General features: G+C 37.4%; 1 protein-coding gene and 1 pseudogene across 2 annotated transcripts; both read left to right on the top strand.

Moving 5' to 3' along the window:
* Nucleotides 1-44887: 44887 nt before the first annotated feature.
* On the top strand, nucleotides 44888-105741 carry PXYLP1 (2-phosphoxylose phosphatase 1). 2 transcript variants are annotated; one of them, XM_072613494.1, is made up of 6 exons: nucleotides 44888-44991; nucleotides 88140-88271; nucleotides 95437-95595; nucleotides 95902-96028; nucleotides 100886-101025; nucleotides 103588-105741. In XM_072613494.1, exons 2-6 carry the CDS (start codon nucleotides 88193-88195, stop codon nucleotides 104517-104519), a joined length of 1437 nt encoding a protein of 478 aa, XP_072469595.1. In that variant the 5' UTR covers nucleotides 44888-44991; nucleotides 88140-88192; the 3' UTR covers nucleotides 104520-105741. The 2 variants fall into 2 exon arrangements, with proteins under 2 accessions (XP_072469595.1, XP_072469594.1); XM_072613493.1 differs by lacking the exon at nucleotides 44888-44991 and adding an exon at nucleotides 81926-82063.
* On the top strand, nucleotides 46176-56625 carry LOC140506365 (vesicle-associated membrane protein-associated protein A pseudogene; annotated as a pseudogene).
* Nucleotides 105742-138117: the final 32376 nt, after the last annotated feature.

The following is a 138117-nucleotide window of genomic DNA, read 5'->3' as shown; positions in this document are numbered from 1 at the left end:
TGAAGGATGGTAAGCAAGCTTAGGAAAAAAAATGCTTTTTATGTAGTGTCTAGAGAATTAGTGAGTGTGCTACATCTGTTCATCCAATCACCTTGTTCCTGTCTCTTTATTCCTGTCATAATCAGGCCACCTGTATTTAAAAGCTAAGTGTTAACAAATGGGGTGCCATAACATTTGGACAAATTGATTTTTTTGCTGGGTGGAGATGATGCATCTGAAGTAAGTAACAAAAAGGGCAGAGCCCATGACCAGGATGCAATTTGGAGTACTGACAGTCCAGAGGGATAAGCATGGAAGAGTCATACCAGTAAAAGGAAGCATCATAGGAGGCATCCTAGAAGTGGATCAGGTCAGCCCACAAGAAGAGGTACCCAAAATGAAAGCCAAATGGGGGACTTGCCAGTAAATGAGGGGATTCAGGAAGCTAAGGAAAAATAAAACAGAATTTCATGCAGATTTATATTTGTTAGCCAGAATTTCTTTTTAAAGAGAAGTGCTGTCAGATGTTTAGAGACAGCTTAGGTGGTGTAGTTGATAGAAACTGGGCCTGGACTCAACAAGGTGAGTTCAAATTCAGTCTTAGATACTTGCTAGTTACGTGACCTTTGGTAAGTCACTTAATCTCTAGTTGCCTCAGTTTCTTCAACTATAAAATGGGGATAATAATAACACTTATTTCCTAGGGTTGTCCTTGTTTGTCCTTTATTTTCAAAGAGGACCATGACACCAGGGAGGTCCTGCCATGACATGCAAATGAACTGGATTTAAGTGAGGGATTGCTGTGCAAAGCCACCAACTTCTCTTTCTCCTCCCCAGGGTTATTATAAGGATCAAATGAAATAATATTTGTAAAGAACTTAGCACAGTGTTTGGTACATAGTAGGGTGCTATAAACTCATGATGAAGATGATGACAATGGGTCCTGTACATTTCCTGTCTTTTGTCTCAGTTCTGATCCTTGTCATGTTTGAAAACCCTAGAAAAGAGGCCTTTCTGTGAGGCAAATTCCCAGTTGCTGGAGGCATGATAGATGAGATAGAAGCTTACATTTTAGACAAGTAAAAGCAGAGAGAATTGGTGGAACCATAGAAATCAGTAACAATGATTTGGTTGTAAGCTTCAGTGTAAAAAGTACCATCTATTTATATAAGAGATGTGCATCGTTACACTCCCTCTCTGCCCTGTCTAATTTAATTTGACCTAGGGATGTTAGGAGCCATGTCTGACAGCTCTGATCTACAGCCTGGTCGTCCATCTGCCACTACCCAACAGCTGGCAGTGACACATTTGTTCTCAAGAATCTGAAATTCTTTCATACAAAAGTGAGTGATAACAGCCATCATGGGATAGTTTTTTCCAGGGGTTTCTGCATTTTTAACATGCTGGAGCCAGCTCTGATCCCTAAAATGACTGTTTGCTTTTCCTTGTGAGCATTGACACCTTGGAAATTGGCAATCAATTCACAGGTAGCTTAGTCATAACAAGAACAAAGGAGTAGATGTACAAAGTGATTAGATGGACAGATAGAGTACATATTAGCTGCACTCATTCAGGGAATGGGGAAGGAATGCTCTAAATGCTAGATAAGTATTTTTTGTTCTAAGTTTGGTTACTACCCTCAATTCATTTCTCAACCCTCATCCTAGGTCTTAATTTTTTCGTTAACTTTCTATTAACTTCCCTAAGTGGAAAAGCTCTGAAAGGATTTTGAGGTAGAAAAATGTTATTTCTTAATATTTTTAGGTCAACTAAAAAGGAGATTTTAAATATATTTTGAAATCTTGTAGTAAGCAAGGGCTCAATTTATTGTTTTATTGATTGTATTCACTTAAGACAGTGATAGAAAAACTGTTGTCAGGATCCTCATGCCAAGACCACGCCTTTCTTTTTACTCTTGTCTTTTTACTATTAAGAAACACTCTGTTTTTGCAAGCTGTATCCTGAGCTTAGTATAACAATAATCTTTTGCATTCACCCTCTGGATGAACTCAGCCACAGCAAAATCCCAAAACTGTTTCACACCAGCATCAGGTGGTCTCTGAGCTTGGACAGACACCTGTAGTATCCATGTTCTGGTGATGAAGTCCTGCTATGAATCAACTTCCCTCATTATTACTGTTAGCCCTCACTGTCAGGGCTGCAACACACTGAGTAACCATTAATAAAAGTATTGAGATTTGTCCACACTAAAGTGGCTCTCCTACAGGGGAGGGAGGTGGTCACATATGTGTCTAGTTTCCCTCCTCCAATGGAAGAAAGCTTTTTGCTTATAAGCTTTGTTAGCTCTTTGGTTTTATTTTGTTTCGTTTTATTTTCAGAGTTAACTGTGGTTTTGATAACCTGTCTGAGTTCTTTGTGGTTTTTTTTTTTTTAAGAGTTAACAGCAGTTGCAGGAGCTGCTGTGGCTTTTTGGTCAGGGTTGACCAAAATAATGTCAGTAATGCGGATTAAACTTAGACTATTATATACAGACACTTCTTGCTTTCTGCACACCTCTAATAAAGTGATTTTTTACATAATGTGATACGTCCACTGATGATGTGGGGAAGGGAGGGAGGCAGGAAGGAGGATGAGGTGTGGGGGGGCATCACACAGTTCAAGGACACATGTAGGCTGGGGACAGAGGAGCCATAGTCAGAGGAGGACCCTGCCAGGCTAGCTACATTTGGGTTAGAACATGGATGAAGAACACGGAGAAGACACAAACCCCATCTACATTGGTAAAGGAAATTTCCTTGAAAGGAGTTTCCGAAACCTATGAAATCACAGGTATGACTTTAAGTCAAATATAACTACCTCACCCCACTCAAAAATTGGTACAAAAAGTTCTCTTGGACATGTGCTTATGAGGATTGGTCAGTAGCTTGAGTAGAGTGCTGCTTGCTAGGCAATCCATATAATGAATTCAGCTAATTAAATTGCCTTGCTGGATAATTAGAATAGTGGCAAGCTGTCTCTCACAGGCTTAAGGAAAGCTACCACATAGTGTGATACAAAGGATAGTGTGGAAAGGGCAGAGGAGAGATCTCTCAGTTAAATGGAGAGGTGGGATGGGAAGGGATGAACTGCTCCATAGAGAAGGTGGCACCTGAATTAGGCCTTGAAGGAATGGAAGTGGTTTAAGTATGAAGAAGTGAAGAGAATTGGTAGCCCCAAAAGTAGTTACAGAATTGTACAGGTAATCACACCAATAGCAGTAGAGGGAATACAGCAGACCATTGAAAATATTTTTTATCTAGGGATGGTAAGTAAAATTCAAATATTTGTTGTGGGAAATTCTGGGATGGTACAAAACTTCAATTTACTGTGATTAGAATATTTAAGTATATATGATGGCTACAGATATTGCTTTTCTTTAAATAAAAGTTCTTTCTGACAAATTTTGGTCATTTAATTTTGAAAGTTGAGGAGTTGACTTTAGTTTACCAGGCTGTCCACTGAAGAGATTTTTCTAAGGTTTCTGCATAGGTTCTTGAATCAAGGGAAGTATAACACTATTGAAAAGATGGCTCAAGACACTGAGAAGTAAGTATTCCCATTATGGACTTCCTCTTCTCCTCCTGTTTTAAAATTCCTTTTTCCCTGAAGACTCAGCTCAAGTACTGCCTACATGAAACCTTTCCTGATTCCCCTCAGCTACTAATGTTCTCCCTTCCCAAACTGTCTTGTCATTTTGTATACTTTATGTATATCCCTCTCTCTGTGTCTCTGTTTCTGTCTCTCTCCCCCACCTTGTTGATATACTGACATGTACTGGGATAATATTTTAAATATTTAATAATAATTAATGATATTTAATTGAGATAATATTACATATAATGAGATCATATTTGTAAAGCACTTAGCACAGTGCCCGGACCTTAATAGTAGGCCTTATATGAATATTTCCTCTCTTCTCCTTTCCCTCCCTCACTCCTTCCTTTCCTCACATATTTATACTTTCTCCCCATTAAAGTGTTAAATTCCTTAAGAACAGGGATCTTTGTTCTTTGTAATTTATCACTTAAGTAGAGTGCCTGGCACATAGTAAGCCCTAAATAAATATTTGTCAAGGTCAAAGAATATGAAAAGGCAGTTTTCAGTTGAAGAAATCAAGGATATCTATAGGCATATGAAGAAATGCTTTAAATCACTGTTTTTGGAGGGTGGAAGACAACTCAATTGAGGTTAAGTAACTTGCCCAAGGTCACATAGCTAATAAGTGTCAAGTGTCTGAGGTTAGATTTGAACTCAGGTTCTCCTGACTCCAGGGCCAGTACTCTATTCACTGCACCACCTAGGTGCCCCTTTAAATCACTTTTGATTAGAGAAATGCAAATTAAAACAGCTTTGAAGTACTATCTCATGTATTAGATTGGATAATACGACAAAAAAGGAAAATGGAAAACGATAGATGTGGGAGAGTATATGGGAAAATTGGGACGCTAATGCATTGTTAGTGGAGTTGTGAACTGATCCAACCATTCTGAAGAGCAATTTGGAAGTATGCCCAAAGGGCAACCAAACTGTGCATACCTTTTGATCTAGCAACCATTATTAGGTACGTATTCCAAAGAGATCATAAAAAAGGGAAGGGACCTACATGTACAAAAATATTTATAGCAGCCCTTTTTAAAAAATATATTTATTTTTAGTTTTCAACATTCACTTCTGTAAGATTTTGAGTTTTAAATTTTCTCCCTCTCCGTCTCCTCCCTCCTACCCAAAATGGCGTGCAATCTGATGTAGGTTCTACTTGTACATTCATATTAAACATATTTTCACATTGTCATGACATAAAGAAGAATTAGAACTAATGGGAGGAACTATGAGAAAGAAAAAACAAAACAAGAGAAAAGTAGAGCAAATAGTGTGCTTTGATCTGCATTCAGAGTCCATCAGTTCTTTAACTGTATGTGGAAGTATTTTCCATCGTGAGTCTTTTGGAGTTGTCTCAGATTCCTTGCATCACTGAGAAGAGCTAAGTCTATCAAAGTCAGTCATCGAGCGATGTTACTGTGTACACTTCTGGTTCTGCTTATTTCACTCAGCATCAATTCATATAAGTCTTTCCAGGTTTTTATTTCTCATTATTTCTCTTCATCATTGAATTTGAGGAGATGTACATCAATTGGAGAACACCTGAACAAGCTGTGATATGCGAATAGAATGAAATACTATTGTGCTACAAGAAATGATGAGCAGGCAGATTTCAGTAAAACCAGGAAAGACTTACATGAACTGATGCTGAGTGAAAGGAGCAGAACCAGGAGAAGTGTACACAGTAACAGCCACATTGATCGATGGCTGACTTTGATAGACTTAACTCCTCTCTGCAATGAAAGGATCTAAGACAACTCCAAATGACTCACAATGGATAATACTTCCACATACAGATAAAGAACTGATGGACTCTGAATGCAGATAGAAGCATATTTTTTCAGTTATTCTTTTTCCTGATTTTTTCCTTTTGATCTGTTTCTTCTTCCACAACAGTGACTAATATGAAAATATGTTTTACATGATAGGACATGAATAATCAATATCAAATTGCCTACCATTTTCAGAAGAGGGAGAAGGAGGGAGAAAAATTTGGAAGTCAAAATCTTGTAGAAATGGAGACATAGGCATGTTTAAGAAGTAGCAGGACAAGCTGAAACAAAATCAAGTAGGGATCGGAATTCTAGTTTCTGAGTCAAACAGTCAATGGGAAGCCAGGAAAGAAGTGACATGAAGCTTTGAGATTTGGGCCCAGAGGTCAGAGGGGCACTCCAACTGTCTTCCACTCTCATATAGCAACATCAATTCATTTTTGTACCAAATAGTGCTGGTTTTGTTTGCTGCAACAACTTCCTCTTCTCACAAGCTCCAAAGTGACTGAGGCAATTTTCAAGACTGCTATTGTTAACCAACTGATATTGCTGGGAGCTCAGTCATGAGGGTACAGTGTGGTTCTTTCATGAAGAAATTTCCCTCATCATTTCAACTTTTTCCCCTAGCCTTAGGCCTCAATATCTCTAAACACATGACATACTGATAGACAAACTACAAAATGGTGAAAAATACCAAATTTATCCCTTTTAACCAGTTGGAAGTCTCTGGACAAAAAGCTACCAGGTTCATAGAATTCCCAGAACATCTGGGAGTCATCAAGCTTCTGTTCACAGAGTGGGCCCCTGGTCCCAGGTGACCTGCTTCCTGATGATACTAAGAAGGTGAGGAGGAAAACTAATCTGTTACCCAGGCTCTTAGGGTTAGGCACAGTCTTTTGCTGTCAGGTGCACTTAGATGGGTGAAACTGGCTTATTTTTCTGAAGAGTAGCTAATTTAAAGATGCTAAAAGAAGGGTTCATATTGGCATAAGATAATAAGGCTTGCCATCTACAGCACAAGGTTAGGGGACCACCAAAACTGACATGAAGAGTTAAGCATAAATAGATTTGGCCTTTTTCTCAAATGGTTAGATTCTGTGACTTTAATCAGAAGTTCTTGAGGATGGGACAGCTTTCCATATAAAAAACTTCCTATAAGGGCTTAAAAGGTCTCTCACCTTTATTTAGTTGAACATGGAAGTCTTTTGAAGAGGTACTAGTTCCCCACTGGCTTTCCAAGAGGGATAGGAATGTGTATAAATGGTACCATTAAACTTTTATTTGAATAATATTTTATTTGTTCCAATTACATATAAAAACAATTTTAACATTCACTTTTAAAATTTTGAGTCTCAAATTCTCTCCCCCTTCCCTCCCCTTCCTTTTCATTGAGAAGGCAAGCAATTTTACATAGATTATACATATGCAATGATGCAACATACATCTCCATATTACGCATATTGTAAAAGGAATCATAGACAAAAAAATATCATGAAAACAGAAAGAAAGTGAAAAATAGTATGTTTCAATCTATATTCAGACTCCATTAGTTCTTTCTTTGGAGGTGGATAGCATTTTTCATCATGAGTCCTTTGGAATTGTGTTGCTAATTGATTCTTGTACTGGTGAGAACAGGTAAGTCACTCACAGTTGATCTTCATACATTATTGTTACTGTTTATGACGTTCTCCAGATTCTGGTCACTTCACTCTGCATCGGTTCATGCAAGTCTTCTGATGTTTTTCTAACGTTGACCTACTTGTCATTTCTTATAGCACAATAGTATTCTATTACAACCATATACCACAACTTGTTTAGCCATTCCCCAATTGATGGACATTCCTTCATTTACTAATTCTTTGTTATGACAAAAAGAGCTACTATAAATATTTTTGTACCAGTGCTTCTTTCCTCTTTTTAATGATCTCTTTGGGATACAGACCTAGTAGTGGTATTGCTGGATCAAAGAGTATGCACGATTTTATAGCCCTTTGGGTGTAGTTCCAAATTGCTCTCCAGAATGGTTGGATCAGTTCACAACTTCACTAGCTTCACATTAATGTTTCAATTTTTTTCTTTGTCATTTATAGCATTTTATTTTTTTAATCTTATTAATATTTTGTTTTATCCCAATTACACATAAAAACAATTTTAACATTCTTTTCTCCCCCAAATTTTGAGTTTCATAATCTCTCTCCTTCCCTTCTCCACCTCATTGAGAAGGCATGCAATTTAACATAGGTTATACATGTATAGTCATGGAAAATACATTTCCATGTAAGTCAGTCTGTGAAAGAAAACACAAATACACACACAAAGGAAAATAAAGGAAAAGTATCTCTGATCTGCATTCAGGCTCTACTAGTTCTTTCTCTGGAGATGGACAGCATAAGTCCTACAGAATTGTCTTGGATCATTATTGCTGTTACCGTTCTCCTGGTTCTGCTCATTTCTCTGCATCAGTTCATTTGAGTCTTTTAGTGTTTTTCTGAGAGCATCTTGCTCATCATTTCTGAAAGTACAATAATATTCCATCACAATCATATACAACAATTTGTTCAACCATCCCCTCAATTTCCAATTCTTTGCCATCACAAAAAGAGTTGCTATAAATATTTTTGCACACAAAGGTCCTTTTTTGTTTTTTATCCCTTTGGGATATAGACTTAGTAGTGGTATTATTCAGTTAAAAGGTATGTATGGTTTTATAGCCCTTTGTGCATAGTTCTAAATTGCTTTCCCGAATGGTCACCAAGAGTGTTTTAAATTTCCCACATCTCCAACATTTGTCATTTTCCTCATGTTATATGAGGCAGTAGCTTAAGAGTTGTTTTAATTTTCATTTCTCTCACCAATAGTGATTTAGAATTTTTTATATGACTATAGACAGCTTTGATTACTTTATCTGAAAATTGCTTGTTTATATCCTTTGACCATTTGTCAGTTGAGGAGTGGGTCTTATTTCTATAATTTTGACTTGTTTTCTATATGATTGAAAAATGAGATTTTTATCAGAGAATCACTGTAAAAAATTTTTTTCACAGCAATGATTACCAACTATGTATTCCCCTCCATCCTATGTTCCCTATTTATCATTCTCCTCTCTCCTTTTAGCCTGTCCATTTTCAAAAGTGTTTTGCTTCTGACTTTTACCTTCTCCAAACTGCCCTCCCTTCTGTCAATGGTCACACACACACGTATACACATACATCCTTCTCTTATCCCCTTCGCACTTTCCTGTATGGTAAGATAGATTTCTACATGTGAGTGTGTATATTCCCTCTTTAAGCCAATTCTGATGAGAGTGAGATTCACGTGTTCCCCTCCCCATTTCCCCCATTTCCCCCTGCACTGTAGAGTCTCTTTTATGCCAGGTAATTTATCCCATTCTACCTCTTCCTTTTCCCCTTCTTGCGGTACATTTTTTTCTAATCTCTTAATTTTATTTAAGGTAAGCATAACTTCACATTCAACTCACGCATCTGCTTTCTATGTACACTCTTAACTGCCTTAATAATAAGAAAGTTTTTAGGAGTTATGAATATCTTTTTCCCATGTAGTAATATAAACAGTTTAACCATATTGAATTCCTTATGATTTCTCTTTTCCTGTTTACCTTTTTATGCTTCTTTTGTATTTTGTATTTGAAAGTCAGATTTTCTATTCAGTGCTGGTCTTTTCATCAGGAATGCTTAAAAGTCCTCTATCTCATTGAATGTCCATTTTTTTCCCTTGAAGAATTGTACTAAGTTTTGCTGGGTAGGTGATTCTTCGTTATAATCCTAGCTCTTTGGCCTTCTGGAATATCATATTCCAAACCCTCTAATCCTTTAATGTAAAAGCTGCTAAATCTCACATTATCCTGATTATGACTCCACAATATTTTAACTGTTTCTTTTTGGCTGCATTTGCAACATTTTCTCCTTATCTGGGAAGTCTGGAATTTGGCTATAATATTTCTGGGAGTTTTGGGATTTCTTTCAAGAGGTGATTGGTGTATTCTTTCAATTTCTATTTTACCCTCTGGTTCTAGAATATCTGGGTAGTTTTCCTGGAAAAGTTCTTGAAAGATGATATCTAGGCTCTTTTATTTGATCATGACTTTCAGGTAGTTCAATAAGTTTTTTTTTTTTTTTGTAGTTCAATAATTCTTAAATTGTCTGTCCTGGATATATTTTCCAGGTTAGTTGTTTTTCCAATGAGATATTTAATATTTTCTCGTATTTTTTCATTCTTTTGATTTTGTTTGATTGTTTCTTGATGTCTCATAAAGTGATTAGCTTTCAATTACCCAATTCTAATTTTTAAGGAATCATTTTCTTCAGTAAGTTTCTGTACCTCTTTTTCCAGTTGGCCAATTCTGCTTTCTAAGGAATTCTTTTCTTCATTGAATTTTTGTACCTCTTTTACCATTTGGCCTATTCTGCTTTTTAAGATGTAATTTTCTTCAGTACTTTTTTGTGCCTCCTTTATCAAGTTGTGGATTCTTTTTTCATGATTTTCTTGCATCACTCTCATTTCTTTTCCCAATTTTTCTTCTACCTCTCTTAGTTGATTTTTAAAATCCTTTTTGAGTTCTTCCATGGCTTGAGATCAATTCATATTTTTCTTGGAGACCTTGGATACAGGTGTTTTGATCTTCCTTGTCACCATAGTAACTTTCTCTAGTCAGAATTTCTTTCTTTTGTTTGCTTATTTTCCAGCCTATTTCTTGATTTTAACTTTTTTCGTAAGTGGGGCTTTCTTCCCAAGTGGGGAGGGCACTGTTTCAAGTTTCAGGTTTTTTATGAAGCTATTTTCAGAGGTAATTCTGGGGACTTATAAGTTTTTGGCTCTCCTGAGGTAGTATGATCTAGGGGAAGGTGTGCTTACTACTCAATGTTGATGCAGATAGTACTCTTGCCGGAGATGGTAGATAGGACTAGATAGCTTCTAAGGGGCATTCCAACATTGATTCCGGGGACAAGAGGCACTTCTTTCCCAGCTTGTCTAAGAAATGAGGAGGTCTCTGCTGCAATCCCACCACATTTCCCTGGGAGAGAAGGTTTGAAAGGGTCAATATCCCCCCTTGAAATGGAACACCTAACTGCTCAGCGCTTCTGTTCTGCTCCCAGACTGCAGGTTCTGAGGCCTGTTTGTTTCGTGCCCCAATTTTCTAACATCCCCTTCAACATGTATCATTTTCCTTTTCTGTCATATTAGCCAGTCTGATAGGTGTGAGGTGATAACTCAGAGTTGTTTTAATCAATAGTGATTTAGAGCATTTTTTCCATCTGACTATAGATAATTTTGATTTCTGTACCTGAAAACTACTTGTTCATATCCTTTAACAATGTCAATTAGGGAATGACTTGTATCCTTACAAATTTGACTCAGTTCTCTATATATATGAGAAATGAGGCCTTTATCAGAGATACTATAAAAATTGTTTCCTATTTTTCGGCTTTTTAAAAAATTTTGGTTGCATTGCTTTTGCTTCTTCTCTTGTTCATAAATCTGACAGGTAAACTAATTCGTTTATGGTATCATCACCCTTTATGTCTAAGTCATGTACCAATTTTGACCTAATCTTGGTATACAGTGTAACATGTTACTCTTTACCTAGTTTCTTCCTTATTGTTTTCCAGTTTTCCCAGCAGTTTTAGTCAAATAGTGAATTCTTGTCCCCAAATACCATTAAACTTGTGAAAAAAAAATCACACTAATAATGTGTTCTGAGATTTAGGCTTAAGTCTTTTAGAAGCAGTGCTATTTTTAGTAATATAAAATTATTTTAAATATATCATTATTTAAAATATATCATTCTCTACCCAAGCTATTTCTAGGATACACAAACACACACACACACACACACACACACACACACACACACATGCACGCACACACATACACACACGTCCAAATTGTCATTGTTTCTCATGCCCTCCAATATGACTGTTCTCCAAAAGAATTTGAGGTAATATTTATAGAAGTTTTGGGCAAGAAAAAGATCATAATATTTTACAATGCAGTTTTGGGATAATATTCCAAAAAAAAAAAATCACACCTCATTTTCATTGTGAGCTATTTTCCTTAAAGGACTAAAAAGAGTTCCTTTTTGTAACATTATCTCAACCTTGAATACAAAAGAGATCAGTGCCCTAAGGTGGGTCATGGTACAAATCACTTCAAGTGGTAGAGAAATAACTATATTTTCTAGACAAAAGTCTGCTTATCATCTTAATCCATTTTCTTAAGAAAGGCCTTAGTTTTTGTTCTAACCACTTTCCTGAAGGGATATTCTGGAAAGGGTTTTGGCTTAGAGAAATATTTCTTAAAGATTCTAGGGAAATAGAAAAGAAGTTTTTTAGAAAAAATATGCTTTCACACAAACATAGTGAAAAATGACATAAATATAGCTATGAATAATGTGTATAGGCATGTATCCATCCTCTAGTAAGCAATATAAATTCACTTTCATTCTGGAAAGATAGTTTAATAAGCCTTGCAACAATCTTCCCTCACGGCTGAACTCTCTACCCAGAGAGGAGAGAGTATCCAGAGAAAGTGATTGACAAAGTCAAAGGCAAATAGGTCCAGGAAGATGAATATTGATAAAAGGTCATCAGGTTTGGTAATTAAGAGATTATTGCTAACTTTGAAGATGTTTCAGTTTAATGATGAGTCTGAAAACTAGATTGCCATGGGTTTAGAAGTGAAAGAGAGGAGAAGTGGCCTTAGGTACCAAGTGTTGAGGAAGTTGGGGATAACTAGGAAGTTTGAAGAAAGGATCCAGGAAGTAAGAGGAAAGGTAAGGAAAAAAATTTTATGCACACAGTGTGATTCCCAGTCTGAGGACCCAAGCTCTAACTAATCCTGATAATGGATAATGCTTAGATGTGGATGACCCTGGGCTGTGAAATGTTGTTGATGGTGGGAACAATAATTATCTGTGGAAGGATTCAGAGCGAAGGAAACAGAATTTCTTTTCAAGTAAAAATAGGTTTCATGTAATAATGGGGGTGAAAAACAATAGTCACACAGAAGAGATAAAGGAACATTTGGAGATACTTTTGTTTACAAGCTTCACATGAGATAAAAACCTTGAGAAAGAGACATCAAAATCCTTGCTAAAAGCAATTTGAAATTATGCAAAAAATAAACACTACACTCTTTTGATTCAGAATTTCCAGTTAGGCATAAGTAAAGATTCTATATATACACAAATATTTGCTATCACTTTTTGTGATAGTAAAGAAAAAGTAGATCTTCATCAATTGAGGAATAACTAAACAAACTGTAGTATGCAGACCTGGTGAGATATGACTGTTCCATAAGAAATGATAATTACAATAAATGTAGAGACCTGGGAAACCTTACATGAACCTGATGCATAGTGAGTTGAGCAGAACCTGGAAAACAATATACACAATGATTGCAGTAATGTAAATGGATATAACAAACAATTAAAAAATCAACAAATATTAACCACTTACTGCATGCTAGGCATTGTACTAAGTGCTGAATAACAACTGTGGTGGTTGTTGTCCTTTGTTCTCAGAGGACCAAAATGACATCATCATGATAAAGTCAAGTTTCAAAGTGTCCAACTGTGGCTGATCAGACCAATATGAGCTCAACTGCTGTACCACAGATTGGGCACAAATAGTCTGTGTGAACACTTGGAGTGGATACTCCAAATTTGTGCACCCTATGTTTCCTTTGGGCTGCCTCAATTCTGCTTTGCTCATAGAGCACAGTACCTTCTCTGATGTGGGCATGCCATACTGAGTGGTCCTGGGCCAGTATCTCCCACGTCACACAATCAAACCCAAAGTTCTTGAGAGAGACCTTGAGAGTGTCCTTGTATCGCTTCTTCTGATCACCATGTGATCGCTTGCCTCATGTGAGTTCTCCATTAAGTAGACTTTTTGGCAAGTGTACATTTTTCGTTCAGACAATGTGGCCAGCGCATCCGAGTTGAGCTCTCTGAAGCACAGTTTGAATGCTTGGCAATTTAGCTCAAGTAAGGATCTCAGTGTCCGGTACCTTATCCTGCCAGATAATCTTCAGAATCTTCCAAAACAACTGAAATGCTACAAAATCATAACAACCAAGGTTGCTCTGAAAGAAAAGAGATGGGGATTGATTAGTGTACAACACTACATATAATGTCATGTGTTTTTTTTTTATATGTTGGTTAGTTTTTTGGAAATTTTTTCTTTCTTCCTCCTTTAAAAATATTCTTTATTACAAGGAATAGCTTTCTAGGAAGGGTGGGAGAGAAGAATACAACAGAAATGTAAATAATAAAAAAAGGACAATAAAATGAACATTAAAATTAAAAAACACCAACCTCCTTTCTTAAAACTCTATCTTCCAAAAGAGACCTGATGGAAAAAACTGAATGGTATGTAGGGCATATGAAGGGAAATGCTGCTAATTCTAATATATAGCAGTGAAGAAACTGGAGAAAATTTTATGCCTTTGTACTGGGCAGGCAGCCCCAGCACACTCGTATTCTGAGGAGGGGGATCCCTTTGATTTTTCCATGTTATGCAGAAACCAACACTTTCTTTCCCTAGCTCCTCAGTTTTAGAAATAATTATATTCATCTCAGCTTGGGTCTTATAGAGAACGTCTGAGACTGTTCTTTTTCTCTCAGAAAAGGTTCCCTCCAGTCCTCTCTGAGCCCCTCCTCAGTCATGGTTTCCTGGCCTTCCTTCTTCTCCTTTGGGTTATATCTAATAACAACGACAGTGACAGTACCTCTTAATTCCAATGCCTTTCCTTGGCGAATTATTTCCTATTTATTCTGTATGTAGCTTGTTTTGTACATATTTGTTTGCTTGTGATCTCTATCATTAGAATGTAGGCTCCTTGAGGAGAAGGCCCTTCTTTTGCCTCCTTTTGTATCCTCAGAATTCAGCCCAGTGTAGGCACTTAATAAATGTTTATTGATCAATAGATCAGCCTCAGGTAAGAATGACACTATGAGAGGCAGTGTCTGAGGGGGCCTTTTTTAAAAAAATTAACCTTATTACCTCATTTTGACTGTTGTAATTCACACCCAATGTGTGAATTACATGGTACCCATGTATGAATTAATCTTGTAGAAGTGAGGCTGTGATGGGTTATCAGCATTATTATTCTAATTATTGCTATAACTGCTCTTTATTGTCTATTTATTGAAACTTCACGTGCAGCCTTCATTAAGCAGAAGAAAATTTGTATTGGCTTATTGCAATTGTCCCTACTTGCATTTTGAGTTGATAAGTTTAACTTTGAAACACAGTCACTTGTCATGTAAATCTTCATGTCAAAAGTTCAACATCTTCCTTTGTTTCTTCCTTCCTTCCTTCCTTCCTTCCTTCCTTCCTTCCTTCCTTCCTTCCTTCCTTCTTTCCTTCCTTCTTTCCTTCCTTCTTTCCTTCCTTCTTTCCTTCCTTCTTTCCTTCCTTCTTTCCTTCCTTCTTTCCTTCCTTCTTTCTTTCCTTCTTTCTTTCCTTCTTTCCTTCTTTCTTTCTTTCTTTCTTTCTTTCTTTCTTTCTTTCTTTCTTTCTTTCTTTCTTTCTTTCTTTCTTTCTTTCTTTCTTTCTTTCTTTCTTTCTTTCTTTCTTTCTTTCTTTCTTTCTTTCTTTCTTTCTTTCTTTCTTTTTCCTTAAAAAGGTTTTGTCCTTCTCTGCCCAACTCTAAGATATGGTAGCCTTTCACCTCCCCATCCCCATCTCCTTCTAAGATAACAGTAAATTCTCTCAAGGTTATTCTCAGGATATTTGTTAGTACCCAAGCTGAGTAGATTTCATATACCTTGTTACTTACTTTTCATTTGATATTTCAGTGTCTTTAATAAAATCCTTCAATAATCCCCATTATTACATATATCAGTTGAGCATTAGGTTTTATTTTCAATGTTTACTGTGTGGAAGTAATGTTTACTAGTTACCTACAATATAATATTGAAAGAATATTTGGAGTAAAATGCTGAGGAATGGGCAGGAGTCCTCAGCCACCTTTCCAATCCTTGGAATTAATCACTAGGACATAGACCAGTGAGACAGAAAATTCCATGCTTACTCAAAGCTAGAAGGGACCCCTGAAAGCACACAGTCCAGCCCCTTATTTTGCATGTAAAGGAGTGTGGGGTATAGATAGTAATAACATTGAATATAAAATTTTAGAATAATCTTTTTGTTCTCTCGGAAGTAAACTCAGAGAGTACCTCTTCCTGTCAATAAAAGGGCTGCCTTGGCATTTCTTAAGAGACCTTTAACCTAAGACACTTTTTCTGAATAATGGGACATTTTCCATATCTTAATATTTTGTGGACATATACTATGTTATGGCATGTTAATGGTAAAGAAAACACAGACATCTTGGGTCATAATTTCTATTTGAAACTTTGTCAAACTCTGTTATCTTAATGTATTTACAACCTGTACAATTAAGAAATTCCTTTCTAATGGTCTAGTTAATCACTTATGGAGACCATAAATTTGAAGGACACAGAACACCTTCTTTTGTCCTAAAACAGATTTAAGGCTGTTTAATTTAATTTAATTTAATTTAATATTTTGGTATCTGGTAGCCAGATTTAATATATCTAGCTCTGTGGACTCCACGTACTATCACTTTAAAGAGAATGAATTAATCTATAATAAATAATGAAAATGTATCCATTTAGCCTGTTGCCTCTAGTTTATTATTTTTTTTTAGTAGCACTACTTTCATTTTATTTGAGTTTTTTCTCTTTCCAGGGAAAACATGCATTTTACAGTATCTGTAAACACATCAATATGTTTACACTGATTTGTGAACTAGGTACATTCTGGAGTGTTGGAATACTCATCAAATCCAATGCAATACGCAACAACAGTAAAAAAAGGGAGGAATGCATTTGATTAGGACATTTTTATGGTTAAAAATACTCATAGCAGCAGCTTTTGAAGGATGATTTTATTAAATCAAGTCATTGTACTTGGTCATTTTATTGCTACAGAAAACAAGGCCATTTTATTATTGTTAACACTGTTCATTTCTAATTTTAACTGATTGTCTTATTTTGCTCATTGTAAATTTTCATGTGGATAAAATGTTTAAAAATAATTTGGAGCACGTTTCTTAGTGCTATGATCACAGTGAGAAATATAGAAAATAAATTTGTTTGACATCAGGCCTACTTTTCTATTTTCATCATCAGAAAAATACTTCTAAAGAAAAAAGAATTACAGACAATAAATATTGTTAAAATTGAAAGTGTTTCATTTTTGATGCCTTCAGGAAGGTAAGTGAATACTGAATCAATGCATTACATTTCAAAAACTGTGGCATACCTGTATATTCAGTACATTCTCACATGATTCACCATTATAATAGCCACTACAGATATTACACAGTTGACTCAAAGCGTTGTGCTTATGGGCACATTAAAAAAAAATTAATCAGTGCATGAAAATTGCACCCCTTTTTAGAATGTAAATTCCACATTCCTACATATAGTGTTTCTACATACAATAATATGATGATACAGCTCTCATGAATAGGAATTTCTAGCGATGTTCGGTATATACCAAAACTGTACTGGTGAATTGCCATACTGAAGTTTTCTTCTTTAAATGGAGACTGATAAGTTGAGGCCATTTAAGGGCAATTGGTTTTCTTTTCCTTATCTATTCAAGAAGGAAGTTACAGAAAGGGCAGTTAATAGATACCAGGGACTTTACCGAATATTTTTTTTTTGCAAATCTCATACTTAAAAAAGTTTGTCTTCCTGATGTGTTAGAATCAGCATATGAGTGATCTTAACTACTAGCAAACCAAGGAAAGAATATTTAATTTTTCAACTTCTTCCCAAGAAGGAAAAGGAGAAAGTTTCTCAAATACTCTTTCTGACAAAGATGATTCCTAGAATATAAAGAGCTTAAAATTTTCCCCTTTAACACTGTCCTTAAAACCAGATAGGGGAGAAGGGATATTTGGGGGAAAGGTTTGGGTGCAAAAACAAACAAACAAACAAACCCCCAAAAAACTTCATTTGCTTGGTCATTTTAAAAATGCACATGGAATTCTGATAGCTAATTTTGATTAGTGATTTCACTGCGACAGCTGTCTATGACCTTCATAATGAGGCAACACATTTAACCAAAGATCAGCTATCCCCAAAACAGTATTATGTATTATTTCAATATCTATGTGAAGCAGTATATTGATTATCTTGTATCCAAATAAAGTTTTACTTTTATAAAATTAAATTGTAAAGCAAAAGATTGTATTGAGTTTTAAGTTGGAATAACAGAAAAAAAATTGAAACATTCTTGTACACACACTGTCACTCCACAACCTACAAGACTTGTAATTTCATACGCTGGGAATCTACTGACCATTTGCTATAATGGAGCTAAGCCCTAAACTGCAGCATTGTTTGTTAAAAGACATTAATTACCAGTAAAATCCATAAATCCTGGGTAGAACTATGTCCATATTTGAAATTTTTGACCTATTATTGATATATATTTTAAAACTGTGTCAAGGCTGACAAATTTAAAAGGAGCTCTTTGTGGACTATATGATTTACAAAAATGTAACTTTGAAAAGGGGTCTTATTTTTGTTGCCTCTACTTTAACCAAACTTTCAGGTTAATAATAGTTTCCTTCAATTTAGAACAACCTGTCCTTTCTTGGACACTAGTGGGTGCCTTCCAGCCAGGTGGGCTGAAATTTCTACTCAGTATGCAATTTCCTCATAGAACACCAGGTGGTGCTCCAAACTCAAGCTACCACCCCAGGTCTCTAAGCAAAGGGGAGCAGCCTGCCGGGTTCTCGGCATCCACCAGGAAGCACTTTCTGTCCACTAGGGCCTTCTCAGGCTTCTCTTGGCTTGATTTAGGCTTTAAAATGTCAAGATTAAAATGTCACATTTTACATACTTATCAAAATCGACTTGTTTGTTGTCCCTATCCCAATAAGATTTGTGTCTCCTTCCCATCTTCACATGATCCAAAGGAAAACACACTCACATAGTATGTTAGAGTACTCAATATAATTGTAATTAACTAATGGAACATAAAAAATTCTAGCCACTCTGACTTTCTGGTTCTGTCGCATGGTGTGTTGTGGTGGGACTGTAGCGGACCGCCTGTGTCCCTACACGGCTCGGTGATATGGTGAAGAAGAAAGACACAGGAAGCAGGAGAAGAAAGACCAACCCGCCTTTATTGATCTGAGGGTCCGGGTATTTATAGACAGAAACTGCAAGCCTACGAGACATTCTGCTTGTCTCCTCCCTAGTGATTAAACCAGTCTTATGAGACCGATTTAATCAGACTGTGGGCCTAGAGGGCATCTATTTTACATATCCCTTGTTTTCTGTAATTCTCTTGTTTGTCTCATGGAGACAGCAACATCTGGGGGGCATGGAGAGCCATTCCGGATGATAATGAGCACAGTCTCAAAGAACAGTTTCCCCGAAGGTCTATCCTGATCTTGTCAACTGCACTCCACCCTGGCCCTCAACAGTGCGACCTTCTCAAAGTATTCAATCGACTGCCTCTCATCCAAATATAGGCACTTATTGGGAATGATGCCTTCAACGGGTTGAGTTCCAAGAGGAAGCAGCACCTTAGTAAGACAACACAGGCAATTTTATAGTGTGATGGTGCTGATTACACAACAGAAATTGTGAATATTAAAAAGCCAGGAGGAGTTTGTTAAGGTATTAGGTAATGGGGAGGGGTGCTTTCTATGGTTTGGTGCTTAAACATCCTGTTCCTGCTGCTTTGTGATTGGCTGGTTTTTGTGGTCATGTCTTGGGCTAGATGAATGATGTGGTTGTGGCTGAGTGCATGGACACACCTGTTTAAATATGTGGATTGAATCTGCGGGCAGTGGCTGTATTGGATCTGGGGGCCTGTGATGTGGTTAAAGTCAGATTGTGTGGTCAAATCAGGACATGCCTGGTGTTCTTTGGGGCCCATGAGGGCAGCTTTATTAGGATTCCATCAGTTCTCTGCTTCCTATTTCCCATTCTTCAGCTGGGCATTCTCAGTATACTTTCATGACATTTCAGGTGAGCACATTTCTGTATTCCACTACCAAAGTCAAGAAAAGAAAGGGGAAGAATTGTCTCATTAACATTCTCTCCAGTTCCCAGAGTCTTGGGAAGCAGGTCATCAGGTGAGAACCTATCTCAGACTTTTCCCAAGGGCAAGAACTTGTTGTATTCCCTTTTCCCCCACCCCATTTCTGCTCTGCATGTAGCTCTGCCTTCTCTGACTGTGCTTTGGTGGTGTCTCCAGCATCTAAGAGTCCTTGGCCTTTCCAGTTTAGGTGCTACCAGACTTGATATACTCAAATATCCTAGTTGGGGGATTGGGCTCCCAATTCCTAATTACAAGGCAAAATTGCCTCATTGGGAATCTCCAAATATCAGGCTCACTAGATACTGGATATCTCTAGAGTGTAGTTATAAAATAGTCCATGCTCTTTGTTTTAAATATAACTACCACATTTTGCTAATTCAGTTTGAATGAATAGTCCCCAGAATTTTGCTCTTAGCTCTCTTACCCACTGTCCTTATCTGATAGATATCTAAAGAATCCAGGAAACCACAGCCAGGGCCAAACTGATTCAAACATAGTTTAGATTTAGATGCAGAAACTGGAACACAGCAAAATAACTTCACAAACTTTCAGAGCTGAAGGGGACTCCAAGGCTTGTTGAGGTAGTCAGGTGGTGCAATGGATAGAGTGCTGTGCCTAGAATCAGGATGATTTATCTTTGTGAGTACAAATTGGACATCAGACACTTACTAACTGGGTGACCCTGGGCAAGTCACTTCAACTTGTTTGACTCAGTTTTGTCGTCTGTAAAATGAGCTGGAGAAGGAAATGGCAAACCTCTCCAGGATATTTGCCAAGAAAATCCCAAATGGGCTCATGAAGAGTCAGACAAGACTGAAAACAGTACAACAACTTAACAGATTTTCAGAGCTGAAACTGACTCTAGGGCTTACCTTGTCCAATTCATAGTTGAATTACAATAGCTAGCATTTAACTTTTGCAAAGCACTTTATATATATTATGTCTTTTGATCCTTCCAACAGCCCTGTGAGGTAAGTGCTATTATTATCCCCACTGAGCCAACAAGATTGAGATATCTTAATTGCCCAGGGTCACACAACTGGCAAGAGTTTGGATTTGAACTCAGATCTTTCTGATCCTAGGTCTAGTATTCCACATAACACCAATTAGCCACCTCTTGAAGCTGTTGAAGCAATACTTCCCTTACAAAATACTGCATAAGTGGTCACTTAACTTGTACTTGAATACCTTCCATGGAGCCTAAATCTACCTCTGTGATTTCCACCTATTGGTCCTAACTTTCACCTGTGAGGTCAGGTAAAACAGTCCTAATCCCTGATTGAAAGTCTGGTCATTTTCCTCTGGACAGATTCCAGCTTTTCGGTGTCCTACTTAAAATGTGGCCCCCAAACTGAACACAGTGGGTTTTGATGTGGTCTAAGCAGAGCAGGGCATATTGGGACTGTAACCTTTGTTTTGGAAACTCTGCTTGTACTAATACAAAATAAAATCTAGTTAACTCTGTTGGCAGTCAGCCAGCCACTGGTGACTCATCCACTAAAACCATGAAGGCTTTTTCACAGGAACTGTTTACTAACCAGACCTCCCTCATCCTGTACTTGGGCAGTTGACTTTTTTAAATTCTAAGGTAGGACTTTACTTTTAATCCTATTAAATTTCATTTTATTAGATTTGGCCCATCATTTTAACCGGTCAAGTTTTTTTTTTTTGTTTTTTTTTAAATCCCAATTCTGTCTTTAACTCATTTTTAATCCATCAATTTCAGCTTTGTATTCTCAGCAAATTAGACAAGCATTTCATATAAACCTATATCTAACTCATTGATTAAAAAAAAAAATTAAACAGAACAGGTTTAAGGACAGATCCCTGTGATGCTCCATTAGGGAATTTCCTCTAGGTTAAGGGTTCTTAATTGTGTGTGTGTGTGTGTGTGTGTGTGTGTGTGTGTTTGTGTGAGATGGGGTTTCTGTGATGGCCAGAGACTCTGAGGGTCTTCCCCTTCCCCACTGATTGTTTTGTGAAGGCAAAATAGGTCATCTTTCAGGGCAGCTAGGTGGTACAGTGGATAGAGCAACAGTGCAGGAGTCAGGAAGACCTGAGTTTAAATCTCACCTCAGACACTTGACATTCACTAGTTGGTGACCTTGGGCAAGTCACTTAACCCCAACTGCCTCCTCCTGGGTCATCTCCAGTCATCCTGAGGAATATCTGGTCACTGGATTCAGATGGCTCTGGAGAAGTGAGGCTGGTGACCTGCATAGCCCTCCCTTACTCAAAACAAAGTCAAGCGCAAGACATGTCACCCTTTCTCTGATGGCGTGGTATTCTTGGGTAACGAAGGATGAACACACCTAGTTTTTAATATGGGTGTTGCCTCAGACAAATTGAGCAGTGGGAAACACCTTAGTTTTAAAAGGCCAAGGTCTCCCATTGCATCCTGGATCATTTCCAGTCCTCCTGATCTATGTCTTGCTACTGGACTCCAATGACTCTGGAGGAGAGAGTGTGGCTGATGACTTTGTACAACTTTGTCTTATTTATATCTAATTCAATTGCAAGTCAAAACATCACCCTATTAATGCCATTGGTCCTCCTTGAAAATGAAGGCTGAACAACAATCTGTGTCTTGGACTCCTTTGGCAATCTAATTTACCCCTTCTCAGAATAATTAGTGCAGATGTGTGAAATAAAATACATAGGATTATGCAGGAAACCAATTACATTTAATTATATTTATCAAAATATTTAAAAATAAATGATTTCACTCCTAGGTTTGCTTTAGGTTGACTTCTGTTCACTAGTTAATACTCTGCAACCAGTATTCAATTACTTGTGAGTATGCCTTAAAACACAATCATTCAGACCACAGTTCTTTATCTTGCTCAGACTTATGGCATAAGAGACTTTGTCATTTCTCAAATGATCACTAGGCATGTTATATTTATAGCATTTCCCTGACCTACCAGACTAGTCACACTATCAAGAAAGGAAATGTGGTTTATCTAGTGTGACATGTCCTTTTAAAAATGAATTTTTTTTGTCTTTTGTATTTATACCACCATCATTTCTAGGGGGAAAAATTCAAATAAAATTGAACTTTGTTGTAGTTGCCTCTGGATCTCAGTGATCATTTAGGCCAGCATAGGTGGCATGGAGGTGATGGATGTGTTTGAAATTGATGATATCCCAGGTTTACTGAAAGTAATTAGGGGTAATGGATTGTCTAGTCTCTGTAATGTTCAGTGGCATAATTAGAGGGTTGGGAAACTGAGCAGCTTTGATTGAGGAAGAGTGATAGTACTGTGTCTGGAGGTTACAAAGATACGCAAAAAATTTATACAGACAGAACTACAAAACACTCTTTACACCAATAAAGGAAGATAAGTAAGAGAAAAATATTTATTTCTTACTCTTGACTGTGTAAAATCTGGAGCCTCAAGGTCATGGATACCCTTTGCCCAAGACCTGTACTTACATGGACAAAATTTAATACTGGGTATCCTGACTTTTAAAAGAAGGGAGTTAGACTCTTTTCATACTCTCTGAGTCATTATACTCCCATACTGAAGGTAAAGCTTAGTTTTGGCTCTTGTATCTGGTCTCCCTAAAAGGCATTGTCAGGGTTCCTTCTAGAAAAGTTGTTGTTGTGTTTGTCCTTTGTTCTCGAAGAAGATGATAACATCAAGATGATGACATGACTTGTAGTTGACTTTGATTTGAGTGAGTGAGGGCTGTGCAAGGTCACCAGCCTCACATTCTCCTCCTGAGCCATCTGGGTCCAGTGGCCAGATGTTCATCAGGACGACTAGAGTTGGCTCAGGGTGGAATGTGAGACCTTGGACATGAAGGTAAGGTCTTATCAGATTCTTTGAGTGAGATACACCCATTCAATGAATAGGCTTCTTTAGCTATTCAAGGGATGGCCCCTTTATTAATACAAAAAAAATCAAACTGGGAGAAGACTCTTAGGGTTCCTGAGTAAAAGAGAAATAGTTACTATTTATTATTTACTATTTAGAAAGGCACTCAATGTACAAAGTAGATCAGACATGGGGCAGTTTTTTAATTTTTCTGCCACAAAAAGAATGCTTAAAACACAAATGACTAATATGTGCACATTGACAAATACTTAATATATGAAATAATAGCCCATCATTCCTATTGTAATCTCCTGGGAGATTGTTACTTAAAACATTAAGACATGAAACACTTTGTGATACTGTTGAACAGGATTTTTACCTTTGTCTTCAGCTCTGTACAGTTTAATAAACTCATTCAAGTGAGTATTTTCTGGCAAACAGGGGCCTGAGTTGGGATTATCCTCCTGTTGTTTGGCATCTTTTCCTGTGAGAAGGTGTTTCAGAGGTTACCTCCTACTGGGCAACCAACATCTGGATCTAGGAGGAGCTCTTAACTTCTTGAACTCAGAAGCTTGCCATCAAGTCTAGAAACATTTCTTAAGATTGATATTGAATCACCTGTGCTCAGATTCTTAGGTAAGGAAACCCAGAGCAAAAATGACCACAAGGGATAAGGGGAAAGAAGATAAAGAATAAACATTTATATAGCATGTACTGTGTGCCAGACATTGTATTATGTGCTTTATAAATATCTAATTTTCTGAGATCTCACGAGAGACTTGCCAGTTTATCTGTGATGACAATCAAAATAGGATCTTTTGCTCTTTTTGTTTCAGTATAATCAAGTACCTCTAATTGAATCTTGCCTTTATCAATCAAGAGTCTTTACAAGGAGTAAAGTACAGAAACAAGAGTTTCTTTAACTAAGAACAGTGTATGTATTTATATTGTTAATTATTCTAATGCGATCTTTCCTACTCATTGATGGGCCTGCTCATTGCAGGAAGCTTGATTAGGGCAGTTGTTTTGTAGGAGGTTTCCAAATACCTTTTCTTTTTTCTTTGGGTCAAAGAGTTGTGATGTCTTCTGGCTCTAAAAAAGGTATAAATACTCTGAGTTGAGGTTTTACTTTGGTGCTTAGTTTTTACAAAAAGGTTTGAGCGTCAGATGAGGACTCTGGGAAGCCGCTAAGGAGCCCCCCCCCCCCGGCTTTGAGAATCCAGATGTTGTGCTTCCTTCTCTGGTAAAGATGGTCAGACAGCTGGGATCCAGTTGTCTGTTGAATTCAGGCAGAGGAAGCCTTGTCTGTTGATCTTTTGATTTCTCTGTATTTTCTTTGAAATTCAGGGTGCTGACTCCCTGAACTAACTGAAAGATATGTGTTCATTTTTCATTGCCGAAGAAGATCATGCCATCAGAGAAATGATGACATGACTTGCACTTGACTTTGTTTTGAGTGAAGGAGAGCTGTGCAGGTCACCCACCTCACTTCTCCTCCAGAGCCATCTGAATCCAGTGACCAGATATTCCTCAGGATGACTGGAGATGACCCAGGATGAGGCAGTTGGGGTTAAGTGACTTGCCCAAGGTCAAGTGTCAAGTGTCTGAGGTGAGATTTGAACTCAGGTCTTCCTGACTCCTACACTGGTGCTCTATCCATTGCACCACCTAGCTGCCCCAACTGAATGATATATGTACTTGGTTAAAGGAATGATACATGTGTTTGATTAAAGTGATTGTTAACCCCTTGAAAGTTGCTTTCCTTTTATGAATACAGATCTAAGAACCTGTTGTAGTAGGCCCCCCTGTGTATGTTGGGGTGCTTACTGATACTCTATCTCAGGGTCACTGAGACAAGAACACGTACTTGCAGTCATGTACTTACAACTGCCATAGCTGTCAGAGGCTAGGGGAAGAAAAAAATCCCCTTCCCTATTTATTGGAAATCTGAATCCCAAGACTTCCATTCATGAGAAAGGAAGAAGAAAAAAGTTGAAGTTATTTTTTCTTTTAAAATCCTTTGATCAGAAGGTTCTTCTTGATCTGTAGTCAATCCTCTTCAATATGGTCACCTGTCATACAGAGAGGGTACAAGGTGGTTGACTAGAAACCTCTGGTTGCAGATGTCCTTTATCAAGAGTCCAAAGCACAGACTTTGCTGGCAGTGGTGAGGCCACAGGCTCAGTACTTCATGTGCAGTGTGCCAGCTAGAAATTTAGAAATCACCTGAGTGCATGCTGAACTTTATTTTGAAAATTTTTTCCGTCATAAAAAATTAAACTTATTTTTTAGATCTACATTCTTTCTCAGTTCTCTTCCCATTCCCCCTCCTGCCTCCCCAATTGCAAAAGAAAAACAAAATCCCTGTAACACACATGTTCAGTCAAACAAAACAAATTCCCACATTGGCCATGTAAACAAACAAAAAAATTCTTCTGTGCTCTGAGTCAATCACCTCTCTCTCAGGAGGTGGGTAGCATGTTTCATTCTGAGTCCTTTGGAATTATGGTTGATTAAAGGGTCAGTATGTGTTTAGGCCTGTCAGTTTTGTTAAACAACTGATTATACTTCATTCTAGATTTCAGGGGGATTGAATTTTAAATCACAGATAGATCAAATAATGTAGCTGGAGATTCTCATTTTCATTTTCTTTTCAGCAAAGAATAGGAAAAGGCAATTCTCTGCTCCTAGAATTTGTAATTTCTTATTGAAAAGTAATATTCTATTACATTTATATGTCGCAGCTTTTTTCAACTATTTCCCATTGATGGTGCCCAAATTTCCCTCTAGCTATTTGCTACCACAGGAACTGTTTCTATGAATATTTTGGTATATATTAGACAATTGTTTCTGTCTGTGACCTCCTCGGGATATATACCCAATAGTGAGATCAGTGTGTCAAAGAATATGGACAATCTACTCACTTTTCCTCTATGTATATACATACATATACATACGCATACATACATATGTATGTATGTACATACATGTAATTTAATATTTTAAGTTTCAATAATATAAACGCTGACTACAACAATGTAACTGGAAAAACTACCACCAACAAGATAATTGAAACTGAATGTAGTGAGATTAAAATGATCAAGTTTAGTCCCAAAGAAAATATATGAGAAAGTACCTTCCTCCCTTCTTTCCAAAGGTAAAGAACTATAAGTATGGAACACTGCAGATGTTGCTAGACTTGTTATTATGTGTTGGTTAGTTTTATTCAATTGCTTCACCCTTACCTTTTAAAAAAATATTGCAACGGATGACTTTCTTAGAGAGGGAAGGAAGAGAAAGATAAGGGGGAAATGTAGCTACTGTACGAATAGGAGATATCAATAATTTGTTTAAAAAGAGAAAATAGTTTGTTCATATCGTCTGATCATATATTAAGAAATATCTTTTATTGTGATAGATTTGTGTCAATTTTCTAGATAGCTTGGAAATCAGATATTTATCAGTCGTGGTTGATACAAATATTGTTCCTACGTAAATTTCTCTTATTCTGTCTTCATTGATTTTGTCCATGGATAAAACTTTAAAATTCTATATTTGTTTTTAATATGACTAATTATAATGACTGTTTTCCTAAGTTTGAACCATTCTGTATCCTATTATGAATTAACTTGGTGGTTGTAAAATTCTTTTTGGATATATTTTACCTCCTTGCAAATATTTTATATAAAATTTATGTAATTGTTCTTTAGTGAAAATGGTTTAAAAGTTCTCTCTCTCTCTTTTTGCTTTGTCACTTTCTGTTTCAGGCATCAGGATAATATTTGTCCCATAGAAAGAGTTTTATAGAATGCCTTCTGACTGTTTTTGAGAATAATTTTTTAGCATAGGTATCAATTGCTCTAAGGTATGACTAATTTTTGATGAACCCATGCTGTCAGATAGAAATGACTGCTTCACTACCTAAATGCTCAGACTTTTAGAATTTTGTCAGGAAAGAAGCCAAGTTCATTGACTTGTGGTTTAAAGAACTTGCTCAGAGTAACATAGAGCCAGGTCTAGCACCAGGTCCCCAGATTCTCAATACAGTGTTTGTTCTGCTCTACCATATTATCTTCCTCTTGAAGTTGTTGTCCTTCATTTTTGAAGAGGGTCAATGATCTCAGGGAGTGATGTCTTGAATTGTGGGTGAATTGGATATAGGTGAGGCCGAGTTGCATAAAGTAGCCTTACTCTTTCTTCCAGAGTCATTGAAGTCCAGTAGCATGACAAAAGTCAAGACGACTGATGATGGCCCAGCATGGAGTGGATGATGACCTTGGCAGCATCGATGTCTGACCAAACTCTAAGGGCTCCACGGTGCCTGCTTCAACTGCCTTTATGGTCAATCAGAAAGACAATTCAATTCAGAAAACACTTCTTAAATGTATACTCTATGCAAGGCACAATGTTTTACACTATGGAGATAAAAAGATAAAAAAGAAATACTTGCCCTCAAGGAGCTTATATTCTATCTGGGTAATAGGATATATACAGGTAAGTAAACATAATGTATAAACAAAGTAATACAAAATTGTTTTAAGAGGGAGAGAGCAATAATAACTGGAGGTGGGATCTTTAGGAAAGAGTACCAAATTTATCCTTTGAAGAAAGCTATAAAGCAGAGAAGAGAAAGGAAGTGCATTCTAGACCACTTGTGTAAAGATAGAAAATGGGCTGTTATGGATTTGCAGAACAGTTTGACTAGAATGAAGACTTATTCTTCTTGGCCCAAAATGGCTGGGAGAATCATAACTGGCTTTTCTAATAGCAGAGAGAAAATAAATCTTTTTTTTTTTTTTTTTCAGATTTCCCCTTTACCCAGGCCCATAAATATCAAAGTAATGTAGGAGGGAGGGAAGGAGCAGCAGAACTGTGGCTCTATCTGGAACAAAATTTTGGATTTCCCTTACCAGTTCCTTCCTACCTTCCCTTTCCCATGGAGAGACTTTGAAAGTGTTAAGGTGTGTAATGATAGTCCTGTCCTGACTGTGTAAACTCACACTGTTTAGTGAGAATCATAACTCTGCTCTTCTATTAATGTGTTTTGCTAAGCTGCTAGACATCAGTGCCAATAAAGCCAAGGTCAGGGTTGTTGCTCTACTTTTCCTGCTGTTTCATAGCCATCTGTTGACTAACATTGGTCATAGACTGATTCATAATCCCTGTCACAGATAGACCCCTGTAGCTTGGACCAATAACCTTGTAAATACTTGCACTTTGAAACCACTGGAGGCAAAAAAGTGTGGAATCAGTACATTCAGAAAGTAATAATATATTGGGGGGGGTAGTCAATGAATACCGAGTCTTTAGAATATACTTGCATTTGCCCTTTCTGGTGGGTTATACAAAGTATTCATCATATTGCCTATCAATGGAGGGTTTTTCATGGAGCATTGGTGAGCTTTCTCCTAGTCTTGAGTGATGGGCTGGTACTGTATAATGATAGGAGCTTTCTGTGTGGCTGGAGTACTGGAAGGGGCAGCTTAGTGACTCAGTGTGCCAGGCTTGGAGTCAGGAAGACTCAACTTCATGAGTTCAAATTTATCCTCAGATACTAGCTGTGTGACCCTGGGCAAGTCACTTAACTCTGTTTACCTCAGTTTCCTCACCTGCAAAATGGGATGGAGAAGGAAACGGCAAACCATTTCAGTATCTTTGCCATGAAAACCCCAAACGGGGTCATGAAGAGTCTGAAATGACCGAACCCCAAACAACAAAAGCACCTTAAACCTGACAGTATATGAGGGACTGAGCTGGTATTGTTTATACAAAAATTTTGACCAGATAATCTTTTGTTTTCCTAGGTGGCTTTTGAGTGATAAGAACCTCTGTGAGCAGCTGGGTTGGGGGAGTGGTGACTATCTTATCTCCTCACTTGTCAGTCATATATTTGTGAACACAGGATGCTTCTGTTTCTTTTACCTCCTTTGGATGTTATTTTTAGATCTTAGGTGATTGAGTATCCAGAGAAAGAATTGCTTATGATCTTTTGAGCTTTGAAAGGCATGGATAGCTGTCAGAGGTCCCCTCATGAACTTTTGTGCTTGTCCTTCGTTGCTGAAGACCATGCCATCAGAGAAATGATGACATGACTTGTGCTTGACTTTGTTTTGAGTGAGGGAGGGCTGTGTAGGTCACCAGCCTCACTTCTCCTCCAGAGCCATCTGAATCCAGTGACCAGATATTCTTCAGGATGACTGGAGATGACCCAGGATGAGGCAACTGGGGTTAAGTGACTTGCCCAAGGTCACACAGCTAGTGAGTGTCAAGTGTCTGAGGTGAGATTTGAACTTAGGCCCTCCTGACTCCTGCACTAGTGCTCTATCCACGGCACCACCTAGCTGCCCCTTATGAACTTGAATTGATAGCAGAGCACCATTTAGAATATGCAGCAGGGTTCAGTGGGGAGCCCACATATCAACAACTGAGTTTATATTTTCAAAATCTCTTATGTTTAGTTTCTCATTTTTATTTATCTTTTTGTTTCTCTTCATTTCAGGGTTTTAACTTCAAAGTTTCCTCATAGTTCTGGTATTTTCATTAGAAATGCTTGGAAGTATTCTATTTCATTAAAGATCCATTTCCCACTTTGTATGATTATACTCAGTTTTGCTGAATAAGTTATTCTTGATTTTAAGTCTATATTGAATATCATGTCATAAACCTTCTTGAATATCATATTCTAAGCTCTGCTTCTTTAGAGTGGTTGATGTTAAATCATGTTTGTTCTTCAGTGTGGTTCTTTGGTACTTGATATCTTTCTTTTTGGATTCTTGCAGCATTTTTTCTTTGACCTGGAAACTCTGGATTTTGGTTATGATGTTCCTAGGAGTTTTTATTTTGGGATTTCTTTCAGGAAGTAACCAGTGGATTTTTTTCTATTTCCACTTTTTCTTCTGATTCTAAGGGATATGGACAATTTTCTTTTAAGATTTCTTGAAATAAGATGTCTAGGGTCTTTTGTTTTAGTTATGACTTTCAGGTGGTCTAATGATTCTTAAATTTTACTTCTCAATTCATTTTCCAGGTCAGTTGTTTTTACTATGAGATGCCTGACATTTACTTCTCTTTTTTTTTCAGTCTCTTGACCTTTAAAAAGTTTTTTGTGTTGTCTCATGAAGTCATAGGCCTCTGTTTGGTTCCTTCTTATATTCACAGATTTTGTTGCTCAGGCAAAGTTTTGAACCTCATATGCCATGCTGTTAACTCCTTTTCTAATTCTTTCTCTCATAGTTTTCATTTCCTTTCAAATTTTGTCCCTCTAGTTTTCTCTTTAGTTAAAAAAAATTTTAAACTCTTAAAATACCCCTTGCTTCAGCTCTCCCAGGAATTCTGGTTGAATTTGTGCCCAAGCTATGTTTTTCTTTGTTCCTGTGGAAGCCCTTAGTCATTGAAAGGGTGTTGCCTCAGACAAATTGAGACCTGGAAAAGACCTTAATATAAAAAGGCTAGTATCTTCCATGGCATCCTGGGTCATCTTGACTTTTGTTTTACCACTGGACTTTGATGACTCTGAAGGAGAGAGTGAAGCTAACAGCTCTTCCTTACTTAAATCCAATTCACGTGCAAGTCAAGACACCACCTCTGTGATGTAACTGGTTCTCTTTGAGAATGAAGGATGAATGACACCAAGATGTTTGTAGTCATTCTCTTCTTTTGGGTTTGTGTGTTGAGCATCCCTGTTACCATAATAGTATTTTATTGTAGGATTCTCCAGCCTACTTCTTGATTTCACACTTGATGTTAGGGGTTGGCTTTGTGTACTTCTGAAGGAAAGGTGCTGGTACTTTTGCTGCTTTCTTTCGGGGTATTGTATTGTTTTATTTTAGGATCTCAGGGACTGCTCAGGTTGCAGACCTATAAGCTTTTAGTGCTCCTAAAGAGGTCTGATCTAGTACTATGTGTGATTGCTGGCCCCCTCATCTGATCTCTGTAAGTTGTTGACCTTGGTTTAGGACTGAGTAATAATAATAGACTGCTGCTAGACTCATCCCTTATCAGCTGGGGGTGGAAAACTCTGCTGGTTCAGAACTAGAGGCTTTTTTTTTTTGTTCTGGTATTTTTACCCTGGATATCTCTCTGTAGGCTTCAGACTGGGTTAGAAGCTGCAAATGAGATCCCACTCTATTCCTGGGGTGTGAGCCACATTGCTACTTCTTGCTTCTAAACTTGGCTAGGCTCGGTGGTGACTGTATCCTGGAACTCCATCCCTAGGCACAGGTCCCTTTCTTAGTCTCCTGTGGATCTGTTATCCAGAACTGGGTAGTAAGTGACAGAGTTACCATTTGACATCTGCTTCTGTACCCTGTATGTGGTGCCCTAGTAAGTATAAGTCTGGGACGCCTTCTTATTCTGGTGTACAGCCTCTCCCTGGGCTAGTGTGCTCTCTATGTCTTATTCCTTGTCAGACCATTTCCTCAAGGTTCACAGACATCCCTGTCTGCCTCCCTATGGCAATTTTTCTGGAAAAATGACTTATTATGAATTTTTCTTGGGTTTCCCCACAAGAATTTAATCTAGTATGTTTATAGAACTGTTTGGAGGAGGGGTTTTTTTTGGTGGGAGGAGAGCAATCTAAGTTGTACTCTAGCATCTTTGAGTGAGCATGTTTAGCTCACAGGTGCATCTACCCTAAGACAATTATTTCACTTCCTAGAGGAAGGAGAGTGTATATAGTCAATCCTTATAGTCAGTTCTGTCCTGCTTTATGCTATTCTACCTTTTCAAAGTCTAAGAGATAGCACAGATATTTATTGTGGGAATTGCAATATAAGATTCTAAATAACTATAGTAAAGGGAAAATAAGGTAAATTCTATGTTCAGTCATGTCTGACTCTTCAGTACCTCATCTGCAATTTTCTTGGAAAAGATACTGGAGGGGTTTGCCATTTCCTTTTCTAGTTTATTTTACAGAAGAGGAAACTGAAGCAAACAGGGCAAAGTAACTTGCTCAGGGTATCATAGCTTGCAAGTGTCTGAGGCTAGATTTGAACTCAAGAAGGTGAATCTTCCTGATTCCAAGCCCAGTGTTCTATCATTGTGTTGCCTACCTAACCCAAATGCTATGAGAGATACAAAAAGATTGCACTGGGGGTTCAGTGGTGTTGCAGATAATTCCATAGCTTATGTCCTATTTTTTAAAAAAATTATTTATTTTAAGTTTTCAACATTCATTTCCACAAAATTTTGAGTTCCAAATTTTCCCCCCATCTCTCCCCTCCCCCCACCCCAAAGTGCTGAACATTCTAATTATCCCTACCACCAATCTGCCCTCCCTTCTAACATCCCTTCTTTCCCTTATCCCCATCTTCTCTTTTGTCCTGTAGGGAAAAATAAATTTCTATACCCCATTATCTGTATTTCTTGTTTCCCAGTTGTATGCAACAATACTCAACAGTTGTGCCTAAAACTTTGAGTTCCAACTTCTCCTCCTTCCTCCCTCCCCACCCATCCTCATTTGGAAGGCAAGCAACTCAATATAGGCTATATATGTGTAGTTTTGCAAATGACTTCCATAATAGTCATGTTGCGTAAGACTAACTATATTTCCCTCCATCCTATCCTGCCTCCCATTTCTTCTATTCTCCCTTTTGACCTTGTCCCTCCCCAAGAATGTTGATTTCTAATTGCTCCCTCCTCCCATTGCCCTCCCTTCCATCATCCCCTCCACCCTGCTTATCCCCTTCTCCCTCACTTTCCTGTATTGTAAGATAGGTTTTCATACCAAAATGAGTGTGCATTTTATTCCTTCCTTGAGTGATGAGAGTAAATGTGGTGAGAGTAAACTTCATGTTTTTCTCTCACCTCCCCTCTTTTTCCCTCCATTGAAAAGTCTTTTTCTTGCCTCTTTTATGAGAGATAATTTGTCCCATTCCATTTCTCCCTTTTTCCTCCCAATATATTCCTCTCTCACCCCATAATTTCATTTTTTTGGATATGATCCCTTCTTATTCAACTCACCCTGTGTTCTCTGTCTCTTTGTGTGTGTGTGTGTGTGTGTGTGTGTGTGTGTGTGTGTGTGTGTGTGTGTGTATAGTCCCACCAACTACCCAGATACTGAAAAAAGTTTCAAGAGTTACAAATACTGTCTTTCCATGTAGGAATGTAAATAGTTCAACTTTAGTAAGTCCTTTATGATTTCTCTTTCCTATTTACCTTTTCATGCTTCTCTTGATTCTTGTGTTTGAAAGTCAAATTTTCTTTTCAGCTCTTGTCTTTTCATCAAGAATACTTGAAAGTCCTCTATTTCACTGAATGACCATTTTCCCCCTGAACTATTATACTCAGTTTTGTGGGTAGGTGATTCTTGGTTTTAATCCTAGTTCTTTTGACTTCTGGAATATCATATTTCATGCCCTTCGATCCCTTAATGTAGAAGCTGCTAGATCTTGCGTTATCCTGATTGCATTTCCGCAGTACTTAAATTGTTTCTTTCTAGCTACTTGCAATATTTTCTCCTTGATCTGGTAACTCAGAAATTTGGCCACACTGTTCCTAGCAGTTTCTCTTTTTGGATCTCTTTCAGGAGGTGATAGGTAGATTCTTTCCCTATTTATTTTGCCTCTTGTTCTAGAATATCAGGGCAGTTTTCCTTGATAATTTCATGAAAGTTGATGTCTAGGCTCTATTTTTGGTCATGGCTTTCAGGTAGTCCCATAATTTTTAAATTGTCTCTCCTGGACCTATTTTCCAGGTCACTTGTTTTTCCAATGAGATATTTCACATTGTCTTCTATTATTTCATTCTTTTGGTTTTGTTTTGTAATTTCTTGGCTTCTCATAAAGTCATTAGCTTTCATCTATTCCATTCTAATTTTTAAAGAACTATTTTCTTCAGTGAGCTTTTGAAACTCCTTTTCCATTTGACTAATTCTGCTTTTTAAAACATTCTTCTCCTCATTGACTTTTTGAACCTCTTTTGCCAATTAAGTTAGCCTATTTTTAAAAGTGTTATTTTCTTCAGCATATTTTTGGATCTCCTTTAGCAAGTTGTTGACTTGCTTTTCATGATTTTCTTGCATCTCTTTCATTTCTCTTCCCAATTTTTCCTCCACCTCTCTTACTTGATTTTCAAAGTCCTTTTTGAGCTCTTCCATGGCCCGAGCCCATGGGATATTTATTCTGGATGTTTAGGATACAGAAATCTTGACTTTTATGTCTTTCCCTGATGGTAAGCATTGTTCTTCCTCATCTGAAAGGATGGGAGAAGATATCTGTTCACCAAGAAAGTAACTTTCTATAGTTTTATTTTTTCCCCCTTTTTTTGAGCATTTTCCAAACTAGTTACTTGACTTTTGGGTTCTTTGTCAAGAGAGGGCATACTCTGGGGATCTGTAAGATCTCAGTTCCTCCAAGCATGTACACTGGTCTGGGAGCAACCAGAAACTTTTGTGCCCAGAATCTGTGAGCAGTAGAGTTTCCTCTCCACAACCACCTGGCCTCCAGTTCCACTAAGCCAGTACTGGGGGCTGAGATTCAGATAAGCTGCTCAATTCCCCCAGGGGCTTTTGGCAGGGGGCAGGGCAGCCATTCAGTGTGAGATAAAGATCAACTGCTCAATTTCTCCAGGAGCATCAGGTGAGGCCAGGGCTGCCACACTGGGCTGAGGTAAGGATCAGCTGCTCAGTGCCCTTAGGGGTTTTATGATCCAACAACAGATGCAGGCTGCTGTGGGAGCTGCCACTGCTGCCTGAGGCTGGAACTATGGGAAGACCCTTCTCTCTTCTCAGCCAGCTGAAAAAACCTTCTCACTGACCTTTGGCACCTGGGGGTTGAGGGATCTGCAAACCTCCACTACTGTTGCTAGGGATTCTGCCCCCAAGGCCTGCTTGGTCCTCCTCTGGCTCCATGCTGCATGACCAAGGCTAGGCTGGACTCTGCTCTGTCTCCCATTCTGTGGCTTCTGCTGTTCCAGAATTTGTTGAGAGTCTTTCTTTACGGGTATTTTATGGGCTGTGGGGGAAGAGCTAGTGTATGTGTGTCTCCACCATCTTGGCTCCACCCCCAGCTTATGTCCTATTGATTGACCAAAGGTGCTATCCATTTTTGGGTGAGTGATGCCCTTTCTCCTTGTCCTTCAACAAAATTCCCTTCCTTGTAGGTATGCAGAACTATACCTTGGAATTCTTTTATTTGAGGAAAAAATGACTGATTGGGATAAGGGGGTATGATGATGTCTCAGAGGACAATCTACCCCATGGGTGTGGCTATACTAGAGAGGGGCTAACCCATCCATTGGAGAAGTTGACCTATACCCATGCAGGATTAGAGGAAAGTGGACCTCAGAGTGTCATGGTAGTGGGATCCTAGGAGTGGCAACCTGGGGCCAGTTAAGGGAGTGAAACTATGCAGCGCGGGCTAAAAAGAGGACTGTGAGGGGAAGGACTGTACAAAGATCATCATAGTCTTACAGCTGGAAAGACTCTAGATATGTTCTAATTCAACTTCCTCATCTTTAAGATGGGGAAACTAAAACTCAGAGAGGCTAATGGACTTGCCCAAGATTACATAGGTAGTGAGTGGCAGAGCCAGGATTTGAATTAATATTCTTTGACCCCAAACTTGGTGCTCTTCCCACTGTACTACCGCTGCTTCCCACACAGACAGTTGATTCAGAAATGACTCCCACATTTCCCATCTGTTGAAATATAATCTATTTCATTTGAAAAAAAATAACACTAAAGGAGCATGACTGTCTTGAGGAAGGAAGCGTACCCTTCTCTTCTTTCTCTTCCTTGTCTGTCTATTCACCAAATGTCACTAACTCATATTTTGGGTGATTGGTTGACTACAACAAGATTTCATAATGTTATGATGGGGTTTGGTTAAAATGTATTACTAACAATATTGATAATTGATTTTGGTGGGGCAGCATTATGTATGTTACGCCTATACCATGTATAGGGAAGATAAAAGTTACTCAAATAACAATACTGTAATATAAAAAAAGACATCCCTAGAACAGTGCCTTGCACACAGTGCCTTGCACATAGCATAAGCACTTGCATAATTAAGTAAACAATAGTTTAATACTTATACAGTGCTTTAAGGTTTGCCAGGCATTTCACAAATACTGATGTCATCCTCACAAAAACTTCAGGAGATAGATGCTGTTTGTCATCTCCATTTCACAGATGAGGAAACTGAGGCAGACTGAAGTTAAGCTATTTACTCAGGGTCATGCAACAAGTGAGTGTCTGAATTAGGATTTGACTTTAGGTATTCCTAACATTAGTTCCTGTATTCTATCCACTGTACCACCAGCTGCTTCTTGATACATACTTGTTGAATTGAAACAGTCTGAGTACTATATGGAATTTGAGAGGAGAAAGGTGACTTAGCTGAGGGAAAGGCAGGATCAGGGAAAGTTTCATAACACGCCCACAGGTGGCACCTATAGAAAGTTCATCACCAGGAGTTCCTTATACATACAATATAAAATATACATACATGTATGTATATATATGTTTAACACATATATATACATATAGTTATATGCATATGTACCATATACGTGTCTATATATGCATATGTATGTTTCACAAGTTTTACCTCTATCCCCTGTGATTTTTGTTGCATGCTATTGACTATCAACTCCACGAAGATACAGATCTTTGTATTTAACTTTATACCCTTCTCAATTCCTGGTACAATGCCTCCTCATTTATGGTAATATTAAGTCTTCCCTCAAGTTGTATTAAATTGAATTCATATCACAAAAACAACCAACACTTACACATATAAAGATTTATGGTTCACAAAGCACTTTGGTTTGTAAATATCTTATCTGATCCTTATAAATAGTATGAGGTACATTCTACATATTTTATTTTCTATACTTCGTAAATGATTTAGTTATTTCTATTATTTCTGAATTATGAATTATTTCTATATTTTATTTTCTATGTTTTATAAATGAAGAAACTGAGACTCAGATGGTTTCAATGGCCTGACCTGGACCCTGAAGAAAGGGAAATATTTTCCTTTGTGGTAAGCAATAGATTTGGGGTGCAAAGCCCAGCTTTATATTTGTATGGTTTTGGATACATTATGTAAACATTTAGAGCTTCAGCTTCTTCCTCTTCCTCACTTATACGATTTAATTTAATTTAGCAAACATTTATTAAGCCTATACTACATTCAAGGAACGATTTGCTGAGTGATACCTTCAGAGCACTTTTATTCTGCTACTTGGACACTAAAGGTCCTTTCCAGTTCTAACTCTTATATGGAGGCCGAGAAAAGGGGAATACCTTCAAGGTATGCAGGGGTGGGGAACCTTTGACCTCTTGGCCACATGGAGCCTCTAGGTCCTGGGTGCAGCCCTTTGACTGAATTCAACTTCACAGAACTAATTCCCTTAATAAAAGAATTTGTTCTATAAAACTTGGACTCAGTCAAAAGGCTCCACTCTTTTACAGAGCAAATCCTTTTATCAAGGGGATTTATTCTGTGGGGTTTGGATTCAGTCAAAGGGCTACACCCAGGATCTACAGGGCCATATAAAGTCTCTAGGCCCACAGGTTCCCCAACCCTGGATAAGGGAACTGTGTAGGCAAAGGTGTGGAGGAAGAAGAAGGTAATATGAGAAAGGGACATTGAAAATAGTTCAACGTGAAGTGAAGGAAATATGAATAGACACAAGACTTTAAAAATAGGTTGGAGGCATATTGTAAAAGGCTTTGAATGCCAATCTAATAGTTTGTAGTTTTATTCAGTAGGCAATGGGGAAGTCTTGATGTTTCTTTGGATTGTCACATGAAAAAACCAGTGCTCTACCCCTTGAGATATTCAATCAAGCTGAGTTTAATTGAATAATTTCTGCTGGTTCTTCCATACCATATGTTTGTTCTCACATCCCCCTCTCAGGCTTGCTGGATCATAGCAGCAACCTCCCACTGCAGACTCACTCACTGTTTCTAAAAGCTTTAGCTCCATAGTAGGGAGATATGGAAGCAGTAATATGACCAGGCTTCTTTTGATAGAATAAACAACCCCCTTCCTTGTCAAACAAACTTCTTTTCTTCTGCTCACAACTGCATGCATAGGAATGACTGTCATTAACTTGTATATGTAAGTCTGGTTCTTTTCCTTGTACTAGAAAGTAGTTTTATATCCAGTGAGACATCCAAGAGACACTTGTTGCGTGTTGGTCAGCCATTCCTTCTCTGGCTTTGGACACCTCACAGAGAGTCCTGGGGCAGGGAAGCACAAAAATAGGTTACCTCTTCAGAAGTACCTTCTAAAGTAGCCAATGATTAATTACAATAGATGGGAACAGAGGTATAGTTAATTTAAAGTAAGGTGTAATGGAAAGATCTTCTTCATTTTGTTTGAGAATCCATGAAGTGTCAATTTGGTTTAACCTGGAGACTGTTATGAGATTCCAGTTCTGTTAAAAATATTTCAATATGACTTCACCAACATAGTTACTCCTTATAATCATGTAGATTGTAACCTATCTGTGCTTGTCCAACCATTATGATTATTTGTCTATTTCCTTCTATAAATTTACCACAATGAATCTATCCAGCATACTGGGGGCCTTGTATCCTCTTAAAACTGCATGTATACTATGGAGCCTAAGGACTGCCCATCTGTCATTCCTTTCTCTTGCTTCCATGATGTGTGTGAATGTGTGTGTGTGTGTATGTTTGTGTGTATATATATAAACTATTATTATCATAAATATAGATTTAGAAGGAATATTACAGATAATTTATTCTAAACTCTTAATTTTACAGATAAGGAAACTGAGGCAAAGAGAGGTTAAGTGGCTTGCCTAAGGTTACACAGATATTTGAGATTTTAGCCAATGTCATCACAGTTTACAGCCAGCACTACTTCCATTATACCATCCTCTGCCTTGTCATATATGCTCTGTGTATGCATGTGTATATATATATATATATATATATATATATATATATATATATATATATATATATATATATATATATATATGTGAAGTTCTGATCTGAATCTGTTTTTTTTGGGGGGGGTGGGAATCTTTGGGTTTGGAATTTACGGGGAAAATTATTACTTGGTCTTTTGTCTTGTGGTTTAATATGGTGGGAAATGTCCTCCTTTGACTCAATATTGGGCATATACTCCAGGGAAATCAGATGCAAAAAGAAAGTTTTCATGTGCCCTAAAACATTGATAGAAGTACTTTGTGGAAAGTTAAAAATTGGAAATAAAGTATGTGCACATCTACTGGGGAATGTCTAAACATACTGTGGTACATAAAGGTAATGGAACTTTATCGTGGAGTAAGAAATGAGAACCATGAGGAATTCAAGGAAACTTGGTAAGACTTTTATGACTGATGCAGAGTAAGATAAACAGACCTAATGAACAATGTACACAAGTACAATAATGCAAATAAAAACCTATAAAATGGCAACCAAATTAAAAATAAATGCAATGACCAATACTGATTCCAGAGATCAGATTACTACAAAAGCCAAATGTGTCAGACACGGATAGAGTTGTTGTATTGTTTGGTTTTTCATTTTTCACTATTATATATTATTATAAGTTATTTTTTTGTTGCTACAAAGGAGGGTTATGGGTTATGTAGAGGGGAAAGTGTATAGAAAAATCATGTTGACATTAAAAAACATAAAAAATAAAGTTACATATCCTGGGGTCTGGAGATGCCCTCTCCCACTATGGAGTACCTAATTCTGATTCACAAATCAAGACATCACCCTCATGATGTCATCGCTCTTCTTCCAGTATGAAGGATGAACAACAAACGACAATTCTGAATTTGTACAGGCTGTATTCAATCCTAGGGGACCTGGTGTGTAAAGAAAGAGGTCAGACCCTTTATCATTTTCTTCAGCTCTTTATAGTCACACATTGGAACCCAGAGGAAAATTACTTAAAACTTAGGTTTGGCTAAAATCTAGCATCTTTCTAAAAGGTATCAGCAGGTACTCAATGTAAAATGTAAATCAGGTATAGGATAGCTATTTATTATTTCCATGTGAAAGAAATGATTAAAATAAAAAGGATTCATAAGTGTATATTTACAAAGACTTAAAACATAAAAAAGTAACACATAATTTGTTTCCAGGAGGTTGTCAACAAGCATGCCCTACATTCTACAAAGTCTCAAAGTTTCACTATGCTGACAGCTCACGATGAGGAAACTGTCCTGATCAAATAGCTTGTTCCTTTCAAAGAGATTTAATGTTAGGGATGTGATTTATCTGGGCAAATGATCTGTTAGTAGAGGAGATGTCAGAACTAGAAATAAAGATTTTGGAATCTTCTGCTTGGAGATGATAATTAAAGCTATGGGAGTGGTTACCATCAATTAAAGCAGAGAATGTAGAATGAGAAGAGGGCTGAAGTTAGAGCCTTGGGGGATACCCACACTTAGAGGGTGAGAAGTCAGTGAAGAAATGGTCAAATAGGATGGAGGAAGCAAATTAGAGAGGAGTCAGGGAAGGCAAGTAAAAATATTGTTTGGAAGAGTATCTGCAGAAAGATTAAGGGTGATAAAGATTAAGAAAAAGCCATTGTCAAGCATATAAGAGATTACTGGTGGCTTTTGAGAAGAGTCTTAGTGGTGTCGTAGGGAAGGAAACCATATTATAAGAGATTGAGAAGACAGTGAGTTCTGGGGAAGTAAAGGCAGTAAATATAGACTGTTTCACCCTTTGTCCTCAATACTCTTTATCTTGACTGTTCTGCTTAATTTATCTCTCCCTTTCCTTTCATCTTATCTCATTTTGAGCAGCTTCTTTTTTTTATATTAGTTGAATATACTTGTTGATGCTGGAATGTTCAACCCAGTACAGTAGTTCACAACATGACAGTTTGTGATATCTTAACTTTTCCCTATAATGGTGATGGTGATGATGACAGTTATGAGATAGATGATGATTTATTCATTCATTCAAGAAACACTTATTAAGCATCTACTATTTACAAGGAATTGGGTCATATGCTGGTAGATTAGGAAAATAAACAGGAGTCCTCTTTAATTCATCCTCTACACAGCTGTCCAATGGATATTCTTAAAACATGAATCTGACCATGTCAGTCTCCTACTAAAATTTTTTTACTGGCTCCATATTTTCTGTAGTATAAAACATATAGTCTTCAATTTGGCTTTCATAGCTTTTCATACCCTGGCTTCCACTTACTTTTTCAGCCTTATTTAATATGATTTCCCTTCATGAAGTCTCCATTTCAGTCAAAGGAGCTTGCTAGTTATTTTCTACATAGGACATTTCATTTCTTATTTCCCTGCCTAATTCTTCATTTCTGCCTTTTAGAATCCCTATCTTCTTTCTAAACCCTGTGTAAGTTTCACAGGACCTTTCCTAATCCTTTTCTACCTCTTGACATTATCATGGATTACTTTGCACAGACTTTATTTGTTGTCTTGTATGACCCTTCCCCCACCCTAGCCCCTTTTTCTTTCACTCTCCCTCTCCTTTTGCCTCTCCCTCAACTGGAGGTCCTTGAGGCCAGGAGTACTCCTCCTCCTCCTCCTCCTCCTTCCTTTTTCTTCTTCTTTCTCTTCCTTCTTCCTCCTTCTCCTTCTTCCTCTTTCTCCTCCTCCTTATTTTTTATCCTCTTCCTCTTCCTCCTGGCCTAGCACACTGCATCATTGTTCCTGCATGAATATCTATTGAATTGAATTGAAAAACAACCCCAGTTCATCAAGGAATTTAGATTGATTGAGGATGATAATGAAAGTTGTACAATACATAAAAGCTACAGTAGTGATGAGAACAATAGAATCACATAATCTCAGTCTTGATAGTGCCCTCAGATGTTATCTTGTGTAAATATGAACTGGAAAGAGCACTGGGAAAAGGCACAGAATGGAATAGAGAGCACCATATACGAGAAAAAGCAAATAGGGGAGTTTGGTTGCAGTACGTGGAGCCCATAGAATAAACAGAGGAATTAATACATAAGAAGGTCAGAAAGATAGGATGGGGAAAAGTTGTAAAGGACTTTTAAGTGACAAATAGAGGTGTTTGTATTTGATTAGAGAAATAATAGGGAGTAGGTAGGGTTTATACACCGATAGAAGACCAGGGTTAAAGTGTAGTTTCTGACATGTACTGGCTGCATGACCCCTGAACACTAGTTTGGTGCTCTAGGCATCTCTGTAAGACTACAAATTGTAGAGCTGGTGCCAATTTGTATTAGTTTAGGCAGTTTCCTCAATGGGCATTCCCTATAAAACAACAACAACAAAATACTACCAAGGACAATTCCCTAGTAGGTAAATAGACAAAAGATATAAGTAAATATTTCTGAAAAGAATTACAAATTGTTAACAAAATTATGAAAAATTTGCTCTAGATCACTAATAGTAAGAGAAATGAGAACCAAAGTAACTGAGATTTCACCTGACTTTCAACCAAATGGCAAAGATGTTAATGTGGGAGGGACAATGGAATGACATGCACACTAATACATATTTTGTGGAGCTATGAATTGGTTCAACTATTTTGGATAGCAATTTGGAATTGTGCTAAAAAGAAGTAACTAAAATGTTCATATACTTCGACCTCTAGATTGCACAGCTGAGCATATAGTCCAAGGAGGTCTCATATACACCAAAATATTTGCAACAGCAATTTTTCTTGTGATAGTGAAGAACTGGGAAAAAGCAGATTGTCTTCAGTTGAGAGGACAAAAATATAAACAAATTACTGAAGAAAAATGTAGTGGATATAATGTATAGTAAAGAATTACAAATGTGAGGAATTCAGAGAAGCATGGGAAACCATATGAACTGATGCAGAGGGAATTAAGCACAACTGGGAGAAAACAGGACTACAACAATGTAAATGGAAAGAATAATAAAACCATTAAATGCTGCTTTTAAAAAAAGAACACTGAACTTAGAATTGAGTCCTTTGTTCCAGTCCTTCCTTCACCCTTTCAGCTGAGGATCTTGTCCCATACATCATTGAAAAAAACTGAGGGCACTCAACAAGAGGTTTCTCTTGTCCCTTCCTCATCTTATGTTCCTTTCACACAGGAATTCTTAACTTTTCTGTATATTGGTTTCCTTTGGCAGTCTGTTTAAGCCCTATGGACTTCTCATAATTATGTTTTAAAATACATAAAATAAGTTAGGATTACAAAGGAAATCACTTATATAGAAATAGTTATATATACATATGTCTATATATGTACATACATACATACATACACATACACAGACACAGAGTTCACAGGGCCCAGATTAAGAAAGCTTGCTCTAACATTATCCTCCACTGTTTCCTCCTTCATTGGAATCTGTGAAGAGGTCTCCTTGTCTTCTCCAACAGATTGCCTTCACTGTCATTCTCTCTCCTTCTCTCTCTCCCTTTCTCTCTTTCCCTCTCTCTCCCTCCCCTCCCTCTCTCCCTCTCTCTCCCTTTCTCCCTCTCTCTCTCTTTCCCTCCCTCTCTCTCTCTCTCTCATATTCAGTCTCTATATTTATTGATTTCATTCCTGCACCTGGCAAATATGTCTATGACTCCCCCATTCTTAAAAAAAAAAAACCCAAACAAACCCTCACTGGATTCTACCATCCCTGGTATCTACCATCCTGTATCTCTCTTCCCCTTCTCAGCTAAATTATTTGAAGAATTCATCTATACTTGGTACTTCACTTTCTTCTAAACTCGTTACAATCTAGTTTCAGACCTCATCATTCAAAAGGAATTGTTCTCTCCAAAACTACCAAGGATCTCTTAATTGCCAAAGCTAATCGTCTGTTCTCAGTCTTCGTCCTTCACTTCTCTCCAGCCTTTGATACTGTTGCTTGACTCTATTCTGGATACTTTGCAGTCTCTGAGGATACTTTAAACTCTGAGTTTTTGTAGCTCTCTTTTGGGTCTCCTTCCACCTGCCCGAACACTCATCAGTGTCCTTCCCTGAACCTTCATGTACTTCACACTGTGTGGTGAGCACCCGGGGCTCTGTTTAAGTCCCCGCTCTCTCTCTCCCCCCGCCCTCCATTCTCTTTCTCCTCTCACTCAGTGACCTCACCAGCTCCCATGGGTTCAGTTATCATCCCTCTTGCCAAAGATTCCAAGATCCTTACATCCAGTTTTAATCTCTCTCTCATTCCCCAGTTTTGCTTCTCCAGCTGCTTATTGGACACTTTGAACTGGATGTCCCCTCCCTTAGAGTTGCCAAATTTTGTAATTTCTGCACATCTCCTGAGTGTGTTCCCTTAAGTCCGTTCGCGAGGGTCTCGACCCGATGACCTTTAAGGTCTCTTCCAGTCCTACAAGTCCCTGATTTTATGACTTTCTGACACATTCTGGTTATGAAAAAAGCAAAGAGGAAAGGAACAAAGGAGCAACGTGGCAGCACCAGCACCTGCCTCTCACTCAGGGCAGAACCAGGGTTTGTGAGAGGAGGGGGAGGGGTGAAGAGAGCAGCGGGGGGGCGGGAGGGGGAGGGGGCAGAGAGGAGAGGGCGGGGACGGCGCCGGAACCCAAATCCCGCGGTACCCGCGGCGCCGCCGCCGGGCCGGGTCCCAAAGAACGCTGCTCCCGGAGCCGAGGCTGCGCGGCGCCGAGGGGTCGGCAGGGGGCGCAGTCGGGAGGTCGGCGGGCTGCCTCCTTCCTCGCCCGAGGAGGCGGGGAGCGCGCGCGGAGGAGCCGGAGCGGAGGCTGGACGGGTCGGTCCGGCAGGGTCCGGGCCAGGGCCGGGGTCATGGGAGGTGAGGGAGAGGCCCGGGCTCGGGCGGCCACGGGGGCTCGGGACAGTGAGACGGGGAGAGGGGCGGGGCGGCGGGGCTTGGGGCTCCCCCGTCTCCTCCCCCTTCGGTTTTGGGGCGCAGCGCGAGGTAGGGGGGAATGGTAGGGAGGAAAGAGGGGCGGGGCGAGCGCAGGGGAGAGGGGAGAGGGCACGGAGGGGAGAAAGGGGGGCTGGAAGCGGGAGGAGGGGAGCAGCTGGCGAGAGGCGAGGAACGGGGTGGGGGTAAGCCACATTCTTCACCCCTTCCCCGTTCTCTCTCCCCCTCCTCATTGTCTCTCCCCCTTATTGTCTCCTCCCCATTCTTTCTCCCCCTCCCCATTCTTTCTCCCCCTCCCCATTCTTTCTCCCCTCTCCATTCTTTCTCCCTCCACTCCATTTTCCCTCTTTGCCCTGTTCTCTCTCACTGGACTCCTTCCCTTCTCTTCTCCCTCCTTCCCCATTCTCTCTCCTTCGTTCTCTTTCCCCTTCCCCATTCTCTCCCTTCTTTCCATTTTTCTGTGCCCTTTTCGCTCTCCTCACTGTGCTTTTCCCCTTCTCTCCCCCTTCCTTCCCCATTCAGTCTCCTTCTTCTTTCTCTCCCCCTGTCCATTTTCTCTTTCGCGGTTCCCTCTCTCCTCCTCCCCATTCCCCTCTCCCCATTCTCTTCCTCCCCACCCTCTATTCCCCCTTCCTGCTGCAGGTGGTAGAGCAAGCTTGTCCCCCCAATTCTGAGAGGGCAGGACGGTTTCTTGGGAGCAGTTCTAAGCCCTTACACCCCGCAGTCTGCTGCCCCTTCTTAACCAAATCTTCGCCTCCTCTAACCCCCTGCAGCATCTCCTCTTCCTACCCCTCCCCCACTTAAAGCCCCCCTTTCCTCTTTCCTCTCTATCCCTGCTTCCTTCTCTTTCCTTTCAAAACCACAAACCGCTTCACCTTTTTTCCCCTTAAATACGCCTTTGCTCTTCCTCCTTCTCACGAAGAACACCCCAGCTTTTTCCCCTTGCCTTCTGTGTCCTGCCAAACTCTTCCATAGTGCACACTTGCTCTCTTCTCACCGCAGTTTCATTCCCCCTTCTTTTCCTTGCCCCAATATAGATCATGGGCATTATTTTTGCAATTACTTTTTCACGCTCGCTGGAAAATCAGGAATCTGTTCTTTAGGTAAGCAGGTGGGTGGGAATAGCTTCTCTCTTACATTGTGATGTTTTTCTGTTGGTTGTTGTATAGTTGTTTTTTTGGGGGGGGAGGGATAGCTGTGTTTTTTCTTTTTAATTGTAAACTAATTGATGAGGTAACATTGACAGTGCTGGGGGACAAACTGGTTAAAGTGGAGAACTAATTTGTAGAGTGTGGGGTTTCATTTTTTTCTAATCTTGTGTTTTGGCGTTTGGGTCTAAATACTGTGGTAGTTCTTTTGTCAGTGATTTTCTTTGAACAAATGTATGTAATCAAAAAACTTGGATTCTCTTATGATATTAATTTTTTAAGTATACTGAAGCCCTGAGGTGATCTTATATGTATTGATGGTTTTGAGTTATTGGTAATGGAGGAGAATTTAGAGCCATTATTTCTTTTTACTATTTTATTCTCTGTTATTTCCCAGTATTCTGTAGAGAAAGGTTAATTTCTGACTGGCTCTTTGAGTGAAAGGAATGCATTATTGCAAATATTAAGTAAAATCAAAGGAAAAAATTCAGCAGGAGGGCATGGGATGGGGAGAAGAGAATTTAGGCATGTTAAAACTCCCAGAATGACCAAAGGATGGTCATGGGTGTACCAGATTTCACCAGAATGGAACTTATTTTTATAATAAGCTTGAATGTATGATCACGGTATAAGTCCATCATTAAAATATTAATGAGATAATAGCTGAACTTGTTTTGGCAATAGATCGTTCTTGTTCAATGATATTGTTGTTCAGTCGTCTTAGTCATGTCTGACTGACCCCATATAAGGTTTTCTTGGCAAAAAGACTGGAGTGGTTTGCTGTTTCCTTCTTCAGCTCATTGTATAGGTGAGGAAACTGAGGCAAATGGGGTTAAGTGACTTGCACAGAGTCACACAACTAGTAAGTATCTGAGGCCAGAATTGTACATAGGAAGATGAAGTCATGAAGGTGAATTCATGAAGATGAGTCTTCTTGATGCCAGGCTTTGTACTCTATCCATTGAGCCTACCTCCCCTGTGTTCAATGATAATGCCCAATTTTTTAAATTTGTGAGAACCACTATATATTTTAGGAAGATAAAAAGCAAAAACTCTCCCTAGTAGAGAACATCTTAATTTCTTAATTGTGACAACTGTTTGAGAGTACAAAAGCCATTTCATAAATACACTTTTGTCAGAGTTTTTGGGGAGGAAGACATGTTCTGGGTTAAATTAAACAGTAATTAATGGTTTATCTTGGAAGGAGACTCAGTCAACCAAGTAGTAAATATTGTCTACTGTGTGCCATATACTATGCTAAGCCCTGGGGAATAACAAAAAGGCAGAAGGCATTTCTAGCTCTCAAGGAGCTCACAAGCTAATGGGGGAGGCACCAAATAGAAGATAGGGTTTTAATTAGGACCTAAAGGAATCCAGGGAAGCCAGTAGGCAACAGTGAAGAGGGAGAGCATTCCAGGCATTGGGAACAGCCAGAGAAAATGCCTGAAGCTGAGAGATGGAATAATTGTTGGCAGAACCTTAAGGATGCTGGTGTCATTGCATCAGTGTGTGTGTTCGTCCTTTATTGTCAAAGAAGAACATGCCATCAGAGAAATGATGACATGACTTGCACTTGACTTTGTTTTGAGTGAGGGAGGGCTGTGCAGGTCACCAGCCTCACTTCTCCTCCAGAGCCATCTGAATCCAGTGACCAGATATTCCTCAGGATGACTGGAGATGACCCAGGATGAGGCAATTGGGGTTAAGTGACTTGCCCAAAGTCACATAGCTAGTGAGTGTCAGGTGTCTGAAGTGAAATTTGAACACAGGTCCTCCTGACTCCTGCACTGGTGCTCTATCCACTGCACATCCTTGCAACAAAGTAAGTGGATAGGAAAGGTAGGAGGGGACCAGGTTATGAAGGGCTTTAAACGCTAAACACAAAATTTTGTGTTTGATCTTCAAGGTGATAGGAAGCCAAGGGAGTTTCTTGAGTAGGGAGCCAGAGTGACAGTTGAGTATGCATTTTAGGAAAATCACTTTAGTGGCTGAATGGAGAATGGATTGGAGTGGAGAGGGACCTGAGGCCAGGAGACCTATCAGCAAACTATTGGAGTAGGCCAGATGTAAAGTGAAGAGGCCCAGTGCTGGTGTGGTGAAATGTCCTGGGAGAGAAGGGGGCGTGTCAGAGAGATGTTGCAAAGGTGAAATCAACAGGTCTTGGCAACAGATTGGATATGTATGATGAGAAATAGTGAGGAATGGAGGATGATTCCTAGGTTTTGAGAGACTGAGAGGTTGATGTTGCCCTTAACAGTAATACGGAAAGGGGAAAGGGTTTAGGGGGAGAGAGAATGAGCTCAATTTCGGACATATTTACTTTAAGATACCTACTGGACATCCAGTTCAAGATGTCTGAAAGGCATTTATGCCCTTTAGGGGCATAATTTATTCAACAGAGATTTATTAAGTTTTTATCATGTGCAAGGCATTATGCTCTGTACTGGGCATACAAAGTCCTTTTTCTCTTGTTTACATTCCATGAGAGGATGCTACATGTACTTTAATTTTATAGTACAAGGCAAATTGTAGAGAACAGGGCCAGTTGTGGTGAACAGTGGCACCTGAGTTGTATCTTGAAGGGAGAAAAGGATTATGAGAGGCAAAAATGAGGAAAGAATGCATTCTCAAATAAGGGACCTTTATGTAACTCCCAAGAGTCTGAAGGTGAATTATTGCCCCTACAAGGACATTCTGGGGTCCATGCAAAGGTGTTAGTTTAACATCTAGTGCTTTCTACTTGGGGGATGTTTGGAGATGGAGCCTGCACAGGAAGTGCACATAGCAAGATGGGAAAATTTGTGTCTCTGAGTCTTTGAGTTGGAACAGATTGGTAAGTAATCTGTGCAACCAAGAACAGCTAGTAATCCAGTTTGGTTGGAATGTAGAATATGTTAAGGGTAGTGATGTGACTTTAAATGCCAGGCTAAGTAAAGAGTTTGTATTTTATCCTATAATAATAATAGCTACCATTTATATAGTGCATACTATGTACCAGATGCTATGCTAAGTGCTTTACAATTATAATTTCATTTGATTCTCACAATAACCCTGGGAGGTAGGGGCTATTATTATTTCTGTTTTATAGATGAGGAAGCTGAGACAGAGGTTAAGTGACTTACCCAGGGTCACACAGCTAAGTGTTTGAGATTGGACTTGAATTTAGGTCTTCCTAACTCCAGGTCCTGTGCTCTATCCACTGTACCACCCAGCTGCCACAATTCAAACTGTAGGCAATAGGAAGTCATAGGGAAATGACATGATCAGACCTGTTTCATGTAAACATTACTCTGGCAGTTGTGTGGAGCGTTGATTGGAGAGGAGAGTTACTAAAAGTAGAGGAAATAACTGGGAGGCTATTACAATAGTCTAGGCAATTGGTGATGAAGGCTTGGATTAGGCTAGTGGTCATAGTAGAAGAGGTAAATTGGAACATATTCATAGGCGGTGGGGAAAGAGTAGAGAGAGGATGGGATTGATAGAGGAATTGGCCTTGTCAAGGAGAAGGGCCATCTTTTCATCAACAGACTGAAGTAAAGAAGGAAAGAATGTGTGATGATATAGAGGGGTTTTGAGGTGTGATATTGGTCGAGAAGAGAGAAGAAGAGTGGCACATAACTGCCTTCTCAGTAAAACAAGAGGCAACGTTTGCTGAAAGGATGCAGAGAATGTTTGGAATGGCTGTTGAAGGAATGGGATAGAGAGTTGAGAGAATAAAAGTTTTGCTATACAGCAGTGTGGGCCCAGTTGAGATTAGATAATCTCAGTTAGATAATCTGAAGAAGCAGAGAAGACAGGGTGATTCAGGATATAGAATTGACCGAGCATAAACGGAGGTAGGGCAAGAGGACAAAAGAGTCACGTGTGGAGAACAGTGTGTAGTTGAACTAGTCAGTTATAGGAGCAAGACTGCGAAGAGAGGAAAGAGAAGCCAGAGGATGGGATGGAGACTGGAAGTTATAGGACAGAAGGAAATTTCAAAGGTTGTAGTGAGGGCAAAGAATAGATTTGGGAGCAAAGCAGAGGGGAAGATGAAAGGCCAGGATACTCTTATGAAGGTAGCATAATTTAGGGTGATGGTAAGGTCTAGGGGGTGTGGCCATTGCTGTGAGTGGTTGAGGTAGATTGTTTTAGATCAGACTTAACATTACATTACTGTATGAGAAGCTGTTGATAAAATTCATCCCTTGGCTGTAGCCATGTCCCTTGGGGAAAGATGAGGTGATTGGGAGGCCTACTGCCTCCTCTTCCTTCTATTTGATTAGCGAAGGGCTATTCTGCTTCACCTTGAAATTTGGGCTAGGTTTGGATTAAAAATGTAAGTTAGATACTGCGAGTTAAATTTTTTTCTTTGTTACCAAACTAACTTGAGCATCCCTCATCTTTAAGCTGTAATTGACTTGTAGCCATTGTGTGTATCAAATTACAAAAAGCTGGGGAAAGTCTGATGTATAAGAATGTTGACTACTCTTTGGCAAGAATTATATAATTCAATTCAAGAAATTTTTATTGATTATTTTGTACAAGGCATTGTGCTAGGTGCTGGAAGGCACCTTACATAAAATCACAGGATCATAGATTTAGAGCTGAAAGAGGCCTTAGATATCATCTACTCTAGACCTCTCAGATGGAGAGATTTGTATGGTTTATAATAATTTACCTTTAATAACTCAAAATATTTTGCAAGCAAATAAAAGCACTTTCCTCATAACAATACTGTGAACTAGCTTTTTTTTATAGATGAATAAACCAAATCCTAGTTACATTGCTCGTAAATGTTAGATCCATAAATCAAATCCAGATTTTTGGAGTTCAAGATCCATGCTTTTTCATCCTATAATCCACTGTACTACTTTGTTAGCCTTCAGGATAGGAAGGCTTTGAGTAGAAAATGGATCCTCAAGGGTGGGTGAAATTTAAGTGAACATAGCAGAAGAAAGGTATTCAAGGGTAGGTTGGCAGTGTGAACAACAGCACAGAATGGGTGGGTGTGTTTGTTCTTTGTTGCCCAAGAAGACCATGCCATCAGAGAAATGATGACATGACTTGCACTTGACTTTGTTTTGAGTGAGGGAGGGCCTCACTTCTCCTCCAGAGCCATCTGAATCCAGTGACCAGGTATTCCTCAGGATGACTGGAGATGACCCAGGATGAGGCAATTGGGGTTAAGTGACTTGCCCAAAGTCACATAGCTAGTGAGTGTCAGGTGTCTGAGGTGAAATTTGAACACAGGTCCTCCTGACTCCTGCACTGGTGCTCTATCCACTGTACCACCTAACTGCCTGCACAGAATGGGAATGGCTCACAGCAAGGGAGATATTAACTGAAGCAATTTGAATAGAACAGAGGGTGGTTAATAAGGGGTGATGAGAATTTAATTTAGATAGATTAAATATGAATTCGGAGTTAAAGGATCCAAAAAATAAAGAAAAATTTAAAAGTATGCTTAAATTTGCATTCAGATTCCTTCAGTTCTTTCTCTGGAGGGGGATAGCATTTTTTATCCCAAATCCTTTGAAATTAATTGTCTTGTACCATTGTATTAATCAGAATAGCTAAGTCATTCACAGTTTACAATATTGCTATTACTATGTACAGTGTTCTGGTTCTGCTTACTTGATTTTGCATCATTTCATGAGTCTTCTCAGGTTTTTCTGAAACCATCCTGCTTGTCCATCCTTACAGCACAGTAGTTTTCCATCCCAGTCATATCCCACAACTTGTTTAGCCATTCTCCAATTGATGGACATCACTTTGATTTCCAATTCTTAGCCCACCACAAAAAGAGTTGCTACAAAGTAGTTTTGTACATGTGGGTCCTTTTCCTTCAGACCTAGTAGTGGTATTGCTGAATCAGAAGGTACACACAATTTTATAGTGAAGGGGGGATTTTTTGCAAATCTCTTTTACTTCTACACAGAAGCTTTTGGGGATGAGATGAGATGACCCCCACAATCCAGAGGCTATGTGTGTAAATTCAGATATCTATATAAGCATTAAATATTAATAATAAAAAGTCATTTTAGGTTTTTTAACAGGGGAACAAAATGATGAAAATAGCGCTTTAGGGGGATGACTTCCTGAGCCGTATGCAGGGTATTTTGGAAGATAGAACACCTTAAGCAGTGGACACTAGAGTTGGGATTGAGTAATCCAGGCATAGAGGAAGTAGGGTCCTTGATTACAGTGATTTTAGTGGGGATGAAGAGAAAGGTGAGAATGAGACAACTTTAAAGAAATGACAGGACTGTGTTGACAGATTGATAATGTGGGTGAAGTAGAAGTAAGAATTGAAGATGATACCAGAGTTTTCAGTGTGGGAGCCTGGAAGGACTGTAGTACTACCAGTAGAAATAACTAACTAGTTCCTCTCTTCTAGTCCCTTGAGAAGTCTAGATGCCATTTGACTTCTACAGAGCCAGAGATTAATCTTGAATGTGGAGAGAGGTGACAGGAGAAGTGAACAGTGAATTGGAGTCAGAATTTCATCTTTACACTTGTAGCTCATATTTCTTCACCTTTCCCTCTCCCACTTCTTCCCTGTCAGAATATACCTCTTAAATTATGTTTGTAAAACACATGATCCACCCCCTGCGCTGTCTCTCCAATGGTGGCCACTGCCGGGGCTCTGGCAAAGCAGGAGCAGATCCTGCTCCTTGACCCACCCACAGACCTCAAATTTAAAGGCCCCTTCACAGATGTAGTCACTACAAATCTTAAATTTCGAAATCCATCAGACAGAAAAGTATGTTTCAAAGTGAAGACAACAGCACCTTGTTGGTACTGTGTGAGGCCAAATAGTGGAATTATTGATCCAGGGTAGACTGTAACTGTTTCAGTAATGGTACAGCCTTCTGATTACGATCCAAATGAGAAGGGTAAACACAAGTTTATGGTACAGACGATTTTTGCTCCATCAAACACTTCAGATGTGGAGGCTGTGTGGAAAGAAGCAAAACCTGATGAACTCATGGATTCTAAATTGAGATATGTATTTGAAAGGCCAATGAAAGTGATAAATTAATTGATATAGAGCCAAGCAAAGCTCTACCACTGAATGCATCTAAACAAGATGGACCCATGCCAAAACTGCATAGTGTTTCACTCAATGATACTGAAACAAGAAAACTAGTAGAGTGTAAAAAACTTCAGGGAGAAATGATGAAATTATCAGAAGAAAATGGACACCTGAGAGATGAAGGTAGCACATGCGGATAAGTGTGGATCAAGCTCAGCCATGTCTTTCAGAGAGAATGTCACCAGTCTTCTTCCTTCACTTCTTGTTGTAATTGCAGCCATTTTCATTGGATTCTTTCTAGGGAAATTCATCTTGTAGAGTGAAGCATGCAGAGTGCTGTTTCCTTTTTTTTCTTGACCAGTAAAAGATTTGTTTACCTACCATTTCAATGGTAGTATGGCCCATGGTGACCATTTTTTTGTGTACGGTGTCATAATAGGCTTTGCCTTTAATGATCTCTCATGGTTAGAAAACACGATAAAAACAAACTGTTCGGCTACTAGACAAATTGTATATTATCAGATCATCAATAGCAGGTGTCAGTTGCATTCAGTCCTTTATGAAGTTCATAAATAAAGAATTGTTCTTTGTGGTTTTAATAAGAGTTCAAGAATTGTTCAGTCTTGTAAATGTTATTTTAATAATCCCTTTAAATTTTATCTGTTGCTGTTAACCTCTTGAAATATGATTTATTTTGGTTGCTAATCCCACTCATTCAGGAATATGCCAAGAGGTATTCTGTGGAGAAATGGTGCCTCTTACAGTGTAAATTTTCTCCTTTACCTTTGCTAATATCATGGCAGAATTTTTCTTATCCCTTATGAGGCAGTTGTTGATTGAGTTTTTCCTCCTTACAATCCTGTCCCATGGTATTTAACATAAAAAAATGAAACTGTTAACAGATAAAAAAAGCAAAAATAAAAAAACACATGATTCTCATGCAAAAGACAACTTTATAGGGAACTGTTTAGGAATATACTTCTTAAGCAAAGCAAAGGAATTTAATGGAAATATTTTAAGAAAAGAAATCTGCCCTTATTCTGTAGTTGGAGACTGTTGATTTTTCTTGCTTGTCTAGCTCTTGCACTCTCTGAATGTTGGTGACTTTTAGACATGAATGTGTTGAGCTGAGACAAAAAGAGAAATTGGAGCATAATAGGGACAGTATAGTATAATGGACAAATATGTTTCCTTTAATATATGAAGTGGTAAATGAAGTCAAGGAGAGACATCTAGAGAAACTTTATTTTAGGTTTGGATCTGTGATTTTATTGGTGTTAGGATTTCCAGAGTGAAACTGCCAGTACTTTAAGCAGATGGGACTGTTGTCTTAGAGAGCTTCCTGGAGCACTGAAACATAAAAAAAAAATTGAAGTAAGTCAGATATTACATATTGGTAGTTACTTTTCAGATGTTTAAACTTGGGTTTTTTTGGTTACAGGGTACACATATAGAGTGTAGAGTGGAAAGCTAGCTACAGCTTCATAAGTTAGCTTAGGTGGATGACTTCAGTTAAGTCACTTGACTTCTCTTGGTTTCAGTTTCCTCTGTTGTAAAATTATTAGATTGTACTAGATAATCTCTAAGGTCCCTTTCGTTTTAAAAATTGTACTATTCTATGATTTTTAAATTTCTTATGTTTCCATTATTTTGTGGAAGTTGTAATAAAAACCAAACTCTGGTTTTTAAATCTCCAAGTTTCCTTCTTTCCTTCACTCAGAAAAACCCTCTTACCTATGGATATACAATTGAATCCTTAATTATACCAGCTTCTTAAATAGTGTGTGAATATTTTAGTTTAGTGGTGTTCTAGTTGGTGTGAAGAATAGTACTTTGTTTTGTTCATCATGTTGTATCTTGGTACTGCATTACTCTCAAAAAGCAAATAACCCCCTAAATACCATGTTTTTGTAGTGGCAGCATAGTTTATTGAAAAGAATGCTGGACTTGAAATAAAGTTAGACCTGGGTTCAAATAATCTCTTTATCACTAGTTGTTTATAGCTATACTACTGTATACCTTCGCAGCTCTTACCTGACCTCAGAAACCAAGCAGGATTGAGTCTGTTTATTACTTGGATGGGAGACCACTAGGATGCATAATACTGTCAACTTTTTCTTGTTTAAATTCTGAGTCTGCTCCTTACTACTTTTGTGACTCCCAGAGAAAGTTAACCTCTCTGGGCTGAAGTTTTCTCTGAAAAATGAAGGGGTTGGATTAGATGACCTCTGCTGTCCCATCTGACACTTAAGTCAGTGATCCAATGAAGCTATGTGATTACAGGGAAATTTTTGAACCCCAATTATCTTAAAAGAATGTGTATAGTGATATGTATATATGCATATGTATGTATCTGTGTATGTGTTCACACACATACACACACAAGATATATATATATATATATACATATATATATATACACATATCTCTTACAGAGTTGTGAGGATCAAATGTTTATAAAGTGTTTTGTGATCTTTAAAGGGCTATGTGAATGTCAGCTACTGTTGTTGTCCCTGTCCATAGGATCTCTCATTTATAATGCTGTATAGCAAAGTGCCTGGAATATAATAAGGGCTTCATAAATGCCCTATTTTACCTCTAGGCTTCTAAAATAGCCAGAAAGATTATCCTAGTAACACAAAGCATAAAACTTGACTATTTATTCTTATTATGGACTTAATCAAAATAGAGGCCAGTTTAAGGGCATAGCACTGAAAATCATTCACTTTTGGAAATTTTGGAAAGTGCCCCATTTAGGGTGCTTGCTATCTGATAGTGTGCTAGAGAATGAGGTAAGAAAATCAAGAGTAACCACCTCATTGTCCTTCTTGCTGCTGTGATTCTCTTGCCCCTAATAGATTGAATTCTTTTTCTTTCTCATCATAGTCTGTACTTATACTAATCTGTAAGGTTCCCAGATTTAGGTTCCCTGGTCTGGATATTAAAAACATGTAGGCGGTCCAGTTAGAGGGTTTATCAGCTATGATATTCACGTTTCATAGATATTATGGCATTTTTGGGGGTTTATTTTTGGAAATTGGAATGTTCTTAGATCTGAAGTTGCATGTGTAAGTTATAGGTGTTGCTTTTCTTTGTATTCCCAGTGTTTAGCACAGTGCCTGGCACATAGTAGGTGCTTAGTATATGTTTGTTGACTGACTGATTGACTGTTGGCTAGGAAAAACTTTCTACCTCTGTGGGACCAGGGAAACTGTTGCCATTACATTTCTTGTTTATCCTTAGAGAGTGGGTTCCAATGGGGACAGTAGCAAAGGCATCCTGACTTGCCCAACACTCACTTATCATTCATATATGGAACTTGCACTAATGATGGTTATGACTGTGTAATGATTGTATGTGGAGTATGTGGTACTCTATAGTCATAGGTAGAATAATTAGTACCCATGTATTGAAAATTTTTATTTTTTATGATACTTGAATTTCAAATGACTGTAATTTCACAACTTTTTGAAAATAGCTATTTCCATATTTATATATAAAAAAAGACTCTTTAACTTTGATTATTCAAACTATGTATGGTATTTTGGGGAGAGGCTGTATTGCATATAGTTAGAGCACTGCAGTTAGTCAGGCAGACCTAGGCTGGAATACTTCCTCATTTGCTTAAATAACTGTGACCTTGTGTGAGTGATTTAATTATTACAAACCTCCTTTTCCTCATCTGTAAAATGGGATTAATACCAATCTGATTGCTGTAAATAACAAAAGCTCTTTGCAAACCTTAAAGCACCATATGACTGTGAGTTGTGGGTATTATTACTGGAGGAGGAAGAAATTTGAAGAGGGAAGAAAGATCAAAGCTTTGGGTTTTTGTCTATGCCTTAACAACTTTGAACTGTCCTCTTTGGTTGCTTTGTTTTTCTTTAATTCAGTGTCCAATTAAAATAAAGATCTGAAAAGTCAAAATATAATGCATTGTGTTTAAAGGTAGGGCATAAATGGATGATTTCTGTGAATTTCTTTAAGGATGAAAATTCAGACTCTTATTTGAGTTAGATAGGATTATAGGATTTAACTTGCTCAGCAGAAAAGGGAACCTAAATATTCTCTTTTCTTCTGTTCACTTAATCTCCTATATTCCCAAGTTAGTACATTTTTCTTCTTTTATATGTCATATTCTAATACCCACTGATTATCTTGAAACAGCTGCATTAACTGATGGATTTTAATGATTATTTACTATAAGTAATTGTGGTTTGTTAGGCTAAGTATAGTACATGGTTTTTAGTTTGAAGAACATTGACTATCTGTGCAAACGCTAAAAGAAGGGATTTTACCCACTGGGACTCATTCCTTTCTCCCTCATCTGATTTGGTTCTGTTCCCAGGTAGTACTTAGGCTATAAATAGAGTCTGTCACTCCAATGCCAGCAAGTCGTTGGTGAAGAAAATGAAAACTGTCTTTACACTTTGGAGTATATGCCAGATAGTTGGTAGAGATTCTGTGGAGCTATGAGAATGGGATTTTTAAACTGGTTTGAATTTTTGTTCTCTGTTAGATTTTCTTCATCAACTTTGGCTATAAGTGCTAGGTTGTCCATACTTAACAAATCCATGAATGTAGCCATATTGCCATTGAATGTCACCCTATAGGCAAGGAGTAGGTAGGCCAATTAAAATGAAAATTAGAGCTGAAATTCCATTATTTGGCATTTGCCTTTTTTAGGTAATATCCTATGCCTCCTTGTCCTTGCCTCTGATGGCCCTTTTTTCTGTTTTATTGATTCCATTCTACATTGTTGGACTAAATGATCAGGGATGTTATCACTGGAAACACTGGCTATATAGGAAGATGAGGTCTCTACCTAGTCCTTAGATTCATGGGTATTCATTTTTCTGTAGAGAGTCAACTCAATCCAGGGTGTTATTGTTGGTGTCTGCAAAGTCATACCCTGAAAAAAATGATGTGGTTATGTTATTTATATTTTAATTTTATCTGTGTAAATATATACGTACTTAAAACATTTATTTAAAAATTTTGAGTTCCAAATTCTCTCCCTCCCTCCCCTAAATCCCTCCACCCATTTAGAAGGAAAGAATATGATACCCATTGCACATATGAATTCATGCAAAACATATTTCCATGTTAACCATATTGCAAAAAAAAAAGTAAGAAAAATAAGGTGGAAAAAAAATCTTAAATATGTACCCAAAGCTCATTAGTTCTTTCTTTGGATGTAGATAGCATTTTTCATTCTGAGTCCTTTGTAATTGTCTTGATTCATTGTATTGATCAGAGTAGCTAAGTCTTCCACAATTGGTCATTGTTATAATGTTTATGTTACAGTGTTCTCCTGGTTCTTTATGATCACTTTGCATCAGTTTATATAAATCGTGCCAGATTTTTCTGAAGCCATCACCTTTGTTATTTCTTACAGCATCATAGTGTTTTATCACAATCACATACCACAATTTGTTTAGTCATTTACATAATTGATGAGCGTATGTGGATACATTTTCAACATATTCTTTACTGGTGTCTTAAGGACTATATTTCTGAGTTAGTAACTGTTAATGTGGTCAGGGCAGCTAGGTGTCACAGTAGGTAGATTCATCTTCCTGAGTTCAAATCTGATCTTTGACACTTACTAGTCCTGTGACCCTGGGTAAGTCACTTAACTCTGCTTCAGTTCCTCATCTGGAAAATGAGCTGGAGAAGGAAGTGGCAAACCACTCTAGTATCTTTGCCAAGAAAGCCCCAAATGGGGTCACAAAGAGTCAGACATGACTGAAATGACTGAGCAACCATAAACAGTGTGGTCACAGATACATAAATTGTGTCAGGAGAACACACATGGGGCTTGTCCTCCTAGATTCTCCTGAAATTGAGAGGTGTATAAGTGGAACACAAGACACAAATGGCATGAAAAGATACTTTTGGATCGAAGACTGCCTCAGCCATACGGTTATCAGTGCAATAGAGGTCCTGAATTCTGAGTCATAATCATGAAGCTGGTTTTAAAGAACATTCTACCATTCCACATTCCTTAGAGCCACAATCACACTCTGAGGGACAAGATGTATACAAATGATTTCTGAAAAGTCTGTTTCATTGCAGTCCCTGCTAGGGCAGAAGCACTGGTATAATTTCTGGCAGTGGACCCCTGTTCCTTTTCCACCTTCAGGTGGGAAAATAAACTTTCCTTGTGCTTATACTTGTAATGAGTGACGGAAAACAAGGTTTCATTCTTTTGCTGAACTGTTTGGAACCATGTAATAGGATTAGACAATCACAGATTTAGAACTAGAAGGGTCCTTTACAGGTCATCTAGTCTAATCTTATCTAATTAAGTGGAAAAGCTTGGGTTGGAACCCAGGTCCTTTGTTTTAAAATCCAGCACTCATTCAGCCATACCATAAGATTGAGTTTATTGCTTCAGGATAATAGTTATATCACATTGTTACTTCGAGTATGTATTAAATTTTTAGTGGCCTGATATAGCTGTATCTGTAAAACAAGGGGCCATGTTGTAATGGGGTTCTTTATTGTATTTGTCTTTCAGTATTGTTCATTGAACAGTGGAATTCATTCGTAAAGTATGTGTTAAGAGCCTCTTGTGTGCATAATATTCTGCCAGGTACTCAAGGAGGTAGAAAGCTTAGGTAGTCTAGTACCAGGGATAGGATGAAAACAGATAATTAAAGTGGCATAGTAGATTTGGAGTTAGAAGACCTGGGTTCAAACCCTGCTTCTGTTAAGTACCTGTGTGACCTCTGGGCAAATTAATCTCTCTAGTTCTTCATCTTTAAAAATAAGGTGTTTGGACTAGGTAGCCTCTAAGGTCCCTTTCATCTTCAAATCTATGATCCTATTGCTTGAGCACATTAGATTGTTGAAGAAACAACAAGTAAATGAGCTTTGCGAATGGGAAGGAAGTTGGTTACTTGTGGAAATCTGGGATGGCTTCTTGGAGAGGGTGACATTTGAGTTGGGCTTTAAAAGCATGAGTAGTAATTAAGAGGCAAAGTCAGTGAGGGAGGCACTTCTAGCTTTAGAAATAATATGAAGAAAAGGACAGGGTGTGCTCTAGGAGCAGATATTGCATTTGGAAAAATGTGTACTGAATAGAGGGAAATAATATAGGACTGGAAGGGTAGAATGGACCAGGTTATGGAAGATTTTGAAGGCCAGGCAAAGTAGATTTGAACTTTACTTGGTAGGCAGCAGCAAATGAAGACTAGATCTGTAGGTGATTGGGCTGCTATTTCATTCATATGGGGAGCCCCCAGGAGGGAACTTCCTCCAATAATACAGACTGGCACTTTTTTTCCTTCCAATTTATAACTTAGGGCAGGGTTTCTTAACCTAGAAATTAAAAAAAAAAAGTGGATATTTGTATTTAAATATAGTTGGTTTCTTTTGTAAGCTCATCTTTTAAAATTTATTCATTTTAAAAACCATTTTGAGAAGAGACCCATAGGCTTCACCCACCAGCCAAAGGCGTCAAAAAAGCCAAAGGGACACAAAAAAGTTAAGAATACCTGACCTAGAAAATTGTAGGGTGGGGGAAGGGGAGGAGGGGAGAATTATATGACTTGTTCAGGGTCACAAAGCTAGTATGTACCAAGGGCAGTTATGAACTCAGGTCTTCTGTCTGGGATTAGCTAGGTTTATAGATAAAGATTGTTCTGGTTCTGCCTTTCACTCAAACATGGGCAAGCTATTTAATCTCAGTACCTCAGGCAACTTAATAAACTGCGACACAAAACAGATTGCAGATCTATATTAGTAAAGGCAGCTAGGATAGAATGCTGGGTCTGAAGTCAGGAAGACTCATCTTCCTGAGTTCAAATCTGGCCTCAGACACTTATTAGCTGTGTGACCCTGGGCAAGTCACTTAGCTTTCTTTGTCTCAGTTTCCTCATCTGTCAGATGAACTGGAGAGGGAAATGGCAAACCATTTCAGTATCTTTGCCAAGAAAACTGTACATGGGGTCATAAAGAGTTGGATACAACTAAAAAACAGCTGAACAACAATAAATCAGTAAAGGGAATTTCGACATGGGTAGTTTCTTATACAAATGAAATCAACTTCTGTGCTGTCAAGGGGTATATTGGGGCATGTTCTCCCTTTCTTCTTCTGCACTGCTGCCCACCCTCCATTCTCCACCCCCTAATGGGGGAAAAGGTAGGAACGAATAGAAACAGGGAAACTGTTGGGCTGTTTCAGTCATTCTGGCATGTGGTTATCCACCCGAGTGGAAGGGAGTCAGGGAGTCAGTCGTTAGAAAGGTGAACTCAAAGACTTGAAAACTAGTGGGACATATGAAAGAAAGAGTGAGGCTGTGTGTGTGTGTGTGGTCTGAGATAAACCAAAGTTTAACAGGGAGTTGGGGTCCCATCATTAGAAACAAAGAAAAAGGGAACTGATGGCAAATTGTTTTTGACAGTTTTAGGCATTGGTCTTGTTTTGAGGCATCTGTGGATAGCTGGAGCTGAGGTTGAGCTCTGCAGAGGTCATAGAGATTTGGGACTCATTTGTATAGAGGTAGACTGTAGTTGAAGGTGTGGGAATTAATGAGTTGCCAAATGAGAGTAGTGTAGAGAGAGAAAAGTTCAAAAAGGAAGCACCTAAGATTCTATGGTATGTACATTTTTAACATTCTGCATTGCCTTCAGAGATCATGACTTAGATTTGTCAGTCCAATTTAGTTTTTTATTAAAGTTTTAAACTTTACCATAGTTGTCCTCATTATCCCTTCCAGAGAGTTATTCTATATAACAAATAATATTTTTAAAAACAAAAAAAAAATAAAGAAGGAAAAAATCAGCATAACTAGTGGATACAACAGAAAAGTCTGAAATTACGAACAATGTACAGTACTCCTGAACCTCCCACTTCTACATAAAGGGTAAAGTGGGAATGGCTTCTCATATTTCTTTTGAGCCAGGAGTGCCTACTTTTTACAGCTACATTTTATTAGGTGTCACCAGGAATACTTGCTAGTGAAAACCTCTGCAGTCAAGCCTCTTGCATTTTGTTTTGGAAATAATGACATAAAACACATGAAAAATTCTGATATGTGAGATAACATTTACACTATGTAAGAACTTGCATTATTAATTGACAGATAAATGGTCTAGATTCCCAACCTTTAAGCTCAGGCTTGTGGGATGGGGGTAGGACTGAAGAATGGTGTTGTGGAATTAATGCAGAGTTCACAGAACTCTGTATGTGTCAAACATTGTAATTTTGATCTTTAACTCCAGCAAAATATGCAGTATGACTTAGTACAGTAAGTGAGCAAATATGCCTTATGTGGACTGAATAATTCCTCACACAGTATGTATTGCTGTTTTTCAGATGCATGTGAGTGCTGTTGTGATTAATAACACATAACTTCACTTAAGTGTTACTGAATTCATAGTAGCTTTTTGTCATCATCAATTTCCTCAATCAGCAATAATTATATAATTGTTATAATTGTATCATGTGAAAGCCAATACTTTTTTTTAACATCTTAAAGAGTGTCATGTTACTTGGAATGATTGTGAGCTACTGGTCTAAACTAGTGAGCCCTAAACTTTTTTGATTGCATACCTTAATAAAAAAGATTTTAAGTACCTCCCCCCCAATATGTGTATGTATAACTTATTTATAAATTATATGTATGTGTTACCATACTAATAATTATGTACCTTATAGAACTTATACAAAATAGAAATTAAAAAAGGATGAGCTAAAGATGAAATAATATTTGATCAATATCCACTGGAGTTATTGAATAAGGGGAGTAGTCTGATCAAACTTGTACTATAGGAAAATCATTGGCACCTGGATAGAAATTTTAGGGAAAGAAGTTACTTGAGTCAGGGAGAATAGTTGGGAGGCTGATAAAGTAGTCTAGGTGAGATGTAATGAAGTGGTGAGTATGTAAGTAGAGAAGCGTCAGATACAAGAGACATTGTAGAGATAGAAACAGCAATATTTGACAAGTGATTGGATACATAGAGTGAGGGAGAGTGAGAAATTGAAGATGACCTCAAAGTTATGGCGATTGGAAGGGTTGTGGTGCTCTAAATAGAAGTAGGGAAATTTAAAAGAAGGGCAGGTTTTGGGGGAACAACAATGTAACAATATCTGCTATGAATATTGTAACCTATCCATGTATGCTTAGACTGTGAGAGGCAGAGGTCATCTATTACTGGATACTGCCCAAGCCAGAGCTTGCCTTCTGAGGGGTGTCTGCTGTAGCTACAAGGTGATCTGAGGAATAGGAGATGGATATGCTGATAGGAAAACTTTCCAGTGGCATATCTGGAGCTCCACTGTGGATACTCCATGGTTAGATTATTATTGCCCTGAAAGACTAATGCTTGGTGGAAAAGGCAGGAGGTTGAGAACTTGGAACAGTTAGAGGGAGTAGGAGAATACTGGAGGACAAGGGTAGGTGTGGTAGTGTTGGAGATAAATTCTGTAACCTCTCTTCCCTACCTCTGATTAGGTGATCCTCTACCATTTGGGGTCAAGCCACACCTTTCCAGGGGGACCTTAGGCCCTACTTGGAGGGCACTGGTCTAGACAATAAATACTATAGGGATTTGAAAGAGCACTACTGGGTAAAGTGGTCAGGAGGTAAAGGCAGTGGATTTTAAGCTGGGCCTTAAAAGAAAGGGAGTATTTCAGTAGGCAGAAGTAAGTGGGGGGTGAGGGAGCATGGGGGGTGGTGGGAGAAGAGAATATTCTAGGTAGATTGAATATTCGAGCTAGCAGTACAGCAGTGGTAATGCACAAAATTTGTCTGGGGGAATGAATAGACTGATTTGCTAAGATGCAATTCCTTACATGTGGTCAACAAGTGAGAATAAATGTTTCATGTTGAAAACATGTAGCAGAGGACCTCTGTATTGAAAATGGTGAAGCATGAAGTTGGAGAAGTTAGTTGGGGTTATAGATAGCTTTGAAGGCCAGTCTAAAAGGTTTTGATTTTTTTTATCCTATAGGAAGTGGGGAGCTATTGAATATTTATGAGCTATTGAAGATTATTAAAGATTCAAGAGCTATTTGTGATTTTAAGTAATCTGATCAAAGCAATGTTTTAAAAAGACCTGTCTAATTATGGCAGGTAGGTGGTACAGTGGATGGAGTGCCAGGCCTGGAGTCAGAAAGACTCATCTTCCTGAGTTCAAATCTTGTCTCAGACACTTAACTAGCTGTGTGATCCTGGGCAACTCACTTCACCCTGTTTGCCTCAGTTTACTCATCTGTAAAATGACATGGAGAAGGAAATGGCAAACCACTCCAGTATCTTTCTAAGAAAACCCCAAATGAGGTCATGAAGAGTTTGACCTGACTGAAAAACAACTGAGCAAATCTCTTGAATTCTTAGTGGATGTACTTCAACATGTTAATTTGTACTTTGATAGCAAATGCAAAGTGTTGACAGTGATCATCTAAAACCTTCCATATGCTGATGTACGTATGTGCTTGTGACTCATGATCCGAATAATGTTCAACAATTGTTAGGTTGGTTTGCCAGCTCTATGTTTTGCTTTAGTTAGTCTTTCTGGCACTGACAGAATGTCTTTGTATAGTGTTTTCCTTAGCAGTACCATATTCAGCTTCTGTATTTGCTTTGACTCTGAATGTTACTGATAACTACCAAGACCTCAGAGTGATTAACCATTCTAAAAGAATGGCAGCTTAGTTGACAGAAGTCTATTTTCAGAAAGAGATTATTATGAATAGAAACCAAACCAGTTCTATATACTTTGATGCTCAACCTTTTAGTAAGTGACAGTGACATATATTGCTAGTTTGTTTCACTGACCACTTTGACATGCACTGTCTGTGTAGTTTACACAAGTGTGACATTTCAGAAGAAGAAATACAGTATCAATCCAGTAGCACTGAGGAGGCTGCAAGGTATATATAGTAGAAAGTTCATTGGACTATGAAAGGGAAGGGGAAGGGAGCAAGCATTTATATAGTGCCTGCTGTGTGTCAGACTCTGTGCTAAGTACTTCACAAATGAGGTAGGTGCTGTTATTTATTATATCCCATTTTACAGTTGAGGAAACTAAGGCAGACAGGGGTTAAGTGACCTACCCAGAGTCACACAGGTAGTATCTTAGGTTGGATTTGAATTCAGTTTTTCTGGACTCTAGGCCCAGTTCTCTAGCCTCTGTGCCACTCACCTATCTCTTGTACTTTCCATTAACTATTGTAAAACTTTTCTAACATCAGGGAGTTTGTTTCTTTAAGCATGATCACTGACATGCTGTATCTTATGAACAGCACACTGCTGCATCCTTCAGTTACTGAAGACTGTAACAAACAGCGAGTCTGGCACAACACAAGTGCAGCAATGGCAGCAGTTCTGCTGTAATTCCATAAGTAACTTCTGTGTCTCTTATTCTAGATATGTTCACACCAAAGGAACAAGCAGTGGGATCAGTGGTGTATTCTCACATACGTATATGCATTTGTGTACAGTTTCATAGTTACATAATACCATTGCAGTGGAAATGCTGATTTTTATAGAGTGAAAGTAAGGTAGTAGCATCATTCATCTGATGACAAATAGCTACAAATATATCTAATGTCCAGCTGGTTACTACATCTGTCAACACCTGCAGAGAATTCTGTCATTCAAAAAGTTATTTTAAGAAGCAAGTTTCTACCCTGTGCCATGAAATTTCTGTTTTTAATATTTTCACCAATTTAATGCTGTCTTATTTTCCTTTCAATTCAAGGCATTTAAAATAATAAATTTAACTTATGTATGCAAAATAATCAACTTTATTTAAAAAACCTTGTTTAAAAAATGCATTCAATGTAGTTAAATGACACACATTTTTACATCATTTTTGTTTAGGTAACTTAAGTTGTTTTTGACAGCCCAAAATAGTAAAACTAATTTCAAATGCTTTCATGTAAGGTATTTGAAAAGAGAACCTGTGAATGGGGCAGGCAGACAATTTGAACTGATATCCTCAAAAGCTAACTGGATACTACATATAAAAGTGAATATTACAACTTGGTGAACCAGTAATTGAAGTTTGTTTACCCTGAAAAAGCAGTCACCTGCCATTGTAAGTGGTATGTATGGTTCAGGTGTGGGCCAGTGTGGTTAAAAGAAGGCCTGGGACCAATTCCTGTCACACTTGAGTGATCCTGTATCACCCATGTTCCTTAGCTGTCATCATCGTAGTTTTCATCTACACTGTTTTGATTCCCATTGATACCCTTTGCATCAGTTATTTCTGTTTGTGGCTAATTAATTCTTGAATGATTTTTGGTTTCAGAATAGTGACATGTGGATCCTTTGGTAGAATTAGAACAATTGTCAAATGAGAGAATGGATGATAGGATCATTTGGAGCCTCAGAGATCATCTAGTCCAAGGCTTCTTAGCCTGGGGTCCATAAATAGATTTCACTGGGGGGAGATTGGGGACCTGGGGGGGGGGAGTTTTGGTCTGTGAACTTGGATGGGAAAAAATGACATCTTTATCCTCACCAACATCTAACTGATATTTACTATTTCCTTCAATTACTATTTTAAAAAAAATATTTTGAGAAGGGTCTGTAAGTTTCACCAGACCACCAAAGGGTTCTAGGGCACAAAAAAGGTCAAGAATCCTTTATCTCATCCAATTCCCTTATTTTGCAGATCAGGAACAGAGTCCCAGAGAAGTTAAATGACTTTTAGAAATAGCTTTTGCTCCCTTTTTCTTAAAATAGAACTCATCCTTCCTAGTCCCATGCTCCTTCTGCTATACCATACTTTACAAAGAAAATGATTTAATATTTGAGATATAATAGCTTATATATCTTATAATAGCTATAGTCTTATAGCTTTCCATAAAATAAAATGTGAAACTAAGATGTCATTATGCAGAATTTAACTTGGTTATTGTTAGCCAAGCATCTTTGATGGTGTAGTTAAACTCTTTTATTGAGTTGATGTTAAAAATCAAGAGAACTATTAAGTATGTATTCATATGTGCACCTTAGTAGAAGTATGGTCATAGTAGACTGAAATACACTGCTGTTACTTGTTACTGCTAAATTATGTGTGATTAAAGCAGCATTGCTTATTTTACCTACAATTAACATTGTATGTGGTTTGATTGATGGACTGGAAGATGCTTGTTCCTAGCACTAGATTGCTATCATAGGGAAGTTTTTTGAAGCAGTTTTATGCATTGTAAAGCACTGTAAAATTATAGGATATTTAAAATGTAATCAGGAATGAAGTTCAAAAAGATCAGAAGAAAACAAGTCAGACATAATTCCCTCAGAATACTCAGGAAAGCTAAAGCCTAGTATGGGACAAGGCATGTGATAAATGTTAGTGTTAATAAAAAGACCCTTTTTAGTTATTATGTTGAAGGCAAGAGAAGAAACAAGAAAGGGATGAGAATCCTGCTTGGTCTGTATAGGACAACCACCAAGAAGATGGAAATGCTCAATACTTCTTTTTACATCATTTTTCTACCAAGAAGAATAATCTTCAGATTGATTATTATAGAGGAAAAAAGTGGTCCACTTGTTATTTTGGAAGCCCAAATAAGTGAAAAGTACCAGAGGAGCATCTTTCTGCTCTCAAGTTTGGCAGTTGGCTCAGTCAAATGACATCTGTTAAGTTTTTATGAAAATTAATGAATAAGATGACTACAGTACTTTGAGTGATCTTTGAGGAATCATTAAGGTATGATGAGAAAAAAAGAAGAAAAGATTAAGAAAAGGTACGTATCATAAAAGTGGAGATAGTCCCATTTCTTTTAAAAGGGAAAGAAATTAGATTCTTTAAATAGGCCAGTGAACTTGATAAAAATTCTTGGAAAAACACTAGAAGAGATTATTAAAGGTGTGCTTTATAAACACATTGAAAAGGAAGTGGTGATCACTGTTAGCCAGTATTCTCATCATAAAAGCTGGTAGTGCTTTAAGAGTTTCAAAGAGACTTACATGTGTTACCTAATTTGATCTTAACTCAGTGAAGTAGATGATTTTATCCATATTTTACAGATCAGAAACTTTAGGTTCAACAAGACTTAAGATTTGCCCAGGGTCATGCAGGTAGTAAGTGTTTGAAGTGGAATCTGAACCCAGGTCTTGCTGACTCCAAGTATTGTGCTTGAGGATGATGCCAGATTATTGAGAGAAAGAGTAGAGGAGAAATTTATCTTTGATAGGCTAGATATTAGGAAGCCTTTGAACACTCTTGCGCAGAAAAGTAATGATGAAAGTGGTACTTTAGTAAGATTAATTAGGTAGCAATGTACAACATGGAGTGGAGATGATTATTACATATAATAGGTATTTTTTTTTTTAGTTTGGATTATCTTGTTAGACTTCCCTTTTGGTTTGTTTACTTTTGGAGGCTGTTGAAGATAGAAAAAAAGGCCAAAAAAGCATGTATTCTCTTATAAAAGTTTACTTGCAAGTCTTTGATCTGTCAGACTCCTAAATCTAGTTATTTATAGATACTTTAGGATTGCATTCAGCAAAACCCCTTCATTTTGTTGCATATTGCTGTGCTGTAATTGCAGAGTACTCTGCCATGCGTCATTTGAAGCAAAATCAGCAGATGCTGGTTTGCAGTTTCATTGGAAATGTTAATGAATGCTGTGAAGTGGTACAAGCTGTTGGTTGAGGTTTTCAGTAAGCCAGTGGAGTCTTTTGGGCCTTCGTTACTCAAAATTGAGGCTGGTTACTCCTAGCCCAAGCATCTTTGATGTTGCAGTTAAACTCCCTTTATTGAGTTGATCTGGAAAAAAAAACGAAGGGGGCTTGTTAAATATGTATTTATATGACGTCCCTAGTTATAGACTTAAGCTATTGTTAAAATTATACTCGTGTATTATAAGAATAAAAAAATATATTTTCATTTAATACTGTCTTTCTGTTACCTATATTGGTTTGAACTGAAGAATGAAAGGTAAGTGGATATATATTTCTAGTGATTTTCTAAATGCTTGCAAACTTAAATTCACTTACTTTTGAAAGTGATGTTTTATTGTATTGTCTTGGCCATTTCTGGGGGTGGTGGTGGTGGGGAGTAGTCTCTTGATGTTGCTAGATAATTAGATTTTTCACCTCTTGCTGTGTACCTACCCTTATTGGAGGATTCCAGTAAACTTTCATACTTAGATCTTTGAGAGCTGCCATCAGTTTGATAACAGTGCTATGGATGATTCACATTTCTTTTGCACTTTAAGGCTTATAAAGGGCTTTCTGCATGATGAATCAATGATTGATATAGGTAGTGAATTATTTAAACATTTAAAGGCTAAGATCATATGCACATATAGTGATGTAGATACACTGTTATTGGGAACAAAACTGCCATCGTTGATGTTTCACAGATAGCTGCTGAAATAATGGAGACATTATAAAAGGAAACTGATAGCATATTTCACATCATAGAGTACTACCTAATAACTCTACCAATTCATGTCTGATTTTCAGAAAGAGTGAACAGAAAATTTCAAAAACTGTAGAAATGTAGATTTTCAATACTTTTTTTTTATCAGATTTTATTGAGTGTAGAAGGATTATAAATGTAATATTGTTGGACAGTTTGTAAGTTTAAAATATTAAATCTGGCAGAAGAAGCAGTCCTGTTGCAAAGACTAGAACTTTGTGCTTTTAGAGAGATAAGTTATGAAGGCCAACCAGCACCTCAGATATGAACAGCAATTTTATATAAATATTTCTAAAAAGTATTTGGACCCAATACCACCTTCCCCACAATTTTACACAAACTGATACCATGTTATGACATCCATGCTGATACAGTAAATTCGTTCCTGGATCTAGTCTCCCCTGCTGAAATACGGTACCATCTGAAACATTGCAACAACATAGCCTCTGGACTGGAAGGCATTAAATACTAGATTTTGAAGAAGATTGAGCCAGAGGGGCATATTTTAAGAAGTAATTTTTTTTAACATGTCACATAATCTTAATTATGTCCTGAAGGAGTGGCAGATGTCTTCCACATGCCCTCTATATCCCTAAGCAGAACCTTGGGTAGGATTTATGCCTTTATCTTGTCAAAAAGACTTCATGATTAGATTACAAGGAAATGACATATCAACCAGAAGGGTTCATGCCTAGTGATGGCTGCAGTGAACATAATTTCCTACTATAGTCTGTCTTAAATGACGCCAAACACAAAAAGAAAATGTATAGGGTAGCCTGGCTTGATCTGACCAATGCATTTGGCTCAGTGTCATACAGTACAGTCTGACTGGCACTGACATCCACTGGTTTGCATGAAGTGGCTCTTAGCATTATACAAAGACTGTATTGGGATAGTAAGACTTCTGTCATTTCCAGGGGTGGTCTTACATCAAGCATTTCTATCTAGGCAGGAGTAAGGTAGGGTTGTCCCCTTAACCCCATAGTTTTTAACCTAACCCTGAAACTAATAGTTATGCTCTGGGAAAGACAGGCTAGTCTTTAAATTGTGTGGCAAGAAAGTTAATGGCCTAGCCTGCATAGATGATTTAACCCTAGTAAGTGACATACTGGACTGATTTAACCCTAGTAAGTGACACCCTGGACTCCCTTAAGTAAAGTGCTGAATAATGTGAATTAGGTTGCCAGATAGGCATTACATTTTAATAGGGCAAAATGTGCATCTTTTTAAATTAATGGTTGAAAAAAATGTACTCCCACCTAATTTCGACTTCAAGATTAGGAGATTTCAGTAATGTAGAAGAAGAATTTTTTACCTTGAAATCCCTATAGGGTTCTACCATCACTAATTATGACAAGGATGTGATAATATTACCACAGATTTGGATCTCATATATGGATAGCTTGAAATTTACACACTGGCAAAATGTAGATGCAGTAAATACTTTTATTCTAGTCTGCATTTTATTCCATCTTAAGAATGGTGTGGTTCCCAAGAGTATCCTCAGTTTCTCAGATAAAACAATAAAAAAAAAGCCAAGAGAAGGCTGTACCTCTCCCAAAGAGCCAGTGTCACACTCCTTATATTACCCCTATAAAATGGATAGGTGGGGGAATGAATCTACTGTCTCTAGTCATAGCAGTAGACATTGAACAGGTGGTTCATGGGGTGAGACTGTTGGCTTCAGATGATCTGGATTGACTTTCCCACTGTTTCCTTAGTGACATGGTGAGGAATAGAATCAAGCTTGACTCTCATCCAGGATAAATTTAAAGACTTGGAGAGGCACTGCCACTGTCAGTATCTAGACCCTCATCCAGAAGACTTTGCCAGCTATCTGAATGGCTCCATAGAAGGAGAATTTGCAGTCCTGACTGCTGCTAGCCTTCTGGCAATTGTCCATAAAAATCTCATCTGAATAGAGGATAAATAACAATGTCCTGTCCCTGTGGCTACATGATAGACCTTTGATTCCAGAAGTGCAGAGTTTAAAACAGACACCTAGACAATTTTATTTTTTAAGATTTAAATATGTAATTTATTTTTTCAGTTCTCAACATTCACTTCCACAATAATTTGAATTCAAAATTTTCTCCCCATCTTTCCCTACCCCCACCTCAGGACAGCATGCACTCCTTCCACCCCTTCCTCTAGTCTGTCCTTCCTTCTACTACCCCTCCCTTTTCTATCCACCTCCCCTCTATTTTCCTGTAGGGCAAGATAGATTTCTATACCCCATTGCCTGTACATCTTATTTTCTTTTTTTCTCTCTTTAAAAATTTTTTTAATTTTAGTTTTCAACATTCACCTCCACAAAATTTTGAGTTCCAAATTTTCTCCTCATCTCTCCCCTCCCTCCACCTCATGACACCATGCATTCTGATTACTCCTTCCCCCAATCTGCCCTCCTTTCTATCACACCCCTTCCTTCCCTTATCCCCATCTTCTCTCTTTTCTTGTAGGGCAAGATAGATTTCTGTATCTCATTACCTGTATTTCTTATTTCCCAGTTGCATGCAAAAAAATTCTCAACATTTGTTCCTAAAACTTTGAGTTCCAACTTCTCTCCTCTCCTCCCTCCCCACCCATCCCCACCGAGAAGGCAGGCAATTAAATACAGGCTATAAATGTGCAGTTATGCAAAAGATTTCCATAATAGTCATGTCATGAAAGACTAACTATATTTCCTTCCATCCTATTTGGCCCCTCATTTATTCTATTCTCTCTTTTGACCTTGTCCCTTCCCAAAAGTATTTACTTCTAATTACTTCCTCCTTCCATTTGCCCTCCCTCCTGTCATCCCCTTCCACCTCACTTATTCCCTTCTCCCCTACTTTCCTGTAGTGTAATATAGATTTTCATGCCAAATTGAGTGTGCATGTTATTCCCTCCTTAAGCCAAATGTGATGAAAGTAAGCTTCACTTTTTCCCTCTCACCTCCCCCCTTTTCTCCTCCATTGAGAAAGCTTTTTCTTGCCCCTTTTATGAGAAATAATTTGCCCCATTCCATTTCTCCCTTTCTCCTCCCAATATATTCCTCTCTCACCCCTTAATTTTATTTTTTTAGATATCATCCTTTCCTATTCAACTCATCCTGTGCCCTCTGTCTAGATGTATATAATCCCTCCAACTGCCCTAAAACAGTTCAACTTTAGTAAGTCCCTTATGATTTCTCTTTCCTATTCACCTTTTCATGCTTCTCTTGATTGTTGTATTTGAAAATGAAATTTTCTATTCAGCTCTGGTCTTTTCATCAAGAATGCTTGAAAGTCCTCTGTTTCATTGAATGAACATTTTTTCCCTTGAAGTATTATACTCAGTTTTGCTGGGTAGGTGATTCTTGATTTTAGTCCTAGTTCCTTTGACCTCTGGAATATCCTATTCCAAGCCCTTTGATCCCTTAATGTAGAAGCTGCCAGATCCTGTGTTATCTTAATTATATTTCCACAATACTTGAATTGTTTCTTTTTAGTTGCTTGCAATATTTTCTTCTTGAATTCTGGAATTTGGCTGCAGTACTCCTAGGAGATTTTCTTTTTGGATCTCTTTCAGGACGTGATAGGTGAATTCTCTCAATATTTATTTTACCCTCTGGTCCCAGAACATCAGGGCAGTTTTCCTTGATAATTTCATGAAAGATGATGTCTAGGCTCCCTTTCTGAGCATGGCTTTCAGGTAGTCCCATAATTTTTAAATTATCTCTCCTGGCTCTGTTTTCCAGGTAAGTTGTTTTTCCAATGAGGTATTTACATTGTCTTCTATTTTTTTCATTCTTTGAGCTTTGTTTTATAATTTCTTGGTTTCTCATAAAGTCATTAGCTTCCATCTGCTCTATTCTACAAAGAACTATTTTCTTCAGTGAGTTTTTGAACCTTCTTTTCCATTTGACTAATTCTGCTTTTTAAAGCATTCTTCTCCTCATTGTCTTTTTGGGCTCCTTTTACCATTTGGGTTAGTCTATTTTTAAAGGTGTTATTTTCTTCAGCATGTTTTTGGGTGCCATTTAGTAAACTGTTGACTTGCTTTTCATGATTTTCTTACATTGCTGTCATTTCTCTTCCCAACTTTTCCTCCACCTCTCTTACTTGATTTTCAAAATGTTTTTTGAGCTCTTCCATGGCCTGAGACCACTGCCTGTTTTTTTGAAGGTTTTGGATGTAGAAGCCTTGACTTTGTTGTCTTCCTCTGATGGTATGAATTGTTCTTCCTCACATGAGAGGAAGGAAGAAAATAGCTCTTCACCAAGAAAGTAACCTTCTGTAGTCTTATTTTTTTCCCCTTTTTTGGGCATTTTCCCAGCCAGTTACTTGACTTTTGCATCCTTTGTCAAGAGAAGGGTATACTTTAGGGACCTGTAAATTCTCAGTTCCTCCAAGATGTCACAATCAAGGGAAAGGAGTTTACTCCTTTCCTGGCCTCTGCTGTGGTCTAGGAGCAACTACAAACTTTTTTGCCCAGGATCTGTGAGTAAGATTTCCTCTTCAGAGCCTCCACAAGCTCCACCAGTGCTCCTCACCCCAGGGCCGCCACTCAGAACTGAGACCCAGATTGGCCGCTCATTTCCCCCAGAGTCTTTAGGAAGAGGGCTCTGAAAGTGGATGCTGCTGCTGCTGCTGCTGTCCTGGGGCCAAGGCTAGGTTTGGACCCTGCTCCTTTCTCCCCCAGATGAAAGAGCTTTTTTACTGATCTTTGAAGCTATCTTTGGCGTTTGTGAGTTGAGAGTAATTTTTTACAGGTATTTTATGGGCTATGGGGATAGAACTAGAGCCTGTCCATCCTTCTACTCCACCATCTTGGCACCGCCATCTTGGCACTGACATCTTGGCACCACCCCCCGTACATCTTCTTTTCTAGTTGCATGCTAAAATAGTTTTTAACGTTCATTATTAAAGCTGTGAGTTCCATATTCTCTCCCTTCCTCACTCTCTACCCACTCTCATTGAGAAAACATGCAATTCAATATAGGTCATATATGTGTAGCTATGCAAAACACTTCCATGATAGTTCTGTTGTGAAAGACTAACCATGTTTCCCTTTGTCCTATCCTGCCCTCAATTCATTCCATTCCCTCCCTTGACCTGTCCTTCCACAATGATGTTTGCTTCTGATAATCTCTTTCCCCATTTTACTGTCTCTTCTGTTATCTTCCCTCTCCTATCCCCTGCCATCCTGTTGGGTAAAATAGATTTCCATATCCAATTGAGTGTGTGTTATTTCCTCCTTAAGCCAAATCCCATGAGAGTAAGGCTCACTTATTTCCTTTCATCCCTTCCCTCTTCCCCTCCATCATAAAACTCTTTCTTGCCTCTTTTATGTGAGGTGATTTACTACATCCTACCTCTCCCTTTCTCTTACTCCTAGTATATTCCACTCAACAGTAAATTTTATTTTTTAGGTATTTTCCCTTCATATTCAGCTCACCCTGTGCCCTCTATGTGTATACACACACACACATACACCCATGTACATATACATACCTACACACATACATACATTCCCATACACACCTACATATTTATATATGTGTGTATATATGTGTATATGTATGTATACTATATATATACACACCTTTCTCTCTCTCTCTCTCTTTCTCTCTCTCTCTCTCTCTCTCTCTCTCTCTCTCTATATATATATATATATATATATATATGTGTGTGTGTGTGTGTGTATCTATATCTATATTCCCTCTAACTACTCTAATACTGAAAAAAGTCTCATGAGTTACAAATAACGTTTCCATGTAGGAATGTAAACAGTTCAACTTTAAGGCTTCTCTTTCCTGTTTACCTTTTAAAATTTCTCTTCATTCTTGTATTTGAAAGACAGATTTTCTATTCACCTCTGGTCTTTTCAACAAGAATGCTTGGAAGTCCTCTATTTCATTGAAATTCCATTTTTTTCCCTGAAGTGTTATACTCAGTTTTGCTGGGTAGGTGATTCTTGATTTTAATCCTATCTGTTTTGACCTCAGGAATTTCATATTCCAAGCCTTCTGATCCCTTAATGTAGAAACTGCCAGATCCTGTGTTATCTTGATTATATTTCCACAATACTTGAATTGTTTCTTTCTGATGGCTGCTTGTAATATTTTCTCTTTGACCTGGGAACTCTGGAATTTGGCTACGATATTCTTAGGAGTTTTTCTTTTTGAATCTCTTTCAGGAGGTGATTAGTGAATTCTTTTCATTTCTATTTTACCCTCTGGTTCTATAATATCAGAGCAGTTTTCCTTGATAATTTCTGGGAAGGTGATGTCTAGGATCTTTTTTTGATCATGGCTTTCAAGTAGTCCCATAATTTTTAAATTGTTTCTCCTGGATCTATTTTTCAGGTCACTTGTTTTTCCAATGAGGTATTTCACATTGTCCTCTATTTTTTTCATTCTTTGGGCTTTGTTTTATAATTTCTTGGTTTCTCATAAAGTCATTAGCTTCCATCTGCTCCATTCTATAAAGAACAATTTTCGTCAGTGAACTTTTGAACCTCCTTTTCCATTTGACCAATTCTGCTTTTTAAAGCATTCTCCTCCTCATTGTCTTTTTGAGCCTCTTTTACCATTTGGGTTAGTCTATTTTTAAAGGTGTTATTTTCTTCAGCATATTTTTGGGTCCCCTTTACTAAACTGTTGACTTGCTTTTCATGATTTTCTTGCATTGCTCTCATTTTTCTTCCCAGTTTTGCCTCCACCTCTTTTACTTGATTTTCCAAATCCTTTTTGAGCTCTTCCATGACTTGAGACCATTGCATATTTTTTTTTGGAGGTTTTGGATGTAGAAACCTTGACCTTCCTCCAGTTGTATGTTTTGGTCTTCCTCTGATTGTATGCTTTGCTCCTCCTCATTTGAAAGAGTAGATGAAAATACCTTTTCACTAAGCAAGTAACCTTCTATATTCTTCTCCCCCCTCTCCCTTTTTGGGTATTTTGCTGGCCAGTTACTTGACTTTTGAGTCCTTTGTTAGGTGGAAGATGTACTACCCTAGGCTTCAGAGGTTTTGTGCAGCTGTTCTCTGAGATATCTTTAGGGACCTATAAGTTCTCAGTTCCTCCAAAGTGGCACAATCAAAGGAGAGGAGTTTACTCCTCTCTTGGTCTGTGTTCTGGTCTGTGAGCAACCATAAGCACTGTTTTCTACCCTGGAACTGTGAGTGGGATTCCCTCGCTACAGCCACCACCAGCTCCACCATGCCAGCACTCCTCCTCACCCCAGGATAGCCTCTCAGGACTGACACCCAGATCAGCTGCTCAATTCCTCCAAGGTCTTTAGGCTGAGGACTCCAAAAGTGGATGCTGCAGCAGTGGCCGCCCTGGGGCCCGCAGTGGGCCTTGCCACACTCCCTTCTCACCCAAGTGAAAGAGCTTTCTTACTGACCTTTGTGGTTGTATTTGGCATTTGTGGGTTGAGACATCTGAAAACTGCAGCACCTATCTGATTCAGCTCCCTGAAGCCTGCTCCAGTCCTGTCCATGCAGCATGACTGAGGCTGGGCTGCACTCTGCTCTGAACTGAGTGCAATAGACCTTTCCTGTTGGCTTTCCAGGCTGCCTTGGGCTGGAAATCTGTTTCACTCTTTCATTTTGAGGCTTCTGCTGCTCTAGAGTTTGTTTGGAGTCATTTTTTACAGGTATTTTAAGGGCTACGAGGGGAGAGCTACAGCAGATCCATCCTTCTACTCCTCCATCTTGGCTCTGCCCATAGACATTTTTATAAAGAACAGTTAATTTTGCAAATCTGATCAGAGTAAAGTATATTTAGTTACCTCTTTGACTCTGGCCTCTAGCTTTTTTTATGGGAGAAAGATCTTTTACCTGGCTTACAGATTAGCATTTTATCCACACAGCCTAACTATACTCTACTGGCCAGGAGATTTGGCTCTCGTGATAACACTGTTGCCTGTGCTGGTGGAGGGCATTAAATGAAACATAGCCACAAACTTATGCCACTCTGGTCCTCATACCCAAAAGCATGGCTTCATGTTAAATAAAACTAATTAACTACTTGAGAGCTGGAAACCACTGAAGTGAGAATAAATTTTAAGGACTTGGAGAGGCACAACCACTGTCAATATCTAATTCAGGAAAGCTGCAGAGTGCCTTGCAATACACTGGTAGTTGGGAATTTGGGATCCAGCAGTGACACAGTGTTGTCTAAATTAAAATTCAGCACCATGTATGCAGACATAATAAGGGAACTAATGGTGTAGGACTCCATTAGATAGGGTATAGACATATATAGAGAACACATCACTGATGTGAGACAGTACACAGAAGGAATTTTTGAGAAGACTATTTCTTAATATCTTAGCAAGGGCAGAAATTGCCCTTTTTAGGATCCAAAGAGAAGCAACTGCCTTTTTATTCCATATAGAATGTTATTATACAGTATTTCATCTTTTATATATATGTGTGTATGTATGGTTATCTTTATGTAAATATGTATACTTTTGTGTGCATACATATATGTATATATGCATGTATTTAAAACTAATATTTGCTACTAGGTACTGAGGTGTTAAAAATTCTGAAAAGAATCTTATGATAAAAATTCCAATAAATCTGTGGACTTTAAGCATTATTTGAATAAAAGTAAAATATCTGTATTTTACTGAGAAGGGCAATGTGCCTTAGAGAAGTAAAATGACTTGTCCAGAGGCACAGATTGATTAAATATCAGATTTGGGATTTGGTTCTAACTTCTGGGCTCTTTCCATTATTGTCACTAGACCTGGGGTAGACTGGAGGCACACTCCAAGATACTAGCATTCTGCATTCTATTTAGAATTTTGGGCCTTTTAGGTTCTTCCAGTGTATAATTTCTGTTGACTGAGCAGTCATGCTCCCTTGAAAGCCTGCCATACCACCCTGCCTCCCATTATACTTTTTGGAATCTATTTTGATGTGCCTGCTATTTCCTCCTGAAATTTCAAACATATTCATATCATTTCTAGCTCATAGATTCATTCTATCATTCTATCTTGCTTTGTTCTTAACCTGGGTTGTTCTGCTCTGTCCTTTAGCAAATTATCAGCCAATTTCCCAGTGCCCTTGAACTTTTCTTTTAATATTCCTTCCACCTTTTTGCTTTAACTAAAATTTGGCGTTCACTTCAGAATGGTACAGATCTCACTTCATTAGAAGCTACTTCTGTTCTCTTCTGTTTACACAGTCTGGAGAAAAAAGTGATATAATTCTTATTCCTTTGCTTATTTCTGAGGGCAGCTAGATGGCACAGTGGATAGAGTGCCTCTTCCTGAGTTCAAATGTGGCTTCAGATACTACCTATGTCATGCTGGGTAAGTCATTTAACCCTATTTACCTCAGTTTCCTCATTTGTAAAATGAGCTGGAGAAGGAAATGGCAAGTCACTCTAGTGTCTTTGCCAGGAAAATCCCAAATGGGGTCACAAAGAGTATAGATCAAAATAACAAAAGACAGTAACATTGCTATTTCTAGCCCATTCTTCAGTGATACTCGCCCAATAATCAGTTAATTAACAAGCAGTCGTGCTGGGATGCAAAGACAAAAAGCTAACAATCCATGCTTGCAAGGACCTTGCATTCTTATAGGAATAACTGTTCTCCTTTGAAGTCGTGGCAATAAAATTATAGCAACCTCTCACCTCATCCTTGTTGTGGTCAGGCAGCAAGCATTTATTAAGCCTCTACTGTTTGTTTGACATTACAGTGATAAGTACTTGGGATACAATTATAAAAACAAAGCAATTTCTGCTCTCAAGGATGTTACATCCTAACAGGGCACCTTCTCGGCCACTCTCCAAACTTCTTTAATGTTAGAATCAGGTTCCTGGTTTTCTTCATCTAATTCCCTGCCATCATCCTCAGAGATTTAAGGATTCCTGTTGATAGCTTTTATAATAATGCTCTGCCCTCAAAATCTCAAAATCACAGATTTTGAGAGTTCTACTCCAACATGAAAGGAATCCTTATAGATGAGTAGTCATCTGGACTCTGCTTGAAGAACTTCAAGGAGATGGAAACCACTATTTCTTTTATAAAACCAATCCATTTTTGGACAGCTCTAAATATAAGGAAGTTTTTTGGGACACTAACCCTAAATTCTCCTCTTTGCATCTTCTACCCATTGGTTTCTCTTCCAAAATGACAAATATTTGAAAATAGCTATCATGTGTTTCTTACCTTTTCCACTCTTCCTGCTTTGGATCACCTGTTTTATTATTAGCAAATTAGCCCTCTCCCCACCTCGTCTTCTTTTTTTCAAGCTAATCATGCTCAGTTCCTTCAACCAATTCTCATATGATATCAACTCAAAGCTTAAACTGAATATCTTATTTTAGATCGCGACTTATGCATTTTATTGTCATTTCTGTACAGATGATTTCCAAATCTGTAACTGCAACCCTGACCTCTCTCTGAAACTCTGACTTGCATTTCCAGTTGCTTATAGGACAGATTAGTCTGGGTAGAGCCATTTCAAGAGTCAGTGAAGACATTGAGGCAAAGGAAGAAGATTTGGGGTAGCTTAATAAGCCACATGATCCAGGGCCACATGGCTTTCAGAGAGGAGGGGACCCAGGTATGCTAGTTTAGGATAGCTGTTGGAGAAGCTAACTTAACCACTGAGCACAAAATTATCCATAACAGTTGACTAGCAGATTTCCTTTAGTTAAAGTAACCAGCACAGAAAATATGTTAGGAGAGAGTTTCCACCACCTGAGCCACTGAGAGTTTTAGAGGCGGGTTCTGTATTTATGTAGGAGGCTTATAGTCAAAAAGATCCAGGAGACATGGGGCAGTGACGGTATTTTAACAGACCCCATAGCCTATGAAACTGAAGGGCAAGGAGGTGGCTGAAGGCTTAAAACCCAGGTGAGGATGCTGTAAGGCCCATCGAAAGAAATGATTATGCCACAAAGCAGGGGTCCTTACACCTTTAGGAAATAAAGTTCAGAGACCTTGTCTAAATGCCTAGACTGTCCTAGAGCTGGATCTAGCATCTGTCTCTGATATTTCTGGCTGAATTCTTGGATGAAACATCAAAGAAAGGAGTTAGACAAGAAAGAGGTGACTAAGACAATTGAAGGTCCCTATATATTTGCAGTTAGGGCTAGATTTAACTTAGGACCTTTATATTTTCTTCCCTTTTTTATTATTTTTAACCATTTTCTTTTTCCTGGTAGTACTTTCTTGTACAACTGTTAGTACAGACAATTTTCCTTGTCATTTTTAGGCAGCAGAGTAGGAAAGCAAATAATTTCCATTCTTCCTTGAAGGCTAGGAGTGACAGTAAATACGTGTTTAGTGCTAACTCTATGCCAGGGCACTGTGAGGAGGAATGAAGACCATCAGGAAAGTTGATGACAGTAAGAAACCAGGAAGTAAATAAACCCAGCCCTGGCAAGTCAGGTATGGTGTCATATATTTGGAAACTAGAGTCTGTCTAGACATGTAATTTACAATTTTGAAAAGATAAATGTGCCAAGTTTTTGGATTTGGAATTGAAAATTAGTTGTAGAGAGTACTTTTGAAAACATTTCTGAATTTTTACTTTTTCTCATTTATTTCATACATTTTTAGTTTCCTGTTAGCTAGATGCTATCTGAAATGTTTTGTCCTTCATTGTTGGGTTCATTATTGCCATGACTTTGGAGCTGAATGCAAATAAAGTGAATCGAAAAAAGCAATACTATCAGGTCTTCAAGTTTTTACCTTGTGTGCATTTATGTGGAACTGTGATTTCATTGGTAAAGGGAACTCTGATGAAAAGACTCCAAAGCAGATCAACACTTTTGCAGTTTATAGTCTTGGAGAGTTGCTTGGGGCACTGAAAGGTTCAGTGACTTGCCCAGGATCACACAGCCACTGTGTCTCAGAGGTGGGACTTGAGCCCCCATGTCTTTCTGACTAGAGGATAGAAGAGCTTTCTCTCCACTTCTTTGTTTTTCAAAATAATGCCAAATAATAAAAATAAATATTCAAAACAGTTGACCACAAGAATTCAACTTAGACATGATAGGTGTTTATTAAATATTTTTAAATGCAAATTCTATGTTATAATATTTTCAAGTATTTTAACCAAATTATTTAATATACAAATTATTTTTAAAAACCCTGATCATTTATTACCAAGCTTCTTTTTTATTGTTGAATAAAATATTGAATGGAATATGCTAAAGATCATAATTTCAGTCACCCATGCTTATAATCTTGGTGTGATCCTTGACTACTCACTCTCACCCTACATGATCACTGACTTCCCAGATCTTGCCATTTCTACCTTCACAATATCTCTCTCATGTATCCCCTTCTTTCTTCTCACAGAGCCACCACCTTAGTTCGGGCCCTCATCACTTCTCATCTGGAGTCCTGCAACGGCCACCTAATTTGTTTCCTGGCCTCAAGTCTCTACACTTCAATCCATCTTCCACACAGCTGCCAAAATGATTTTTCCTGAAGTTCAGGTCTGTCACTTTCCTCATAAATAAACTCCAGTGGTTCCCAGTCACTTTTAGGTTCAAATATAAACTCCTATGTTTAGTATTGAAAGCTCTGTACAACCTGGTCCCAACTTACCTTTCCTGATTTATTTCACATTACTTCCTTTCAGACATGACAGTTTAGCCATTGTTTTTACTGATTGTTCCTACTGTTCCTCATATGAGATACTCTATCTCCCATTTTCATGCCTGTGCATTGACTATTCCCCATGCTTGGAAGATAACTCTCTCCTCACTTTCACATTTTAGAATTCCTAATTTCCCTCAAGGCTCAGCTGGAGAGCTTCTTCAAGAGGCCTTTTCCTGTTTCCCTCTTCCCCAGATTACCTTGTATCTATTTTGGAAGCACATGTTTTTGTCCTTGATAAAATGTGAACTCCTTGAGGGCAGGAACTATTTGTTTTGTATTTCTATTGTGTGATATTGCCTTGGCAATAATAGATTTTTAATAGTATTTTTTTATTCATTGATTTGATATATGGGAATTCTTAGTGACTTACCTTGAAGATAAATAAGTAAATGCATATTCTTGGTCCCAAACCAGTAATGGTTAGATCACTGAAACAATTTTGATTTTCTTTTTTTAAAAAGTTTGTGTATTATAAGTATATTGTGTATTGCTTGCGGCTAGAAACTTGTTCACAGGTCATAGGGCATACTTAGAATGAGTTTGACTTATTTTTTGGAAGAAGCAGCTGACTCTGGTGGTATGAAATGAGGTACTTCTTTTGAAGGAACAATGACAAAAATGGTAACATAAACGCTGATTTATAGAGGTACTTTTTATGCATTGTAAAACAGTGTTTTACTGTACCTGGAGTGCTGAGATTCCAAATTATTTCAGCTGATTAGTAGGACTAGTTGTACTAATAAATTCCAGTGAAAGCTTGAATAGTTGAAATAGAACCCAACAATTTAAGTAGGCTGAGAGACTGGTGATAATTGTTTCCTTATGGTAGAGGAAAGGAGAACATTCCAGGATGAAAACTGTGGAAAGAAATAATGAAAGAAGAGGCTTAGTCAGCCCCCTGCATTGCAGCTGTAGAGGAGACTAGTAATTGTAGTGCTAGTGTAATATACTGAAGTAACTTCGGTGTATTGTCACAGCCTGAAAGGCAGCCGGGGGAGTGAAGGGGAATGCCGGCTGTTTGGTATGTGGAGATGGAACAACTCATTCAGTTGCAACAACTTGGATAGAATTGACCAGCATTATTTAGAGCAAGGCTGGAGCCAGAGCTGTAAGCCCTCCTGACATTCCAGATAGTAAAATGGGAATAGCACATGTCTCTAAGAGGGTTTTTTAAGATAATAATGCAAATTTGGGAAATTATAAACCAAAATTCATCTTTTTCAAGCTGCCTCTTCCTCTTTTTTAGTTCAGTTAATCGCCCCAGTCACAGAAGTTTGCAATCACTTTTGACTCCTCCCTCCCACCGAATACAGTAATTTGTTCTTCACTATAGATTCTACAATACTAATAACCTATATTTATGCAATACTTTAGAATTAGTAAAGTCTTTTCCTTACGATCCTTTGAGATAGGTTGACTCAGAGTAGGTAAGTGAATTGTCTGAGGCCACACGTACAGTGTCATAAAGGGTAGTTGAATCCAGATCTTTTGATTCCAAGCCCAGGACTCTTTCATCTGTGCTACCCTGTCTACATTGTGTCTGACATCCTTTTTTACTGTTCCTACAACCACCACCCTATTTCAGATCAATATCTTTCTCTTCTGTATTGTTGCAATAGCCCCCCTCTTTCTCAATATGACCTAGATTAGTCTACTGCCAGATAAATTTCCGTAAACCATGGCATCAGTCGTGATATTTCCTGATTCAAATGAGTGGTTCTTCATTGTCCAAATTGGATTGTCCGTCACAAAAAGACCATATTATCTGCTTGGTATTCTGATGTCATGTCAGCAAGCACTTCTTAAATTCTTACTGTATATAACATACATATGTATATATATCATATATATATAAGTATACATATTTATATGCACATATTATAGTAATATACAATATATAGTAATAGTTATGTATTACATATGTATATATATCACTATATGTGACAAACACACAGAAAAATAAAAACTTGAATACCTGATAATATTTTTTCAGTTCACTTTTACTAAGCTATTACTATGGCATTGTGCTAACAAAGAAAGATAAAAATGATCACTGCCTCAAGGAGCTCACATTCTAATTAGGGAGACTGTACACATAAGATATTTAGATGGTAAATTATAAATAATCTCAAAGGAAAAGCACTAGTAGTGAAAGAGGTTAGTGGGAACAGAGAAAGACTCTTGTAGAAGGTAGAATTTGAGCCAAGTCTTGAAGAAAGCTAAAGCAGCAAGGTGGAGATGAAAGAGGAGAATATTTTGATTTACTGCCAGTAAAGAAGTGGAGGGAGATAGAATGTCCTATGTGAGGAGTAGAAAGAAGGCCAACATCTGGATTGGAGAATAAATGGAGGGGAGTAAAATGTAAGAAGCTAGCTGGCTCACTGGGTAGAGCACTGGACCTGGAGTCTGGAGGACCTGAGTTCAAATCTGGCCTCAGACACTTACTAACTGTGTGATCTTGGGCAAGTTACTTAACCCTGTTTGTCTCAGTTTCCTCGTCTGTAAAATGAGTTGGAAAAGGAAATGGCAACTGCTCTAGTACTTACGCCAGGAAAACCCCAAATGGGGTCATGGATAATTGGACATGACTGAACGTAATATTTTTGCTTTACTATAGATATTTAGCATCTTATATTGCAGTTCCCATAATAAATACCTGTGCTTTCTCTTAGACTTTGAAAAGATAGACTAGCATGAAGCAAAATGGACCTGACTATGAGGAGGACGAATGTACAGTCTCCTTTTTCATTTTGTTCACAGTGATGTAACTATAAAATGAGACCAGTTTTCTTCTGTATGTAGGTCTGGAAAATGCTCTGTGAAGGTAATTTCAAAATAGGAATTCCAAAAATGCTTTGAAAATGAAGCATTGTTGGAATAAGTTTTTAATTCTTGTAAGGTAAGTTTCTGAAGGAGGAAACACATGGCCGTGTAAGTTCTGGTATGTTTGTTTAAAAGTATGTTGTGTTTATAACCACATTATGTTCAGGATCACTTGTGAGTTAGAGGTAATGATGTGGCTCATCTGGTTCATTTCTTTAAGAAAATGATAAATTAAGTTGAGGTTCTGAATATTCTAGTTTAACTTGGGACCTAGAACTTCATCTCTGGGTTTACATGGACTATTTTCAATTTTGATACCTTGAATAAATTGCTTTCTTTAGTTTACATCCCCATCCAAGTTTTCCCTGTGAACGTCTGAATTTGGCCCATTTTGTCTTTATCTATCAACTTACTGAGAACATTAGGTTATATGGCTCATTTCTAAATCTCTAAGAAAAGGTAAGAAGGTCTCAGCTCTCATGTAAGCTCTTACACTAACTTTGAGAATACAGAGGAGGCTTTACTTTTATCTGACCGAAAGCTCAGAGCTCAAGGGACTTGTACCCAAGGTCATAAGCATCAAGACAGCTTTGTCCCTCTTTAGTGAAGCTCATTCTCTCCCCTATTCCCAGAATTACAGTCATCCAGACTTAAAATAGTTTTTTATGATTTCAGCTGCCTCCAAAGGAGAAAGAACTGAGAGTCCATAAAGAATCAAATACCTTCTCACTGTACACCTGTACAGGTCCAGCTGGCCATACTCCTTCAGATTATGACTGTTTTTCAGGATGCTTCTGACTCCTTGCTTCTTCCTATGACTTCTTTCTTTTATTTCTTGAAACTTTGGTCCAGGAACTTGTCCCTTGGGTAGTGCTGCCTCCAGGGAATCTATTTGTAATCCCTCTATCCTCTCGGTTTATTCTTCTTTAAAGTCTAAATGCGAGGGCATGCTCAGCTTTACACAGCTGCTGATTTTAGTTATCCATTCTCCTAGCAGTGTATTACCTAGCATTCAAGGCAAGGATTCATGTTCTATCCAGTTTCCAAATGTAGTATCAGTGAGACATTTATATTCCATATAAGTCAGAGGATCAACACTTTCAACCTTGTCCTAGTCACAGGCATTAAGAAAGTAACTGTTGTTAACTTGGCTAATTATGTTAAGAACTCTTTCTAAACAGAAGTGGGATTAGTTTTCTGTAATTGCTGACTTACTAGTTTTCTGTAATGATTAATCCTATTTGGTTCATAAAAACAATCCCTAAGAAATAAAATGAGTTGAAATCACTTTTAATTAGTTTATTGCCCAGTTTTATGTAAAAGGAAAATAAAAATGGATAAATAAGATATACCAAAGGAATTTTATTCCAGGCTCAGTTTTGTTCCACTTTAAATCAATTCTTTATGCTTTTTAAATTCACATAAAACTAAGAGGAATTATTGAATTCTTGGGTAACAACTGAAACTAAGAAGATAAAATTATATAGGGTGAATTGTAAATTACTATTTAGATTAAAAAACCAACTGCATGGGTATGAATTGAGGCAGGGATGGTTCAATAGTTCATGTAAAAAAGATCCAGATTTTTGTTTGACTTGAAATTTAATATGCATCACAGTGCACATGGAAGTGACCAAAGTCTTAAGTTAAAAAGTATACTCTACAGTGCTGGACAAACTACATCTGAACTATTCTATTAAGTTCTGAGTGCTGCAAAAAAAGAAGACCTGTGGTGTAACAGAAAGAATACTGGAGGCAAAGGACCCAGATTTCTGTCTCACCATGGTCACTTATCCCTTGGAACTTGAATAAATTGCTTAACCTCTTTAGGCCTCTGGTTTCTCATTTGCCAAAGGAAGGTTTGGACTAGGTGATTCCTAAATTCCTGTCCAGCTCTAAATTTATGATTCCATTATCATAATTTTGATCACATGTAAAATAATGAGGTTTTTGCACTGAATTATAAAATAACACCTTATAGGTCCACCGTCTACCATCCAAAATATGGTTCCTAAGCCAAGACCCTTTGGTAGTAATGATAGATGTTACAGAACTTATTCTCTAAAGATCTTGCACTTTACTCAAAGTAGGATCCCTCATGGCCTCACTTATTTTTGATGTTAAAACAGAGTTATAACTAGCTTAGCTATCTAATTTTTCAAAGCTTGTAAAGCAGAAATAATAAGTTGGAGAGAGAGAGAGAGAGAGAGAGAGAGAGAGAGAGAGAGAGAGACAGCGTGCGCTCACTGCTAACAAGTAGGGTGAGTGTGCTTTTTACTAACTGTAAGACTAAGCTCTTTCAGGGAAAGGGCTGTTTTCTTTGTCTTTATGTCCTTCTGGCACAATACCTTTCACTGCAGGTACTTAATAAGTATTTGTTAAATTGAATTGAACAAGTAGAAGTGACCCCTGAGACACTTAGTAATGAGGGATGCTACCGAAGCATTCTAAAAAGCAGACAAATGAGCTGGAAAAGAAGCCTCCTTAAACATTTCATTTCCCATCTGAATGCTTTCATTTTGAACTTTGACTTCTTTGCTGCACTCGTTTCGGATTTCTTTGAGTTCTCAGCCACACCCCTCATCCGAGGACTTTTCCTTACCCCTCCATAAAGAAAGTAAACTCCTATAACTGACTTAAGGGCAAAAAGTATGTGGGGACACAAAATGTGAAAAACGACATACTTTTTGCCCTTAAGTCAGTTATAGGAGTTTAGAATTTATTACTTTCTTTATGGAGGGAGGAAAATGTAGAAAAAGTTAAGATTTCTGTAAGAGGTGTTAAAGATTAAAAAAAAAAAGTTGAAGGCTAAAAAAGGAAAGTTTTATTATCTGGAAAAAAATGACTTGTGTAAAGTGCTTTACTCTCCTGTGATGCCAGATAGAAGTAGGATTGCTGCATCATTATTTATTTTCAAAGTTTTTCTGAATGGAGTGAATAAAAACAAAAGATTTTTTTGTAGTCAGTGATTAGCTCTTGTCTGCCACGACAAAGAGTAATTGAATTTTTTTGAGTCTAACAGTTAACATTTAACAGCTAACAGTTTTCCAGCCTTTCAACATATGTTTATTGTCTCTTTTATTCTAGGGCATATTTCCAGTTTGAGGTGAAACCATGAAGAGAAAGTAGAACAAATAATAATGCTTTTCCGAAATCGTTTTTTGTTGCTGCTGGTCTTGGCTGCCTTACTGGCCTTTTTGAGCATCAGTCTACAATTCTGTAAGTATGTCATTCAGGGCACCCTTCTCCCCCTTTTTATTTTGCCTCTGTAAAATTTCAGAGTATCCCAGTATGGAAGAAATCATTAAGGAATTCATTGTTTATTCCCTTAGTGTACATTGAGGTGTGGTAAGTCTGAGCTCTTTTGTGTTTATAATGTGAAAATGGAAAGTGAGTGAATATGTATTTTCTAGTTTGTTTCATTTGCATTTGTACATTGTTCATCCTCCCCTGCTTCCCTCCTCATTCTTTTGGCTAATTGTAATCTCTTTATTCTGCTTTCACAGGCCTACTAGGAATTCTGTCTGATTGACCCTCCTCCCTTTTCCATTTTATGTGTTTCTAGTTCTGTGGCTGTGTTTTGGTTGCTGACAAAACATTCTACACTTAGTTATGAAACTTACTATTATTTGTCCCTCAGTAATTTAATTCAGTTGGGTAACCCAAGCTGCTGGAATTGCACATATATAAATGAGGAACTTTTAATGGACAGATGTCATCCTTATAATCAGTCTAGAGAAGGATTCATTGAATTATGGGAAAGAGAGCACAGTGGGATTATGAAGGGGGCATAATCTGGGAATACAGTATAGTTTGAGAGAAGTCGGAATTTGGAATGAAATGATTCGGTGAGCAAGTTTCTTTGTTTAACCTCCAGGCTTATAATGAATGAATGCTTAAAAAAATGTTATTGTTAATAAAATTACTGAAAATATTATTTTATATTTTTTAAAAAAGAAAAAGTAATGAATCTATAGTTGGTTCATGAATTTAAAAGGGTAATACTTTAAAGTGTTTGGGATGACTCAGTAGTTTGTTTATACCTTTTCATTCAGAAATTTTCCAGTCTTGCTTGGAGAAATGAACTCTTATTTAGAGTCAACTCTAGTTTTTATTTTGAAAAGTTGACAGGTATTAAAGGGTAGAAGTTAGAATAAGGGTTCATTCTATCTGCTTCATTTCTGTTTCATAAGTTGGTTTCCACGTCATTGAATTGGCTTGCTTGGTTTGCTTATATAACTCCACTGAAAGTACCTTCTGTTTTAGGACAGTCAATTTTAAGACATACTTTTATAGGCACATTTTGCAGGGCAAATTATCCTGTGTACAAGGCCTTTTTTTCTTGAATATACTGGTGATACAGAAGCATCAGAAATTAAGACATGGATATTTTCACTTCATTTCTGCTCTTAGGTAAATTTTTATGGAAACTATTGTTTTTGCATTTCTTCCATTATTTTGGAAATTAGGTTTATCTACTTAAGTAATATTGAGGGTTATTGTATAAGAAACTAGGTGGTGAAAGTTCAATTAAGTGTGTTCTCTCTATGACCTAAATTCTTTAGGCTTGCTACTTGTTAAATTTAATGAATTTTACCTTACTACTTTCTTTGACTAATTTGTAGATAGTGAATTAGCAAGATAAATATTTTTAAGTTGTATAATCAAGTATAACATCATAGGATAATGCCTTATTAAATAGTGTATTATGATATGTTATTTATTTGTTTTTATGTTTGGAAATGATATTCTTTGCTATGTTAATGGTTTTCTTTTTCTGATATTTTAAACAGAAGTATGTTATGATGTTTAAAATACAAAAAAGTCATTCTTTGCAGTAATATTTTTCTTTTAATAAAGACACTGTTGAATTCCATTAGTGAACAAATATTTTAATCATCTACAATATATTTGGTGCGTAGAGGTATAAAGAGGTATGAGATATGCTCCATTTTTGAGAAGGTAAACATTAAAAAGTTCCTCTGCTACTGATAATGTGGAAATCAGATTTATTTACATATAAAATACTGAGTATTATGGTGTAAGAAAGTAGGTGGTGAAAGTTTAGTTAAGTAGGTTTTTTTTTTGTGAACTGGTCTTTGTGTGTTATTTAAAATAAATGAATGTTGTCCCATTGTTTTTTTGACTAATTTTTTGAATATGAAGTAACAAATAGAAATATTTTATAGCTTTAAATAATTTTTTATTTTAATGTTTTGAATTATGAAATTGCTGATATTTCTGCCTTCATTTTTCATTTTTTAATACTTAACACTTTTAAAATCTAAAGTCTTCCCTGAGCCTTTTGGGATCAGTATCTTTCCTAAGATTTCACAAAGGACTTTTTTTAACCTCTTTAATACAGTAATTATGTAATTTTGCATATTATAGTTGTCTGTTTTTGCAGGTTAGCACCTTCCTAGACACTGTGCTGTGAGCGTTTTATAAAAACTTTTTATCTTTTCAAGTGCCAACCACACTACTGCTAAGTAGGTTCTTAATAAATGTGTTGAATTCTCAAATTTTTGATGTTAGAGTCAAAATAAAGGATATGTATAAAGTATATGTCTTTTGTTATTAGGAGAAAATATTATCCTTAATTGACTTTCTTGAAAATGTAATTGCTTAAATTGAATTGAACATTTACAAATAAAATTGTGCATATAATAAAGACCTTGGAGACTTAACAGATTCATCATGAATCATCACTTTATTTATTTTTGTTTCTGCCTTTCACTTGTCAGTAATTAAGTTTTCTGCCTTAATCTTTTATTTTTGTGTTTAGTCTTACTGTGTTTCAAACATAGATAAGGAAGACAGTCACTGGTCAGTTTTCTTAGCATTAACTTTGTGTGAGTATATGGGTTACTGTTGAACTTCAATAACCTTAAGTGTCTATTGTGTATAAGGCACTATTATAATCAAGCTTATTTTCACTTTTACCTAAAAGAAAGTTAAATAGGTTTATTGAGGGTCATAGGATCCTTTTCAGTAAAATTCCTGAGCTCTGTGGCATGGACTTTGTGTTTCAGTAATTATTTTTCATCCTTGGTTTTGGCTTGTGGTCACATTTTCAATTTCCATCCACTATAGTAGCCTATTTTTTAAAAATTAAAACTTGTAGATTGATGCCATCTATAGTTAATGTTTTATAATTATTTTGAAGAAATTGGCCTTCACGCAGTCTGTTGCATGTAAGACACATTAGTACAAATAGGAATAAGATTTAAAAAAGTGGTTTTAAAATCACAATCACCAGTTGGAATTTTTATTATAGCATTGTATAAAATCTGTTTTGTTACTAAGGATCTCTTAGTTGCTAAATCCAAGGGTCTTTTCTCAATTGCTGGACCTCCCTGCAGCCTTTGATACTTTTGATGACTTTTTCCTCCTTGATGCTCTCTTCTCTCCACTCTCTTCTGGTTCACTTCCTCCCTGTATGACACTTCCTTCTCTGTCTCCTTCGCTGAATCTTCTTCCAGATGATGCCTTCTAACCACAGATGTTCTCCAGCATCCTGTCTTGGACCCTGTTCTTTGCTCCCTAGATACCATTTCATTTGATGAGCTTCTCAGCTGCCATGGATTTAATCTTTTTGCTGATGGTTATCAAATCTACCTACCCCTACCCCAATCTCTCTGCTGATCTCCAGTCTTGCCTCTCCAGTTGCCTTTCAGACAACTTTACTGGATGTCCAGTAGACATCTTAAACTCAATTTGTTCAAAATGGAACTCATTGTTTTCCCCTAAATCCTTCCTGCCTCCTACCTTCTTTTCCATAGAGGGCAACATTATCCTTCTAGTCCTTTAGGCTTACAACCTGGAAGTCATTCTGCATTTCTTCCCCCCACTTCTCCCTCCAATCCAGTCTGTTGCCAATGCCTGTCAATTTTGCCTTTTCAACATTTTTCTAGTAAGCCTCATTTTCTTCTCTGACACTGCCACCACTCTAGTGCAGGCCCTCATTACCTTAAGTCTTGATTATTGCAATAGTTGCTGATGGGTCTGGGTGCCTCAAGTGTCTCCCTGTTTCAGTTCGTCCTCTGTTCATCTACTAAAGTGATTTTCTGAAAGCATAGGTCTTATCATATCACATATTCTTTGCCCATACTCAGTAAACTCCAGTTGACTACTTTTTGTCTCAGGATCAAATACAGAGTCATCTGTTTGGCTTTCAGAGAGCACTTCATAACTTTTCCTGCCTTTCCAGTCTTCTTATACCTTACTTCCCACCACTTACTCTGTGGTACAGTGATACTGGCCTCTTGGCTGTTGTACAAAGAAGATATTCTACCTCTTGACTCTAGGCATTTTCTGTAGCTGACCCCTAGGCCTGGAATGCTCTCCTGTGTCTGTTCCAACTACTGACCTTCTTGGCTTCCTTTCTATCTGAAATCCTACATTCTATGGGAAGCCTTTCCAACCCCTCTTACTTACAGTCCCTTCTTGTTTATTCTGTATGTGTTTTATTATATATTTATTTTCATATTGTCTCCCCCTTTAACTTGTAAGCTTCTTGAGGGCAGGGACTATCATTTGCCTCTTTTTAAAAAAATTATTTATTTTTATTTTACAATATTCAATCCACAAGCTTTTGAGTTTTAAATTTTCTCTCCTTCCCTGCCCCGCCCCCCCCATGGTGTGCCATCTGATATAGGCTTTTGTATTAAATATATGCATTTGTATTAAATATATTTTCACATTAGTCATGTTGTAAAGAAGAATTATAACCAATGGAATTGTTTCTGTTTTTGTAGTCCCGAGTTTAGCACAGTACTTGGCACAGAATAAGTAATAGTTAATAAATATTGATTGATTGTTTAGAATAAACAGAGGAGAGTTGCTTCTGTGCTAATCCTTTGATCCTGAAATGGGAGAAATGTACAGGAAGAATATATTATTAGGAGAGAGTAAAGGAATTAAGAAATGAGAATACTGCTTATTTGACCAATAAAGATAGCATTGAACTTTAGGAAGTAGCAATGAATAGATTTGAGTTCGGTTAGAGAGACTGGCTGAATGTGGTAAGCAGTAATAATTTAGGGAGGAAGGAGAATCTTTTTTTAAGAATAATTATAAGATATTTGAAATTTTTACACCATAATTCCAAGCATATTAGCTTATGATTGCCTTCGAATGATAGAACCTTATTTTTCCTCATTTGCTTTTTTGTCTGCCCCCCCCCCCCCATGGATGATTTTTTTGTAGACTAATATTTGACAGTCACGCAGCTGAACTCTGAAATCTGAGACTCTTTTTTAAAAATTTATCATCATTTTAAAATTTTTATCTTTTATTCCGAATTTAACAAACATCAAAAAAAAGATAACATTGAAAGAAGAACAGAAAAAGAGGATTATATGTGAAACCATGAATCTCTCTTATGTAAAGGCTTTCTTAAAAAACATTATCAGGCATGGTAGACACATACCTATTATCATCCCTGCTATAGAGGGAGGGTGAGGCTGTGGATTGCTTGAGCTTAGAAATTCTGAATTTACCTTACCTTCCAGGGTTGTTGTGATGATCAAAGGAGATAACATTTGTAAGGTGCTATATAAACACTAGCTGCTGCTGTTATTATTACTATTATTATTGTTACTAGCAATTTTAGCGGTGGATCTAGAGTATACATTTTTAGGGCATTCCTGAGAGAAATCCCCTTCTGACAAATAGTGTTGTTGGTTGCCTTTATTGGTGGAGAGCTTCCTTATTTACTTTGGATTTATCTTCAGTATTCTTTTGATTTGAGGCTTCTTTGATACTTGAGTGGATCCATTGATTTGGCTATTACCTCCAGACTGTTTCACTTCCCTCCGTTCTCATCTTGTGTTACTCTTATATCTCTCTCTAGAAATCCCCCAGAGAGGATCTCTTTAACATGCTAGAAGCCTCAATCATACTGACTTTTCTTTTAATGTTAATACTGGGAAAATACTGAAACAAATGATCATATTATCTTTTCGTTCAGACTTACACACTGAAGATTCTTTCCCCTCCCTTCCCCTCCCCTCCCCTATCCTCCTTTCCCAAAACCTTAAACCTACTGCACTCTGAAGCCCATAGATTGGACAACACTAGGCCCTGGCCTAAGGGCTGTTTTCTGGACCCTGCTGGTTTAAGAGTGATTATCAGTAGTAACTGTGGCTGTTTCCCTCTCATCCTGATGTACTTATTTTTCTTTGCCTCATTAAAGGGGCCGTTGCCTGACTACTTCTTAAACAGACCTAGTCACAGAATGGGCGTTGCCTCACCCTAAGCGAGTACCTGCATAAATCTTGGCCTAAAGGGGCCAAGGTCTCCCATTACTTCCTGGGCCATCTCCAGTCATCCTGAGGAATATTTGGTCACTGGATTCAGATGGCTCTGGAGGAAAAGTGAGGCTTGTGACCTTGCACAGGCCTCCCTCACTCAAAACAAAGAGTCAAGTACAAGTCATGTCATCATTTCTCTGATGGCATGGTCTTCTTTGTCAACAAAGGACGAACACAACTACAGAGTGAAGCATATTCCAGTACCTATTTATTTTGTTAGGCATTAGTAGTAAAGAATTGGTCTTGAATGGAAAATCTCACCTAGAAGAGTATAAGGTACCTGGAAGCAAATACAGTGATTCAGTAAAGTGCAAATTATGTTGAACAATTTCATGTCCTTTTGTGATAAAATTAATAGGAAGTACTGATATGGAGAAGCTATAGATAATTTAATTTATTTAAATCTATCTAGATTAAAGTGAAGTTTTATTTTTATGTTCCATATTATGCTCTTATTAGCAGATTAGTAAAATTTAATCTAATTCTGTGGTTTTTTAAATACTGTGGAGTGGAATTATCTTGAGAATCTAGCCCAAAAGTTAAAAAAAAATGATGGCTAGAGGAGATCTTGTGCACATCCTGTTGTTAAACCAAAACTATTTCAACAAGGATTCAGTTGAAGCACATCCTGTTGTTAAACCAAATCTATTTCAGCAAAGGATATTGGTTGAACATGAGGTTGAGTGCCTAAATCTAGTGGATTATGTTACTGTTGGATGGGTGAATTGTGTCTAGGTGGTTAATTTTTATGGCTTAGAATCAGTAGTACTCTCAAATATATTAGTTCTGTAACCAGTATTGTTTAATAATATATGGTTAAAAAGAAAACAGCAGCCTAAAAAACTAAACTAAAAGCTGCCCAAACCTTTGCTATTAGCATATCAATGAAATACAAGATTCCATTGAAAAAATTATGAAAAAATTCCAATGGAAAAAATTGACACTAAAATGGTTTCAAGAGTAATTCATCGAACTAAATGCAACATAATCCAGAAAAAGATATGAAATTCAGAATTACATTGTACAATTATACTTCTTGATTACTTAATTATATTGAAATTTTCTTTTAGTCCATCTAACACCAGTAACACCAGTCAAAAATGGGATGAATGGTAAAAATCGCAAGAGAATAATGCCTGATCCATTGACTGAACCACCTGTGGTAGATCCTATTCATGAAGCTCGTATTTACTGCAATATTCCAAGCGTTACTGAACGTAGTGCGGAAGGTAGGTTTTTGCAATATCGTGCAACAAATTTGATGGCTGCAACAAAGTACTTTTTTTCTTAGAACTGTTTTGAAGAGTCACAAGTTTAAAATTCTTGAATTTATGAGGGTCAGAAAGGAATGATAGTAGAAATAAGTTCTCAGCCTTCCTTTTCATGGAAATTAATGGTTTATGTTGATAGGTAGAATTTTGCTTTGTGGATAGTTTTTTAATGAATACTTTTTTATATTGAAGCATTCCTGTAAAACCTAATATATCTTAACACTTCCCAAAACTAATTTTAAATTATATATTTCATATATGTAGGTCATGCACCATATTATTTCAAGCTAATATCTGTTCATGTGTTAATTCGTCATGGAGATAGATACCCACTTTATGCCATTCCTAAAACAAAGAGGCCAGAAATTGACTGTACTTTGGTTGCTAATAGGTAAGCTGCATTTTAAAAAATCTCTTCTATAGTTACAATAATTTTTGAAACTAACATGTTGTTTCCTTTGTTTTTTATCACCAGCTGTTGCTGTACTTTATACATTTTAATTTTTCAAAATTATAGAGGTAGCATATTCTTCAGGATCTCTCTTTTAAAATGTGAATGACAATTTTGGTTTATTTATTTTTAAAAAATAAAATTAGTTTATAAATTCCTTGAGGGCAGAGACTCTTGTCTTACTCTTTGTATCTTTTGGATGGCAATATGACACAATGGAAAGAACATATTGCTTATGGTGTCGGTGGCCTGCGTTCAAATTTTACCTCTGAAGTTTACTACCTATGTGTCTTTGGCAATCACTGTATCTCCCTGGGCCTCAGTTGCCTCATCTATAAAATGACATTCTAGTTCTAGGTCCATGATTTTGTAATGCCCAGCTATCATGATATCTTGCATTTTCAGTAAATATTTGAATGAATAAATGGAGAAAACATCAAGAATACAAAGTGGAAAATACGAATGTAGAAATTTTAAGATCTTAAAGTTATAATGGTAGTTAACTACAAGAAAAAGTATCAAATGCCAAGGATATATTTAGAGATGTGTATTTCCCGAAAGAGGTAGTGTGGTCATGTGACTAAAGGACTATTCATGGTGAAGTGAAGACTTGGGTACAAGTTATGCCTCTGACGTGTACTAGCTGCCTGACGGTCACTAATCACTTAACTCCTCAGAGCCCCCCAAGGCTATCAATTGCAGAGCAAGTGTCATTGGTATAGGGAATTTCCTTACCAAAAGTTGCCTTAAACTAATGACACAGTAGATCTGATTTTCAGAAGTACTAACAGTGGTCTTTTTTAAAAGTTTAATTTATATAGTAGAAATATACTTATAAATTACCTAATAAAAAACCAGGAGAAAGGACTGTACTTGATTTGAGTTGATATGGGGTAACAGAATTGAGATGATATCAAATTTAGTTCCTTTGGTCACCCTCACCTGTTTGTACAGACTCTTTGGCCCAAATTAGAATTTATATCTCTCCCTAGTGATGTGGCTTAAAATTTCATATAATCACCAACTTTTGTTGATTACTTCCTAGTGTCAGATTTAAATTTGTCTGTATGATTAAGGCAGGCTGTTTCAAATCAGTTCATTTTCCACATCCAAAATGTTGTGGTATAGGACTCTGTGGCTTTTTGTTATAGTGAGATTTTCCTCCTTCCACTTATCATGTCCCTATAGGACAATATCATATTACCTGTTAAAACTGTACTAAATCTGTCTGAAAAAGAAGATTATCAGTTCTGTAATGGTTGGAACCTTTACTTATATGCTTATTTTGTGTTCCACAAAGTGCTCAATACTAGGCTAGATATTTAGTAGATTCTTTTTAAATTGAATTAAATTATCTCTTAAGACTTGAATAGAAGAATATTAATTGATTTTAAGTTGTTATAAAAAATATTTTTCAAAGTTAATAGAATGCTGTTTTTCCAGTTAGGTGCTTTTTACTCTTGAATAATCATTCCATGAATTTACATGCATCAATATCGTTACCTAATTTAAATTCCAATATAAACTATTTGAATTTATTTTCTGGTAAGAATGCTACTTTTTTTCCCTTAGTATTCTAGTGAAGAACTCATTACCTATACAGTTTATGCTGCAGCATTGTTGACTTTCTATGCAAAATAGCTTTGAGGTCCTAGATTGAACTTTTTATGCATTAATGTTTGTGATATAAATAGATACTCAAAGTGGAATAAGAAAATGAGGCCAATCCTTTGAAATCTGTAAAGTTTAACGTTTTTACTACTTTCAGTGTTCATCATGCATAAAGATTTCTTATGAGACCAGGGTCAGGTATATTTTTATTGAAGAAGAATTTATTTCATGGATTTGATTAATAAACACCAAAACTCTTAAAAATTTTAATGTTTAAGCAAAAAATGTTGTGTCTGAGGTTATAGAGTATATGTAGAGTATATATAGTATTTAGTTTTATTAATTATTGTCCAAGAAAAGGACAATTATGTAGTTAAATTAGGGTAAGATGAATTATTTGTCCCTGTCTCTATCAGATGCACTAACATTAGTAGAACATTAAAATTTGTATGAGAATGAAGCTTCTTCTGTTAAAAAATACTTCATTATAATTGCCTCCTCCACTGAAGTTCTGATTTGATATCTTATCAAAGTGTAGAGGTGACCTTGACTTTTTGTAGGTTATACCAGCAGCAGCTCTGGTAAGTTCAATACTAAGCTGGTAAGTCTTTGATTATAGGTCTGGTCTTAGTTGTATGCTTTTGATTTAGAGGCTAGCTCAGTTAAATTCAGAGAGGTTTATCACTAGGTTGCCCACAAGTTGATAATTTTTTTTTTTGCCTCAGCATCTCTTCAAGATCAGGTACTATATTTGTGGAGGGGTCAGAATTTGTGTAAGTGAAAGAAGTATCCACACCAGTGAGATCATAGATCTTTGAATTATTAAAGTAATAATTCCATAAGTGAAAATTTCTGAATATGGATTTCCCTTATGTGGCGATAATATCACAAATCACCTCTGACAGGAAAAAAAACCTAATTGGTAATTAAATTATTTTTTAACATGAAAAAGTATTTATGAGTAAGCACACAGTGAAAACATGAAGAATTTAGGAAACTATTTTCCTGTAACTGTCTTTAGTCAATTAAACTTAAGTTTAATTTCCAGATTATTCCCACAAAGCTTTCACTTAGATTCTTAATCAAAATCTAGGGATACTAAGAGAAGCATTTTATATATTCTGAGGGGTAATCTATAGTTTATGAAGATAAGTATTAAAAGCTTTGTTTTCATTTTATGAAAATGTTAATTTCCAAGATTGCAAATATTTTTATGTATTAAGTTTTAGGAAAAAAATTATATTTTCTGCTCTAGTGAGAAACATAATGTACCCTGTGGTATTTAGGATAACATCATTTAGTATTAGAGTATGCCAGGTTGAGCACATTATAATTTTAAGATGTACCTTTACAAAGTGAAGTTTTGAGATTTATGGTTTTTTGTCAGGTTACTGAAATCATTTGAGCATATTTAGAATCATGATTTCTTCCATTTAAATATCACTGTTAATGGAGTTCAAGTGGTGAGAGTTTGCTTTTAGAGCAGTGTGGTCTTTACGTTTTTCCTTGCTGTTTCTTGTTTTTAATCTAGCAATTTAAATTCCCCCTTTCTGTCACAAAGTAAATGTTAGCATTTTTGGAAAGTGTGCATGAATTCATGTTATTTTGTTAATCAGGGAAAATTATTTATTACTAGATACTTTACTTTTAAATTTAATGTTATATTAATACACTGCAAAGATTAAAACTTAAGGTTTTATACTGTTTTTTTTTCTTGGCCAGCCAGTGGTTTGACTCAAGGTGCGTTTAAATGTGGTATAAACATGGCGAAATGCTTTAGCTTTAATCATAGAAGTAAAGTGCTTATCATATGCTTCTATTCACTACAAGGTTAATTCTGTAAAAATACTGCTTTCATCATCTCATACACCTGCTGAAAACCCTCCAGTGACTCAGTCTAAGCTCCCTGGCATGGCATTCAGTGCCCCCTACAGTCTGTCCGTAGGGTGTCTAATTTTGTTTTCCTCCCCTCCCCAGTTAAATCCTGTACTGTCCCCTGAACATGACTAGCACATTCCTGCCTTTCAGGCTTTGCTCATGGCATTCCTGTTGTCTAGAATAACTTCCCTATCTTTCCCAACTATTTAAATCCTATTCATCTTGCAAGACCTTGCTCAAATCTCATTCATCCATGAAGCTTTTTCAGACCACTCCAGCTTGAAGTCCTCTCTTATTCCTTTGAAATCCTGTAGCAGTTTTTGTCTGTACAACTCAACTGAAAAAAGAAAACAAATGATCGTGTGTGTGTGTGTACGTGTGTGTACTTTACTTCCTTACTTGATTGTAAATTCCCTTTATAGCCCTACATGATAGGCATTCACTTGTTCGTTGTTTGATTCATATCAAACCGAGTTAAATATTATCATTCTATAAAGTAACTATAAAGTTTAATTTTCAACTTTACATAAAGGCAAGATACATGAAACAGTTGGAAAGTAAGAGTGTATAATAAAGTGCTAAATTGTACAATAAAACAAATATATGTAATAGAAGTTAAAGGGAAAAAATGAGTGTAGTCTGAACTTCCCAAGAAAAGCTTTAAATCGGAGGTGAAGGACTCAAGCTGGAACTTGAAGAATGACAATTTTATTGATGAGTGTAAGTGATCAAATAATAATTAAATTTTAATATTAAAAATCTGGTGATCAGTACATCAGTTCATGGTCTTATATGACAGCATGTCTCCTTCAAGTTTCTGCTTGCTTCTCTGAGAAATGGTTAGGGTTGTAACCCTTTATCCTTAGAGCCAGTTTTACCTCTTGAACTTTAAATATGGTCGATGGGTGAGAGGGAATAGTCAGCATCAAAGCCTCAGGAGCCTAGTAGACCCCAAAAAACATTTGTTGAATTAGCTAACCAGCTAGCTTCAGAGAAGTTGAATTAGAAAATCATGATTAAGTCTAAAGAGGAGGCCTGGAATCTATAATAAGGGGAGATAACTGAAGAGCATACAGATAATTGGGAGCTGCCTGCCTATGAATGCCTTTGAAGATCAAAAGTTTATTATCTTAAGTGTGGACTAAAAATGCTTATAGAGAGAGATTCTAGGTACAAAAAAACATCTAACTTTGAACAATATGATTGCTTATAATAAATCATTCACTTCAATCAATTTATAGTTTTGTTTTTGTATCATTATATAAAACATTTGCTGGACTAGAATGTATTTTGGTTTGTCCCTTTTAGGAAGCCAAACCATCCTAAACTTGAAGCTTTCATCAGTCACATGTCGAAAGCATCTGCAGTCTTGATGGAAGGCACACTCAGTACCCTGCCTCTTTATCCTAGTCACTCACTGTGTGAGATGGGAGAGCTCACACAGACAGGCAAGCTTACTCTTGGTTCTTTTCAATTTCCCTTGGAGGTTGTTTTCTATGGTTGGAAATGCTACTGGTCACGTTTTTACAGATTATTTTATGTTGAAATCTATTGCCTTGCATGTAACTTTGATCTTAAAAAGCTTGTTTAGGGACGATGACCAAATGAGATAATATATGTAAAACACTTTGAAAACCTTAAAACTTAAGTCATCAGTTTTTGCTGCATCAGTTTTAGTGCTAACTTCCTAGCATTCATTGGGAGGAAATTTGACTTGAAAAGATTGACCCTATTCTCTACCACATCACTAGGACAAGTGAGGCAATAATGAATCTTACTAAAGTACTTCAAGGATCTGTTGTAATTGTTGTAGGCACTCTCCCCACATATTAGTAGATAGTCTTCTAGAATTACTATTTCCATGCAAATGATGAGCCTCTTCAAATTTAGTGAGACTAGTCCTCAAACAACAGATACGTAGTCACTAAACTCTTAAACTAAGCTTTTCCAGCTTGGTGTGGGACCTATCATATTTGGTATATTTTTCGGCATAACTTTTGAGAACTCTGTCACTTTAATATGATGATTAGAGTAGCATACAGTCTCTAAATAAAAGAATTGTCATATTACATCAAACCAGAGGCGCATCCAATCTGTATTTGGTTGGCTTCTGAGAGGTGTCTTCAAGGTTGATGATGTGCAGAGAGCACAGTTTTCTTTGTGAACTCAGCCTCAGTTTCAAATGTTTAGGGATGTTCCCTGTATATTTATTTCCAAGTCCTTTTAATTATGGATCAAAGAATTTATCAAAAATTTATTTATATAAGCCTTGGTCTCCATTTATATTTTAAATCTGCCAAACTTCTTGAGGTTCAGTTCAATTCAACAACATTTGTTAAATGTCATCTGTGTACAATGCACTTGGATTCTGGGGGATAATGAAACAAAACGATAAATGGATCCTCTCTATCTGGTGTTCCATTCTACTGCAGATAACAGTTTCCTCAAGTTTATATTTCACTGTAAAATAGGACTTTCTTTTTTGACAGAAAAAATACTCTTTTATCTCTTTCAAGCATTAAGGAGAGATTCCCCTACCTGTTCTAATATTTTGAGATTTGATTGCATTCAATTCAGCAGACATTTATTAAGTGTGTAGAACACTGTGCTACTCACTTGGAAAGAGATGAAATTTAGATAAGACATGATTCCTTCTCTCATGGAACTTAGTCTAGTCAAGGCTATTGCATATACAAAAATAACCGTAAATCATAATAAGTGCTTAGGAAATTACAGTCTGATAAACAAGTCACTTAAAATATTTATTCCCTTCTTGACTTCGTGAACTTCAATCATATCCGCTCATTGTAGAGTGAAGAATTAGGAATTTTTTTTTGTCTAGCTTTTAAGAGTTCCCTCACATAGTTTAGTAATTTACTTTCTCTTCTCTGGCCTTATTGCATTTTTTTTGAGATTTGTATTCTGGGTGTCTTCTGTGACTCATGGTTTTATGCAGAGATGACAAGTGTTTTCCTCTTTCCCTTTTTGAGGATGCCTAGCATATTGTTTGTCTTTTTTTGGCTATAGTCAGCAGCACATTTGATACTTCCTGAGTATATCAGTGGCCCCTAGACCTCTTCTTTTGATTGTACCTGATTGAGTAAAGCCACTAATTATATAGTTTAGATCATCTTTTCTTAAATATATTATCTCATATATGCCCATATTAAAAATTCATTTCTTGGTTTTCTGCCTAACCATGTAGCTTTATGAAATCTGTGTATAGTTTTTCATTATCAGCTTCGTGTTTCACTACTTGGGATTGCTTAGTGGAGTCTACCAATTTTGAAATTTTACTGATTTTACCTTTTAAGCACTAAGATAAAAAAGTGATTAAGATTTTAAATTGCTTCTCTTGAGACAGTAGTTCCCACCAGCTCAGGAGAGGGAAGACTAAGTGAGACCAAAAAAGGGAGATTAATGAATGAGAGAATAGTAGCAGATGAGTAGATTTTAAAAATTTATTTACACTTGATTAAAAGAATATATTGAGCAAGTTGAAGCTCCATTCTTGAGTTAAAGAATACTTGCTAATGGAGAAGAAAAAGTCATCCCTCTGTCCTTTCTGGTTATAGACTTGGCAGCCAGTTGCTTTTATGTGGTAGCTGATATTTTCATCCTGGTGGGAGGTTCCCTGAGTAATATAGAAGACAGCCAAGGACTGTTCCCTAGGGAGTTTGGGGGAATTGAGTAGAAGTTATGCTCTCTAGGAAAAGCAGGTGTGGAAAAAGCATTATCACAATACTCCTAGGAAGACAGATATCTCTCTGCCATCTCTGCCATATAAATTTGCATGCGTTTTTCCTTCATGTATTGATGATGGTTGGCTAGCTTGCGAGCTGAGTTGGGTTCAGATATTTCTATTTTATATTGATTTAAAAAATCATAGAACTTAAGATTGATTGAATTTTTGTATACTTGTCCCTCATACTGTTCTCTTTTTTGTGCTCTCTCGTTTACTTTCCTTTAACTCTTATATTCAGGAAAACTTTTGTTATCATTTTTGTTAGGTGTTGTTCAACACTTGAAGAATGGACAGCTGTTACGAGACATTTATTTAAAGAAACACAAACTCCTTCCAAAAGATTGGACCACAAAGCATCTTTACTTAGAGACAACTGGAAAAAGTCGAACTCTCCAAAGTGGACTGGCCTTGCTTTATAGTCTTCTCCCAGATTTTGAGTGGAAGAAAATTAACTTCAGGCACCAGTGGAGCACTATCTTCTGTTCTGGAAGTTGTGATTGCCCTATGAGAAATCAGTATCTAGAAAAGGAACAACGTCGCCAGTACCTCTTGCGTGTTAAAAACAACCAGTTAGAGAACACTTACGTGGAAATGGCAAAAATAGTGGGTATTCCCACACGGCAACTAAGAGCTGCTAATCCCATAGATTCTATGTTATGCCACTTTTGTCACAATGTCAGTTTCCCTTGTACCAAAAATGGCTGTATTGACATGGAGCATTTTAAAGTTATCAAGACACATCAGATAGAGGATGAGAGAGAGAGGCGTGAAAGGAAACTTTATTTCAAGTATGCACTACTGGCCTCTCATCCTGTACTTAACCAGACAGTCAACCGGATGCTGCGCATTGCAGAAGGGAAGAAGGAAGAGATTTTTGTTCTTTATTCTGCTCATGATGTCACTTTGTCACCAGTTCTCAGTGCCTTGGGTATTACTGAAGCCAGGTTTCCAAGATTTGCAGCCAGATTGGTCTTTGAACTGTGGCAAGATGGGGAAAGACCTGCTGATCATTTTATCCGTATTCTTTATAATGGAGTTGATGTTACATTCCACACCTCTTTTTGCCAGGAACACCACAAGCATTCCAGCAAGCCTATGTGTCCTCTTGAAGATTTTGTTCACTTTGTCAAAAGGGACATGTTTTCAGTCTTAAATAGTAGTAGTTATTATGATGCATGTCATAGAAAAACATTTTAAAAGAAAATCATTCTGTATTTGTGAAATTTGTGCTGGTACAGAAGATGACCACTTGAGATTCTTTCTGATTCAAAAGGGTACGACAGTATTGCTTTGAAAATACTTAGAAATCCTTGCTTGGGACCATATAGGTTGAGTGACTTGAATAGCAAATAATTTACTATGATTTGGTACATGATTTAGTTCATTAATTTGGTGCAGTTCTACTTCATTCAGAAACAGAAGTACTCTGCTGTAAATTGATATTGCTTGGAATAAATGATTTTCCTCCTTATGCCAGAATAGATAAGTTTAGGTTGCCAATTGAGAATTTCATTCTCTTGACTGCCATGGTACTATAATATGTAACCAACAAACCTCATCCACAATGTTTCTTAATCTTGTGCAGTTATAGTTACTCCTTAAATGAAATTATTCCTAAATTGGATGTCCAACACCTCTCTACTGTGATTGTACTTGCAGAAGTAATTTGAATACCAAGAACTTTATGTTGGTTCTTCCAGTTCTTTTACTAGCAACATACTTCTTGGTATAACAATCTAATTACAACAGAATATGAGGAAAATGATCATTAAATCAGGATGAATCTAATAGTAAAATTATTAAGGTACTTTATGTTCAGGATGATAAAAAATACTGTGGTATAAGATCATTAAGTGTATTTTAAATATTTGTCTGCTGTAGCAAAAGCTGGATATGCTGAAACTTTGATATGCAATTTAGTATTTTTATAGTCTAGAAAAATATTTTCTAAGACTTGTGTTAGAAATGATGTGGTACTAATCTCAGTTTTCTGTATTTTCTTGATATTCAGAGATTTATGAAAGCCAATTTTGGATATCTTCAATGAACAAACATATTACCAAAAAATAGCATTAGTGAGTAATTATCTTTGACCAATTGTGGAATTGAATATGTTTTTAAACCAGCTTTGTCAGTTACACATGGTAAAATCTGATTTGATTTTTAAGGAGATATTTGAGGTAAAACTTCATTACCAAAATATTAAATTAATCTTTATAGTGATAGATTTTTTATACTTTTAGAAAAGATTCTAATTTAATCTCTGATAGTTGAAATAATGGTGCTAGTTAAATCAGAGGAAATGTAATCTATGAGTGGGGTTCTCTAGTGTTTTTGGCATTCCAGACTCTTTATTTTATTTTTTGCTGAGTGCTGCATTTGAATGCACTTGTTTCTATAAATAAATTTTTGAGAAATATTTGTATATTTTGTGGTTCACATTGTGTATGCTGAGTACATTCAGTGTTTTTAAAACTTTGTTTTGAATGCTTCTGTTCTTGCTTAAAAACTTAAAAGTGTCACAACTTGCTAGCATTTTACTGCTAATTAGATTTTTTATAACCACTCAAGATATATCTGAATAAGAACTTCTAAATATGGTACAAATATTTGAGAATAAAGGTGTAATCCAGAAGACTTTTTAAAAAAATCAGATTACAACTAGATAGGATAGACAAGATACTTTGGATAATAACCAGCACCTAAATATGGCAGTGGATCTTGCCTCCCAAGACTTTGTGTATGAATAAAATTAAAAGACTGACATTTTAACACATTAACCCCAAAGTCTAGTGATTGGTTTAAAGCCATGGTATAGTAGAGAGAATACTAGACAGATGTGAGAGTATCAGTTCAGCCTCTTAGCAGCAAGGTTATTTTAGGCAAGTCATGTTACCACAAGTCTCTCCTCTCCTACTCCCTCCCCCTTGGGTCACTCAACTGGAAAAGGACAATAATTGCTTCAGTGATCTCCAAAGCTGGTCTTTCTCAGCTTTATGATTTTATGAAGTTTAAATTTGTGGCAGATTTTTACAAAAACTTTTATTAATGACACATTCATGTTGGTAATTTAAGAAAACACTAGATATATCTGTGGGACAATGTGGGATTGTTAAGATGTATTTGAGGACTTTGAATTTGACAGAACGAACATATTGCTAACCAAAAACAGTATCACAAGTCCATGAGGCAATGTGTTGCAACTAGATTTATTACAAGAGAAATGAACATGCATGTGGAACCTAAGCAAATGCATAGAGTTCACAATTCATGCAAAAGTTTGTGTTTTATGACAGTAAAACAAAGGAAGGAGGAGAAAACAAAAATTTCCTCCAAAAGGGAAGTGGTGCGGGAGGAGGAAAAGGTGAGAAAAGGACAAAACCCCTGTACCTTAACAATATATACACATATACACACATATGTATGTGAATGTATTGTGTGTACATATGTATGTGTGTGTACATATGTACAAATATAATCAGTTTCCTAGTCCAGTTGAACAATTATTCTTTTTCAGTTTGAGATTCTTTAAGTTTTTTTGTTGTGATTACTATTTTTTCTTCATAAATCCTTTTAAAATGATAGAAATGAACATAATAATATACACCTAAAGTTATATTGATGAGTCTATAGTCATGATTCTCAAACCATTTTGGTCTCAGGATTCCTCTACACTTTTAAAAAAATTATTGAGGATTCCCTGTAGAGTTTTTGTTATGTGAATAGGTTTATGTTTTGTGGGTTTTTTATCAATTAATATTTACCACATTAGAAATTAAAACATCTTAGTATTATGAAAATAGTTTTGACCTCATGAACTCCCTGAAAGGGACTTGGGCTCCTCTCAGTTTGAGAACCACTGGTCTAGAGCATTGTAGTAGAGTTGGGCTGGCTGGAAAGATTTAGGAAATAGTGTGGTTATGCAGCAGTGTGCATTGGCTAAGCAATTTGTGAGAATAAAGTAGAAAACTTGACATTAAATTTTTGATTTTCATGTTGACTGGTGGCAAGTCAAGTTTTTTTTTTTCAGAGACATTGGGTTAAGTCACTTGTTTAGGGTCACACAGCTACTAAGTGTCTGAGGTCGGATTTGAATTCAGATTCTCCTGACTGCAGGGCCAGTGCTGTATCCACTGCACCACATAGTAAGGTATTTTCACCTATATCCCTACTAGGTAATTTAATTTAAAAGTTTGGGTTATTACTAATAACCCAAATTGGCTTTATTAATGTCCATTTGTATGGTAGCCAAAAGACTTAACAACAAAAACCAAAAGAGCAAGTCCAAATAAAGAGTGATGTAGATGAGGTCTAGTTAACTAGAATGGTTCTGAAATAATTAGAATGCTTCTGTGGACTTGAACCATTTGATTTCCCAGAGGAATTAGCAGTCAAATTTTCCTAGGCCCTGTTGTTCAGATATTTCCAGTCAGTCCAGTTTAAATCAATAAACATTAATTTTTTCCCCAATTTATTTATTTATTTTTAGTTTTCAACATTCATTTCCACAAGATTTTGAGTTTCAAATTTTCTTCCCACCTCTCCCCTCCCTTCACCCCAAATCAGAATTGATTACCCCCTCCTCCAGTCTACCCTCCCTTCTGTCACACTCCTCCCTGACCTTATCCTCATCTTCTCTCTTTTCTTGTAGGGCAAGATAGATTTTTATACCCCATTACCTGTATTTCTTATTTCCCAGTTACATGCAAAAACAATTCTCAACATTTGTTCCTAAAACTTTGACTTCCAACTTCTCTCCCCTCCTCCCTCCCCACCCAACCTCACTGAGAAGGCAAGCAATTCTATATAGGCTATATATGTGTAGTTTTGTTAAAGACTTCCATAATAGTCATGTTGTGAAAGACTACCTATATTTTCCTCCATCCTATCCTGCCCCCCATTTATTCTATTCTCTTTTGACCTTATCTCTCCCCAAAAGTTTTAATTACCCCTTCTTCTCATTTGCCCTCCCTTCTGTCATTCTCCCCATATCCCACTTATCCCTTTCTCCCCTACTTTCCTGCAGTGTAAGTAGATTTTCTTGCCAAATCGAGTGTGCATGTTATTCCCTCCTTAAGCCAAATGTGATGAGAGTAAGCTTCACTTTTTCCCTTTCACTTTCCCCTTTTACCCTCCATTGTAAAAGCTTTTTCTTGCCTTTTTTATGAGATAATTTGCCCCATTCCATTTCTCCCTTTGTCCTCCCAAAGTATTTCTCTCTCAACCTTTAATTTAATTTAATTTTATTTATTTAGATATCATCCCTTCCTATTCAACTCACCCTGTGCCTTCTGTCTATATATAAGTGTATAATCTCTCCAACTACCCAAATACTGAGAAAAGTTTCAAGAGTTACAAATATTATCTTTCCATGTAGGAATGTAAACAGTTCAGCTTTAGTAAGTCCCTTATGATTTCTCTTTCCTGTTTACCTTTTCATGATTCTCTTGATTCTTGTGTTTGAAAGTCAAATTTTCTATTCAGATCTGGTCTTTTCCTCAAGAATGCTTGAAAGTCCTCTATTTCTTTGAATGACCATTTTTTCCCTTGAAGTATTGTACTCAGTTTTGCTGGGTAGGTGATTCTTGGTTTTAGTCCTAGTTCCTTTGACTTTTGGAGTATCATATTCCAAGCCCTTTGATTCCTCAATGTAAAAGCTGCCATATCTTGTGTTATCCTGATTATATTTCCACAATACTTGAATTGTTTCTTTCTAGCTGCTTGTAATATTTTCTCCTTCACCTGGGAACTCTGGAATTTGGCTACAATATTCCTAGGAGGTTTTCTTTTTGAATCTCTTTCAGGAGGTGAATTCTTTCAATATTTATTTTGCCCTCTGGTTCCAGAACATCAGGGCAGTTTTCCTTGATAATTTCATGAAAGATGATGTCTAGGCTCCTTTTTTGATCATGGCTTTCAGGTAGTCTCATAGTTTTAAAATTTTCTCTCCTGGATCTATTTTCCAGGTCAGTTGTTTTTCCAATGAGATATTTCACATTGTCTTCTATTTTTTTATTCTTTTGCTTTTGTTTTGTAATTTCTTGGTTTCTCATAAAGTCATTAACTTTCTTCTGCTCCTTTCTAATTTTTAAAGAACTATTTTCTTCACTGAGCTTTTGAAACTCTTTTTCCATTTGACTAATTCTGCTTTTTAAAGCATACTTCTCCTCATTGGCTTTTTGGACCTCCTTTGCCTTTTGGGTTGTGTCTATTTTTAAAGGTGTTAATATCTTCAGCATTTTTTTGGGTCTCCTTTAGCAAGTTGTTGACTTGCTTTTCGTGATTTTCTTGCATCACTTTCATTTCTCTTCCCAATTTTTCTTCCACCTCTCTTATTTGATTTTCAAAATCTTTTTTGAGCTCTTCCATGGCCTGAGACCATTGCATATTTGGATGCAGAAGCCTTGACTTTTAGGTCTTCCTCTGATGGTGTGCATTGTTCCTCCTCATCTGACAGAATGGAAGAAAATATCTGCTCACTAAGAAAGCAACCTTCTATTGTCTTATTCTTTTTCCCTTTTGGGGGCATTTTCCCAGCCAATTACTTGACTTTTTATTTCTTTGTCAAGGAGAGGGTATACTCTGGGGACCTCTAAGTTCTCATTTCCTTCAAGGTATCACAGTCAAGGGAGAGGAGTTAATTCCTCTCTTGGCCTGTGCTCTGGTCTGTGAGCAAGATTCCCTCTCCAGAGCCTCCACCAGCTCCACCACGCCATTACTTCTCTTCACCCCAGGACAGCCACTCAGGGCTTAGATTTAGATCAGCTGTTCAATTCCCCCAGGAGCTTTAGGCCAGGGCTCCAACAATGGAAGCTGCTGTTGCCTGGAGTTGGGGCTAGACCACTGCATTCCCTTCTAGCCCAAGTGAAAGAGCTTCCTCACTGACCTTTAAAGCTGTCTTTGGTGTTTGTGAGTTGAGGAATCTGGGACCCACAGCTGCTGCTGGTGGCGTGGTGCCTTGAAGCCTGCTCCAGTCCTGTCCTTGCCACAGCGCAGCCTATGCTCATGCTAGGCTGTACTCCCTCAGTAAACATTCATTAAGCACCATTGTGCAGATTACGATAGTAGAATACTGGTAGAACTCTTAAGGTAGGCCATTCTACTTTTGGACAACTCTGATTGTTAGGAAGTTTTTCCTTGCACGAAGCCTAAATTTATCTTTTTTGCAACTTCAATCATTATCCTTAGTTTTGCCCCTTTGGAACTAAACAGAACAAATAAGATACATCTTTTATGTGATAGCCCTTCAGATACTTGAAGTTCCTCTGCAATCTTCTCTCAGCTAGATATATCTAATTCAACTTGACCCACTACAGTATGAACTTGAGGACTTTGCCTTACCTTTGTGTGGACACAAACTGGTTAATCAATGTCCTTCTTAAAGTGTGATGTGCAGAACTAAACACAGTTGTTTTTTATGTGGGGGGAAGGTAAGGGAAAAGCAATCAGGGTTAGGTGACTTGCCCAGGGACACACAGCTAGTAAGTATGTGAGGCTGAATTTGAACTTGGGTCCTCCTGACTTCAGGGCCAATTATCTGTCCACTACACCACCTAACTAGCTCTCTGTAGATAGTATTTCAGAAGTTGTCTGATCAGGGCAGAGAACATTGGGCTTTTTGGCTCTTTATTCCTTGATAATTATGCCTCTCAATATTGTCTAACATATTATCTGGCAGCTAAGTGGTGCCATAGTGCACAGAGCACTGGGACTGTCAGCAAGACACTGGCATCCAGTTTGATCTCAGACACTAGTTATGTGACCCTGAGCAAGTTACTAAACCCTTCTCAGTCTCAGTTTCCTCAACTGTAATAGCACTCACCTTGCAGGATTTTTGTGAGGATAACAACACTAATATTAACTAGTATGCAGTTCTCTCTTTGTGCCAGGCACTATGCTAAGCACTTTACAATGTTAGTTGATTTGATCTTCACACCAGTCCTGGAAGGTTTGTGCAGTCATAATTCCCATTTTACAAATGGGAAAACTAAGGCAAACAGGTTAAGTGGCTTGCACAGAGTCATACAGCTTAGTAAGTATCTGAGGGTAGATTTGAACTTGGGTCTTCCTGACTCCAGACTCCGTGCTGTATCCTCTGCATCAGGGTAATGGGATAACATTTGTAAAATGCTTAGCACAGTGCCTAGCACTATAATAAACATTATTCCCAACACTTCCTCCCCATTAGTTTTCTCAGCTCTCATATCACTCACATTGCTGAGCTTGCTGTACACTAAAACAACTTTCTTCAGATGAGTTGCCCTCTAACCATGCCTCCCTCATATGTGTGAAGATTTTTTGAATCTAAGTGTAAAACTTGATACTAATTGCTATTAAATTTGGTTTGATGGTGGTATGGTACTCTAGCCTATGAAGAGCTTTTCAAATTCAGATTGCCATTTGTCTGTTAACAATTCCTCTTAGCATTGTGTAATTTTAAATTTTGACAAGCATGCATCCAGAGCTTATCTAAGTCACTGATTTAAAAAAAAATTAAGCAGAACAGCTTCAAGTAGAGATTCCAGGAGTCACTCTATTGCAGTTTCCAATATGACATTAAACTATGAATAACTATTCTTTTGTTTCAACTGTTCACCCAGTTCTGAATCAATACGGTTGTACCATTGTACAAATGTTAAGCTCTGGCCACCAAATCCAAAGACAGCTCTATAGGTAAACTCAATTCACATTTGTATAGTGCCTTCCTAACAACAACCTAATGAGTTAGGTAATTCAAAGATCATACATACTCACTTTACAGATGAGAAAATCACATGGGTTAAGTGACAAGCTCTTTGGGGACCCAGTAAGTTTCAGAGCCAGGATTTGATCCAGGACTCCTGGTTAGTAAGTCATTGCTTTTTCTGTTGTATCATGTTGCCTTTCTGTACTTAAAATTGGAAGGGAATCACACCATTGGGCAACCACTCCAAGGGTTTCTGAGACTGAACAAAACTTATTTATGAACAGAACAAAATACTTTCAAATTGGCTTCCTTAGTCAGGAACACTCCTAGGTACACTGGAGGTGAGAACCTCAATTCAAACATATATTAAATGCCTAGTCTGAGCTAGGTTATGGGGATATAGAGACAAAGGGGAGCTCTGGCAAGATGGGTGAGTGAATGGTCATGCCAAAGCCCAGCTCCTATTTATCACTTTAAGATGGGTGCCAAATTCAGGAGGGGTAAAAGGAAAGTTTTCACATGGAAAAATTTGCAGGGACTGAACCAAATGAGTATACAAAAAAGGTCCAATAATACAATAAATAGTATGGGGTAAAAGACAGGTGAAATCTCCAGAAAAAGGGAATAATACAATGATAACTATGATAACTAATATGATTCGTAACACAGATTAGGTGAACTACAAGCAGACTTACAGCCATTGGAGAGCTTAATAAAAGATATTAAATGTGGATACAAGGTCAAATTAGAACTCTTAATGAAGATTAAAAAGAGACAGTTGATGAATGAAAAGAAATGACTGATGTCTCCCACCTATTGGTAGAGGTGGTGGGCTATATAGATAGTATGGAATGAGGCATACATTTTTGGACATGACCAATGTATTGATTTGTTTTTATTTGTTAAAAGGGAGGATTCTATTGGGTGGGAGAGGGCAGAAAGACTTGATATTAAAAAATAAAGCTCTTTAAAAGGGAAGAAAAGGCTGACTAAAAAAAATGAAATTATGTGATAAAAAACAATTATAATTAGGTCAATAGCTACCAAAATAGAATACCTAAGGTCTCTGGGAGCAAAGGCAAGTCACCTTGAAGACAGAGCATGGTAAGTTAACCCAAGAATTATCTTAAGATGAAACAAAAGCCTAAATGCTATATTCCAGAAATTGTAAGAAAAAAATTTGCCCAGAAATATTCAAAATGGAGAGCAAAGCACATAGAATGTTGGCAGAAGAACCCCAAATTCAGAATATTTAGAAATATAGCCATCAAGTTCCAGAGCTTTTGACATTAAACGAATCTTATAAGCAGCTTAGGAGGAAACTTTACATTTCAAAGGGAGATATTCTGAATCTCCTGACTATTTATTCATCACCATGAGACATGAAAGCAAAAGCTAAAGTGTGACATCCTATTAAAGCAAAGGAAATAAATTTCTAGTCCCTAGATAACATTCTGTATAACTCACCAATGAAGAAAGGATTTTACGTTCAGTATAAGGAAAGCATTTGTCTTATTCTTATAGAAAAAGATGATGTTGTACATCAGCAATTTGGTATGCAAATTCGAAGAAAAGAAACAAGAATGGTAAATAAGCCCATATATCATGACAGTACTAAACAGTAATAAATAAGATTAGTGTTTATATGCAGCAAGGAGCTCACAAGGCTAGTTATGCCTTTTAGAGATCTTCCCTTTCCTGAGAGTCATTAAGAGAACAAAGCGAAAGCATTTACTGCAAAGCTACTGAATTGGGGTTAAAAATAATTTTTTTTTTAGAGAAGGAGGTGGTAAGGGGAATATGTTAATAGGATAATGGACATAGAGTGGGAGGAAATATTGAAGGTAGTTTGGTCCAGCTCCCTTATTTTATGGGTGGGGATGACTGAGGCTCGGGGCGAGTAGGGGACTGATGAATAGTATAGCCTGTATTCAGGTATGGGTCTTTTGGACTTAATCTTCATTTAATTACATGCCGCTTCCTTCATGAATTAATATTTCTACTAATGGGGTATCGTGGGAGAAGATGTTTCCAACAGTTTAGAGTGGGTTAGGAAGGATCCTAAAATATATAGCAGGGCAGACTGCAGAAGGGGTCAAGGCTTGACTGAGAACTCTCAACTTAGGTCAGGATCACTGAGAGAAGAAAGAACATGAATGGAAAAACCTCATGAAGGGAGATCCTGGCATATGCTAGAGGAGGGCAAGAGGGGGAAAAGAAAAAAAACTGAATTATTCTGGGAATGGGTCACCACAATTAAATATCATTTCAGCAAAGATGGGGGATGGATGGGGGGAGTAGTAGCAGGGACCCAGAAGCACACTAAACAAGGTAAACCTGAAGAAGAGTAAAACAATAGTACAATCAAGGAATCTGCTTGACCTTAATGGGGATGGGTGAAAACTGAAGGGGGAGAGTCTATTTGCGATCAGATCAGATTAGATCATTTAAGGCAAAAGAAACCACAGGATCCTACTGCTGGTTTAAGAAAAAAATTAATCTAAAATTTGATAAAGAGAAATGATAATTTTGAATGTTAATGGACTACTGTAAAATAGAAGAAAGGGACTAAATGGATTAGAAAACAGAACCCAACAATTTACTGCATACAATAAACTTCTAAAACATAAAGACACATACAGAGTTAGAATTAGGAGTTGAAATAAAATTTATTATACTTCAGGTATGGTAAAAAAAAAAGCAGGAGATGGAATAATGATTTCAGATGAGGTAAAAATTAAGATAAATACTGTCAAAAGATATATAAAGGCAAACTATGTTATGCTTAAAGGGATCTTTGATAGTGAGCTAATACCAGTATTAATTGTTGTTGATCAGTTGTTTTGGTTGTGTCTGACTCTTTGTGACCCTGTTTGGAGTTTTCTAGCCATTTTCTTCAACTCATTTTACAGATGAGGAAACGGAGGCAAATGGGGTTAATTTGCCTAGGGTCACACAGCTAGTGTCTGAGGCATGCACTGAATTGAACCTGAATACTTAAAGGAAAAGCTGAATGAAATAATAATAGCCGGATTGTATGTAGCACTTAAAAATTTATAAAGTGCTTTACATATATCATTCCATTTCATCCTCATGACAATCCTGTGAGCTAGGCGCCATTATTATCTAATGACCTTATGTTAGGGACAGCTAGGTGGCACAGTGAATGGAGTGCTTGCTGGCCTGGAGTCAAGGAGGACTTATTTTCATGAGTTCAAATCTGACCTCAGACACTTACTTACTAGCTGCATGACCCTGGGCGAGGCACATAACTGTTTGCCTCCCTTTCCTCATCTGTAAAATAAGCTGGAGAAGGAAGTGGCAAACCACTTTGGTATCTTTTCCAAGAAAACTTCAAATGGGGTTACTAATTGAGTGAAACAGCTGAATAACAACAGTCTCCTGTTGCAGATGAAGACCCAGAGAAGCTCAGTGATTTGTCCAGAGTCACACAATGAATGAGTGTCAAGTGAGATTCACACCCAGGTCTTCATGAATCAAACACCAATTGTTGGTGTTGAACTCAGAGCTATACGGGTAACAGAAACAATAAACATGCTTTGCCAACCATACTGAGATGAATTTGGAATCACATTGATTTGGAAGTTAACTCTAATGATGCAAATCATAACTCATCCATGTTTACCTGTTATTGTCTATGTCCTTCCTTAGGGCTGTAGGGTTTACCCAATGTGATGGAGGCCTTCACCTTCTCCTGAAGCGGATCACTGTCTGCCTTTCAACCCTGATCCTTGCCATAAGACCAGCTCATGTTCCATTCCTGTCACACCATTCCTTGAAGGCTCTTTTATTCTTATTTTTCATTGAAGTTCCTCATCAGTTATATGTCTGCTCATCCCTCTACCATGTACCTTTCCATTGTCCTTTGTGTGATGTTAATTTTTAATTTTTAGGAGACATGTATGTTTTGTTGCCATATAACAACAGTGGTTGACCATTGGCTTTTATTTTCATGTGAGGCTTAGGGTTATTAAAAGAGGCTCACAGTTTCCAGATGTGGGGAGGGAGTACATTCCAGGAAGGGGACAGTGAATTCAAAACATGATGATGAGAATTGGTGTGTGTATGTGTGTGTGTGTGTGTATGTTATAGAGACTCAGAGTTTGTCTGGATTTCAGCATATGGGAAGAGTGGTAATGTCCAATGAGACTAGAAAGATGGATTAGGGATAGGTTATAAAAGGTTTTAAAAGCTAAATAGAGGAATTTACATTTTGTTCTAGAGGAAACAGGAAGTCAGTGGAGTTTATTGAGTGAAAGAGGAACATGGTCTTTAAGGAAAATCGTACTGTGGAGGATGGATGGAAATAGGGCAACCCCACAGCAAGGAGACTAATTGGGAGGTCATTAGCAATAATATAGAGAGGTGATGAAGGCTTGAACTAGGGCAATAACTGAGTAGAGAGAAAAGCAAGATTTGGCAACTGATTGGTTATGTGGGAGTGAGGGAGAGTTTAGGATAATGTCAAGGTTCTATATGGGAGACTAAAATAATTTGTTGTTCAGTCATGTATGACTCTTCATTGACCCCACCCATTTGGGGTTTTCTCAGCAGATACTGAAGTGGTTTGCCATTTCCTTCCTCAGCTCATTTTATAGATGGGCTAACTGAGTCAAACAAGGCTAAATGACTTGCCCAGAGTCACACAGCTAGTCTGAAGTCAGATTTGAACTCAAGAAGATGTCTTCCTGATTCCAGGCCTGCCACTCTATCCACGGTGCCACCTAGTAGAAATAGAGATGTTTGGGAAAAGGTTGGGATTGGGCAGGGTGAATATTGAGTTCTGTTTTGGACATGTTGAGTTTGAGACATCCAATACTTTCAGGACATCCAATACTTTCAGCTGGAAATTTCTAATGGGCAATTAATTGGTGGTACAGGACTTCATGAAATTTAGGCAAGAGATTGGGCCTGAATATGTTCTAGAACTGGGAGGCATTGGTATAGAAATGATAATTAGACTTACAGAAGCTGATGAGGACACCAAAGGTGAAAGTGGAGAGAAAGAATAGGAGGGGCCTAGAACAGAGTGAAGGATGATCTAGATGATGAATTAGCAAAGGAGACTGAGAAAGAGACAAATAGGAAGAGAAGCAGGGGAGAGTGGGTCATGAAAGCCCCTAGAAGAGTGAGTATTGAAGAGAAGGTTATTTCTGTTGTTATGTCTTCCAAGGAATCTTGCAGGATTTTAGTATCTCTACATAGAGTGTCATCCCTGCCTTTGATATAGTGTCCTTCTGGTTTTGTTTATAGCATGAGTGTTGAGATTGATGTGATTCAGCTCTTCCAGCAGTATTTCCATTCACTGGTCACCAGATAAGGACCTCCCATGTAGAATACCAATAGTTAAATGAAAGTTTGTATTGTATAAGAATTTTGTTACTCATAGCGACTTCTGTCTCACTTCCTGCTATTCTGATATTGCTTTTGTAGAAGTAAAGGGGACCACACGGGACTGAAGGCCATTTGTCTTTATTTTATGACTTGCCATAGAAATTTTAAAAAAATTAACCAACTGTCTACCTAGTTAGTGATGTGCTTTTCCATTCTTAGCTAGGTTGATGCTCAGGAAACAGACTTGGTCAGTTATCCAAACCCTATTAAGGTTACATACCATAACACAATAAAAATCATAATTGGTAAAGAAAATAAAAGATACAGACCTAAATGGAAACTAGACAATGTCCTAAATGATGAACAGAACAAAAGAACGAAAAGAAACAAAATATTTATATTAAGGGGGAAATAATAGAGATAATGTAAACTTTATGGGATGAAGCTAAAGCACTTTAGAAAAAATTGTATATCATTAAATTAACAAAAGAGAATAGGATATATGAATTGAGTCTGAAATAAATCAGAAGGGAAAAATTGGGAAGTTCCATTTAAAATAACTACAAGATGCACAAAATATATGGGCCAAGGCACAAATTCCCTTGGAATTTAGAGATATAAATCTGAATGACATTTATTCTTTAATTTTTAGAAAAAAATTCCACCCCAGAAAAGATGCTCTTCTCTCGTTTCCCCATCTTTTTCTTTTTCGTTGACACCTAAAAGGACATTATTGCTTCACCAAGTTATTCAGGTAATGCCCTTTGTGTATAGTTTTTTGTATTTGTCGTTTGTATGTCCATGTAGCTATCCGTGCATACAGTTTTACCATCCTTGGCTTCCATTAGTCCATTCAGGAATGGTTTGGGGTTGAGGGGAATGTGCATTATATATGCACAATTACAGAACAATGTATACAGAAATAATAGATAATTGAGCTGTGCTATCACAATAAAATAGGGAGGCTGGGGGCAATATGGATAGAACACCAGGTCTGGAGTCAGGATGGTCTGAGTTCAAAGCAGGTCTCAGACACATACTAGCTGTGAGATCCTAGGCAGTCACTTGACCCTGTTTGCCTCAGTTTTCTCATCTGTAAAATGAACTGGAGAAAGAAATGGCAAACTACTCCAAATGCCAAGAAGACCCAACATGGATGAAGAATCGGACACAACTGAAATGACTGAACAACCACAAGAAATTGTGATAAAAATGAAGATACCATCTAAATTCATCTATGGAATGCTGTCCAAAGAGTTATAAAACTATACACTCTTTGACCCAGCAATACCACTATTAGGTCTGTTTCCCAAGGCGACTAGGGGAAAAGGAAAGGAATCTATATGTTCTAAAATATTTATAGCAGCTCTCATTGTGGAAGCAAAGAACTGAAAATTGAAGGGATGTTTATCAGTTGGAGAATGGGTAAGCAAGTGGTGGTATATGATTGTGATGGAATAGTACTGCGCTGTAAGAAATGGTGAGCTTGTTGATTTTAGAAAAACATGGAAAGGCATGCATGAAATAATGAAAAGTGACATGAGCAGCACCAAGAGAATGTTGTGTACAGTAACAGCAATATTTCAAAGAAGGATTGTTCTGAGTACTATAAATACTCAAATCAACTATAAGGGACCTATGATGGAAGATGTTATATACCTCCAGAGAAAGAACTGATAAATAGAAGTATGCATGGTATGTTTATATATATATATATATATATATATATATATATATGTATATATATATATATATATACATATATATATATATATATATATATATATATACATATATATATATATAAATCTGCATCAAATGGTGTCCTTCTCCAGTAAAGGGTGGGGAAGGATGGAGGGAGATAGTTTTTGAAATTTTGAAATGTAACCAAAAAAAAGGGAAAAAATGAAAAAAATGGCTTCCACAGTTTCCTGTGTGATCTTGAGCAAATGCCCTAATCTCTGAGCCTCTTTTGCCTCACTTTTAAAATGGGATCACATTAGCCCTGCCTACCTTACATCATTACTGTGGAAAATGAATTAAATATTGTGTATGAAAATACTTTGAAAACTCCAATGTGTTATATAATTGCAAATAGTATATAATATATAATATATAATTATGTACTAGTAATAGTATATAATATATAATTTATATTCATAAATTTTATTAATATTAAATAATTTTAAATTATAAATAATAATTTACATATTATAATAATAATAGTAATAGTCATTATTACTTCTGCACCAAGATACCTATCCTTAGGGGTAGGGTCTGAGGGTTCTAGATTGAGGGGTCAAGCCATTATTTTTCCCCAAGGGTTTCATTGTATCCGTACTATCTTTCATTGTATCCCCAAAAGGGGATCTTCAGTGCTACTCAGGACCAGAGCACCCTCTTAGCCTTTTATACCTTTTTGCAAGAGAAAGTACCACCACATTGTTTAGCTGCGGAGTTATATCACCTGCCCTCAAGTGCTAGCTCTCAGTTTATTGAGAGGACATATGGTTCCTGGTCTAGGTGTATTTTGGCAATGTTGTTTTAGGACCTTGGAAGCCCCCCAAACTAAAGAGGGCCACCGGAGAGTTGGCTAAAAACCAGGCATTTTTAAAACGGTGCTGTGATCAAGGCTCTGTAGGGGTTTCAGAGAATTGCAGGACAGATCAGGGAGTTTAGAGTCTAACGGGAAAGGAAGCAAGTATACTTAAAAGTAATATATTGGTATGTAATACTATATTATTACAATATTATGAATGTATAGTAGTATGTAATGTGTTAAATGAGTCAAAAAATGTAAAATGTCGTAAAATGTCTTTGCTTTACAGAGAGGCATGAACATGGGGCTAAGAAAGTTTATATTATCTTCTCCTCACTTCCCAAACCTGCTTCCTGACCAAATCCTTGGCCTCAACTCGTCAAAAAACTGTTAGCTCCAGGCACAAGGTGCCAAATCTCAATGAAAATTCAATTATGAATCCTTCCTTCCTGCACCTTCATCATCATTCCAATACAATTCAATCCAATCTAAACAATATTTATGAAGCCCCTACAACAATGTGGCAGGCACTGTACTAAGTACTGGGGATACTATTAATAAAAAGAAAGTCCCTGCCCTCAAGGAGCATCTAATGGGGCGGGGGGGGGGGGGGGGGGGGAGAGAGAAAGCACACAAAAAGAGGAAGCAAAGTAGGGAGCCGTGCCAAGGGGGACTGAGCACAGGGGCATCTTGTTCTGGGCAGTTTCAACCAGGCAGAGTAGCAGATTCACAATAGTCAGTCATGTTAGTGCTTTATAAAGGAAGGCATTAGAAGGAGTTTGGTACTCCACTATCCAGCCCTTCAATCAGAGGGAAGAAGAGGCAGAGAGAGGTGGTGTCAGTCAAAACTGGAGTTAGCAGTAAAATTGTAAGTTTAGAAGGGATGAGCTTAACCTGAGAGAGGCATCTTGTTCCCTGGAGTTGAAGCCAGGCATAACAGCAGATGCTTTTTAAGTACTATGTACAAAACATGGTGCTAGTCACCAGAGATTACAAAAATAAAAATGATCTTTGCCCTCAAGGTGCTTATATTCCATTAGGAGCATACAGCATGTTACATATACAAGAATAGTGCAAGATAGTTTGTGGAACCACAGAGCACTGAGATTGGTGGGGATGGTGAATCAGGGAAGGTTTTATAGAGGAGGTGGCAATTGAGGTGAATCTTGGAGAAAGATATTTCTGACAGATGGATGTGGGGAGGCAACGTATTCCAGTCTTGAGGGATGCTCTGTGGGAATACAGGAAGAGAGGAGATAGAAACTGAGTTCCAGGAACAGCTACTAGTTCAATTTGGCTGGGAAACAACACATGAAAGGGAGAAAAGGCTGGAAAGGTAGATTGAAGGCAGATTGTAGAGGACTTTAATAGAGAGCCACTGAGCAGGGGAGGACTATTTCTTTTCTTTTTTCAATGTTTAAGAAATGTTATTGATAGCAATTGTTTTTGTATCACCTTTATTTCTAAATATATTTCTCACTAATCTCCTATCCAGGGAGCCATCCCTTGAAACAGAGATTTAAAAAAAAAAAGAGAAAAAAGCAATTCAGTGAAACTAATGAAGACTATACATTGTCTGACAAAAGATACAGTATTCCACATCCTTAGTTTCCTTCCTCTACAAAGAAAAGATAGAGGTACATTTAAAAAATTATTCTCTGAGACCAAGCGTGGTGATATAATGGTACAATGTTCATTTCTGTCTCTCTTTTTATTATTGTTCTTTCCACTAATATTGGTGAAGTCACTGTGTATTTTGTTTTTCTGGTTTAGATTTCTTCATTGCCTTAATTCCTCTAAAGTCTTCCCATGCTTCTCTGATTTCTTCATGTATTAAATCATGGACTGTCAGTTTGTCTAGCTATTCCTTAATTGATGAATATTTACTTTGTTTCTAGTTCTCTGCTATCACAAAGAATTGTTATGAATATTTTGGTTCATATCATACAGTTACTTTAAAAAATAAATTTATTTTCAGTTTTCAACATTCACTTCCACAAAATTTTGAATTTCAAATTTTCTCCCCATCTTCCCCCTACCTCCACCCCAGGACAGAGTGTATTTTGATTGCCCTTTCATCCCATCTGCCCTCCCTTCTATCACCCCCCTGCCCCACACTCTTATTTCCTTCCCTTCTGTTATCCTGTAAGGTAAGATAGATTTCTATACCCTGTTGTCTATATATCTTATTTCTAACATTCATTTTTAAAGCTTTGAGTTCCACATTCTCTCCCTTCCTCCCTCCCCACCCACCCTCATTGAGAAGGAAAGCAATTCAATAATGGTTATACATATGTGGTCATGCTAAACATCTCCATAACAGTGATTTTGTGAAAGACTAACTATATTTTCCTATATTCTATCCCACCCTCCATTTATTCAGTTTTCTCCTTTGACCTGTCCCTCTACCAAAGTGTTTGCCTCTGATTACTTGTTCCTCCAATCTTCTATTCCTTCTATAACCCCACCCCCTTATCCCTTCCCCCTGCTTTCCTGTAGGGTAAGATAAACTTCCATACCCAACTGAGTGTGTATATATTATTCCCTTCTGAAGCCAAATCCAATGAAAGGATGGCTCACTTATTCCCTCTCACCTTCTCCTTCCCCTCCATTGTAAAAGCTCTTTCTTGACTCTTTTATGTAAGATGATCAACTACATTCTACCTCTCCCTTTCTCTTTCTCCTAGTACATTCCTCTGGACCCTTAATTTTCTTTTTTGGGCATATGTATATATATATATATATATATATATATATATATATATATATATATATATATATATATATATATATATATATATTCCCTCTATCCTAATACTGAGAAAGGTCTTATGAGTTACAAATATCATCTTTCCATGTAGGAATATAAACAGTTCAACATTAATAAATCCCTTATGGTTTCTCTTTCCTGTTTACCTTTTCATGTTTCTCTTGATTCTTGTATTTGAAAGTCAAATTTTCTTTTCAGCTCTGGTCTTTTCAACGAGAATGCGTGGAAGTCCTCTATTTCATGGATGTTTCATTTTCCCCCCTGAAGTATTATACTCAGTTTTGCTGGGTAGGTGATTCTTGGTTTTAATCCCATCTCCTTTGACCTCTGGAATATCATATTCCAAGCCCTCTGATCCCTTAGTGTAGAAGCTGCTAGATATTGTGTTATCCTGATTGTGTTTCACAATACTTCACAATACTCACAATTTCTTTCTGGCTGTTTGTAATATTTTCTCCTTGACATAGGAACTCTGGAATTTGGCCACAATATTCCTAGGAATATTCCTTTTGGGATCTCTTTCAAGAGGTGATTGGTGGATTCTTTCCATTTCTATTTTACCCTCTGATTCTAGAATATCAGGGCAGTTTTTCTTGATAATTTCTTGAAAGAGGATGTCTAGCTCTTTTTTTGTTCATAGCTTTTAAGTAGTCTAATAATTTTAAAATTATCTCTCCTGGATCCATTTTCTAGGGCAGTTGTTTTTCCAATGAGATCCTTCACGTCTCTTCTATTTTTTCATTCTTATGATTTTGTTTTATAATTTCTTGATTTTTCATAAAGCCATTAATTTCCATTTGCTCCATTCTAATTTTTAAAGAATTATTTTCTTCGGTGAGCTTTTGGACCTCTTTTTCCATTTGGCCCATTCTGCTTTTCAAGGCATTCTTTTCCTCATTGGTTTTTTTGGACCTCTTTTGCCAGTTGGGTTAACCTAATTTTAAAGATGTTATTTCTTCAGCATTTGTTTTGGGGTTCCTTAAGCATGCTGTTGACTCATTTTTCATGATTTTCTTTTTGTTATTATTTTATTTTTATTTTTATTTATTTTATTTCATTTTATTTTATTTTTAATTAATTTATTTAACTTTTAACATTCATTTTCACAAAATTTTGGGTTACAAATTTTCTCCCCTTTTATCCCCTCCCCCCCAAACACCAAGCATTCTAATTGCCCCTGTGACCAATCTGCTCTCTCTTCTATCATCCCTCTCTGCCCTTGTCTCCATCTTCTCTTTTGTCCTGTAGGGCCAGATAACTTTCTATACCCCTTTACCTGTATTTCTTATTTCCTAGTGGCAAGAACATTACTCGACAGTTGATCCTAACACTTTGAGTTCCAACTTCTTTACCTCCCTCCCTCTCCACCCCTTCCCTTTGGAAGGCAAGCAAATCAATATAGGCCAAATCTGTGTAGTTTTGCAAATGACTTCCATAATAGTTGTGTTGTATAAGACTAACTATATTTCCCTCCATCCTATCCTGTCCCCCATTACTTCTATTCTCTTTTGATCCTATCCCTCCCCATGAGTGTCGACCTCAAATTACTCCCTCCTCCCCATGCCCTCCCTTCCATCATCCCCCCAACCCTGCTTATCCCCTTATCCCCCACTTTCCTGTATTGTAAGATAGGTTTTCATACCAAAATGAGTGTGCATTTTATTCTTTCCTTTAGTGGAATGTGATGAGAGTAAACTTCATGTTTTTCTCTCACCTCCCCTCTTTATCCCTCCACTAATAAGTCTTTTGCTTGCCTCTTTTATGAGAGATAATTTGCCCCATTCCATTTCTCCCTTTCTCCTCCCAATATATTTATCTCTCACTGCTTGATTTCATTTTTTTCAGATATGATCCCATCCTCTTCAGTTCACTCTGTGCACTCTGTCTCTATGTGTGTGTGCGTGTGTGCATGTGTGTGTGTGTAATCCCACCCAGTACCCAGATACTGAAAAGTTTCAAGAGTTACAAATATTGTCTTTCCATGTAGGAATGTAAACAGTTCAGCTTTAGTAAGTCCCTTATGACTTCTCTTTGCTGTTCACCTTTTCCTGGTTCTCTTCATTCTTGTGTTTGAAAGTCAAATTTTCTTTTCAGCTCTGGTCTTTTCATCAAGAATGCTTGAAAATCCTCTATGTCATTGAAAGACCAATTTTTCCCCTGAACTATTATACTCAGTTTTGCTGGGTAGGTGATTCTTGGTTTTAGTCCTAGTTCCTTTGACTTCTGGAATATCCTGTTCCATGCCCTTTGATCCCTTAATGTAGAAGCTGCTAGATCTTGTGTTATCCTGATTATATTTCCACAATACTTGAATTGTTTCTTTCTAGCTGCTTGCAATATTTTCTCCTTGACCTGGGAACTCTGGAATTTGGCCACAATGTTCCTAGGAGTTTCTCTTTTTGGATCTCTTTCAGGTGGTGTTCTGTGGATTCCTTGAATATTTATTTTGCCCTCTGGTTCTAGAATCTCAGGGCAGTTTTCCTTGATAATTTCATGAAAGATGATGTCTAGGCTCTTTTTTGGATCATGGCTTTCAGGTAGTCCCATAATTTTTAAATTGTCTCTCCTGGATCTATTTTCCAGGTCAGTTGTTTTTCCAATGAGATATTTCACATTACCTTCCATTTTTTCATTCTTTTGGTTTTGTTGTGTGATTTCTTGGTTTCTCATAAAGTCATTAGCCTCCATCTGTTCCATTCTAATTTTGAAAGAACTGTTTTCTTCAGTGAGCTTTTGAATCTCCTTTTCCATTTGGCTAATTCTGCTTTTGAATGCATTCTTCTCCTCATTGGCTTTTTGAACCTCTTTTGCCAATTGAATTAGCCTATTTTTCAAGGTGTTATTTGGAGCTATGTGTATGTGCGTCTTTCTACTCCGCCATCTTGGCTCTGCCCCTCCTCATGATTTTCTTGAATCATACTCATTTCTCTTCCCAGTTTTTCCTCTACTTCTCTTACTTGATTTTCAAAATCCTTTTTGAGCTCTTCCGTGGCCTGAGATCAATTCATATTTTTCTTAAAGGCTTTGGATTCAGGAGCTTTGGCTTTGCTATCTTCTTCTGGCTGTATGTTTTGATCATCCTTGTCATCAATGACATAAGAAAATACCTCTTCACTGAGAAAGTAAGAATCTATAGTCTGTTTCTTTCCCCCTATGTGCTCATTTGCTAGTTTTCCCAGTCAGTTACTTGACTTTTGAGCTTACAAAGTGCAGGTCTCCAGAAGCAGCGTCCACTTCATCAGTGTCTGCATCTGCCCTGGGACTGGGGCCAGCCAGGGTTGGGGCTTGGCCTTACCTGATTCCCTTCTCCACCAAGTGAGAGACCCTTCCCACTGACCTTTGAAGCTGTCTTTAGTGTTTGTAGGTTGAGAAGTATGGAATCTACAGCAGCCTCCCGTGATTCAGTTCCTTAAGGCCTGCTCCCACTCTGTCCAGACTGGCGCAACCCACTCTGAACTGTGCTCTGCCCCCTGCCAGGTGGGATAGATCCTTCATGTCGACTTTCCAGATTGTCTTTGGCTGGCAGTTTGCTTCAGTCTGTGATTTTGTGGCTTTTGCTGCTCCAGAATTTGTCTAGAGTAATTTTTTACAGGTTTTTTGAAGAATTTGGGGGGAGAGCTGTAGCTGGTCCCTGCTTCTACTCCATCATCTTGACTTTGACCCCTTCCTCCCCCCACTGTTATTTTTGTATTTGACCTTTTGGGGACATATGCCTATTAGTGGTATATTTTGGTCAAAAGGTATTGATTTTCATGGTCACTTGTTTAGCACAATCCCAAATTGCTGCCCAGAATAACTGAACAATCCATAGGTCAATCATCAGCATCATATGGATCTGCTTGTCTTTCTGATGTCCCTATTTCTGTTTGTACTGTTTCCTTTTTTTTTGGTCATCTTTGTCAATTTGTTGGGAGAGGTAAAACATCAGTTATTTTGATGTGCATTTGTTTTATTATGTTATAGTGAAACCTTTAATATGTTGTTAATTGTTTATAATTCTTCTGAGAATTATTTTTTCATATCCTTTGACCATTTATGTATTGGGAAAGGATACAGGCCTGTTTAATAGGAAGAGTATTGGTTGAAGGAAGGTACAGCTAGGTGAAGGATACATTGGAGAAAGACAAGAATAGAAGTAAGGAAATCATTAGAAAGTTGTTACAGTGATTGAGGTAAAGGGTGTGAGGGCTGCACCAGTGTAGTGGCATTATGAACAGAGAGAAGGAAACAGGAGTGAGAAATGTTGTGGAGGAGGTAGAATTAATGGGATTTAGTAAATGATTGTATATGGTGGAATGAAGGAGAGTAAAGATTCCAAGATGGAGTTAATTAGGACATCCAGTTTAGGAACCTGAGTGCCTGAGAGATTGTTGGTCTCTTCATCAGAAATAGTGAAGTTTGGAAGAGGTAAAAAGTTAAGGGGTATGGAGATGGCAAGACCAATTGAATTAAAAAAGGATTTCTTGAGTATCTATTATGTACTCAGTCTTATTCCCATAGTTCATTCTCTGTCTGTGTTACCCCTTTTGGCTATCTTGTCACAGAAAGAACCATATTATTGTTGTTTAGTTGTTTCCAGTCATGTCTGACTCTTTGTGACTACATTAATGGTTATCTTGTCAAAGATACTGGAGTGTTTTGCCATTTCCTTGTTTAGTTCCTTTTACAAATGAGGAAACTGAGTCAAACAGGGTTAAGTGACTTGCCTAGGGCCACACAGCTAGTGTCTGAGGTCTTATTTGAACTCTGGTCGTCCTGACTCCAAGATTGGAACTGTATCCACTACACCACCTTGCTGCCCTGGGAGAAGTATATCATGTTTATACTAGCTACCATTGTATATATAACTTCTAGGAGAAATATTCATACATACCACCCTGGTAACATGCTGAACATTTAGGGCATAAGTGATATGACTTTGGCATCTTTAAGTGACTTGAACTGATGTCCATATTTCTACCATTGCTAGGTCTTGGTGCATTCTTTCTGTTTCATAACTTCTTTTCTGGGATTTCACCTTCTTTTATTTTCTCTAATTTCCCATTTTCAAGCTCATTGAGTTCAATACAGGTTGTCCCAAAATCTGAATACCATTATATCACTTAGTGTGCTCTATCCAGCACTTCTTAAACTGTGGATTGTGACCCCAAGGTTTCTGAACACCCAAAGATCAAAAATTAATTAAAAATAAAATGCAAGGTACTTTTGGCAGCTCTTTCCCGTGTTGCATTGACCAATTTCACTCAGTCTTGGTTCTGAACACACAACATGCACACTTTGCACTGCACATCCTCTCAGGCCATGCGATGCCAATGTATGCTGCCAAAACTTGAAAAGGGGTCATGAGTGGAAAAAATTTTAGAAGCCCTGTGTCAGTACTGTTTCACTGGGTGATCTGATTGGCTTGCATGAATTTAATTCCCAACTTTATGCTGATGATTCTCAAATTTATATATCCAGTCTTAAGTTCTCTGCTGACCTCCAATCTTATATCTCTAACTGTCTTTCAGACATCTCAAATTGGATATCCAGTAGACATCTGAAACTCAATATGTCCAAAACTAAACTCACTATTTTCCCCCCTAAACCTTCTCCTCCTCCTATCTTCCCTATTATTGTTGAGGCAGTACTATCCTCTCAGTTCCTTCAGGCTCACAAACTAGGTATCATTTTCAGTTCCTCATTGTCTTTCATTTCCCAACATTGCTCAAACATTCCCCTTTCTCTTCTTTGATACTGGCACCACCTGTGCGGGACCTTATCATCTCATACTCAGACTATTGCAGTAACTTGCTAATGCCTGCCTCAAGTCTCCTCCCTCTTCACCACCCGCCTCTCCGCCCCAATTTATTCAACTGCCAAAGTGATTTTCCTAAAGCTCAGATCTGACCATGTCACTCTTGTACTTATTAAACTCCAGTGAGTCTCTTATTACTTCCAGGATCAAAAACAAAATCCTCCATTTGGCATTCAAAACTTTTCATAAACTAGCCCTTTCCTATCTTTCCAGTCTTATATTTTACTCTCCAACACATACTCTTTGATGCAATGACATTGGCCTCCTGGCTGTTCTATGAACAAGACATTCCATCTCTTGGCTCTCTGATTGTCACCAATGCCTAGAATTCTTTCCCTTTTCATTTCTAAATACTGGCTTCCTTTGAGCACCTACTGAAATCCTCCTACAGGAAGCCTTTCCTTAATCCCTCTTAATTTTATGTGCCTTTTCTCTTTAAATCATTTTACTATTCATCATGTATATAAGCTTGCTTGTACATATTGGCTTTTTTTCTCCCTCATTAAAATTGTGAGCTCCTTGAGGGCAGGGAGTGCCTTTTGCCTCCTTTTTTTTTTTTTTTTATCCTCAGTGCTTACCACAGTGCCTGGCACATAGTAGGTGTTTAATAAATATTTATTGACTAAATTTTAACCTTTTTCACTGAAATAATAGCTTAAAACCACACTAAGACTTTTGTTATTATTTGTTATTTTGTTTGTTATTTTAAAGTGATCCACATAGTATGTTGAGCTCTGGAATGATAAAGTGTTTTATAAACCCAACAAGCAAATTTTGCTTTATTGCAAATGATCATTTCTTTGATGATGATAATTATGTTTGGTTATAGGATACATTATCAATAATAGTGATTTTTCCCATGTATATTAAGTCTAATATTGACAGGAGAGAAAAACAATTAGCAATTAGAATTAAGATTTAGAATTTTGTTTCTGCTTATACTTCTTTTATTAAGACTAATGGCTTAAGTAAAAGGTTCTGTCTTCATGAGAGGTTTTTCACAGACTGATGTCTTTCTAGTAAATGGAGGAGGGGATGCAGCCACTTTCATTTACCGAATTTGGAGTTGATAGGTATTGCTGAATCAGAGACACTTGAGAATGTCAGAGCTGGAAGAAACTGTAGAGACAGTGTAGTCCAATCTTAATCAAAAACCATTTGCAGAGTGATGTCATGAATAGAGAGCTGGCCTTGGAGCCAGGAAGATCTGGATTCAAGACCATCCTGTGACAGATATTGACTGTGACCCTGGGCAAGTCACCATGCTCTAAGAAACTCTCTTAAGATTATAAATTGTAGAGAAGGTGCTTTCTTGCATTGATAGGATTTTTTTTTTCCCTAGGAGTTCCTTATATCAATAAAATTAGAGATCCATTCCATATTCTTTATCAATAAGGATTAGGCACACATTTTATAGATTCAGGAAATGAATTTAAGAGGAGTAACTGCTGGTTTTTGAGTAGTCATGTCTTTGTTGTCCAGTCATTTCAGTTGTGTCTCACTCTTTGAGATTCCATTTGGGATTTTCTTGGCAGAGATATTGGAGTGGTTTGCCATTTCCTTCTCTAGCTCATTTTACAGTTGAGGAAAGTGCGGCACATAGGGTTAAATGACTTGCCCAGGGTCACATAGCTAGTAAATACCCGAGGCCAGATTTAAACTCAGGAAGGTGAGTCTTCCTGACTCTAGGCTCGGCAATATATCCACTATATCACCTAGCTGCCCTAGTCATGTCTAGAACCCATAAAATCATAAAGGGACTTCAGAGATCATTCATCTAGTCCAATTCTCCCAGCCTCTTTTCTTAAAAATACAAATAAGGAAACAGACCTAGAGATAGGACATGCAATACTGGAAAGAGTGCTGGTACTAGAATCAGAGCATATGGGTTGGTATCCTGGTTCTGCCACTTTGGTGACCTGAATGATTTAGGGCATTAGTTAATCTCTCTGGGCCTCAGTTTCCATATTTGTAAAGTGAGATAGTTCGACCAAATGACTTCTAAGGTTCCTTCCAGTTGTAAATGGATGATGTAATTGATTTGCCCAAAGCCACTTCTTGGTAAATGGCAGAGCTGGGGATTCCACCCGATGCTGTCAGATTCCTAATCCTGTCCCCTTACTTTCGCACTATATTATATTATACTGCCCTCCAGGTGTGAAGGTTTATAACGTAGCTGATTTATTTTGCATTCATATGGTCACTGACTTCCAAAATTCTTTATAATAGCATGTCAGTTATAATGTGAACTTTGTCTCTCTTTTCATGGTAGCTTCTTTCTTTTCTCCTGATAGTGCCTGGATTGTAACCAGTCAGTTTTTTTGTTTCTTTTTTTCTAAGGCAGCAGAAAACACTTTAATCTCTACCACTAGGTGGAACTACAAATCTCTCTATATTTTCCCTGGGACCTGGGAAACATTGTGGATGTATAGAAGGAGCCCCTGGACCAACTATTTCTCTAGCCTATCTTGAATCTGACTTGCTGATGAGCACCCTCTCCCCCAACCCAGCAGGTCCTTCTGTTTTTTTTCTTCTTTTCTATTAAAATCCACTCCCAGAGAAGATGCTGAAAAACCTTCAGTTCAACTGGCAGATGAAGTTTGCAGGCTTACCTCTCTACATGGGATAATTTGCATTTAGACTGGTGACAATGCCTTAAGTCATAGAAGCTAACATTGGAAATTCAGCTGTCAACAGGTCAGGTGGAGAGAGAAGTATTTGGATGGACAAGGTGGTGGGTGTTTTTGGTATCCCTGAAATCACACTGCCTAGGATAGCCACTTGTTCCATTCATGCATGAATATATTTCTGAATCTAAGTAATAAGACTAGAGGTACAATTCTAAAGAGATCTGGGTATCCCTGGCAGGGATGGGTTTGTCACAGTTGGTGTGAAATTCCCCAAGAATGGGAATTAATTTGAGATGGATTCCCCACTTTGCTTTGGGTGCAGTATGGGGTAAGTCATATTCCCTCTCTGGGTTTCAATTTCTTCATCTAAGGGAAGGGTTTTGACCAGATGATGTCTAAGTTCTTCTACTCTAAATCCAATGAAGACTTTTGAAAATAAATTGGGGGAATATCTTCTCATTTCCAATATCTCTCCCCATTATGATTTCTATTTCCTAAAAAAGAAAGTTGAAGAAAAATGGAATTTTTCCTCTCTATTTTTCTGAGTGATATAAGATCATATAATATTCATAAAGTTAGAACTGAGACTTTAGAAATCATATAGTCTAGCATCCTCATTTTAAAAAGGAGGAAACTGAAGTACAGAGAGAAAGAGAAGATATACTGCTTAATTGTGATGACAGAAAAATATAAGTAAACACACAGGAAAAGATATAGAAAAATTCACAAAATAACATCTTGCTATCCTAAGAAAAATTAAATATATTTGTCAGCAGATTATGTCTTTTTCCATGAATTAAAAAAAATTAGAAACATTTCTTATATTCCTCTTAATTTAATTAAATTCAATAAACATTTAGTGGTAGACAATGTGCTGTGCACTGGGGGTACGAGGACAAAAACAAAACACTCCCTTCCCCCAAAGACCTTATGTTCTAGGAGGTACATGTGTGTGGAGGGGGTGGGGGAAGGAGAGATAAGGATACAACATTTTGTTATGGTTGTTGTTCAATCATTTCAGTCATGTCTGACTCTTCATGATCCCTTTCAGGGTTTTCTTGGCAAAGATACTTGGAGTGATTTACTATTTCCTTCTCTAGCTCATTTTACAGATGAGGAAAGTGAGGCAAACAGGATTAAGTCCCAGTGTCACACAGGTAGTGAGTGTCTGAGGCCAGATTTAAACTCAGGTCTTCCTGACTGCAGGCCTAGCACTCTATCTACAGTGCCGCCTAGCTGCCCTATTGAAGATACTACATTCATCCTATTAAATAGATAAATATGAAATAGATCCAAAATAATTTTGGAAGAAGGAATGAATATTTGGGGGGAATCAAGAAACATTTCATGTAGGAGGTGAACCTTGAAAGGAGCTAGGGAATCCAAGAGTCAGAGATGAGGAAAGAGAGTATTTCAAGCATGGGGGACAACCTGGACACAGGCATGGAGATAGGACCTTCTATTCTTATTGGTTAAAATCTGGGGAAATTATAAGTATAGGAATGGGAGCATAACTAGCATAGTATGTTCAATAGGCAGCGAGGCTATTTCTGACCAGAGTGAAAGGTTTGTATTAGAGCACAAAAAGGAATAAATTTAAAAAGGTGGAGTGAGTCAAATTTAGGGAGGACCATAACAGTCAGGCAGAGAAATTTTATGCAGTAGAAAATAGGGAGCTATTGGAATGGCTTCTGAGGAAGAGGTTTCCTAGTTTTTCAATCCTTAGATAGAGATATGACCCCCTAGAGAAAAGTTGGGAAAATGTTATGGAAGGGATGAAGGAAGAAAGAAATTTCCAATTTTTGAGAAAACAAGTTTTTTCCCCATGTATGGTATATATATGCGTATATGTGTGTCTGTGGTGTAGTGTGTTTGTGATTGAAGGAAGGTGGTTTAAGAGTGGATTGGGGTCCTTCAGTTTCAGCTTTGGATTCTCTCCTCTCCTTTGAACATAGAACCCACAAGATAGTCTCTAATATCCAGTGTGACCCCTTTTCTAAGTTTTTCCTGCTTCTTCAAAGGCCCAAGTTCCTTACAGGCGACTTCAGAAACCTCCCAGTTTTTTCTGTTTTTTTTTTTGTTTTTTGATGTCCAAATGTATTCTAAAAAGGAAGGTGATCTTTGCACAACTGCCAACTCAGTGAGAGTGTGAATCTACACAGCTACAATCAGCAAGAAGGCTGAACTCAGTGGTTCTTTGGGCAAATAACCAGTTATCAGCTGAAGGGTTGGTTGAATTAATCAGCTATTTTCCCCTAATTCCTTTGTCTGTGGGTATTGATAATCTTAAGAAGGGAAGTGAATACAGACTTTCTGACTTCAGAAACCTACCACTTTCTTGGTTCACAGTCATACTAGTAAGATATGACAGTGACAGAAGACATTTCCTCTGACCAGTCTTTTGTGTGTGACAATTTCCACATCTTTGAGTGGATTGTAAGATCTATGGGTATATAGCTCTTTATGGGTATATAGCATTTTAGGCAGTGCAGTGCCAGGGAGAAACAATGGAATTAAAAGTGAAGGACTGAGTTCATAGAATCATACATTAAGAGCTAGAAGAAATCTTTGGGGTCGTCTAATCCAATCATATCATTTTACAGATAAGGAAATTGAAGCATAGAGTAGTTAAATGACTTTCCCAGGGTCACTTAGCTAGTAAATGCCTGAGCTGAGATTTGAAACTAGCTCTTTTTAGCTGAGTCAAGTGCCCTATCCAGTGTCCAGTGGTGTCAGACTCAGAAATGCATTCCTGCAGGTGGCATATTGACTTAGAAAACCACAAATTAGCATTATTCATATTGTATTATATTTTTATTTATTTTATAAACCTTTCCCAATTGCATTGTAATTTGCTTCAGGCTTCTTTTGGGAGTTTTGTAGGATACATGCTATCAGAGTTTGGTACGTGCCTTATTCTGCTATTACTTAGGTGTATGATCTGGAATGAATAATATTTCAATAAAAGAATTGCAGAAATACCAACTTTTCCTTATTTTGGGCCAAATTTTCCTCTTTAAAAATGATTCTCAAGTTATAGAACAAATTGAATCTCTCTTCTACATGCAAATTTTATTACAAGTCAACATACATAATGTTCAGAAGTCTTAGTGTAGTTTTAAGCTATTAAAGCTATGAATTTTGAAGTATTAAAGTACATATGTTTGTATATATGTTTATATACATATACATAAATATTTGTATGAAACTGATTTTATAGTAATGAAGAAATTCCTTCTATAAGTACAGGATAATTGCTTTGTAACTTACAATCTTATAGCGTTGGCTGGGACTTTAAGATTTTAAGTAATTTGCCAGACATTATGTACCAGAAATAGAAGTTCTACCTTTATATATGTATTGTGTGTGTGTGTGTGTGTGTGTGTGTATATACATATATCTATCTATATATCTATATCTATAGAGATATATATAGATATGTGTACATATATGTATTTCCCTACTTCATGTGGAATTCTGACGACTTTGAGAACTGGCCATTCCCTCCACTTAGTGCTCATGAGATTCAGGCCTCACATTTGGGTTACTTATTATCTCCTTGCTGGTTTTGATTCCTGATTTTCCTGGAGCCTTCAATATATTTTGCACAAAGATGCCAGACTATTCTTACTTATAAACTGCTTTCATGATGTTATAGATCTACACAAATCACTTCAATGGTTCCCTATTTCAATTCTCAACTTTTCAGCCTGATTTTGAAGACACTTGATAATTTGGTCCCATTCTAAGTATCAAGTTTTACTTTTACAATATTTTAACATAAACACTATGCATCAATCAATCTGATTGGTCTCCTTAACTACGATACGAACAAGCCATAGCCATCTGTGACTATTGATTCCCCAGCTTACAATTCCTATCCAATTAACCTATCCAAATCCTGCTTTAACCACCAGCTGGCTAGCCACTAACTTTAGCAAGAAAGATTAGATGTGCTGGAAAAATACCAAACTTCAAGATTCAGTTCAAATCCCACCTTTGATAAGAGAGTCTTTTTTGATCCCTACTCCCTCTCTCCTCCCTACTGCTAGTGACTTTGCTCTGTAAGTCTGAAGGATCCTCTTCCATGTACAGCTACGAGCTTATCTTCTGAGTTCAAATCTGGCCTCAAACACTTACTAGCTGTGTGACCCTGGGCAAGTCATTTAACTCTGCCTCAGTTTCCTCATCTATAAAATCAGCTGAAGAAGGAAATAGCAAGCCACTTCCATGTCTTTACTAAGAAAACCCCAAATGGGTCAGACATGACTAGAAAAAATGCCTGAAAAACGATACACTATATACATTTTGTATTTACAATTTGTTTGCATGTTGTCTCCCACGTTAAAATGCGGGAGGGCAGGGATTTTGTCTCTGTCTTTGACATGGCGCCTGACCCGTAGAAAGTGGTAGTCGGCTAACATCCCCTGTTGCTAGAGCCTTCCCACCCCCAGCCCCAATCACTTTGTGTTTATTCAGTATTTGCTTTTGTAGGTACAATCTCTTCCAATTGAATATTGTCAGCTTCTTGAGGTCAAGGGCTGCTTCATTTTTGTTTTTCTGTACTCATTGCCTGGCAAAGAGCAGGAAATTAAGAAATGCTGGTTGAACGATAGACTGATAGTCTTCTGTCTCAGTTTTGGTTTTTTCTAGGTGACCATGACAACTCAAATGTGGGGATATGATTGGTGTGAATTTATTCAAACAGAATCAGCCCTAAGTCCTAATCTTATCAGAGATACTTCCTTCTTCCTAAATATGCGTATTTCATAATGGTTCGCATAATGTAATCATTTCCCATAGAGCATGTTCAACTATATGGAGCATTTTATTATTGACATTAGAATAACAAAACCAAGAAATGACACTTTCAAAAACTACCACATGACTATCTTTCCTCAACTTCTCTTAGTTCTAGGCAATCCTCAAATGGTGTATAAGCCCCTCTGAAGTCTTATTTCTAGGTTCTGGGTTCTAGGTTCTAGGAAGGGTACCCTCATGCCCATATGTGCTGTTGTAAGCTTAAACTGTCTGGAGAGAACAAGCAGATTGTTAAAACTTCAGTATGAGTATTTACACCTAAGAGATTAGCAAATGTTATAAATCAGAGCTTGATTTATTGTTTTATTTAGACTTAAAATGATGGAGAAGATGCTAATAATACAGATCAAACTTAATAGTTTGTCCTGCTATGCCTCTCCACTCCTCCCCCCTTGAGACAGTTGTTAAATGTTTACCAGCTCACCACTGTAATTAGGCAAAGGAATGTCAGCAATACAAAACAGTTCCCAAATAATGGTCTACTCACATCATCTACTAGGGCTAATCATTGGATCAAGAGTCAAGAACTTTGGACCCAGGACTTGATTCCCTTGTCCTCAAAGCCTGGGATGTAGTCTTAGGATCTGGTACAGACTGACATACCTTTTCTGTTCATTATCATGTTGCTGTCAGGGACTTCTTTGACTGGTTCATTACTTTTGGAGTAGGGTGAATGAAGGCAGTGTAAGCTCCAGCAAGGGCTGGTTTACTTTCTCCATTCTGCCCTGGCTTCTCTTACTTTGTTCTCTCATTTCCAGCTGCCGGGAGGCATGTCACATCTCTGCCTGCTTTCTCCATATCCCAGGACCTCCTAGGGCATTTCTCTTTCTGTTGCTTCTACCATCACTTCTATTTTCCATTCCTCTCTCATTCCCTTATCAGGCAGCTGAAGATCTGTTGCTGCTCTGTGAAGGGTGAGAGAGTCAGACAGAGTCAGACAGAATGAGAACTATATGACCTATACTGTAAAGTCCCCCTTATGACCTTCCTTTTTTCATTAAGCCTTTCTTCCAACCATTATTGATTTCTACTTTCTCTGAATTTCTATAGAACTTATTATCTATGTACTTAAATTTTGGCACTTATGTATTACTTGTATCACAAATCTTGTCTCTCCAATTAGACTATGAGCTCCTATTAAGCTGAGATTGTATTTTGTTCTTTTTGAAAACCTTCAGCAACTTTTTCGGAGCTGGGCACTGATATGTTCAATAAATACTTGTTGAATTGGATTTGAATGTACTGATTTTATTTTCATCCAGATGTTGAAGGTTAGGGTAGATACAGCTTATGATGATCTTCACAAAACTGGCCATGTTCAAACCTTCCATAATAGAGGGTGTGCTTACACGAATGGGGTTCTAAGTGTTTCCTCTCACCTATACTCAGAGTTTGCCAAAAGGAAGTGCTGCCTGGCTCAATATATATTCAATGGACAGCTGCTTGAATAGTCAGTATGGAAAGAGAAAGTCCTTTTTAATAGTGGGTTACATTAGCATTCCTGGAGACTCATTAAGCATTTACAATTTCCTGGAATAGTGTAGGATATTTTCCCTTTGGGTGCTACCACTAGTAGATAGAATTCTACTTCCTGTGTTTATACATGCAACAACAAATTTTTGATGAATTATACTGGAAATTCTTTGTTAGGCTTATAGCTAATGAGTAGGAACCCTGTTTGGTTTATTTATTAATTTTTAAAACAAAAATTCAAGTAGGTGTTTCCCAGGCTATATTTAACAACTCCCAGAGGGGAAACAATTTCAGAGCTGTATGAGAGAAAATGCTTCCTTTGGAAAACCCCTTAGTTAATGAGGCCTTCCAGGAAGACCACAGCTGTGTCCGCAAGATGTGGAAACAGCTGGTTGATTCAACCAGTTGAAGAAAATAATCAAGTCGTCAGGCAAAAACTTAGTCCAACTAAGTGGGTGGGTAGCATCAAAGTAGTAGAGTAGCATCAAAGCAGCATGGCAACCATGAGAGGAATAAAACCACTGGACTTGGAATGAAAAGTTGTGGATTTTAGTTCTGGCTATACTACTACTTACTTGCTTTGTGATCTTAATCCAGTTAGTCTCTCTGGCATACTAATCTGAAACATGACATAACCTGTCATATCTAACCTAACTGTTTAAACAACACTGTAATATATGAGGTGTTTTAGGAAGGTTAATTTGGCAATGTTCAGGACTGATGT

The sequence above is a fragment of the Notamacropus eugenii genome, chromosome 5 (genome assembly GCF_028372415.1).
Source record: "Notamacropus eugenii isolate mMacEug1 chromosome 5, mMacEug1.pri_v2, whole genome shotgun sequence".
NCBI lineage: Eukaryota > Metazoa > Chordata > Mammalia > Diprotodontia > Macropodidae > Notamacropus > Notamacropus eugenii.
This window is presented reverse-complemented; position numbering and strand designations above follow the sequence as displayed.

Coding starts and splice junctions, on each gene's coding strand:
- PXYLP1 (XM_072613494.1), top strand. CDS start 88,193: ATGCTTTTCCGAAATCGTTTTTTGTTGCTGCTGGTCTTGGCTGCCTTA. Junction 88,272..95,436: donor GAGCATCAGTCTACAATTCT/GTAAGTATGTCA, acceptor ATTTTCTTTTAG/TCCATCTAACACCAGTAACA. Junction 95,596..95,901: donor TACTGAACGTAGTGCGGAAG/GTAGGTTTTTGC, acceptor TCATATATGTAG/GTCATGCACCATATTATTTC.